This window comes from Sarcophilus harrisii, chromosome 1, assembly GCF_902635505.1.
Source record: "Sarcophilus harrisii chromosome 1, mSarHar1.11, whole genome shotgun sequence".
NCBI lineage: Eukaryota > Metazoa > Chordata > Mammalia > Dasyuromorphia > Dasyuridae > Sarcophilus > Sarcophilus harrisii.
In genome coordinates, this window is record NC_045426.1 from 427,461,051 (window position 1) to 427,605,229 (window position 144,179).

A 144,179-nucleotide genomic window follows, 5' to 3' on the forward strand; every position below is an offset into this window, starting at 1 on the left:
TGGTTTTAAAAGGGGAGAAGCAAAAACAGTCTCTTCCCTCAAGAAGCTTACAAGTTAATAGAAGAGATGATATATACATATATTGCTACATACAAGATATATACATAGTAGATGGAAAATTATCTCAGAGGAAAAGACCTTTGAAGCTGGAAGGATCAGGAAACACTTGTTTGTAGGAATTGGTACTTAAGCTTAGTCTTAAAAGGAAGCCAGAGATCCTTAGAGCCAAAGAGTGAGGGAAAAGGACATTCCAGGCATGTAGGATAATCAATCCAGACAGATAGTGGATGAAGCATTGTGTGCAAAGAATGGGTGATGGTTTTCCTTCATTGCAGATCTGACCACTTCTCAGGTGTGATAGAGTAAAAATAGAAATAGTGGGTTAAACTATTCAGTTCAATTATTTTTCTGTAATACTTGATTTCTCTGAGTTATACATTTTGGATTTTCTTGGCAAAGATACTGGAGTGGTTCGGCATTTCCTTCTCCAGATCATTTTACAGATGAGAAAACTGAGATAAACAGGGTAAAGTGACTTGCCCAGGTTCACACAACTAATAAGTGTCTGAAGCCAGATTTACACTCAGGAGAAAGAGTACTCCTGATTTCAAGTCCAGTGCTCTATATACTATGCCAGCTAGTTGCCTTAGGTTGAAGTATATGGCTACTGATATCCCTTTCAACTTTCAAAATCTGTTACTATGATTCCATGAATCTATTTCTCATCCTATATACCATGACTTGCTTGCAAAGATCATTTGTTCCCAAATCTCTATTTCTATGTGGTTAAATCTCTATTTCTATGTGGATGACCCTTGATCAAACATCAAGCTCTATTCTATCTTTTAAATCCCAGTCCCATATTTCTTGCTGCCAGTTATCCAATCATGATCTCAAACTTAACATATCCCAAATTGAACTTTATCAACCTCTTTATTTCTCTTTGGCAACATCCTCCCATTCACTTAGATTCATAGAGTCACTTTTGACTCTTTTTGTTTCTCCAAATCTGTTTAATTGAGAAATCCTATCAATTTTATCTCTAACTTCATTCATTCAAACTTTCATCATCTCTTGCCTAGATAAAAGCCTAGTAATTGGCCTCTTTACATAGTCTAACATCTTCAATTCATTCTCCCCTTATTTGTCAAAACAATCTTCCTAAATTCTGATTGTGTCAATTAGTTGCTTAAAAAAAGGTATATACCTCTCAATTTTTGGAATTTAGCCTGGAATTTAAGGCCTTCCTTTTTGTCCAATCTACCTTTTGAGACATTATTATTATTATTTCCCTTCACACATTCCATTCAATCTGTATTATTTGTTTTTCCTTTAGTTTTACATTGTCTACGATGCCCCTTGTTCTGCCTTCTGGGGCCAAGGAAACAAGTTTTAGAGGGATCATGATGATCTAGGAAAAGAGGATGAAAGTAGGCTTTTAATGGTGTGAACCAGGAGAGAGCAATGTCATAAAACTCAAAAGAGGAGAAAATTTCCAGAACAAAGGGGATGGTTAGCAAGGTCAAAAATCAGAAAGGAATATGGAGACTTAAAAAATGATCATCATATTCAATCATTAAGAACTATCATTTTGGGGCAGCTAGATGGTGCAGCCCTGAAGTTAGGAGGACCTGAGTTCAAATTTGACCTCAGACACTTAACACTTCCTAGCTGTGTGACCCTGGGAAAGTCACTTAACCCCAATTGCCTCAGCAAAAGGAAAAAAAGAAAGAAAGAAATAGAAAAGAAATATTTTTGAGAGTGCATCTTTCAATAAAAGGTTGCACCAAAGGTGAAAAATAGGAAGGAGCAGAGAAGTAGAAGTATGGCAGTAAAAAGTAGGAAAGATGAAGAATAGTTTGAGGGCTGGGCAGGGTCAAGTAATGTGTGTGGAGCCTGGGGAAAGATTTTTGTTTGTTTTTTACTATTTAAGTAAAGGTAAAGGCCTGAGCTTGTTTGGAGATAGTAAAGAAAGACAGGGTGAAAGATTGACAGGGAGAGAAAGGTCAATGAGGCTAAATCTGAAGTGGAAACAAGAGGTGATGAACAAGGTCACAAATAGAGAGGTTATCTTTGGCAAAGAAAAGTGCTACCTGTTCTCTAAATAATGGAGCCAATGAGGAGAGGATAGTGAAGATGTAAAGGGGTTTTGAAATGTGGATTAAGGAAGCAGAGGGAATTAATAGTAAATAGCCTTATGAGAACAATCTTTGAGGCAGATTCAGAAATGACTGCACTGCAGGAAGAAAGTCATTTGGGAGTAGCTCATTAAAAGGAGCCTGATGGGCAAGAAACAAAACAATGTTGCTCTTCATACTTTAAGAACTTGAAGATAGAAAATGAGTAGATGGGAAAAGGAGAGCTGACTTTTCACTCTCCCCAACTTACAAAAAATGCAACTACAATCAAATTATATTCTCAGGGAGAAGGCACTCAAAACACAACTATAAATAGTAACTCTATCCTTCAAGATAAGCCTCAAAATTAACCTCTTCTGGGAAGTATCTCCAAGCAGCTCTAATTTTGTTCTTTTTCAGAATTTGTGTTTGTTTTTTTAAATACCTGTACCATGTCACAACAAACATTTTTACAAAAGGGACCCTGGAAGACCGACCAGCTATTCTAATGCCCTCATTTTATAGGTCAAGAAAACCTGAGTTCAAATACTCTCTCAGACACTTACACCCTGGGAAACCCTTGGAAAGGGATCTAACTTTTGTTTGCCTTAATTTCCTCAACCATAAAATAGAAATTATAATAGCACCTATCTCCCAGGGTTGTTGTGAGGATCAAATGAAATAATATTTGTGAAATGTTATATAAAGATTATTTTGTTGCTTTACAGATCAAGAACATGAGACCCTGAAAAGACCTAGATACTGCCTTTTTGCTTGTGAGGTTATCAGGGTTAAGTGACTTGAAGAGGATCACACAGCCAGGAAATGTCAAGCATCTGAGGTGAGCATCACTATGAGTGATAAGAGCCTACATTTGAACTTAGAATTTCTTTTTCCAGAGGGATGGAGAGGGGAAAAAAAAGAGGGGAAGGTTTTTTGTTTTTGCTTTTGTTTTTTCTGAGGCAATTGGGGTTAAGTGAGTTGCCCAGGGTCACACAGCTGAGGCCACAATTGAACTCAGGTCCTCCTGACTCCAGGGCTGAGGAGGGTGTTTTTTTGACAAGACGGCCAAGAAAAAGATAACCAGTGCAGATCACATTTGGGCAAGAGTCTCTAGATGTAAGAATCTGGTGCATCAAGAAATGTGACTAATGCCCAATGAAACTCATGTGTTTACAATCCATTTCAACTGGTGAAAAATTATCAGGAAGAAGCATAGGAGGGCAATGGGGTGTGCTACAATGAACACCACTTTGTGAATCAGGATGTTCTAGAACTACTATTAACTTGGGCACATCCCATCCCCTCTGAGTCTCAGTTTCTTCATCTGTTAAATAACTGGGTTGCACTAGATGAAAAAAGCTCATTTTTCTATCATTTTATAAATCATTTTTACAGTAACTTTGTAAAATAGACTATGTGCCATTCCTACTTTATGGATCAAGAAATTGAGACTCAGAAAGATTTATTAATGGCTAGAGGAAGTTAAAAAAGGACTCCAGTTCAAGTCATATCTTGTAGCTACAAATTTAATGTGCTTTACATTATCTCTGATGTCCAATCTTGTCTGCAACCCTATCTGAGGTCTAGGCTGAGATATGCTCCTACCTAGCTGTAAAGCCAGAGACTTATTTCAAGCTAATGCAATCTTAGGCTGTATTTTAAAAGGCTTGATTACGAGAACTAGGGAGGTGTTATCTTCTTGTACTTTGCCCTAGTCGGACTACCTCTGTCCAATTCTAGATGCCACATTTTCAGGGTATTGATAAACAAGTGAGGATCTAGGACATTAACCAGGAAGGTGGATAATTTCCAGATCATGCTGTATGAGGATTGGCTGAAAGAAGTACAGATGAATAGCCTGAAAAAGAAAAGAATCATACATGACACAATAAATGTGTATAAATATTTAAACGAGTATGATGCAAAAAAAGAATTGGACTTGGTAGGTAGCTAGATGGCATAAATGGATAGAGTGCTATGTGTAAGAAAATAGAAAGCATAATCAAAGGAGTTTAGGACAAGAAGGAATCTCAGTAAGAAGGACCCTGATACTCCCAATTCACTTTTGGATGACTTTATTAGGAAGTTTAGATATAGAAACAGGAAGACCTAAGTCCAATTCTAGCCTCAGACATTAGCTGTGTGACTCTGTTGAAATCATCTACCTCAGTTTTCCCATCTGTAAAATGGGGGTGATAAATAATAACACCTACCTCACAGGGTTGCTGTGAAGTTGAAGCAAGATAATATTTGTAAAGCAGCTTGCAAAATTTAAGATATTACAGAAATGTAAATATTATTATTATTAATATTAATTCTGCTTGAGCCCAGGAGATAGAACTATGAACAATGGGTAAAGTAGAAAATTAGATTTGTTTGGTATCAAGAAAATCTTTCTAACAATTAAAGTTATCCAAAAGTGATATAGACTCCCTTGGGAGGCAGCAGGGTCCCTCACATGGAGGTTCCTTTTCTAAGATTCTTTGATTATACTTCCCATTTTCTTACATATGAAATAGGAAAAGGGAAATACTCAGACATCTATGTAATAATAATGCTATAGTTTTGCATATTTTCAGAAATAATATCCTTTCATACATAAATACTTATGTATGAAGGAAGGATCCACTTCTAGAAATTAAAACTAAAAGCTTTTTTTTCAAAATGTTTCATTTTTTATTTTGGGCATATCCTGAAGGTCACCAAGACAAAGGAGAAACAAGCGATCATGATTTTTTTAAAAATAGGGTAGTATCACTCAATACAACATGACCACACATACCAATGAATGTCATCTACTAGAAAAGAAAATGGATGTGCAAACAAGAAGTTGTCTAGGAATAAAAAATACTATTTGTGTATGTTTAAGAATGGTTTTGGAGATTTAGGACCTAGATTCCAATGACAACTCTGCTGCTTCCTATCTGTGTGACCTTGCACACATCACTTGGGTTTTCTGATCTTCCATTTCCTCATCTGTCAATGAGAGAGAATAGTTGAAGTCCCTTTCTAAGGTCCCTTTCAGTTCCACATCTATGATCCTATTATCCATCCATCATTTCATTTATTTCCACACCCAAAAATCTAGTTAGACTGAATTTCAGTATATCTCTTACCGACTTTTCTACCAAAATAACTCTTTTCAGACTTCCTGATCCTATTCTGACATCTTTATCCAAATATCTCTGTCCTTCTAACATATGTGAAAAGCAAAATTTGATAACTGGTTTTCTCCTATGATTTTCAATAAAAGAGTCTCAAATGATTACCTTTTCTAACCACATGGCATATAAAGTGGAAGGAAGCTGGATAATAAACTGAAAAAAGACAGATGAGGCAAAAGGACACCAGGGTATAGCTCACATTTCTGTCTCCAGTTCAGAGAAACTTGGTGCAATTTGAGGGATAGCTAACTCAAAGATTATATATTCTTGACCAAAGATGTGTCCCCAATTCACCTGCCCTAAACACCTGAAATTCCCTATTTCTGGGAGAGGTAACCAATTAGTTAGCTAATTATTAATAGAAGTTAGCTTATCTGGTTAACCCATTATCATGCAAGGAAAATATCACCTTTGCTTTAGTATTGTATGAAATAATTTCTGCACAAATTCCGAGTTCTAGTCCAGCTCTGCCACCAATTAAGTGAATAACGTTAAGCAAATTACTTAACTTTTTATCTATAAAATGAATTTTTGGTAATAGTGCCTTCTTCTATAGTTCTATGATAATACATAAGGGAGATTTTAATTGGAACATGGGGAGATTTGGGGTTAAGATGGGACACTGTGTGAGTCTCTAGACTCACACTCTAGTAAACCAAATAATAATAGGAGGCAAAAAAACAAAAACAAAAACAACTAGATACCTAAAGAGACAGCTACATGGTTCAATGGATAGAGTGCTGTGCTTACAGCCAGAAAAGTCTGAGTTCAAATCTGACCTCAGATGCTTATTAGCTGTGTACTGGGCAAGTCATGTAACCTCTGTTTGCCTTAATCTACTAGAGTAAGAAATCTACTAACTCTCTCATTTTACAGAACACCCCATGCACAATATTAACATGCTATATAGTCCATGGAGTTAGGAAAAATCAGGTACAATGATTGAATAACAATCTAAGGAAAAGTACATATAAAAGTGAGGAAGCCTGGAAGGACATTGAAGAAGGAAGAATAACATTTATATTGCTTTTAAAATTTGCAAAATGACTCAAGACTAAGCCACTATGAAGTGTTCTGCTCCCCTTCCCCCCCACCATTGTGTCTTTCTCCTTATTATCGCTAATTCTGGTTAGTCTGCTAAACTCCTCTGTGGATTTAGGTAGCCAATCAATGGCATACTCATGACATATTCTTTTAATGGATTCTTCCAAACTCCTTTTTTTTTTTTAATAACCTTATCATTCTTACAATTCTTGATGCCTATTTTTATCTTTTCATTTTGTCTGTAACCTCTTCTCCTAAATAAACCTACCTTTTGGAAAAAAGAATAAACAAATAAAATTTGCAAAGTGTTTAGGTACTTTATAAAAGAGCCGGTGCAGTTGATAGCCTCTGCGCAAAACCTAACTGGCACATGACTATCAGCAAATCACTTAATTTCTCAGCATCTCAGGCAAAACACTAAAATTATAAACTGAAAAGTAGTTGCTGGTTTACAGTGGTTGCTGGTTTCCTCACTGGGAAAGGTTCTAATCTCTTTTAAACCTTAAAATGAGCCTGGGATCAGGACCATAAGTATTAGTCTTATTTTTACAGGTGAAAAAACTAGAGCTCAGAATGGTTGATGTAGCTTACATAGAATCACATAATTAGCATGTGTAAAGATGGACAGGAATTGAATCCTGACTCCCAAGTTTAACAGTCTATTTAGGTTACCACACTAGATTGGTTTGATTTCAACCATTCTTCCTTTTTTAGAGATTAATTCTAGCTATGGAATTTAGCAGATTGTCAGACTTAAAACACACAAACTTCTTTCTCCCCCATTTTTTATCATTAAAGGGTAGGGTACCACAGTGAGAGGATATGGATTCAAATCCTACTTGTTAGTATTGGTATCACTTTGGATTTATCCTCTTTATGACTTGATTTCTTCCTCTTTAAAATGAAAGATTTGTATGGTCACCTCCAGCTCTAAATGTATTAATTCTCTACACAGCTGGAAAGGAAAGATCTACATTTTAATCTAGATCATCTATCACTAGATGGAGTATCTTTACTCCATCTTTACATCCATAGTTACTCTGGTGCTGTTTTATTTACAATGAAGTATTTCGCTTCCAAGAATTTTTTAACTACTGTAGAGAAATGTATTTAAAAAATAGTTTACTGCAGCAAGATTATATGAGTAACCATGACAGACATTGCTCTTCTCAGCAATATATTGATTAAAAACAATTCTAATAGACTTGGGATGACAAATGCCATCCACATCCAGAGAGAAAACTATAGATAATGAACACAGATCGAAACATAGTATTTTTACCTTTTTTGTTGTTTTTTCTTCCTCATGGTTTTTCCCTTCTGTTCTAATTTTTCTTTTGCAAAATGACTGATATGGAAATATGTATAAAATGACTGTATGTATATAATCTATATCAGACTGCTTGCTATCTTGGGGAGGAAGGAGGTAAGGAGGGAGGGAGAAAAAAATTTGGAATTCAAAATCTTACAAAAATGAATGCTGAAAACTATCTTTACATATAATTAGAAAAATAAACCACTATTAAATTCGGGGAGAGGGGGGATAGTTTACTGCAGCTTAATAGGTTCCTGGCTCCCAGAATTTGGCCAAATTATTGAAAAGTGTGTGAGGGGAGGAAAACCAACTGAAAAAAAAGATATACCAACAAGATTAATGGAAGTAAAAGGTCCAGATAAGTAAGTATTCACAATGCTTCCCTTCCCTATGAACGCTTCACCAACTACCATCAGTTCTTATCTTCCATTCATGCAGACTACAAGATGCCTCCACTCTTAGTGGGGCCATGTAGTTAGTAAGGCTGACCCAGAAGGGGGCAAAAATGCCATTCTCTTTCTTTCTGCATCTTTACTCTTGAGACAGCAAAGTTGTGCCCTTGGAGTGCTACAGCAATTAATAAAATAGGCAACAGTAAATGCAGTGTAAAGTATAGCATTTGAAGTCAAATAGCCTGAGTTCAAATCACAGTCCCACTATGTCACAACTTCTTTAGGTCTATTTCTTAATCTTTAAAATAAGGGATTAGACTAGATCTCCAAGGCTCTTTTCCAATTTTAATCCTATAAATGTATGATCTTTACTAATGCCAAAAATGTCTCATCCCCTCCGGTTCTACCATAATTCTTTCCCAACATTTGTTCTTAACCTGGAGTTATGAATTTTTAAAAGTTAAAAAATAGAGTTAACAATTTTGATATGATTTCCTTTGTAATCTTACATACTTTATGTCATGCATTTAAGAATATTGTTCTGAGAATGGGTTTGTAAGTTTTACTCAACTCTGCCCTATAGTCCATGACTTAGAGTTAAAACTCCCCTGTATTACAAAGCCCACAGTCCCTTTGCTCAAGCTGTGTTTGCCTAAAAGCTTATCCTCTTCTATTCTCTTTCTTTATCCCAATTCATCCCATTATCTTGAATTAACTTTCTACACAAATATTCCCAAATATGCTCAGAAATAGCTGGGAATAATTTTTTTCTTCCCCACTTTAAGACTAGATATGTGCAAAATAATTAATATTCCTTTTCAAGAAAAGTAGTAACATGTATTAAACTGCATTTAGGAGTATTGAATTATTTGAGACACCTTTTACAGTCATATTTTCAATTGCTAACTCTGTGGGAATTTTTTATTACCACAAAAAAGTCATTATTTACTCCCTTCACCTCACACCAGTCACATTCATAGAGGGGCTGGATTTTAATCTCCTCCTGGTTCTGAGGCAGATCCTTTAGATTCTCTAGATCACACATTCTTCATCTGTATAATGAGGTTGACTCTCTGAATCCCCATCTTCTTCTCAAGTGACTTGTCTTTTTGAAAAAGTCCATATTCCCAAAGGTCCTTTTCTTTAAAACATTTATCTGGAGAACTTAGCATTCTACCATAGTTAGCTCATGCCTGAATGCACCAAAGTGCATGTAAATGTGCCCTCACTAGGACTCCCACCTGAGGCCAGAGCAGAAGACCTTTTGCATCACTTTAAAAAGTATCAGTCAGGGCATGGAATCCTATCAAAATTCAAGGCTCAGGAACATGTTTTGCATCCGGTCTTTACAAAATCCATAAAGAATGCTTTCTTTGGCTTTTCGGGGGCCACTTGAAAGTCAGCTCCATTCTCAAAAACCTTGGCTCAGAAACTACATTTTGTTTTATTTCTACCCAAGCCTATTAAAATTTTTAGCATAACCAATGGATAAAAATTCCAGTCAATTTTTCTTCTTTGGAAAAAATAAAAACAACCAGCCTATTTGAAATCATTTTAAGAATTTTAATCATAACAAATGTTTTAACAGTTGTCATAAAATCAACATTACCACATATACAAAGGACAAGACGTCTGGCATACAAAAATACCATATATTAAAATAGGGATCAGTGGAGAAAAAACACAGGACTTTCTAAGACACCATCTATGACAGAAAGAGCAAGCAAAGAATGCTTTTAAGACATTAAGATTTATAAACAGCAGCTTCATATCCCCTTTACAAAGTCAATATTTGGCAACATTTGGATGATATTTCTACACAGCCCGGCAGCTCATATATCTGTAGGGCTACTTAGCCCTTTAAAGAAAAGCTTCTAAAATAAATTATCCACATTATTGCAAACGAAACATGTCACAGACTTGAGTTAACAGCCTCTGAGCAGTATTAATCTAAGCTATTTGACTGGAATATTATCAATTGAGAAAGCTAGAGAAGACTAGGGAACCTACAAATGGAACAATGAGGCTGAGACTTAGGGTTTCTGTGGCCCTGAACTGGAGCCAACCTCATAGTTGCATATGGCAAATGAGCAAAACATATACAAGAAATAGTAAAATATGTAAAACAAGGAAGAAAAGATGAAAGTAGAAACTCCTGTAAAACAAGGAAGAAAAGATGAAAGTAGAAACTCCAAAAGTTAAGAATTCCCAAATCCAGTTGCAATTATCTCTTAAAGTTGGCTAATGTATCCAAAGGAGCATGTAATAAGCAGTCCAAGGATGCTAGGATTTGTATTTTTCGGTACAATTTGCCTTCATCATGTGTCTGAAATTGCCAGGGTATTAGCAACTTAGAGAAAATCTGTACAAGAGGGGCACAATTTGACTCCTCCTTAGATTGCTAGAATAACTCAAATCCTCTCAGCTTCTCTCTAATTCAAATCCTCTCAAACTCACTATAGTTAGCACATTCTGAACATGCTGTTCATTTTTAAGTCATTTAATATTCTGGTTGAAACAAGAGGGTTGTTAAAAAGAAGCTTGTGTCCAGTCTAGTTCATTACTGGATTTTTTTTCCCCCACAACTGAGTTTTGCTAGTCATCTTGGAATCCCACAAGATTAATTTTAGGCATTGTTACTAGATTTTACTACTTTTAAAGAACTTGCTTTCTTTCTCAAAGGATATTTCCCCACACAATGGCATTTGGTAAGCTATATGGTTAGGTAAATTTCAGAAAAATCCTACAAATGATATTTAAAGCGTATCATAAAGGTAGTAACACTATGCTAATTGTTGCTAATAAAAGACAGCATATATGGCACCAAACTGATATTTAACAGACATCTGACTCTAGGATCTTCTTTTCCTTCCATTTTACTCTTTTTCCTGCTAATACTATCTACTGTTGATACTTGTGGATTATCTCAATATAAACCTCAAACCAGAAAGGGAGAACCATTTGCAGACAACCTTCGACATCATAAGATAACCCACATCCCTGGGAATCATCTACAAATTAATAGATTTTATTTTTTTCATGGACCACTATTTCTATAGCTTATCATGATGTGTTTCGGGGCAATGACCTATTGGAAAAGATTTTGGCAAAGGAGGCTTAATCTTATAACATTCTTAAGAATATAAAGAAAAAAGTCACCTTGTGGCAAACTTTAAGAGTTCTTCAATATTTTGCCTAGTGTGCTACAAAATGATTGCCCATAAGATATAATAACACTAACAATACCTTTGATTTCAAGAATCATCCAGAGAGCACAGGACCTACTTTACCATCATGATGTCTTTTACCTGAAAACATGTAACAGTATAAGCTCAGAAATGCACTTTTATGAAACAATAGCCAGTATATGTGAGGTAAGCTTTAAAAGACCAGTACACTTCAGGAATTCAAGTCATGTGCTGCTATCTTCATTGAGCTCCCAAAATAACGAGCCACTTGGGAAACAATGGATTAAATCTCAGTGATGATTATACTCCTTATTGATCAATGGCTGCCATGCCAAAAATTTATATATGATCAAAATTTCCACAAATATGTAATAGATGTTTTTATCACATCTTCACTCCTTGTAGTTGTAAAGATAACAGTATAACTCATGATAATTGGCTAATAAATTATCTATACATCCAAAATCATTGAAATACATATAACAACCTGGAAAGTGCCACATTTCCATCAGGATTTTACACAATTGGCAGCACATGACTAAAAATTTTTTATGTGTATATAATTTTTAACTTTTACAGTACATGGAACTAAAGTATAAACATATAATCTGATGTCTGATTATGTCCAAAAAATATCTATTTTAAGTTTCAATAATACACTCCTCAAAAATGTTTTTGAGATTTTTTTTAAAGTGTAAGAGCATGACTGCTAGAGTATATTCTTAAAAATAGAGATCTTAGTTACTTCTTAAATTAAATAATAAGCCTCATCTTTCTTTTGTATTTCAAGTGTGAAATCCTGGTTGAATTAAGGGCACTGATGAAGAGGGCAACCAGAAGCTACTAAATGTTACATACAGGTAACTAATCATGTGTTGACCCTTTTTGTTCAGGAATCAAAGATCAATTGGTTCGTTTCATCTATTTACACATTTTATCAGGTTTATCTATTTAAATGTTGCATTTTCCCATTAGACCATAAGCTTTTAACGTTCTTGTGTTTGTATTCTTGGCATGTAGCATAGCATCTAGATACATAATAGATGCCAAACAAAAGCTGTTTTTTAATTTCACTATTCAAATGTAGTGCAAGCTCCAGTCCAAGTGAAATTTATCACTGGAAAGACAAATTTGATAAATATTAGGTAGGGCTGCAGGAGATATGGATAAAGGGAATGAGAAAGGAGTGATTTTTTTTAACATGATAATTAATTTAAAGTGATAATTTTGCTCTTCTATTATTACTAATAAAAAATGAAAACAAACCAAAAACTCTAACAAAAACAAAACAAATATTTACTTAAGAGGAGGGAGATGGCATTTATCTGTCATTCTCAGAAATGTACTTCTAAATATCATTGTTCATTGAAAGCATCAGGTTTGTTCAAATAAGCTGTTCAGGTGAAATGACAAATAAGACATTGAGTTCCTAATACCAACTGTAGCTATATGACTTTAAAATAAGTGATTTGACTTCTCTGAAGCCTCAGTTTCCTCCTTTGTAAATCAACATGGTTGAGTTGGAGTAAACATTCTTTAAGGTCTTAATGCTACAAGATCTTGAAATTATTATTTATATATCACTGCTTATATATTTTTGAGAAATTAATGCCCCACTTAAATATTAACAAAATCAGTACCTATTCCGTACAATTCAAAAGGAAACCGAGAGAGAATAAATTCCTACTAAGATAGCATAAACAAGTCTTATTCTCCTCTTTTGAAAAATGTCATAGGAAAAAAATCAATTCAATTCAAAGAGAAAAAAATTAAATCAAATACTTAACATTTTCATTATACTTTAGGTAACAAAAATATTAACCAATTTTTACATAAATTTTATTGCTCTGAAATAAGACTGAAAAGTGAAATGTGGTAAATAACCTTTTGGATACATGAAACCTAGAATCATCACACTGGATAGCTAGTTTTTAGAGGAGGGGTTGATCTTCAGATAGGGATGAATAAAAATAATACATAAATATTTGTCTTTTGATCTAATTACCATCATCTCTAGACTGTTCAATTTTGTCCTTTTTAGATACACAAGTGCCTTTATAGTAAAGTTTTATTTGGTTTTGTAAATCAGATAACTTCCTTAGAAAAAATTAAGTGAATTATGAGAATGAAGGAAAAGAAAAATTTGTTAGTAAATTACTGGGAAGTTACAAATCCTAAATTCTTTCAAAAAGAAATGAAATATAAGCCTGAAAAAAGTCCCCTACTTAGTCCTCTCTTTGAAATGCAAAATAGTATTTCTGTTTCAGTTTGGCATCTGAAAATTTATGTATACATATACATATACATACAAATATACACAAGCAACCCCAGGGAACAACTTCATCTAGCTGGTAGGTTTTAAAGGATAAACAACACAACTAAAGACCTTTTCTATTAATACACTGCAGGAAATTCTAACTCTTGAATTTCCATACTCACTAAAGTTAATTGCATCTTATTAAAACATCAATGCACCTAGCACGGGGAGAAAGGAAAGAAGTGAGATGAGTAGGTTGCCTTACTCATCCAAAAGACATTAAACTGGGGGCCACAAAATTCTGAAACAATTTCATATTATATACCATGCACAGCTTGTAAGCCAAAACATTTTAGATCTATTGCTTAGTAAGAGCAGTTTTAGCAAAGAGAAATATTTGCACATTTGTCTAATAAGCTTTTTATCACACTGTGGCTCAAAAATCCCACATGTAGAGGCATGATAGACATTCAAAGTTTGTTTTATCATTTGTTGATGCAAACTAATAATCACAGAGGGACATCAGTGGACTTTCATCTTTAAATACTTTAAATACTTGATTTTGAGTCCACTGACAGCCTAAAGAGGAAAATAAGAGGGATTTTCAATTACATATTACCCAGTCTTTAACAAGAACTAAGGCTTCATAGCTTAGTTTTCAAAGTGCATCTGCATAAATAATGCCAAAATGATTAACCAGCACATGATTACAACTCCTGCTGTGACCCATGATTTAAAATGAACCTTAAGTTTAATTGTGTAGTTTGTCCTTTTGTTTACAGAAACCAAAATATCTTATAGCTTTCTCTAGTCATCAGACATAAATGTTTTGACACAGAAAACTTTATCATTATAATTCATGCCTTCTACAATTGGCTGTATCTACCATTTTTTAAAAATTTGCTGTGGGTTTTTTGGTCAAAAATTTTACTTTTGAATGGCGTGTTCTTTTGCTAATACTGTATTCACAATTAGTGAGATTCACTGATAAAGAACAAACTTCATGCTCTTGATTGCTGAATATTTACAAAAACACCTACAATCCTTTATATATCATTTAAACATTATAAAAATGACTAATGTGCAATTTAAAAATCCTACACTGCAGAATCACATCATTTGACAATTTTCTTTCAATTCCCTTATATATCATCAAATAAACCCTCTTCTATCTCCCAGAGAAGCTTAAGCTAAAAATAAACACATAGATCTACCAATCAAAGAGAACAGCTGGTGAGTAAGTTTATATGCATTCCCCCGAAATCAAGATGGTACCAACAGAAATCCAGGAGAGCCCACCTATGGAAAATTAGGCAGGTGAATACAAAAATAAGCATTCTCTGATTCTCTTTTGTTGTGCAATGGAATGAGTAAAAAAGACCAGAGTCAGACTTGAATTCTCTTCCTGGCTCTGTGTGAAATGATTTCACACATCTCTGTGTCTCACTTTGCTCAGTTGTAAAATGAGAGGTTGGGAATAAATGATTTCTATAATCCTTACTAGCCCTAACATTCAATTTGTTTAAATCCATTCAAATTTGTAGTTGAAAAAATGAAAGTTTTATTGGTGTGAAGATCTCTGTGTATGGAAATCTTGTCTAATTTTAGTCAGATGATATGGGGAGTAGAGGGTGCAAGCTGGGTTGGATGTTTTACTGATAAATTATCACAATAAAATTTCACAATAGATGTTAATTCAAATATAGGAGGCTAAAATGAATTTCTGCAAGCCTCTTAGCTTTTTTAAAACACCTGATTATTCACAAATAAAAATGATTGTGGTACACAAGTACACTAAAAACTTCAGGCAGAATCCACTTTAAAAAATTCAAGAGTAATGGAAATTTTTTTAAATATCTTTTTTTCAAAGTTAAAGAAAGTAGCAAGACCAACAATCTATCACAGACTGAATTAGCTTCACACTGTTTAAGTGCAAAGTCAGCACTAGATTGTTAAGTACAACTTTCCTGAATAGTTTTTATTGCAAGGTCTCATACCAAGAAAAACAGAACATCTTATTGTGGGTTAAAATCTAAAATAAAGTATGTTATATATGGGGAGTACTAGATCATGTTATATTACAAAGTAGTCCATTTTTACACACTGTACACAAAGATAATTAGTTTCCAATATTTACCCCAAAAAATGTGGCATAGCTTAAAATAAGAAGAACAGGGATCTCTCAAACATTTCTTTTAAATGCTTTTTCCAATTTGCTTATGTAATAGAAACAAGCAAATGGCTAGGTTGGACATGCATTATAGAATCCTGGGAAACTATGAGAAATTGACACTAACCCAATAGTATATGGTGTTACATAACATAGGATAGTATTCAGTTAATAATGATAGATACCTAAATTATTAATATCAAATATTATTTGTTTTATAATGCCCAATGAGTTATACAATATGGCATTTTAACCTAATTTCTTGTTTGTTTTTCCAAATGAATTTCCTAGATATCTCCAAAAAAAGAGAGAATTGGATAGATTCAGCAAACCTAATGCTTTATTATTAACTAGACACTGATACTAAAATAGTCATACCAATTTCACTTAATAGTATCAGTATTCTTTTTGTGTGACTCCAGTGCCTTATAACAGATGAACTCCATTGCATTGTTATACAGTTAGAATGTACTGAAAGATAATACTTGAATTACTAAATACAAAAAACGAATTTGGTCCATAATTTTATAAACTACAATTCCAAATGTGGTTATTAGGGACCTGTCTGTCAGTTTCTGTTTTTCCTCCTTTTCCTTGGTTCCATGGAATTTGAAAAGAGATATTAACAAGTTAAATTCTACTCATATGCTACTTGATTTACCAAACTCAAATGAATTAAAATTGTCAAGCCCCACAGTTGCTTGTTTTATTAATTAAGGGGGGAAATAGCAATGGATAGAGATCTATTATTTAATATGAGTCCATCCTTCACAGGACCCCATCTAAGATAATATATGGTGAATTTTATGAAGCTAAATCAGCTTGCTACTTTCCTCAACACACAGATGCTTTCCTTTGTATTGGCACATCTAGTTTTGTATCAACAATTAAAAAAAGAAAGATACAATTCCATGTTGCTTTGTCACCCTCATGTCAGACATCATCTTCCAAAGAACCATTCTATAATGTGTATATATCCATACGCCCATATCTGTCATCAACTGAATATATCTATCATCATTTAATATTCAGAGGAAAAAATTAAAGTATCACCTCCAGTTTTTACTATACTTCCAACCCCAAACTCAAGTATGGGAGAAGATCAAGATGATATATGTGCACTTCTTCATAAAAAGAATTCTGTTTTCCCGTGATATAACTTCTTGAAAAACTTCCCTTGCGTCCATAAAGGTCTAGCATCCCAAATACTTCCTGAAAAGATTTTTAAAACCTGAGGTAAATGAAACACATAGGTGCGTGCACATGCACACACATACACACACACATATTTACACTTCTGATTCTTGTTTTGCAAAATGGCTTGAGAGGGGAAAAAAGATATGCAAATTTTCTGCAGTAATAAATCTTTCCTTCCTTGTTATGTTTATTGCTTCCCTGTAGGGCTCTGAACTTTAACTAACATATAATTTTAACTACAGGTAAAGACAATAGGATAGTGCATGACAAATACATCACACATGACACACTTTCCCCTCAAAATTTTTGCTCTGAAAAACTATAGTCCATTTAACTTATTTTAATTTAGGTGCAATTCCAAATATATAAAAATGCCTCATAAACTAAATCAAGACAGTTCTGGTTTTACAACAGTTTTCATTTTGTTAAAAAAAAAAAAAAAAAAAAAAAAGGAAACCAGCATTGCATACCTGTTACATTGATTCTCATGTTTAATTCTACTTCTATACATAGCATTTTGATTTTAATCTATTGCATTTAGAGATCACATCATATATACTTGTACAGTATAACATCTAGGTAGAATATGTTTTAACATGATAAAATCATAAATTACAGTTCATTTAATAAATTATTATGGTGATACATGCAATCTCCTTCCAAGCTGTGACCATCACTCAGTACAGTTTCCCTCGTATCTTGTTGAGAGGTCCTGCATTCTGCCTTTCGGGTCTGTCTTCATATAATTAAGTGGCTTACCTAGTGCCCAGTCCCCTGCACCAATTGGTCAGTGTTGCCGTATACACCTCACTGTGATCCCATCACCAATATGTTCTCAACCCCTAAGTTGGTACACATGGAATTTTACTCTGCAGCCTTTCTCAGCCACAAGAGATCACAGTGAAGCGCTTAGAAATGCAAGACATGTTGTGCAGAACAATGCCGAGCAGGAAAACCAGGACGCAGGCCACCAAGATCACAGTGCAAACCCCCGACCAGGTGGAGCTTTTCACCACACCCCTCCTGTCTTGCTCCTCCTCCATCACTGCATCTTGGGGAATCCCCCCCTGCAGAGGCTGCTGTTCTGTCGGAATGGTCACCACGGTGACAGACTTTTGCTGGCTACCTGGCAACAGGCGGCAGCCAATGTCTCCAGGCAATAATGCTCGCTCCTTGGAGATGGGTAAGGGTAGCATGTAACATCCATTGCTGGGAAGTTTGATGAAGACTGGAGTGTGCTCCGAAGTGTGGGGGATTGCAATCACTGCAAGCACCTCGGGATCATCAGGGAGCTGGGAGACCGAGAACCCTGGGGGAAGCTTGGTAATACCCCGGCACCATGGGCACCTCAGGTCCTTCTGGCTTGTCCTCATTTGCTGGAGGCAAACTGAACAGCAGGTATGTTTGCAGTCTAACAACTTGGGCCTCCGCCTGGGACTGTAATAATTGAAACAAATCTGACATTCCAGCAAAGAATCTTGAGAAAGGGTTTCCATCATCACCTCGGGGCAGGGAGGGGCAGGTTCCGGACCTTGAGGTTTAGTCCACAATCTAAAGAAGGGTGGGGTTTTGCTCAGGATACACTCTTTTTTTTGGAGTCCTTCCAATGCAGGAAAGTGACCAGGAAGTTCAAAGGCATCTATCACACTTGGTCATGCCTAAAGGAAATACAGAACACAAATAAGTTAATTGAAGAAGTCCAACTGAACTCAGGAAAAGAGTGGATGTCTGTGCATATGTTTATTCATGCAATATTTCAAACCACCTGAGAATTCTTTTTTTTAACCTAAAATATAAAATAGATATTTTATCAGCCAGACACCTCCCTCCACCTCCCACACTCAGAAAATCACTAGCAATTATCAACCTTATATTTTTATCTACAAAACTTTCAAGAGCATAAATCTACATTAAGTTTTGACAAGAGTAAGGTTTCTAAAAGTGTTTCTACCCTTAAGACTATATAAATTGTCGAAGACTTATGCAAATCCTAGGTTTCAAATAGGTTCCCAAAAAGAATGGGACTCATTCAAAAGAAAAAAAGAAAGAAAGAAAACAACATTTCAGCGAGCTCTCTTAGATCCTTTACTTTCCCCAGGATATTAATTTTTTTTTTTAACATTTCTACATTTTTAAAGGAATATGAGTTCCCTTTCCTGCTAGGACAAACCCTGGAAACATCAAACAATTGATAATTTTTTCTTCATTACTTCATTGTATATACTCGTCTACATTTTTTCCTTTTTTTTGTTTTCCTTGCCTCTCTTGCCTTTAATAATGAAAATTATTTAGCATTTTGAAGTTTTCAAAGCTCTTTGTATAATGTCTTATCTGAGCTTCACAGCAATTTTGAGGAAGGCACTATTTGCATTACCCCCATTTTACAAATGAGGAGACGGATGTAAAAAAAAAAAAAGATTAAGTGACTTTTTTTTGTGCTCCATGATGAATGTCTGAGCGTCAGAGGCATTAGGTATGCAAAGACTTCTAAGAGACAAATTTTTTTCTTAGTTTTGTGATCATTTTTGTGATCTTTACTAAGATAGCTTTCATCCTACCAATGAAACAAGTATATATTTTTATATACATACATACATACATACATACATACATACATATATTTATGTATATATATTTGATAGAATAAAAGCTTCTTGAAGATATAAAACTTTAGTTTTGTCTCTGTAATGCTGGCATCTAACACATAAGATAATTAATAAATATTTGAAAACAAAGGAGCAAAAAAGGATTTTAGTATAATAGTTCAAGCAAGGGGTAATGATATCCTCAACTACATGGTTAGAATGAAGGGAAATGGATGTTTGATATGCTATAGAGGTAGAGTCAACAGGACTTTGCAACTGACTAAATTGGAAAAGTAATAGAAAATGAGTATAACTTTTAAGACTGCAAAGTGCAATTAGAAAACATTGAAGCTACAAACTTGAATGATTAGGAGTATAAGTGTACTTCTCACCCCACTCCCCAAAAAAAGGAAAATTAGGAAGATTAGTAGAGATAATGACATGTGCTAGGCAGGTTGAGATGTCTGCAGGATGGTGATTCTGTATTGGTATTCTGATCACTTCTAATAACTTTCTAATTTTGCATATAGCACACATATAGAATATTTCTTATACAAGTAGCTTACAAATTCTTTTCTTAATAATTGTGATTCTTGAAGAGGTAACCAGAATAAAGGATTGAGACATGTTTTGTTTTGTTTTTTGAATGTGGTCAACACAGAAATGTGTTCTGCTTGATTATACATGTTCATGACAGATATTTTGTTTAACCTTTTTTCTGAATGGGAGAGGAAAGATGGGAGAGACAGAACGTGGATTTTCACTGATTGAAAAAAATAAAATTTGATTTTAAAATTTCTTAATAATAAACAATCAAAAGAGATTGTCTTTCTTTTAGGCTATTACTCTGCCTGACTTCATACCTTTTGTGAACCAAAGACACATCTAAACCAAATACAGTTTTTAACAATCAAACATTGCTACAGAGAAAGAAAATATAAACAATCTTAAAATGATATTTGACATCATAAACTTAAGCTTTGAACATCTCTTCTTTCCTGTTCTTCTCTTCGTTAAGTACAAAAGAAAACTCTTGTCAAGTATCATTAATTCTCTGATCACCATCAACTTTATAAAATAAAAACCTGGGTATATGTTCATTTACAAAATATTCTTCAAGTTTGACATAATTTCTATGTAAGGGAACTTCATTTTCTGTTTGACATCTATGATAAAATTAAAATTTTATTGTCTTGAAAATCCCTTTGGCTCAAGAATATAGTAATATAATTAAAAGGATATTGGACCTGAATCATGCATTTGAATCTATAATCCAGCACTTTTTAGCTATGGTGACCATGAACACATCACTAAAATTCTCTGAACCTTAGACTTAAAGGGAGTTTCCTAAAACAGGAATACCCCAATTTTTGAAATCACAGGTACAGTTTAATAAGTATTTTCCAGATTGTTGAAGTGCCCTAATTAGGAACTATTGTCATGTCAATATAGTATCTGTTTAATTTCATTGGTTATAAAAAATACAAGGTCAAACAAGAGTCAAAATACATGATTCAGTAGGGGAAGATCCAATTAGAAGAAGCAACAAGGGACAAGATGATAGTTGCATATTTTATGAATTGGGGAAGGACTTTTTTTATTTTTACAGAAGAAATTACTTTTTATCTTCAACTAGCTTGGATACTATAATATTAAGGATTTGGGATGCAAAGGGAAACAACCTATATGTACAAAAAATATTTATAGTAGCTTTTTGTGAGTCTTTTTGTAGAGTCCCCTAGAAACTAAAGGGAGGGGACATCAACTGGGGTATGGGTGAACAAATTATGGCATGTCAATATAATGGAATTTTATTATGCTATGGGATAGCTAGATGACACAGTGGATAGGACACTGAGTTTGGAATCAAAAAGACCTAAATTCAAATCCAGACTTAAACACCAGTCACCCTGGACAAGTCACTTAAGTCTATTTGCCTTGATTTCCACATCTGTAAAATGAGCTGGAGAAAGGAATGGCAAAACATTCTGGTGTCTTTGCCAAGAAAACCCGAAATGGAGTCACAAAGAGTCAGAAACATTTGAGCAGCCTTAGGGTAACAACCAACTATAAAATTTCCTTCCACCCCTACTATTTTTATTCTATAACCTCTTTATGATCCAAATTTAAAATTTAATTTTATTACTTCTACCTCCATCCATTTAACCCAATGCTAACATAATGAACAGTATCCAAGATCCTCCTTTAAGACCAGAGGAAAATTTAGTGCAGTTCATATTTTCAGGGCTTAACTACTTAAAGTATTTTGACAGCAGTATCTATAATTTATAAATCATTTCATTCTGTATTAAACCACGCTGCACTGCATTCCAGTTTATTTTCTAGGGCATAATTAGTGATGATGATGATTAGTTAGGTAAAGAGAAGAGAATTTATGAGGCTATAGAGCAAGTCTAATGATGAATCATTCTTTCCCCCTTTCCTCATAAACTAGAAAATCTTGAGTCAACTTAGTAGAAAGAAAAGTAAAGAAATGGATTAGAAGATAATCACATATAATTTCAACTAAGGAACAGGAAAGACCTTTTGTGAGTTGTGCATTTCTTTGACAAAACTATTTTGTCTTTGTTTTACTAATACGTAAAAGGATATGGTATTCAAATTTTGAATAAATAGGAATGAACATTTTTACAAATACTCATTTGTCATAGTCCTCAACTTCATTCTCACAGAATGAGATTTTATGTTTGGTACATAAATGTGTGTAGGTAGATAGATTCATGCGTGTGTGTGTGTGTGTGTGTGTGTGTGTGTAGACTTTTATATATAAACTTTTGTAGACCTTTGAATGCTATGTAAATAAGAGCTATTATCTTTATCTAGGAAGCTAAATGGGGCTATGGATAATCTTGAACCTGAAGTTCAGAAATACCTATATGCAAATCTGTCTCAAGTACCTGGGCAAGTCACTTAACTATCTGATACCTGAAGCTATCTGCTTCCTTATTTGCTAAATGGGAAACTTAACAGTATCTGTCTCCCATGATGTAAGGATAAAATGAGGATAATAAGAGCATAATATCTGCAAAGTATTTTGTCAACTTTAAAGCATTATATAAATTCTAGCTACCACCCAATGATTATTATAATGTATAAAGACTTGAGACAATGTCAAAATTTTAATGATTAGAACAAATTTATACCTTGATTTTATGATTGAGATCTTGGTATTTTACTTGTAAATTTTTTTTATTCATTTTAAATACAAAATGGGGAGGGGGAGAACATTTCCAAATACACAGCTAATAAGAGAGGATTTGATATAAAACAATAAAAGTCCATTTCTAGAAAAACTATATAATTATATATATATATATATATGTAATATATATATGTATATATATAACATATATATATATATATATATATATATATATATATATTCTTTTCAAAGCTATCCAGCTTTTCTTTTGTTCTCTGCTGTGCAGTTTTGACTTTACTTTTCCCTCCCTCTCTCCACTATCCTAAAGAAGGCTACAATAAAATGCAGATACACATATACATATACATCCATATGTAAGACCATACTATGAATATTTTTACTTGTTATCTCTTTGTCTGGAGGTGGATCTCATCTTCCTTCATAGATCCAATCTTTCCAAGTTTTTCTAAATCACCCAACTCATCATTTCTTATATCACAACAGTATTCTAACACAATCACATTCTATATAGAGATTGTCTATATTGTCCACGAAAGATCCCCTCCCCCCCAATTTTAGCATTCCTTCTATTCTTGGCTATACTGGTTTTATTTATACAAGAAAATTTTTAACTTCAAATAATTGCAATTTTCCATTTTGCGCTTCAACAATGCTTTCACCTTACAAGGTTTGATACTGCTGAATCTCCTTCCTTTGCATATTTTTCCAGTGATTTCTTTGAAGCTCCTGACCTTTTATTCTTCTAAATGAACTTTATTATTTTTTATAACTAAGATAATTTTTAGTAACTTAGTTGTAACATTGAATAAATAGGTTAGTTAGGTAAAGTTGTCATTTACTTATTATATTGGTTTTATCTATACCTGAACAATAAATATTATTTCTATTTAAATCTGAATTACATATATAAAAAGGAGATCTTGTTTCTCTAAAGGTGAAAAAATGACACACATAAAGGACTGGACAGGAATTTAAGGAAATAAAGTTTTGTGGGACTTCTAGGGAATATTTCAATGTTTTTTATTTTATTTTTTTCCCAACACAGAAAATTTCTTCTGATCATTTTTATAAATAACAATTTAAAAATTATTCAGAAAGAAAAATTTGCATTAACACTTTTCATGAAACTTGTCAGTGGTATAGAATAAACGTACTATACTTTAAGTTTATAATTTACAATACTTTATTTGAATTCCAGTCAGGAACATCTAACTAGAAAAGATAAAATGAGGGGTTAACCTAGATCAAAGCATCTTAAATGTGAGTCCCCAAATGAGGTCACATAACTGAATTTGGGGGTCATGAAAAATTTGGCAAAACATTTCTGAATGCAATGACCAAAAACTAATTCGAAATCAAACACATAATGAATCTGAAGTGTTTCAAGCAGTGCTTGAATCATGTGACTTCACTGCAGCCTTGGTTCTAAACATATAACATATGTGCTTTGCACTGTGCAAGCAAGAGCATTGCCCAAAACATCTCGTCTCAGATTCGAGATGGGGTCATATAAAAATTTCTTGGACACAAAGGGGTCACAGCTGGAAAAAGTTTAAGGAGCTCTGGTCTAGATGACCATTTGCAGCTCTAAATTTTATGTATGATTTTATGTTTAGATTCTCAGGAAGTCTCATATATTCTGATTTGCAGTAATGGCAACTTTGTTAATAATAATGAATCATCTTGAATCAATTTTGTGATTTCATATTGATAACATCTTAGTTGTCATGACTATTTTAACTAATGGTTCTGTATGATGCCATTTACATTAATGACTGTGTTGATTCTAGCTCTCCTATCTCTGGAGAAAGCCAGAGAACAAATTATGCTATTTTGTCTTCTCTTGAATTTTATGATTTATCTTTAGAATATTGGCCATATTAAATAATACTACAGGAAAATACTACAAATATTTAAATTCAATAATATAAAGCAATTATGATTATATATATATGATTCTATATATTTTAGTATTTCAGTATTTTGGTAAATAAAAACTACTAAGTTATGGTGCATCTTAAGAAACATACTATACCCCGATTAGAAAAACAATAGACATATCCTGGGTAGTAACCAATATCCTAAAAGCTATTTTATCATATTGTCCATACAAATATCTAAATGCAGGAAAACTATTTTTAAATCAATTTTTGAAGATTTATGTCAACTTATTTTATAGTCACATCTATAGTTACTTTAGATTTGTCTCACTGGAAAATAGTAGTTTTCATGACCAATAAAACTAAAACTCCACTGAGAATTCCTCATGGGTATTTCTTCATAGGATCCCCAAGTGATTTCTGCTCACTCCTTTCTTGGTAACTGAGTGGATATAGGGTAGCAGAGAGTGAGGAGTCAGATGATTCTGAGTTTGTGATAATCTCTCCACATCTCACATCTGTACCCAAACAAAGACACTACTTAAAACTCTCAATATCTCTCTTGGATTGCTTAAATTTGGTCCCTGACTCAAATCTTGCCCTTCTCTAATCCATCCTCCACCCACCTGCCAGACTTGTCTTCCCTCTTTTAGGTACTCAGAAAGAGATTGATGGAGATTGAATGTAGCTCAACACCTGCTATGTTCACTTTTTTTTTCTTCTGTTTTTTTTTTTCACACTACTTTTTGCTCTCTCACAGGCGATTTCACATAAGCAAGCATGTTTTTAATAAAAGTGTCAAGCAAGAATTAACAAATAAAGTAGCCCTAGATGAAAGAGCATGCAATTTAAGAGATAAGAAGATGGGAGTTCAAATCCTGCTTTTACTATCTCACAAATCTTTGAATATAAATTCTGGAAGGGACTTCACAAATGGAATCTATTATAAATCTGAATAAGAATACTTATCTAACAAGTAATATCCTGGCATTTGCTTAAAGAACCCCAAGAGAGAGGGAATCTACTGCTTCCCAAGGCAATCTTTTCCACTTTGAAAATAGCTTTAAATCCCAAGGCAATCCCAATAAACTTTGAATGTAAAATACCATCCATATCCAGAGACAGAACTATGGAGACTGAATATCAATCAACCATGCTATGTTCATTTTTTTCTTCTGTGTTTTTTTTTTTCGTGCTTTTCCCCTTTTGTTCTGCTTTTTTTCTCTGAACATGATTCATATGGAAATATGTTTTTAAAAAATGAATGTACATGGATAAACAAAAAAAATGGGGTAGGAAAAATAGTTTTACTTATTAAGAAGTTTTTTTTTTACATAAACAAATCTTTCTCTTTGGAAATTCCATCCATCTCTTTCCTCTGTGACCTTGAATAATAATAATAAATCAATAAACTAATCTGGATTTCCTTTTCCTCATCTATAAAAGGAGGTAGCTGAAGAGATTTCTAAAGTTCCTTAAGGTTTAGATCTTGTATTTATTTAATTTGTATTTTTATAAAGAAATTGTCTTTGGTATTTTCAATCAAAACCCTTCTTGAATCATTCCCTACCATCAAAATTCATAGATGGTCATAAGCTGAAAGTACTCCAGATCATCTTAAAGAATGAAGGTCTATGAGGCCGAAAAAGCTGTCTGCTTCTGACAGGAGAGCAATGTTGACTTTGACATTAATCAGGGACATTGTTTTATTTTTAGTTTGTTCTGATTACCCAATGACAGTAAAAAAAAAAAAGTGGTGACAGTCAGAAAAGCAGGGAGTAGCTTAGGTATGAAAGAGTGCCAGGGGATCCCAGAGGTTCTCTAGGGAAAAGAGGTAATGAAAGACGCAATCAAGTGGACAGACAAGTACTATTCAAACTCTGATTAATGTCCTAGACTGGCAGAACTTTGAGTAAAGCTGAAGGCATTGGAGAAATTAAAGCTAACAGAGGTAAAGCAATAAGTTTAAAAAAACACAACTTAGCAGACCATGACTATCTGCCAGGGCAAATTAAAGAACCCCCAAAATTACATGGGATGTGAAGAGACAAGAACACAACTCAATGGAAAAACAACATAGAACAAATGCCCTCTTCAATCTGGAAGATTGTAGTTATTATCTTGCAATGTCAGAACCTTAGAGATTATTTAATCAAATCAGCTCATATTTCCATTAAGACAAAATAAAAGAGGTTAAGTGATTTGTTTAAAGTTACATTTCTCGTTTGCAACAAGAAGAGGAGAAATGGAACCCAAATTTTAGCCTTTTTTAGCACACCTCTAAGAAAGACCACAAGAAAAGTGTGAATTAAAATAGGAAGGCCTATCCTAATGAAATATGGATGGTATTCTTCAGACTAAAAGGACATTTATGAATAGTTTCAGGATATATGTGTAAATTTAATAAAGAGAAAATGACTATGAGGAATAGTTAAGACAAGAAATGTTCCTTTTCTAGCTCACAAATAAAAAATCTAGTTAGAAATGCTGTCATCAAAATAAAATGGCCCTCAAGATGGTAAAAAAAAAAAAAAAAAAAAAAGTCATTACTGTTTTTCAAAAATGAAAGTCAAGTAAGCACCATGTTGCTGTGCTTAATCCAAAACCCAGGATGAAAAATATAACTGATGGTCCCATTAAGGATGCAGCTCCTTCATTTTTTTCTATTCACCAAAGCTGTCTAGGGGCTGCTCTTATATATTGCTTCTCACTGGAGAATGCTGTCAGGTTCTTTCTCTTAGTATATCATACCTCTGTGATTCTGTACTATCGCCTATAAGCTACTCTACCATTTACATGTCAGAGACTATGTTAGAGTTTGGGGACCTCTGCTTATGTTATAACATGGTCCTGCTAATGAATGATATATCTGTATTTAGATGGCTGTCCTGGTTAAGTTACAAGGGGCTCATCATCCTAAGACTGACTACCATGTGAAAAATTTCTTCAACTATAGTAACTCATGAACTATAAATATGATTCCCATTGGTAGAATCATATTTTACCAATAGAGTACCCACATTGGTAAAATGTCAGATCCTTCAATTTAAGAGCATAAAACATGCTAGTTCATAGAGCAAAATTGTATAGGGTTTCTTCTTGATTAAGGAAGGTATATTGTATAAAAACTCTCCAAATATATTAAGCATTCTTTGAAAATTCAGAAGCAGCACATAGAATCACTGATGAAGAACATGAATTAATTTGAAGTACCCTAAGGCTAAAAAGGAATTATAAGGAGGGAAAGGTTTTCTTCAATAAGAAACTAATGGCTCTTAAATTTTTTAAATTTAATTTTCAGGTTTGAATTGTCTCCCTCCAATCTCTCCCCATTGAGAAAGCAAGAAAAACAAAACTCATTTCAAGCAAAACAAGAGGAAACATCTTTTAAAATGTTTTCAAATTAAATGTGGAAAAATTGTTATTGCTCTATCTCCACAGCAGCCACCTTCTTCCTGTGTGGGAGTCCTTTCATGCTTCCTTTTGAGTTTCTTAAGTTTCTTAAAAGTAAGGGCTATCTTGCTTCCTTATTTTTGTATATCAAGTATTGATCAATAGTGCCTGACACATAGTATGTATTTTATTTAGCTAGCCATTATCAACTCAATAATAATTGCAACAAAAGGAATTTGGTGGAGTTTTCTGATATCCTTCAAATTATATAAAAATCACTTCTAGTTCCCATTTCCTTTGATCACGACGTATCTGCTCCTTGACTTTCTTAGTCTTACTAGTCTCTTTGGCCTCATATCTCAAAAGCTAGATCTCATCCTTAAGAACATTTCAAAGAGATTCCTAAAGGCATTGGCACTAAAAATGACTATCATTTTAGGTCAGCTGTCAATATAGATATCACTTTACTTTTTTTTACTTTTAACTTTCTACTGTAGTAATTTAACTGGTGTTGGTTTTTCCATTTGGACACAAGCAAGTTATATAGGAAAAAAGTGAAGTCTCCCAAAATTAGATAATCAAGAAATATTAAAAACAGAAAATCATTCAAAATTTATAGACCTTCCTTAACAACATTTTATATGGGAGGTTATTATTCTGAAATTTTCCCTCTGGAATGAAAGAGAAATTAAAAAGATTTTTTCTAGAGCACCAGCCCTGAAGTCAGGAGGATCTGAGTTCAAATTTGACCTCAGACCACTTAACATTTCCTAGCTGTGTGACCCTGGGCAAGTCACTTAGCCCCATTTGCCTCAGGGGGGAAAAAAAAAAAAAAAAAGCTTTTTCCTTTAGTTTGCAAGGTACTTTGCCAGGTTCCTTATTTCATATAAAACCAAACTTAAAAACTCATGTAAATTTCTATAGTCATGAACACTAGGAAGCTCTTCCCAATCATAGCAAAATACTATCATTGCAAAAGGACCACAAATATAGATGATTCCAATATAATAGAAAGAACAAAAGACTTGGAAAAAAAAATCCAATTCTATATATCCTTAGGCAACTAGTATCACTTCCTCAGTTTACCTTAGTTTCTTTGTCTCTAAAATGATAATTAATACCCCACCTGTTTCATAGATCGATTTTGAAAATCAAGTGAAATAAAGTATGTGAAATAGTTTTGTAACCATAAGTTATCATAAAAACAAAATTATCATTATGATTAGTCAAGATCTTACTGACTTTTAGGTTAAACAGATTTACAAACACTATAGTTATTAAGAGTACCTTTCTAATATTTCCTTTTACTTATATCTTACTGCATAGTTTTCCCATGTCACGTGTAAATGTTTGAGGAGTGGAGAGAAGAAAGTATAATAAAATATAAAGAAAAAATGTTTCTCTTTTTTAACTTTTTAAGAAATCTGATAGAGAAGGTATTGTTTTGGAGCTAAGAGTATATAATAAGAATTACTTTTAGTGCATTTTAAGGTTTGAAAAAATGCTTTACAGTTATTTCATTTGATCCTCAAAATAACACTGTGAGATAGGTGCTATTGTTATTCTCATCTGACTGATGCAAAATGGACACTACGAGAAATTAAATGATTTGCCCAGAATCACATAGCTAATTAATATGAATGAGTATCTGGCTAGAAGTGAACCCAAGATCTCCCAATGCCAAATTCACTGACTATTGAGCAACTATAATTGGACACTATAGAATGAAATAAAGTTTCAAAGTCTACTCTACTGGGTACAGGTACATCATATTAAAATTATTTAACTCCTCTTTGTCAAAGCTTTAATGAATCAACACTCAAAAACCCAATAGTAGTAATAATTTTATGAGATGTTTACTGTTATGATGAAATTGGATAAAGAATTGACCTTAGAGATTATTCCCCAACTCTCTTAATGTTATAGGCTATTACTTGAAATGCAATTTTAATTTTAAATTTAGATAAATGTTGGAACACTCCTATGTCACTGCTTTATAATTTGATTTATACCAAGGAGCTTTCAGCAAGGGGATATTAAAGCTCAATGAAACCACAGTTCTTAAGCTTCGGAAGGCCAGATGTTTCTGTTAATAGAGCTTGCAGGGAAAAAAAAAAACCAAACCTCTCGCTAGTTACAATTTTGAAGGTTATTAAAAAGACATACACTATACATACCATGAACAATGCTCAATTGCTCTGATAAGAAGGTAAAGAGGTCAATGAAATAAAATTTAAAGGAAAATACTTGTAAAAGTTCTACAACTATAGTCCCAAGAATGTCAGTTAACTTAATGGTGTTCATTAATATAGGAGAAAAGGTAGTTATAGCTAGTTCTGTATCCAAATATTGAAAATGAGCTACAAGAATGAAACAAGGAAATCCTATATTTTAAATCATCTTTCTCTGCTTCTAATGTTTATAAACTATTCTACTTAATTCCTCTCCCAATCCCACTCCCACATGCACCCTTAAAAACTTATCTTTTGCTTTATTTTAATAGTTATATAATAAAAGGGAATATTCAGCCCATTAAGAAATCTAAAAACTACTGTGTATAAAGCTCTTGTTTTCAAATAATTATAATGAAATCAATTAGACTGCTTAAGAGGAAGAAATACATTAAAGACACACTGTCCCTCCCCCCTTACTTAACCATAATCACTCTTCTACCATCACCAAAAAGGCCATTTTTATATTAAAAAAAAAAAAAAAAACTACAAACAATTTTAGTACCAAATATCTAGGCAGCTGGATGACTCAAAAAGACCTGAGTTCAAATGCTGCCTTAGACACTTAGGTATGTGATCTGAACATATCATTTTACTTCTATTTTCCTCAGATTTCTCATCTGTATAATGGAGGTAATAAAAGCACCTACTTACTGGTGGTGTTTTGAGGATAAAATGAGATAATATTTGTAAGAAATTCTGTAAACCTTAAAGCGGCATATAAATGTTAGCTGTGATTATTGTATTAGAAGCTCAAAAATATCATTATATAGGAATTTTTTGTTCTCGCATAGGTCCATTCTTTTTTTTTTTTATTTAACTGAAATAGTTATCACACAGCACTTTAATGTTTACAAAATACTTTACTAATGCTTCTTACTTGATCTTTGCAAACCCATGAAGTAGGTTCTTTTATTATTCCCATTTTGTAGATGGGGAAAGTAAGGGTTAAAAAGATTTCACAGAGCTAGTGAATGTCAGATCTTCCTAACTCCAATTTCATTGCTCTGATCACAATACTGTATTTGTCTGATGCATCCATATAGCCTTTCTTAGAAAAAAATAATTTCTATTAGAATCCCAGCTTCTTGAGAACCTGAAAGACATTTCACCCACCTGAGTGTCAGTTCCCTCATTTGCAAAAATGTGTGATTGACTCTTGGGGGTTTTGCTAAAGAGTTAAAACATCCTGGAGTTATTTTTTAGAAATATTCTGATAACCGTATTTCAAAATAATCATTTTCTTTTGTGATCCTATGAATTTTACTTTCTTAATTTAAAGACATTCTAAGAAGGAGTCCCTGGGGCTTCACCAGAATTCCAAGAGTTCTTTTCCTTTTAATTTTCTTTCTTCTTTCCCTTCCCTTTCCTCTATCTATATTGGGTATCATATGCTCTGCCCAAAGGAATATAAATTTTTCAAGTTGAATGATCAACTGCTGACAAGAAAAACTGACTATATCACTAACCTAAACAAAATACCCCCAAATAATACTAAATGAAATAAATTCCAGATAAAAGGAAAAAATCATTAAAGACATGGCTGCTGATAAAGTTTAAATAAATTTTCATCAATTTCCATTTCCCACAAGGCTCCCTTCCTGTGCATTTCTCCATTATTCCTCAAGAACCACATCAACCTGGAAGATCACTTCAGTTCTGGAACTAACAGTTTGGAAGCAAATTCTGCTCTGGGGGCCCATCCCACCTGATTGGGAGGTGTCTCTCCTCAGAGCCTCCACTTTAGGACAGCATCCAGTCCAGCTATTTCTTCATTTTCCACCAGACTTCCATCCTCTGGATTTCTCTAATATGCTCCTATGACCAGGTATCTACTTTTCCCTTTTCTCCAGTTCCCTTTTATCTGTTGTCTTCTTCATTAGAATTTAAGTTCTTTGAGGACAGGGAATAACTTTCTTTTTTCTTGAATTTGTATTTCTAGGGCTTAGCACAGCACTTGGCACTTAAATAAGATTTGGTAAATGTCTATGGAATGAATAACTAGAAGTCATTTAAATATCTAAACACACCAAAAACATTAAAATTGTAACCCTAACAGTAACAGCTTATTATATAGATGTAGAATTATTTTCCCTGTGGGAACAGAAAAGTCATTTGGGATCTGAAGAAATGGAAAAATGTTGCTTTTTCTAGTTGTGAACAGAAAAAGGTAATATTTTTAAAAATCACCACATATTGTTTCAATGACCTTTCTCAATACAATGTGACCAAAATAATTCACGCAAATATCTTTAAATGACCCTATTTCCTTGAAATTGGTTCACCTCTCAATGATTTCACACATTTCTGTTTAGTCTTAGAGATAAAACAATCAAACATCATTGTTTCCTGCCCTATCTACAGAAGTAATTTTAAAAAAATAGAAATAAAAACCATTGCCTTAAAATGAAAATGTATACCTTATGTATCAAAAAAATGTAAAGCACATCTTTTAGATGTGAATATTTGTATTAAAGGTTTAAGAAATTAACAAATGTTTATTAATTTTTGCATGTAGAATATTTTGCTAGACACTGGGATATAAGACATAGCTTTTGGCTTCATGGAGTTTATAGTCTCGTACTATAGTCATTAAAAATGAGAACATAATGTGTGATTTTTATTTAAAAATAACTTTTGAACCTTCCTATCTTGATTTAAACAAGGATACTTTAACTTCATTCCATGGAAGATACTGCCAGGAAAAAAAAAAAAAACACAACTGTGGTTTCAATCAGAAAACATTATTTGTGGCATTGAAATGACATTTTGTACACATTAATCTTTGTTTCTAAACACTATTTTTTTTCTTCTTGTCAGTCCTTTCTGCCCTTTGCATACTACCTGTAATAAATCTGTACCTGGTTATTTCAGCAATGCTCACTATTTAATAATTAGACAAGTGAATAAATGAAGTCCATTTATTCCTTCTTGAATCTTAAGGCAGCATGGCAGTGAAATAATGGAATAATTCTCTCAATTACCCAAATTCTAGTCCTCTTACCCAAATTCACAGCTCTCCTAATGGAGAAACAAGTCAACCCCGATATTTTGGCATATTTTGCTATTTTACTTACAAATTTAACTACAACAGTAATTGAAAAGCAACATAACATAATGGGAAAAAGTATTAGACTTGGAGAAAGCCCAAGGCTCAAATCCTATCTCCAACATGATTTTCCTGAGCATGTAATTTAACTCTCGCACTTTCAGGTTCCTGTGTAAAATGGCAATAATAATAATTCCTTACATAGATATTGCAGGGATTAAATAAACTAAGACAAAGTGCTTTTGTAAACCTTAATGTACCTTATAAATATTAATTATTAGTAATCTCCAATTATAAACCTAACTGAAATTAATCACTAATATAGAGATCAGTGGATTAATTTACTCAATTTACATTTTTTATTAAGACAATCTTATACAGTAAAGAATATTGTCAGGTTATTTAATAATCTCACAAAACAAAGTCAAATCCAACTTGTTTAAGAGGGTGGAGGGGAGCAAAAAATAGTAATGTAATATAAAGAAGTTTCAAATACAAACTGATTTTAAGTACATGACTGTTAAAACTACAACTGTTTCCTGATTTAAGTTTAGAATTACAATGTCCTTCCAATGACAGCTTTAATTGTGGCGACCCTGCTCTGTTTTCCAGTGTCATGAAATTTCAATGAGGTCATACAGTACTAAAGATACATACCAAAACATGATTTGAAACATGATTTCCTGAGGAAATGAATAGAAACAACAGTAATGAGTAACTCTTACCTGTTATTTTCTTATCTATGTGTTTTCTTTAATTGATGAGAAAGAGAACAAGAAAGCATAGGGACCAAAGCAACTATATGTTTAAATAAAATGTCATCTCTCCTAGAAACTGGATTATGACAAGAAGATGAAGGGATATTTCATTTCTATCTCTCATTCTAGAGTAGAAATTTTCACCCCAATTTACCTTTAGTGATGTTCACTCTTGTTATCCCATTAGTTATCTCAGTCACATTCTACAGTACACCTGCTGGTTTTGTTTTTCCCTCCCTCTCCCCCCACTTACCCTCAGAAAGCTGGTAACACATCACAGCTCAAACTGAGAATTCAAATAAAGTAAATGTGATGCAAGCATATAACTGCTGTGTCAAGGGTCCTTATAAGGTCTACTATAAAGAAAAGGACATGTTCTATAGCTAATGCTACACAATGGTAAATCTTCCTTATGAAAATGGGGGAGAAATATCGGCATATATTTTCTTATTAAAACAAACAAACAAACAACAACACAGCAGTCACTTGTTTCATATAATCTTTTTACAACTGCTCCATAGCAGGGCAGTTAACCTTTCCACATTTCCATGACTACAGAGCTACTCCTAAATTCAACCACCTCCTCTGCAAATCCATGGTATTTGTTAGAAGGGGGAAAGATCAAGAGTATTTGAATGGATTATCACAAATCTCATGGCTATTGGAAAAACAAAAGCTTCACAGCATTATTTCCATGTATGAAGGACAAAGTACTATTATGTATGAGAACCATTAGATTTCCTCTGGGACAAAAAATATGCCAAAACAAAGAGAGAGGAACTAGAATATAGATGTTAAACTTACAGCCCACAGTCCTGAGATTGTCAAGAAATCCTTAAGGCCAGAAGTAGACTAAAATATAATTGGAAAAATATTTTTAAAAATAAATAAAAACATTTTATTGTGGTTTTTATACATATAGAATAATATGTATATATTATACATATAATGATGATTTATGGTTTTCTAAGTCAATATACCTCTTTTGTTTTTATTTCTTTTTGAGTTTGATATCACTAAACTTGAAAACCTGTGATTTTAATAATAATACCATTCCCAAGTGAAAAAACTCCCTCTGCAAAGCAGATTAGCACTTACTCCCATGAGAGTCACCAAAAGCAAGGTATCATACTATATATAAATTTATTTTGTTAAATATTTCCCAATTGAGTTTGGGGGGGTTATTGGATTTTTTGGTCCATGTTTTCTTTTACAACATAACTAATGTGAAAATGTTTTATGTGACTGCACATGTATAAGCTATATCAAATTGCTTGTCTTCTTGATGAAGGGGGAGGGAAGACAGGTAGATAATTTGGAACTCAAATTTTTTTAAAAGCATGTTAAAATTATTTTTACATGTAAGTGGGCAGAAATGAAAGTATTTTTTAAAAGATTTCCCAATTACATTTGTATCTGATTTAGACTATACTGAGGACTATTGTGGGTCTCATGCAACCCAATGTGTTTGATATCTCTTAAAGCACTTGAAGTTAAAAAATGACTTTCCTGGGGATCATGCAGTCAGCACATTTCAAAGGCAAAATCTGAATCCAGGTTTTCCTGACTTGAAGCAAAGTCATCCTTCCATATCTTATACCCTGCTATCTCTCTCTCATTTCCTTTGATTACAATCTTGGGAAAAACCTCATTTTTTAAGTAGATGCAAATAGATATTCCTTTATAGCACTTTTTAGCCTGTTTTAAAAGAGGCACCTGCTAGAACTCTGCAAGCAGCTATGGCAGGGGCAGTGCTGACAGCATGGAAGGTCCAAGGAAAAGAAGGCAGTTAAATGGGGATCCAGTGTGACAACTGACTGGTTTCTGCAACAGACTGAGAATCTGAAAATCTGAGTTGCTTTGATCACAGATTTCTTTGGCTTTTTGGTACAAATTACAATTAATAAAGAACAAAGCTAATAAAGAAAAATAACTCCACTCCTGCTGATCATCATTTGTCTAAATATTAAGATGGTAGCAATTATAATTCATTCAACAAGCAATTATTAAGCAAATAAAATGTGCAATGGGGATGAAAAGACAGATATGACACAGCCGCTGCTGTCAAGGACTGGGTAAAGGACATGTCACCAAGAATCAGGATATAAGGGAGAATAGAAACAAAAAGAGAGGTCCTGGCAAAGTATAAAAAGTAAGGTGCATGGTGGAGGGTATGTGGGAAAACTAGGAAACTCATACATTGTTGGTAGGGTTATGAACTTATCCAACCATTGTGGAGAGCAATTTGGAACCAAGCCCAAAGTTCTATCAATTGTGAATACCTTTTGATCCAGTAGTGTCTCTACTGGACCTATATCCCAAAAAGGTCTTAAAGGAGGGAAAAGAACCTATATATACAAAAATGTTTGCAGATTCTTTTTTGTAAGAAACTGAAACTGAATGGATACCCATCAGTTGGAGAATGACTAGACAAGCTATGGTATATGAATGTAATGGAATATCATCATTCTATAAGAAATGATCAGCAGAATGATGTCAGAAAGACCTGGATAAACTTATATGAACTGATGCTGAGTAGTACAACCAAGAGAAGATTGTGCAGAGCAACAAGAAGATTATGTGATTATCAACTGTGATAAACTTGGCTCTTTTCAACAATGAGGTGATTCAGGCCAATTCCAATAGACTTGCATGGAGAGAATCATCTGCATCCAAAGAGAAGACTATGGGATTGAATGTGTATCACAACATAATTTTTTCACCTTTGTTGTTGTTGTTGTTTGCTTGCTTGGTTTTTTTTTCTTTCTCATTTTTCCCTTTGCTCTGATTTTTCTCACACAGCATGATAAATGTAGAAATATGTTTAGAAGAATTATACATGTTTAACCTACATTGGAATACTTGCTGTCTACAGGAGGGGGAAGGGGAGAAAGGAGGTAGAAAAATTTGAACCCAAGGTTTTGCAAGGGTGAATCTTAAAAACTATCTTTGCATGTATTTTGAAAAATAAAAAATATTATTATAAAAAAGCTCCCTCACAACGAAAAAGTAATTTGTAAATGTTTATGAAGTAAAGATAAAATGCAACAATAAAACTCTAAATGTTGAAATTAAAAAAAAAATTTAAAGGGTAAAGTTCAGTCATCATCACCTAGTACTCAGAGAGGATATCACAACTGAGTTGGATTTGGAAGGAAGAAGCTTCAACAGAAGCAGAGGGTTATGAGAGTCCATTCTAGGCATGGAGAACATAAGTTTCAAGGAGTAGTTCAGTTTGGCTAGAATGCATAATGTACATTATGTGAACAGAGAAAGTATGAGATAAACTTCGATAGCAATTTTAAGTTTGTAAAAGCATTTTAATAAGTATTATCTCATTTGAGTTTCACAACATCTCTGAACCAGATACTACAAGTATTATTTCCAATTACTAATTAATGTCTTGAAGTTCAGAGATTGAATGGTGTCCAGGAATTCAGAGCTAGTAAGTATCAGAAGTAGAATCTGAAAGCAGATTTTCCAGATTCAAGTCTGTCACAAAGTGATACACTGACTCTGGAAAGGTAAATTTAGATGAGATTGTATAACCACTTTGAAAGTCAGTATTAGGAATTTATGTTATTCAATAAACAATAAGAAACCATTAAAAATTTATTTTCAAGACCATTACAAAAGACTAATTGAAAAATGAGTGCCTGAACAAAAATAATCCATTTCTCTAATTTCCCCTCTGTAAAATAGGGGGAAAAATAACATCTATTTCACAGAATTGTTGCCAGGATCAAACAAGAATATATAATATGCTTGACCCACACAACACCATACACCAAGAGAAAGCTAAAATGGGTTCATGATCTAGGCATAAAGAATGAGATTATAAATAAATTGGAAGCGCATAGGATAGTTTACCTCTCAGACCTGTGGAAAAGGAGGAATTTATGACCAAAGAAGAACTAGAGATCATTATTGATTACAAAATAGAAAATTTTGATTATATCAAATTGAAAAGCTTTTATACAAACAAAGCTAATGCAGACAAGATTAGAAGGGAAGCAATAAACTGGGAAAACATTTTTACAGTTAAAGGCTCTGATAAAGGCCTCATTTCCAAAATATATAGAGAACTGATTCTAATTTATAAGAAATCAAACCATTCTCCAATTGATAAATGGTCAAAGGATATGAACAGACAATTCTCAGATGAAGAAATTGAAACTATTTCTAGCCATATGAAAAGATGCTCCAAGTCATTATTAATCAGAGAAATGCAAATTAAGACAACTCTGAGATAACACTACACACCTATCAGATTGGCTAGAATGGCAGGGAAAGATAATGCGGAATGTTGGAGGGGATGTGGGAAAACAGGGACACTAATACACTGTTAGTGGAACTGTGAATACATCCACCCATTCTGGAGAGCAATTTGGAACTATGCTCAAAAAGTTATTAAACTGTGCATACCCTTTGACCCAGCAGTGCTACTACTGGGCTTATACCCCAAGGAGATACTAAAGAAGGGAAAGGGGCCCGTTTGTGCCAAAATGTTTGTGGCAGCCCTGTTTGTAGTGGCTAGAAACTGGAAAATGGATGGATGCCCATCAACTGGAGAATGGTTGGGTAAATTGTGGTATATGAATGTTATGGAATATTATTGTTCTGTAAGAAATGACCAGCAGGATGAATACAGAGAGGCTTGGAGAGACTTACATGAACTGATGCTAAGTGAAATGAGCAGAACTAGGAGATCATTATATACCTCAACAATGATACTGTATGAGGATGTATTCTGATGGAAGTGGATTTCTTTGACAAAGATCTAACTCAGTTTCAATTGATCAATGATGGACAGAAGCAGCTATACCCAAAGAAAGAACACTGGGAAATAAATGTACTGTTTGCATTTTTGTTTTTCTCCCAAGTTATTTTTACGTTCTGGATCCAATTCTTCCTGTGCAACAAGAGAACTGTTCAGTTCTGCACATATATATTGTATCTAGGATATACTGTGACATTTTCAACATATATAGGACTATTTGCCATCTAGGGGAGGGGGTAGAGGGAGGGAGGGGAAAAGTTGGAACAGAAGTGAGTGCAAGGGATAATGTTGTAAAAAATTACCTAGGCATGGGTTCTGTCAATAAAAAGTTATAATTATGGGAAAATATATATATAATATGCTTAGCACAGTTCCTGGCTCATGGTAAGGATATATAAATGTGAACTATTATTATTGTTGTTGTTGGTATCATTATTATTATTATTATTATTACTACACAGGAGTTACTAAGATTTCAGACTGGAGAAGGGTGTAAGAATTACAGGTCGAATTGACAGATGAGGAGAGAGGAAGGAATTTGGTAATCAAAATCTAGTTTTCCCAAATTCATTTCCCCCCTCCTAAATCACTGCAATAGTGTGATGAGAAAAAAAGGATAGATGTCAGAAATAATGCAAAGGTTTTATCAACAGTTAATATTGGACATCTGGTGTGAAGGAAATGGGAGAATCAAAGAGAATTTCCAAGGAGGAAAAAAGGTCAAGGGCTCAAAGAGGATAATAATGATACTCAAAATCTCATTTTGTATATTACATGTCCACCTCTCAATATGACTATATAAAAAATAAGACCCAAAGCATAAAGTGTATTCCATAGAGTCCAAATTAAGCTAAGTATTAGCATACTTTGAATAAAAGGAGTCTCCTTCTCTAGGGTAAATAGAAGTAACCCCAGTACTTTTCTTGGCAATCTTATCTTAGCTCAAGAATGCCCAATATTCATCTGTTGTATAAACAGAATTTCTATTTACCATTAACATTTCTGGCTGAAAGTAAATGGCCGATTTAGCCCTCAGAATCAGTACTGGGATACTTTTTAACTTAGGAGGAAATGCCAGGAAATAAAGTGCCAGTACTAGAATACCCAAAAAACAAAAACAAAAATCAACTGAGTATGATTTATTAAACATAAACATCTCCCCACTCCAACTGTTTCCATCTGAAGCCTCATATCCCTTCTGCTCCTGCTCATTTACTTATTTTTATTCGTTATCCTTGCTGATACTACTGTCCTATACCTATTACTAATTGTCACCATAACCTCTCGTCTCTTGTTATTCTCCAAAACCGTCAACCCCTGTCCTAATCTCACTTTTCCCTCTTCCCAAACTTGACATTACACTGTCCTCTATTCTCAGATCCTCTGCTTATTTGTCCTATTGCCCCTCATTTCTTTTCAAAGAAATCTGAGTTACTTTTACCAGCTGCCTCTTATGCTCCCACTCCTCTGCTGCAATATCTTGGACAAAATCTTAAAATCTCTATTGACTAGGTCCTCTAATCTTAATCAGGCCTTCATTATTTCAAAGCAATCCTCCCTCCCTGCCCTTTAGTTATTCTTCTACCAAGAAGATGTCCAAAACTTCCCTGCTTAAGCCTTCTTACACCATCCCGTCTTGTGGAGAATCTTATTTCATATTTTGAGAAAATAAGAGGCCAGTCACCACAAGCTTCCTTTTCCTCTTAATCTGGATTTCAATATTCTTTGATATAATTATCCTTTCTCTCCTCTTTTTTACTCCAGTCTCTAGTGAAAAGGTAACTTTTCTCACCAAGGCTAGCCCTTCTACTTGTACCCTTGATCCTATCAATTTCCCATATAGTCTAGTAGATGACTCCCTCACCCTTATCTTCTGTTTTCTCCCCTATCTATCAGGCTGTATTTCTTGCTGTCAGGTTTCCTTTAACCTTTAAAAACACAATACAGTAAAATGAGGGAAAAGAGACTCTCAATTAATGTACCATCCCCTCAAGTTATCATGTTAGATCTTCTTTACTAAACTCATACACAATCAAAATTCTAGAAATAAAATGTATTAGTCAACCTGCCATCTGGGGAAGGGAGGGAGGGCAGAAATTGTAACAAAAGGTTTTGCAATTGTCAATGCTGAAAAATTGCCCATGTATATATCTTGTAAATAAAAAGCCATAATTTTAAAAAAAGAAAATTTTGCGATCTATTTTTTTGATCATTCAATGGAAAATACTCTCTCCAAAGTTACTAATGATCTCAACTGCCAAAATCCCAATGATCTCTCAATCTTCATCTTTCTTTATCTCCATGAAAGACCTGTCACTGTGAACCACCTGCATACTGTCTCTTCTCTGCATTTCTGTCTCCATCTTATCACATCTCGGGTTCCTTTGGTGGTTTTTCAAATATATTATTCTGTAAATTGGGTATATTGCTAGGTCCTCTTTTATTCTTCCACACCACTCTGTCTTGGAAATCTCATCATCTCCCATAGGTTTAATTATTATCTCTAGGCAGATCACTTCTAGTTCTAAATAACCAGGCCTTTGTTTCTCTCCTGAGCTCCAAACCACAAACATCAGTTGTTTATTGGACATTTTAAACCTGATGTCCCCAAGAAATCTCAAATTCAACATGTTCAATATAGAATTTATTATGATCCTTATTTTCATCAACAACTTGAAGACACAAGATGGTTTGCTTCTCTAAAAGATTTCTAGAAGACACTAAACTACAAATCAGTGTTAATATAGTAGATGGTAGAATAAGGATTTTTTAAAAGTCTTAATAGTCAGGAATGATAGGTCAAATAGGATGAATTTAATTGAGAGAAGTATAAATATTTTCCCTTGGATCAAAATGTCAGCTACTCAAAATCAGAATGAACCCGATCTAGTTTTATTTTAGTAGATTCTAAACTCAGTATGAATAAACAATTTAATATACCTCCTCAGAACCTCCATAAAGCAAGTACCCATGCCAACCATATTAACTTCAAACTCAACTCAGCCCTGGCTTCTACAATTTATTTAGTGCCTCTCTCTTTATTCCAGCTCTCTTTTATGTCCTGTCTTCTCCCATTAGAATGTAGGAGACAGTCTTTCCTTTTGTTTGTATTTGTATTCCTAGTACTTAGCATGGTACTTGGCACATAGTAATTGCTTATTAGAAGCTTTATCTCTGGGGCCATCTGAAGAAGATAATATAATTTCCACCTGTTTTAATAGAAACATAATTTTCCAACAATAAAAGTAATAGTTTCAACAATTCCATGCTGGCCAGACAAAATCCAGAATACTGTGCTCCGTTTTACGGTATCATACTTTAAGAACTGCAGAGCCAACCAGAATTCGATTTAATTCAACAAATATTTATGGGTAAATGAGAAATCTTTGATTAACATAAAATTATACAGTATTACCAATAAGACTTACATGCATAAAATGATATACAAGATATCATCCAGGACATATGATATAAAATGAAGGTAAGTTATGCTGACAAAAGGGCGAGATTGAAGCAGAGTTCCAAAGGGCCAAATTCAAGGGTTGTATAAAAGTCATTAATACTAAAAGGCCTAGAAGAAACGCCTCCAAGCTTATAAACTTAAACCCAACTCTTGGCTTTAAATAATTTATGACATATGCTAGTTAATGTCTATTCAATGCAAAATAGCAAAGACGTAATAATAAGTACTAAGTATTAATGGATGCTGGGGATACAAGTACTAAAATATCAACCAAAAAAAAGATAGCTTCTGGATTAAAGAATTTATAAACCTAGGAAACGGTGAAGACATACAGATAAATTATTATAATACAATTTAGAAAATAATTCAGTGAATAGAAACGGGAAATAGAGTACCCTGGGAAATTCAGAGATAGAGTTACCAATTACTTCTTGCTGGAGGAGATTCAGAGAAGGAATGTTAAGAGAAGGCAGCACTTGAGCTGAAGCAAACCAGAGAGAAGAGCCTTAGGGAGCCAAGAGATAACTGGCTAGATTCACACCAAATTCATGAAATGGTTCTTGAATATGATGCAACTGACAGATGTAGTTTGGCTTTCCTAATAACATTTAGCCAGAATTACTATACAGGTGTTGTTTAAACATAAATTATAAAGCCAAATAATTTGAGAAGTTCATTTTAGATGATGCTATAATAACCACAGAAGTAGATACAAGATAATTAGAAACACTTACAAATAGCTATGCACATAGTAAATATTCAATTAAATACAGACTGACTAAATGAACATTTATTTTTTCTGACATTTTTTAAATTGCCACTGGAATGGTTTTCCTTTTAACGCTAAGAAGGAGAAATCAATGGCAATTGTTAAGTGAATTAAAATTTAAAATATATATGCATATATATGTATTTACTGAAATAAAATATCCAGACAGAAACATCTATATAAAAGGAAAAATTATCCGTCATTACTTGCAAGATTCTGCCAAATACCTGTTCCTAATGAATGACTGATTGTCCCCAGTCAGCATCTATCTATTCTTTAGGGTAGCCTCCAAGATATGCATTCTGTGAGTACCTTAATATGTATTTTTTAAATGACAGAAAGATTATTTCTAAATCACACTAGTAACCCCCACTGAATGCCAGATTCCTATGTTTATCTTGCTGAGCTATTTTTCAGTGCGTGTGTTTGCATATTGTCACATGTGCTAAATTGTTTGCAAAATCCAAGCTTTAACTCACAAATGATTTAGAGCTCCAAAAACTCTTTGAAAAAAGTTATAGAACTTAGAATTTATTTTCTCAAGGAAATGATGTTATAAATCATGGTTAGGTACTAAGCTTAGCCCATAAAAGTCTACTAAAGCCATATTTGTTTGTTTGTTTAACTATGTACAAAGAATAAGGGCCATGACTTCTAGAGAATAAGCAGTGCTTTGCATTGTGCTTGAGCCATTCTCCTGGGATACCCTATGAGAAGCTGAATTGAGTGGTAACTAATTTTACTGCAAATCCTATGAAGATATTTAGAAAGTCAGATAATAAGAAGTGAGATGGAATGCTTTGGATTGAATGTATTGGGTTGCCTATAAGTAAGGACAAGAGTGAGAAGGAATTGGTGTACAGGGGAAAAACTAGCTGAATCTGGAAGGGGGAAAGGCAGGAAGTCCAGTCCCACATTAGGATTGATCCTGCATCTCTCCTTGCCTATCTGTCATCCCTATGATGATGGTTGCTTTCATATTTCCTATGGAGTTGTGGTTCATGCTGTTCCACATCCCATATACAACATAAATCACATGAAGATGATGAAAACTGTGTATCAGATTGTATCAGCTAAACTCCTATTTCTTCAACTTTAAAGACTGGCCCTCAAATAGGCAGCAAACTCAAAACTTTCAGTACAAATTTAATGCTCTGGTTAATGGAAAGAGGAAAACATGTCACTCTAGAAGAAGGTGGAGTAAGTTACTTTTCTTGAGTACTTCTAAATAGATGTCATTTTTCTCTGGGATCCTCACACTTCTCTTTATGTATCTTTGTCTTGTTTCAGGGTTATCCTCTCACTTAAGACTCCTCTATATCCTTAAGCTGCACTAGAGACCAAAATCAAACAGCCACGTGATTCAAAATTTATATACCCACCCTCACATTGTAATCAGAACTCAAGTCCCTTCATACAGATGATTTTAGCTGGGGATTAAAGAAGAAACCGCTTTGATTAGACTAATTTGTAAAGAGGTGTGAATGAGACAATTGAATCCTCCCAGCTGTATTTGCAAATTTAAAAGATTCTCTTCAAGTTAAATAAATCTCTATTTAGAAATATTTATAAGCAATGTAATTATACTAATAGTAGTCAATATTTAGATAACACCTTGTAAAGTAATATAATATATAAACATATACATATAGAAAAACAAATCTAATTTGAATCCTTCAAAATCTCTCTGAGGTAGATGCTAGTATTATGTAGTGCAGGGATTTTTAAAACCATTTTTACCCAGTTGGAAATGTGATGAAGCGCAGAGAGGAAGGTGAAAAAAATTAGCTTTCCCCCCAATAGTTGAATATCTCAAAGTTTATCTGTGAGATCTCATGCATTCTTTTCTATATGCTTCTCCCTCTTTTCAGAATAATGTTTCTATGTGGATAAAATACAGGATTACAAAGAAAACATATTGAAACAATTTTGTAAAAATAGTTATTAAAAAATTTTTTAAAACCTCACACCGGCATTTACTGCAAGAACTATGGCATATAAGTGAATAATTTTTTTAAAATCAATTAAAATAAAAGGATATGTTAAGGGTCTGAGTGGACTAATTTTTCTTTTTCTTTCTTTCTTTTTTTTTTTTAACAACAAAACATTATACTGTGAAGTGACCTAGTCATCTTGTTAGTAAGAGGTTTAGCACCAAGACATCTGTTTCAGAAATCGATCCTTGTGAGGCAGCTAGGTAATGCAGTGGATAAACTACTAAGCCTGGAGTCCTGAGTCCCTAAATTTAAACATATTCTCAGATACTTCCTAACCCTGATACTGAGTAAGCTACTTAATCTGTTTGGCTCAGTTTACTCAGTTTGGCTCAGTTTCGCTTCCCTCGTTTCCTTTAAGTCCCAAGTAAAAATCCTGCTTTCTACAGGAAGCCTTTCTAAATCCTTCCTAATTCTAGTCCTTCCCTTTCAATTATTTCCTTTTTATACTGTATATAAGTTTGTTTGTACATCTTTCTTTGCTTGTCATCTTTCCCCTATAGGTTATGAACTCCTTGATGGCAGGGAATACTATTTGTCTTTTTTTGTATCCTCAGCACTTAGCACTTAATAAATGTGTTTTGACTAACAGACATAGAGAAATGGTTGCCAAGAAAGACTGTTACAGTCTGGGAATTCACAAAGATGTCCCATTCGCAATCATTTACCAATTTTGGATTACAATCATCATCCTCTTCTCTTCAGCAAATTTATATTACCTAATTTAGGACATTATCTAATCTATGTTATCTAAAATGGAAGACAAAAGGGCAGTTAATTGATACACACTTTCCAAAAGCAAAGAGATTGTAGAGCTGATTACACTTCTCAGAACAAGATATAGAAAGATGAGGAAGGGCACACAGAGCAGAAAATAGCCAGGTGAAGAAGAGACTGCATGAAAACAGAGTGCTAGACGAGAGGTTTAGTTTTTCCCAGGCTTGGTCTCCAAGGTCTACAACATAATGGAAAACTGCCAGGTGAAGAGGCAACTTTTCTTCTCCTAAGCATTATCCTGGAAACAGACACAGTCAATTTGGTGACTATTATTGTTCCCTGATATCTAGTCTACTGGATCAACCATTAAGCAGAGGGGCTTAACTATTCTAGATATTGATGGGATCTTTTATTATGGCAGTATCTCAATTCCCTACTTTTCTTTACAATGAATAATTTTATCCATTAGCAGGACTTAGCAACAAAAATATACCTCCAGATAAATCCCTTCTAAAAGTTCTTTTCCAAGAATTCAAATACTAACATTTTTGGCCTAGTGAACAGAGACCTCAACTATCCCAAACTGAGGATCCTGGAACTAGGTGATTATGAAATTAAACAGTCTATTTGGAGCAGTCTCCTCCTCTAGATCTGGTAGCAAAAAAGATCCAAGACTTGGACAGGGGTTATAGGCAGGATGTGGAATATAGCTGTTCTAGACAATGCAGTTAAGTATTGGCAAAAGAAGGTGACCTTCCTCAAGTTCCACATTTGGCTGGATTATACAATGCCAGCCAAAAGATCCTCAGTACTACTGAGAACAAGGTTATATTTAGGCTAAGTACCTGGCAAGGTTTCTTCATTCATTCCACAAGGGCTTAGTCTCCTAGGTCATTATTCTCAATGAATGAACCTGGCTCCCAGTTTCTTTCTCCATTCTATTACCTAGCTTCATATTAGGAAGTTTATACATGCATCATGATGTTCCCTCAAATACTTTCTTCCTCAATCCCAATTTCTCCATCTATTCAGTTCCCCAAATCTCCTCCACTCTACTTCTGCTCCACAAAGAGATATCCTTGATCTTGCCCTCATCTATAAATGTTTCACATCCATGTTTATAAATGCTGAGATTCCTTTTTCTGATCGTAATCCTTTATCATTACATACTCTATATGTCTAACATTGTCATTACATATGTCTATGTCTAATACTAGAACCTCAAACATTCTACTCCTCAATTCTTTCTCAAATCATTATCTTTTCACTGACTATATAGTCTCTTCCCCTCAAAATCTTGAACCTTTAATGAACCAAGTCAACCTTATACTATTCTTTACTCTTTAATCCCTTGTCTTCCTTATCAAATCACCTCACACAATTTTTTTAAAAAATGGATATCTACAATGAGCCTTCCCCGGCCCTTCTCTTCAGTTGCTGAATAAGCTAAAAAGTACACTACAAATTTATCTAATTGCAACTGTGCCATCACTACATCAATCCTTCTACTTCTCTCGTAATAGATTTATTATCCCATTCTACACACTGACTGCTCTGGACTTTCTCATATATCCACAAGCTTGTCAAAGAACTCCTTCATCCTATTTGCTCTGCTGAGAATCTCACTGAAAAAAAAAATGAAGCCATTCACCTAAAACTCCCTATTCTCTCCTCCTCCTATCACATCTCTGACATATTCTTTCCCCATTATATTTTACCTCTTACTTCATTCATATTTCATGAAGAAGCAACCGTTTTCCTTATAAAGACAATTTTCTATATACATTCTCACCTCATCCCCTCCTACTTTCCCCAACAGATTACTGTTTCTATCATACCCATTCACTCTAATCATTAGTCTTTCCCTATCTACTTTATCCTTCTCTGCTGACAAAAAGTATGACAATCTCCCCAATCCTAAAAAAACACTTTCACTTAAATGGACCCTTCCAAACCATCCCTTTTATTGTCCTATATCTCTCCATTATTTCTTAAACTCTTTGAGAAGGCTACCTATATCAGAAGTGTCCCCACTTCTTTTTCTCCTAAATCCTTTGCAATGACTTCTGACCTCATCATTCAAGTGAAATTATCCTCTCCAAAGTTGCCAATGATTAGCATTTCAAGCTCTTCACAATCTAGGCCCTTCCAACTCTGCAAGTCTTCTTATGATTCTACTTCCCTCCATGCAATCTACAATTCAATCATAATTACCTACCTGCCATTCCTCCAACTCAACAGATGGACATCTGCCATCATATCTTGAATGTTCTGCCTCTTTGAATCCCTAAATTTTCCTTGAAGAATTAATTCTACTTACTTTTCTGCAAGAGTACTTTTCCATTTCCCCCTCAATGCTAATGTCTTTATATATTATGCTATCTTCCTTTAACTCCATGTGAATCTTGTATATAATATATATATCTGCTATCTCCCCAATTAAAATGTAACCTTACTGAGAACAAAGATCTCTTTAGCCTTTCTATCTAATATTTAGCACATAAATTTTAATGCTTCATGATTGATTTATTCTAATAAGTTTTTCATGATTGATTTCTTCTGGCCAAAGTTGGTGTCTTATCAATTACCTCTCACTAATCATCATTACCACTGTGAATAATTTACTAATGCACAGACTAAGACAACTCTGCTGGGAGACAACCAGATTTTTAGCCAGACTAAAAATGGGACTCAAAAGACCAGTACTGCTACATAATTTCAAAAAAGTCAGTGATTATATCTGCTTTGGCTATTTTCTCACAGATAGGTATAGCAAAGCCCTCTAAAAAAAGTTCCACTAGGACGAGGAGATTTCATTCTAAAAGGGTTGGCAAATTCTAGCATGGTCCATTGCCTTTGCAAGAACTGGCAAATTCCAATGGTGATGTCAATAATCTCAAGCTACGAAAGCAAACTTTACACAAGTAGCTAATCGCTATTTTCAGTGAGGGCAGTTGACTGGTACCTTATCCTGCTGGTTGGGGACACCATAAGTGCTTAGCTTGGCTTAGATGACAGGTTTATAAATGACTGACATTGGGAGGAAAACCCTGAAAAATCCTTTATCCCCTCATCAAAATGTCAGGGACTTGTGATTTTACTTGCTACCTAAATGAATTCACTTACCTTTGACTATCAAATAACCCTGACAAGGCAGCCAATTCTTCAAATTGGTCTAAGTCTCACAGTAGTTTCCAAGTCTCTTTTTTAAGCTTTTTGCTTAGGGTCTTCCACTATGGCAAACATCTCTATTTGTCTGAATGGTTGTCCATTTAATGAGTCAGAAAATATTCTATAAAGCTCAAGGCAGGACTGCCTGGGTGTTGATAGAGTAACCCCAATGTTGGGAAAGAGAAGGCAGGGTCTAAACTAGTATTCAAATCAAGAGTAAACTAACAGACTTGGACAAACTGGAATGAAGGAACAGAAAAGAATAGGAAAATTGATTGCAAGAGTAAATACTAAGACTTAGAGATCACTATTAAAGACAAAAGGCAACCCCCTCACTCCCACTCCCCAATTTGAACAACCCAGTTGGTATAAATCAATCCATCTCTCTTAAATTTTGGTATTTTAGGTATATATTGCTGGTTGAGGAAATGTGGGGAAAAGGTCAACTGCCTTTTGGAATCCAAGTAGTTGGATAACATAGAAAAAGAATTGTCTAGCCAGCTGGATAGCAGAAAGACCACATGGTTAGAGTTAAGATTTCTTGATACATGCAGTGTGGTTTCTCTTTTCTAATTTGAGTTAATAGAACCAGAGATTTACTTGGAAGGGAAGGTGAGGTGGAGAGAAAGGGTAGATAAATACTCAAAAGGTTTTCTGACCAAAAGTTAGGTGACTACTGAACTACATTTATGAGACAAGAGGGTGTGCCAAGAAGAATTCTAAATCAATTATTAAATGCTTACTATGTACTAGGCTAAAAAGAATTCTAATGAACAAGTATAGTTTAAGGAAAGGAAAGGCATAGCTAATACCTCAATATGGCTTTCTGCAATTCCTGATACAGCCAGGCAAATAAACAATTCATTTAGAATCACAATTATATGTGATTTTAGGCAGCAAAACTTTAGAGGGTGTTGCTCTGGTGCAAAAGCACGTACACCATAAGTGATGGGAATCCCGGGATCACATTCTCCAGGAAGACTTTGAGCACTCTATTATGGGGTCTTTTCATAAATGAAGTCTTGAGATTCACCTAAGATCATACCTCTACATGATGGACCGCCCACAGCCAGTTTGGTATAAATGCTCTGAAAGTTGTCTCTTTGACACCTCCATGTGGCACTTGGGGCACCTCTGCCAAGCCCCTTATCACCTCTTCCTCATTCAGAAAAAAATCTTATCAAGCTTCACAAGCTATTGGCTAAATGCTAAAAGAGGAAAGTTGTAGCCTTTACTACAGTGAAAAAAGCTTACTAAGTCTAGCACCTCCAGCAGACTGAGAAAGGACTGAGTTTCAGATGACTTTTTGAAGACAACTTTTCTCTTAGCTGCAGTGCCAAGCAAAGAAGGCAGTGGCTGACAGGAAAGACAAAGTAGATTTTCCTGTGTAGGGAAAAGGCTTATTAATCACTCCACCGCACCCCAATTCCTCACCCAGCTGTTGGCAGAGATGGCTAAAAGAGCAAGAGAAGGCGATGTCTCCTATCCCTAGTTACTACCATCCAAGAGAGGTAAACAGCAAAGCATGGTAAAGAACAGATCCAACAAACAAAAGCCTGATGGCATCAAAAGCTTTGCAGTATCAAAAGCATAAACTTCCTATCCACACATTTTCCTTGGTCATATTCCCTATTGCACAGAGACTCTGGGCTGCATGCAGATGTCTCCAACAAGATTCCAACTATCTTTTTTCTCTACTAATTTTGTGGTTTTATGGAAAAATAAGTTTCATATGGAGATGATGTCATAATATTGCTTCATTTATATTATTATACTTGCAAGCAGCCTGATATAGGGGGAAGAGCAGTAGATTTGAATTCAGAAAAGTCTATGTTTGAATCCTGCCTCAGATAACTTACTCTCTGATTCTGGGCAAGTCATTTAACCCCCTATGCCTCAGTTCATCTGTAAAATGGGGAAATTGTATCAACCTCCAGGAAAAGAACTGATGAACTGCAATTCATCCTGAAGCATATTTTTTTCCATTTGTTTTATTTTTCTTGCCTTTTTCTTTATATCATGGCTAATATGGAAACATGTTTTGCTTTACTTCACATGCATAACTGAGATCATACTGTTTGCCTTCTTAATGGGTGGGGGACAGGTTGAAGAAAAAGAATTTGGAACTCAAAAATTTTAAATTAAATTTTTCAACAAGATATATTACATTTTAGCTATTATCGTTATTTAATTGAAATCAGATTTTTATTATGAATTGTTTGCTGTTTGGTTAAAAAGTAAACTGCCATAATTGAAATAAACTATCATCAAGAAAGGATACCAAATACCTAAAATGCTGAAAGAAGGGGAGGGGAAGAACAAGGAGAATCTATACAATAGGAGCTATAACCTGCGTTTACTGTCACAACCCAGTGCTAATACATTAGAATGATCCATTCATGTCAGAGCTCAACATGGAATAAAGAGATTTTTGCTACCATGTAGGCAGATCATTTTTTTTTTGTTACCACATAGCAATGCAGTTCTAAACTAGACATCTGCCACTGTGATCATCTGTGAGTTCTGCTTTTGATAGCCCCTTCATTTCCTTTTACTTCTAAATCTATGGCTTCTTTAAAAGTTTCAAGTTGTTTCAGAAGTCCTATTTTCTCCATCTATCTTCCTCCTACACATTAGTCCAAGTAGCACAGAGATTTTCATTAGCCCTATAGGGAAAGAGTTGTCAATTGGGGAAGGGATTGCTCCAACGAAGATTCAAAGAAAAAGGTCTCAGGAAAGGATAGGTGGGGGAAAGATACAATAAAAATTCCTTTCTTTGAAGATTCTTAAATTGGATGTTCATAAATTAAGAACTGTGCACATTTTGTCTTCTCCCCATTAGATCATAATCTCCTTAATTGAAAATCACTTATTTTCCTTTATGAATCTTAATGATTATAGACATGATAGACTCTTATTTTTATCAGATTAAGGAGCAGTAATTTGGTGATGGGAGAAAATGATTCTATGACTATGTTTTTGTCTCATATCACTTCAGTTTTTTCCTCAAAGTAGGGGAAGTCAGTAACAAATGTGACATTGACTATTTAGTCATGGTCCTATGTTTACATGGTCCTAGTTGTTCCAAATGATCATATTCTATAGATTTATCATGATGAAAGCTTTTTATTCCTGGTCCAAGTAAATATAACTGCAAAGAAAATATATCCAGTTTGACTTTCTCCACCATTAGAAGGATTAGATCTCTGTCACATTCTTTTAAAATACACAGTCATTCTGAATCCAGGTACCTGATTTGCTGTTTGTTGGAATGGTGTTGATTTTAAATCACATGTGAATGGTAGCATCCATTCTATGTTAAGTCAGATAGTCAAGCAACTGTAATTTATTTCACCACAAGTTAATCAAGCTCACACTAGTACTCTGTTTACCCTGTGATTCCAGAGATTACATTATTGCTACTGATCATTTGCTATGAATGAGCCATTGTTCTATTTTCTTGCTGACACAATGAAAGCCAGAACAATTCCATACTGTAAACATTTCCTGAAAGATATTTTGTCACTCATTTTTCTAATTCTTGATAGTTTTATTAACTATCAACCACACAACACATGAAAATTAGGATGCATTTCTTCTTGTTGTTTCCCTCCCCAAATGGCTAGATTTTTTTTTTCTTTTGGATACAAATTGTTAACTGTTTGATCCAGCCCTAACAATTCCTACCAAGAAGGCTCTACCTTCTTCGACATTTATTATTATGAAAATTAAAGCAGAATTGAGAGTCAGCTAATTTCTTTTTAATCAAAGATGTCAAAGAAATAAATATTTGAATAGTCTTATAAACTCTACTAATCCTCAAAGATGAGAAAAAAATGGATGTGGTTGATCCCTACCTTTCATATACTCTATGTTTGAAATTTAAAATCTACTAAAATGGCTGGTATGTTCAGTGCTGTAGCAATTAGATCTCTTATTTAAAGCTTTCTTTTCACTTTTTAACAATGAATATTTATAATACCTGGATAGCAAGAAAGCATTAAAAAAACTACCATGGACACAAATGAAACTTAGCCACATATGCAATAGCTCAAAATAAAATTCAGTATGTCAATTTCCTTTACAAAACTCAAAACTATAATAAAATTTATTAGTAATATCAATATAGGACACAGAAATAGAGAAAAGATACTGAAAAGGCCATTATTCCCCATAGCAAAATAAACACTTCTTTACAAGAATGAGAAGCTTAAAATACCTATGGCAGTTCTGTTAGAAACATGTTCAGTACTATAGGGACCCAAATGAGTATTTTTGATAAGACAAGGTAAACTTTTCACTATATCAGAAATATGACTGTGCCCGCGACAGATTTTTCACTCTAATTTTTAACATGTTATTACAAATCTGTGTTTCTGAAGAATAAAAATAACATACTTGTATGCCTATACATAAAATTTATGTCCAGAATGAGACTAATAAGATACTTTACCAATAAATTTAACAGATAATAAGCAGAAAACAATTTAACTATAATTTAAGAACCAGGGAAAACTTTAGATTTTTTGCACTGGCCTTACAAAAAAATCATTCACTTACTTGTACAAGGTAATAAAAAATGTATATTGTGGAAATAGAAGAAATATTTCATTTTTTTAATCCCTGTAATCTTCCAGATAATTAGATGAATGGAAAAGAATAGCAAGGTAAAAATGTCGGTTACTTAGGATAAGCCTATTGTGTTTTTCTTCCCTGTGTGCATTGGATTCTCTTAAGAAAGAAAAAAAGGGTTAAAAATAACTTAATACACTTGAGAGAAAAAAATAACCTAAATTCTTTAGGGCACTGAAGAGAAAAAAAGATGTAAAATCTTGCCAAACAATTAGCATAGTTCAAGAGTTAGGAATTCTTTTGACTTCCTAAACATTATTATAAAAGAAGTCATCAATTTAGACCCATGATGGGTGCCAAGTATATGCATTTATATTCTACAGAAATATTTGTCATCTTTATAATTAGTCAAACCTTGAAATTTAGTTATAAATTATTTTTTTCCTTAGAAGCAGAATATAAAGAACTTTGTCTATTTCATTTTTTGTGCAATAGAAATTGTACGTTTTTTTTTTTTTTGGGGGGGGGGTTCAGGATTAATTTATACATAGACAGACAATTTTTTTGCAGTGCATGGACCCCAGAACCAATATTTCTCTACCAACACTTCATCAAATTGAGGCTGTAGATTACTACCCTGTACTGCAGACATCCTCCCCATTCACCAACAGACATACTTCCCAGTGGCAGATTCAATCAAGCTGGAAATTCTTCCAATTAAAATCTTGTTTTCAATCACGGTTTCTGTTTGATAAATTTAATAGCAAATACACTTAGAAAACATTCAATCACCACACAATTTATAATTCTTACGCCAGAAACTGCAATGTGTTGTGCTATAGTCTCCATTCACCTCCCTCTCTTCCTTCCTCTCTATTTTTCTTCTGTCCATCCTTCTTTTCTCATTTCCACCCATTCCACTATCTATCCTTACAAAGAAAAAAACATCCTTCTGAACTGCTCTGGTTATCATAAATTAAAATTTTAATTTTAAACAACTTGTGAGACTGAGGATGACAGCAGTTGAAGTTTGAAAGAACCTTAGAGAACATCTAGTCCATGTCTTTACACACAAACACACACACACACACATCAATTGCATGTTAAATGTATTGAATTTAACATATACTTTAACATATTTAATATATATTGGATTACCTGCCATCTAGGGGAGAGGTTGGGGGGAAGGAGGAGAAAAGTTGGAACAGAAGGTTTTGCAAGGGTCAATGTTAAAAAAATTACCCATGCATATGTTATATAAATAAAAAATATATATATAATTGCATATTAAAACAATTTTAACATTTGGTTTTTAAATATTGAGTTCCAAGTTCTATCCCTATTTCCTTCCCTTCCCCTGTTCCCAAGACAGTAAGAATTCAGATATAGGTTATACATATGCAATCATATAAAACATTTTCCATATTAGTCATTTGGTAAAAGAGAATGCTAATAAAAGGAAGAGTGAAAATAGCATGTTTCAATCTGTATTTAAACAATATCAATTCCTTCTCTGGAAATGGATAGCATGCTTGATCATTAGTCCTTTGGGATTGAATTGGATCATTGTACTGCTCAGGATAGCTAAGCCATTCAGTTTTTCATCAAACAATATTGTTATTAATGTCTATAAAGTTCTCCTGGTTCTGTCCACTTACTTCATTTTGCATCAGTTCATGTAAGTCTTTCCAAGTTTTTCTGAAATCATTTTGCTTGTCATTTCTTATAACACAATAATATCCCATTACAATCATCTACCATAGCTTGTTTAGCCATTTCTCAATTGATGGGATGCTCTTTTATTTCTTGAGTTGGAGAAAATCACCCAAGGTCACATAGTAAGAGATTCAGAATTCAAACTTTGGCTGTCTGATTCAAAATCACATTCTTTCCATTAAAACATAAATTAATTAAGATAGTTGCACTATAATCATAGATTTAAAACTTACTTGTCATACATTCCTATCCCTTCATCTTATATATCAGAAAACTGAGATCCATTAGGACATTTGGGGTGGAGGTTATTGCCCATTTAGGAATGTTTACACTGAAGAATCAGTGTTCTGTTCTTTACCATTTAGTTATTCAACATCTAGAAATACAATGTAACTATTTCTAGAGCCTTATTAGTACAGAAATCCTAAAACTCTAGGCTTTAGAGCTAGAAGAAATCTTAGAAATCATTGCTCCAACTGAGATGAAATGTTATGTTATTTTATTTTATAGTGGTTCTAATCTCTTCAGATTTTTAAGTTCTATCTTTTCCAAATACAATTGTAATTTACTTGAGGACAGAAAAGTATAAATAGACCTCTATTTCTTTTGGTATCCTTCAAAACACAGAGCACAGAACTAGGCATATAGGAGAAGCTCAAATATTTCAAGATTATGTGAGAAAAATGTTATAATTAGAATCACGAGGATCTTTCTTTTGGTTCTTACATTTCTTATAATGCTTTGTTTTGTTTGAAGCAAAAGTCTTCATTTTTTGCCTTTCTCTGAAACTCTGGAATCAGAGTGAATCCCTCTTGAATCACTACCTCATGCAGTCTTGTTTTCCCTATAGTGAGAAGACAATGGAACAGATCAAAAGCATGTGATCTATGAATCTGTGTAATAGGAAAGAGCTTGACTTGTTCCTATCTTTCTATTGTGCTGTTAGGAGAACCTGTGCAGCAAAAGGGCCAAAGAGCTCCCAGTTAAAATGTAAAACTTTTAGTTATAGGCACTCAAAAATTATTTATAGCAGCCCTTTTTTGTGGTGGCAAAGAATTAGAAAATGAAATGATGCCCATCAATTGGGGAATGGCTGACCAAGTTTTGGTATTTTATTGTGATAGAATACTTTTGTGTTATAAAAGGTAATGAGCAGGATGCTTTCACAAAAACCTTAAAAAGATTTACATGAACTGATACTAAGTGAAGTAAATAGAAGCAGGAAAACAGTGTATACAATACTGTAAAACATTGTATAGTATTGAACAGTAATAATGTATGATGATGAACTATGAATGATTTAGCCATTCTCAGCAATACAAAGATAACAAGACAATTCTGAAAAAGGCTCTCCACTTCCAGAGAAAGATCTGAGACTGTCGGAAGGCACATCAAAGTATACAATTTTTTATTTTGTTCTGTATGTGCATGTGTCTGTGTGCCCACATGTTTTGACTTGTGTTTTCTTTTACAGCATGACTAATGTGGAAATGTGTTTTATATGACTGCACATATATAATCTTTATCAAATTGCTATGAGAAGAGGGAGAGAAATTCGAATTCAAATTTTTTAAATAAATGTTAAAATTTTTACCTGTAATTGGAAAAAATTAAAAAAAAAATAGATACTGAAGAAAAAGACATGGATAAGAGAGTAAGGAAAATGACATATGACCTACCAATTCCCTAGAGGGAGGTAAAAATTATAAAACTGATAATTTCCAAGCTTTACTACAGAAAGCAACTGTGACATAGTAAAAATAGACTTAGGAATAGGGATACTAAGGGTACCAGCCCAGACCAAGCTTAAACTACTTTTGTAAAAGCAAACAAGTTTCTTTCCCTCTCGAGGCTTTTATTTTGTTATAAAATGTAATCAATATAAATGTAATAAGCATAAAATGAGGGATTGGAACTTATTAGCAACTAGTCTCTAAAGTCCCTTTTCTGTCCTAAGAATCTGCAAATCTAAACATGCCATCTCAAATCCATGATCAATTTGCACTAAGCCTGGCTTTCTGGGATGGACTCTGAAATGCTCAATGTAGCTTTATGACTGAGAAAAAGCAAATTAATGGTAATTAAACTATAATTAAATTCAGGGATGATAAAACATTGAGTCCATTATTCTGAGCATAGCCAAAATTCCCACAACTGTACTTAAGTGCATTAAGCATGCCAGGAAAGTTTTGAATCAATGGAAGTTCCAGGCATTGAGAATTCTGTATAAAGGTTCACTGTCCATATTATTGATACAAAATTCAAAATATTTTGCATAAATTGCATAAAAATGCAAACACTAACCCTAAATAATAGCACACAATACAAATTTGAAGGAAGAAAATAGCAAAACTTATTTCAGATAAAGCCACAGAAGTCTGCTCTGGGGACGATTTCTCTGGGTTTTATTCCCAACATGTCAACTTAGCTAAAGAAGAAAAAAGATGAAAAAGGACTAGCATGTACTTTAAACAATAAACTATACCAGTATCAAAACTAATTTTACAATTAGTGATATAATCAAAATGATTGTAACTAACAACCATCTATAAGGAAAATCTTATATCAACACTTTGTCTTATTGTGAAGGTAACCATGGTATGCTAGCAGAGATGGTTCAAGAATATGCTCCTTATAAAACTTATAAAAAGTGTTTGTCTTAAGATGACCTAGCTAAGCTTGGGGAATGGTGTCACAAGATCATAGTTTTAAATTTGAAAGAGCCCTTAGAGATCATCTTATCCAAATCCCTTATTTTGCAAATAAAGAAACTAAGGCCCAGATAGATTAAATAATTACCCAGGTCTTACATTTAGAGCTGGAAGGACAGAAGAGTGCAGGACCTCATTTTACAGATGAGAAAATTAGGCTCATTAAGGTTAACTAACTTGAGTGTTGGAGGGGATGTGGGAAAACTAGGACACAAATGCATTGCTGGAAAAACTAAGAACTGATAACAACCATTCTGGAGAGCAGTTTGGAACTATGCCCAAAGGGCAATCAAACTGTGCATACCCTTTGATCCAGCAATACACCACTACACTGTCTTTTTCCTAAAGAAATAATAAAAAAAGGGAAAAGGATCCATAATGTACAAAAATATTTTTATAGTGGCAAAGAATTGGAAATTGGAAATTGAGGGGATGCCCTTCAATTAGCCAAAGTTGTAATATGATTATAATGGTATATTACTGTGCTATAAGAAATGATGAGCAGGCATATTTCAAAAAAAAAAAAAAAAAAACCTGAAAAGACATGTATGAACTGATGCTGAGTGAAGTGAGCAGAACCAGGAGAATATTCTACACAGTAACAATATTTTGCGATTATCAATTTTGACAGCAATGATAAACGGCAATTGTAAAAGACCTCTAATGGAAAATTCTATCTACATCTAGAAAAAAAATTAAGGGGTCTGAATGCAGATAGAAGCATATTTATTTTCACTTTTTTGTTGGTTTTTCTTCTTGTAGTTTTTCCCCTTTATATTGATTCTTTTTTCATAACACGATTATTATGGAAATATGTTTAATAGGATTGTATATATATAGTCTATATCTAATTGCTTTCCATCTTGGAAGGCAAGGGAGGTAAAGAAAGGAGAGAAGGGGAAAAAATGGAACTCAAAATCTTATAATAGTGCATGCTGAAAACAATCTTTATACATAATTACAAAAAATAAAATACTATTTTTGAAAAGGTTAACTGACTTGTTCAGTCATATAACTAGTGAATATCTGATGAAAGATTTGAGCCAAGTTCTTGTGACTCCAAGTTCAATATGCTATCAACTACACAAAATAAATGTCTAAAAGGCAAAATATGAATTCAGTTTCTATAACTCCAAATCCAAATTTGTAACATTTTGTTAAATGGTTGATCACAAGTTAATTTCTTTTTTCAAATTCAGTGAAAGATGAGGGAAACCTCCTAACCATTCACCAAACCCACCTTAAATTCTTTGGGTAATTATAAGACACAAATTTTCTGAACTTTATTAACCACACTACACAGATTTAAACCCTTCCATGTCCATATCAAATAGAAACAACACTTTTTTTACATGCACAATTCAAAGAATTTTTAACAGAAAACATTTCTTACAACCCCCAAAAAAAGTTTATGTAGGAAAAGTGATACAAAAAACAAAACAAGGAAATATTTTCATTGTATTAGATGTGAAATAATTTCAATAATTAGATATGAAATAATTTCAAATTATATAATTCAAACCACAAACTCTGGCTACCAATTATGTCCATACCATCTCATTTAAAGATCAGAAAAGGATAAATAATGCTGCCACAGAACTATTATTGGCTTACCATAGTAATAATAATGTTACTGGCTAGCAAAGCAATTAAAGACCTTTAGTCTCACTCTTTGTGCCATTATGGAGATAAAATTAGAACTGTGGTATAATAAACCAATTATTATGCCCTCTCTTTGAATACAGAATTTCATACTTTACAACTCCTCTACTGTAATAAAAATGATCATTTTTCTCATATTTCTTGAAAATGACAAAAAATAGGAAAATCACCATTATGAACATTTCCTACCACAACTGTTCTTCTCTTTCCAAACCAAATACTTATAAAAATGAATTGCATTATCCCACTAACTTCCATTATAAATTCAAACTTGTGTTCCCACAGGAAAAAAAAAAGCAGGCCAGCTCTGACACAGGGCTGGAATATATCAGCATTATCTTAAGGTCTCTACTGGGACTTATAATTCCCAAACAATTCAACTTTCCTTTGTATCATTTCTTCATTCTAGATGAATTGACTAGGTACCACAAAAGCAGAGAGAAGTTTTCCCCCATGTCTACGGATCTCTATCCATTCTCACATGTTCCAAAATTTAGATGACTGACTCTTCTTTTTATCATACATCAAATATCTAATGGACAAGTTGCACTTCATCAGTAAAAACTGATATATTCCATAATGAAAATTTTTATACTCTGGTTTTACATGACATAAAACAAATTAAAAATACTTGTCTGCTCTTCTTTTCCTAAAATCCCACAGTTCATACAGAATGAAGCCTACTTGTACTAAATTACATAGTTTATTATTTCCTCCATTTTAAACGAACATACTTTTCACTAAAAATTAATTATAAAAAATAATTAAAGCTTGGTTTATGTGGCATAAGACAAATTAAAATTACTTGTCTGTTCTTCCCTTCTTCAAATCCCACAGTTCATACAGAATGAAGCCTATTTGTACTAAATGACATAGTTTATTATTTCCTCCATTTTAAGTGAACATATTTTTCATTAAAGATTAATTATAAAAAATAATAAAAGCTTCCACCAAACCTTAAAGTTCCTTATGGAATTACCACTTTCTATTACAAGGCCAGACCATGAATGGGAATGAAATGATCAGAAAAAGACAATTATAGCTGATTTTATGTAGCCCTTTAAAGTTTGCAAAATATTTACATAGTCTGATTTTGGTTTTATAATAATGTAATTATTAATTAGAGTTATTATTATTCCTTCTTTACAAATGAGTAAACCAAGATTTCAAGTCCTTAAGTTTGTGGTCAATTACTCAACTAGTATATACGAGTGATTAGATTTGAACTCAAGACTTCCTGAATCCAAATAATACCTTCTATCCTATGTAATTAATACTGATCATATTATGCCTTCCATAATTTGTGGCTTGATCTCTTCATCAGCAAAATATATAACAATTCTTACAAATTTTTTTTTTTTATTTTTAAAAAGCTAGGGAAATGAATGGGAATAGTCTAATATGGATGAAAATAATTAACTATATAACATATGTTTTATAGATCTATGAGACTTCTCAGGATAATATCTCATGGAGGATATAAAACAGGCCTATATTATATCTTGTATTAGTTATTTAGTACATACAATTTTATTTGAGAGTAAAAGGGGAAAAACTAAACAAAACAATCAAATCTCCTTGGACTTTCTCTAAAATTATTCTCTATTCTAAATAAACATTAAAATTCACTTTAAAAAATTCAAACAAATGAGTTATAAATTCCATAACTGATTGCTAATCATCACACAACTTAATTAATGTTTCTCAATACAGAGAGAAAACCTGAGTAATTGAAGAACAGATCCTAGATAGCTGATAGCAGCCAAAACATCCTAAGTCTTGGCTAGCAGACAGGAAATTTGTACTGAGGGGATCTTATAAAAAGCGTGCTTCATTTTGATCACTTTCTAGGAAAAAGGCACAAAATCAAATCAGAATACATTCTTCTCCCTGATCATTACCCTAAAATATATATAGAAATAATCTTCTGGGACACACAGAATACTTATGCTAGGAGCTATGGTAAGATTAATACAAATTCAGATATTGCATGAGATTCATGGGTATCTTATCCAATATCAAACAGATAATATGAATCATTTTTACTGATACTAAACTAATGTTATTTAGTTATAAACTTTTTCAACTTGGCAATCTGTTCCTAGTATACCTGTGTTTTTGAGACAGAAAATGATCACCATCTCTTGGGTCCATATGCTACATATGGATATTTGTTGGCAAATATCTCAAGACTAAATGGACTTTGTAGACTAAACTTCTCAGTCACCTATGGCTGATTGTTTCAAACTAACAGCTTGAGAAACCCTTGCACATATTATATATGATCTAGCACAATTTTTAGGAAAGGGAGATAAAGAGAAGAGCATACTATTGACAGATGGGAAATGAGAGAAGTCACTTTATTTCCTGAAGTTTTCTTTCAATTAAATCTAATTTTAATTCTAAAAATGCTAAGAATGGTGGTGGGGTGAGCTGAAGAAATGAACTAAATAATAAACAATAAGCATTTTATGTATGTTACGTGGCAAGACTAGTACTAGCCACTTAGGAATACAACAAAAACTTAAATATTCCTGACTCCAAGAAGCTTATATTCTATTAAAGGAGACAACATGAACACATAACTACATACAAAACAAATGTAAGGTAATTTAGGAGTAATAGGGAATTCCCTCCATTAACATATGGAGGGAATTGAAAAAGAACTTTTCAGTTGAGCTTTGAAGGAAACTAGGCTTTGACATAGAAATGAATTTAATAAGATGAAATTAAATTTAAATAAGCATAAATCTTATATTTAGGTACAAAAAAATCAATTGGCATGAATAGACAGCAGTTGTTCTGAAAAGAATCTAGGGAAGACAAACTTAATGAGTCACAAATTCGATATGGGAGCCAAAAAAGCTGATGCAATATTGGGCTACAATAGGAAGAGCATTTCTTCTAGGAAGAGGGAAATGATAATCCCATCATCCTTGTCAGATCTCATTTGGAGTACTCTGTTTACTTCTGGGTACCTAGGCACTACAGTTAAAATAAAAACAATGAGAAGATTAAGAAGTCCAGAAGAGAGCAAACAGTAGTTTTTTCCAACTTTTTATCCCTTCTCAACCTCTCAAAGCTTCTTCTCTGATAACTCTAATGAGAACCTTGCTTTATATTTCACTGAAAAATTTGAGTCCATTAGCTAAGACCCCCCCTTCTCCCTTTCTCCTAATATCACATCATAACTAGTGCCTTCTGCCACCATCTCCTTCTTCACTCCTTTGACCAGAAGAGGAATCTGTCTCTAACTAAGGCAAATCCTTTTAACTGAACAAGTAATCCCATTATATCTGTCTTTCCCAAAAAAGTATTCCCTCTATCAGCCCCACTTCTCACTATTTTCAATTTCTCCCTCTCTACTGGGGACCTCCCTCCTGCCAGAAAATATCTTGTATGTCCACTATTCCCAAAACCTCTTACTTCATCTCTCCATCCCTGATAGCTATTTTACCAAAATCTTCCCTTTGGCCATTCCCCAATAGATAAATGGCCAAAGAATATGAACAATTTTCAGATGAAGAAATTAAAATAATTTCTAGTTATATGAAAAAATGCTCTAGATCACTATTGATTAGAAAAATGCAAATTAAAACAACTCTGAAGTACTACTCGACATCTCTCAGATTAGCTAAGATGACATGAAAAGATAATTATGAATGTTGAAGGGGATGTGGAAAAACTAGGACACATACTTTGTTGGTGTAGTTGTGAGCTGATCCAACCATGCTGGAGAGCAACTTGGAACTTTGCTCAAAGGGATATCAAACTGTGCATAACCCTTTGATCCAGCAGTGTTTCTACTGGGTCTGTGTCCCAAAGAGATCATAAAAAAAAAGATAAGGACCTAGATGTGCAAAAATGTTTGTAGCAGCCCTTCTGGTAGTGTCAAGGAATTGAAAACAAAGTGGATGCCCATCAGTTGGGGAATGGCCTGAATAAGTTATGGTATATGATGTAATATTTTTGTTCTTTATGTAATAATGAGCAGGCTGATTTCAGAAAAACTTGGAAAGACTTAACATGAAATGATGCAAAGTGAAATGAATAGAACCAAGAGAATATTATACACAGCAACAACAAGATTATATGATGATCAGCCATGATGGGCATGGTTCTTTTCAACAATGAAGTGATTCATAGCAATTCCAATATATTTGTGATGGAAAGTCATCCACATCCAGAGGGAGAACGATGGAGACCAGATATGGATATTGTTGTTGTTGTCGTTTCCCCTTTTGATCTGATTTTTCTCACACAACATGACAAATGTGGAAATATGTTTGGAGAAATTACATGTGTTTAACCTATCTTGAATTGCTTGCTGTCCTTTCCTCTCCTTCTACAATTACTCTGAATTCTGGCTTCCAATCTCATCCTTGAAATGAAACTCCTCTCTACAGGGTCACCAATGATTTCTTGGATTTCTACATCTAATGGCTTTCTCAATCCTTTTTTTTGAACTCTGTGTGTAACAGCTGATACCATTAATTACTCTCTTCTCTCTAAGATTCCTAACGCTAAGCTACTGTGGTTCTCCTATCTATCTGACCACTCCTTTGATGCCTGCTCCTAATAGATATCCCCTAGGCTCCTTTTCTGGGCCTTCTTTTCCCTCTATATTATTTTACTTAGTGATCTCTTCAACTCCCATGAATTCAATTAACATCCCTATGCTGATGAGTTTCAGATCTATTTGTCTGAGAGGAGATCTCTCTCCTAGTGTCTAAAATGACATCTTCAGCTTTCTCTTGACCATTTTGAACTAGATGACCTATAGATATTTTAAACTCAACAAGTCCAAACTGAAATCATTATCTTCTCCCTTGAACCTTATAGCTTAAAAAAAATCTCATTTTTTCTAAATTTCCATAGTCCTGTCAAGAATACCATCATCTTCCCAGTCACCTAAACTCATAATTTAGGCATTAACTTTGACTCCTCACTCTCTCACTTCCTCTTTAAAGTTTACAATTACAAAATAGTTTTCCTATAGCTATTCTATGAGGCAAGCTATGCAAGAAATTATTATCCCCATTTTATAGGTGTGGAAAACGAGCTTCAGAGAACTTAATTGCCTTCATAAAGTCTTGTGTCAGAGACAGGATTGAACTCAGTTCTCAACTCCTATTTCAATGACCCTCCAAATCCATAATTGTGATTTCCTCTGAAACTACTACCACCCTGGTCCAGGCCTTTATCATTTCATACCTGGACCACGGCAGTAACCTTCTGGCTCCTCTCCCTTCCCTCTCTCCCCCACTTTGGTCCAATCTCCATTCAGCTGCCAAATTAATGTCACACACAACCCTCCACAATAAAATCCAATAGTTCCCTATTTATCACCAGGATAAAACCACCTGCTATTTGACATTTAAAGCACTTTGCAATCTAGGCTCCTCCTACCTTGACAGTTTTATATTTTATAAACCGCTGGATTCTCTATAATACAGTGTCAATGGCCTCCTGTGCATTTCTACTGACTGTTCACTATGTCTGGAACTCTCTCCCTTCTCAACCTTTTCTGGCTTCCTTCAAATCCCAGATAAAATCTCACCTGCTAGAAAAAGTCTTTCTTGATTCCTTTTAATACTAACACCTTTCTCCTATTAGTTCCAACTCATCCTGTGTGTAGCTTCACTGTACATAGGTATTTTGCATCATAGTTCTCTTATTAGAATGTGGGCTCATTGAGAACAGAGACTATCCTTTGCCTTTCTTTGTATTCCAAGAGCCTGGGATGTAGATGGCACTTTATAAATGATTATTGACTGACTGACTAAAGGTCCTTGACTTCATAACATGTGAGGAATGGTTAAAGGAAACTGGCCTGTTTAATCTAAAGAAGACAAAACTGAGGAGGAAGGCAGACATAAAAACTATATCCAGGTATTGGAAGGACTATCATAGGGAAGAAGGATTAGATTTGTTTCATTTAGTCCCGGAGATCAGAACCAGTAGTAATGAGTGGAAATTACAAAAAAGCAAATTTTGGCTTCATATCAGGAAAAATTTCCATTTGTTAGAGAGCTGTCCAGAAGTATCAGTGATGTTCCCCAAGAGACATCAATTTCTTCTTCCTTAGAGGCCTTTGATCAAAGCTGCAAACTCACTCAGCTAAGTTACTTTAGGAATTCTTTCATGTATGGGTTGGACTAGACAAGGTCGCTTCCAATTGTCAAAATGTTTGATTCTGTGATTTTTCATTGTAAGAGGCAGAGGTAAAAAGGGAGTTCATCTCAAGAGTAGAAGACAACAGGTACAAAGGCTCCAAAAAGAGAAATGGAAGTCGTTTTAAAAGCAGCAAAATAACCAGTTTGGATCAATTATAAAATACCAAACAAGGAATGAAACACAATTAAGCTAGATAAGTATATTCAAGTTAAATAGGGAATCATTGGATTTTGTTAAACCTGAGACTGACATAGTTAGACTTGTTTTATAAGTATCACTTTGGCAGTTGAGTGGAAAAAGGATTAGAATAAGGAAGAGATTTTTACAGTAAAGCTAAGTAGGACGTAGGAAGATATAACAAGAACTCAGGCCAGAATTAAGGGCCTTACTTCTAGTTGTGGTTACATGTGTAAGCAAAGTGGGCACTTAAGTAGAAAAGAAGGTAAGGATACAAGATTTGTTGAAGGGACAGATTCAATAATACTTGGCAGTCTTGCCAATAAAAACTTTATTTGTTCCAAGATTCCATTGTCTCTCAAAAGATGCAGTAGTAAGATCTGCAGTGAAACAGCTTATTAAGTAAGTTTTATATACATAACTCAGATATCTATCTATCTATCCATCTATATTTATGAGTCATTGGGATAGAGATGATAATTAAAACTCATGGACACTCAAAGAGAATAGGAAGAATAAGGAAAAGTACCTAAACAAAACCTTAGGGTTCAACTACAGATAGAGGGTCAGATATGAATGATATATAATAGGAAGAAACAATCAGACAAATAAGAGAACCAACAGAAAAAATTTTTTTTCTCTATTTCTGTCACACACACACACACACACACACACACACACACACACGACAGAGAGAAGAGACAGTGTCTTGGAGGACAGGGTAGTCTATATTGTAGGGAGATCATATAGGGATGGTCAAAAAAGAGAGAGATGAAAAAAAAGACTGAATTTGGTCACTGGGATTAACTTTAGAGCAAACATTTTCAGTTGAGTGATGAGGTTAAATTGCCAGATTGCTAGGGATTTAGAAGAGAGTGCTAGGATAGAAAGTAAATAGCTTTTGTATGAGTTTTTTGGGATTTTTTGGTTTTTTTAAGAGAAGTGATATAGGATGATAGCTCAAGAGGATTATGAGGATCACTAAGGATAGTGGAGATCTGGGTATATTTATGGGCAGTAGGGAATTAGCCAATAGATATAAATGGAAAATCAGAAATTATATGGGAGTAATCTGGTGGGACTGCAGGGAGGGAATGGGATCAAAGAATCAAATGGAAGGGTTGGACTTGGTTAGAAGGGCTGTCTCTTCATCAAATAAAGGAGGGAAAGAAGGACAGGGAATGAGTTTGGGAGAATAATGTCAAGACATCTTGAAATGAATAGTACAGGAAAAGAGGGAAGCTTGGAACAGCTTGGCTGCTGTTCTCTCAATAAAGAAGCAAAATCTTTTCATGAGGATGAGGGTAAATAGCTTGAGAGTTTTGAGAAGAAAAAGAAAAGTACAGAATAGATGTATGGTGCTAAAGTAAAGAAGCAACCAAAGAAGAGTTAGGAAAAGCAATGCCATGTGGCAGTGAGAGCTCATTTCAAATTAGTTTTAAAATTTGTAGTAGACTGAGTCAGTTATTTTATATAGGTCCAACAACACGTGAATAGAAAAAGAGGAAAATGGTAAAAGCAAGGTTGGAGTTTGATTATGCAACACAAAACAAAACAAAAAAAGAATGGATGGGATTTAAGAATAGATATCAGTGTAACATTTAAGTTGATTAACTATAGAGTCAGATTGGGAATGAATGTAAGTGAAGTTGGAGCAGAAGAGATGACCAGGGAAAACCATGGAATGGAGAGACTGGAGGTCAAGGTGAGGATGAAGAATAGGTTTAAAAGAATGAAGCATTGGGAGTGATGAAATGATAGGATAAAGGAAATTAAATGTTCTTGTTTATGACAGCAATAGATGGTGATAGAAAAATGAAAAGTATGATCATCTCTATATGTAACTGAGGAGGAGTGAAGGAATAAGTTCTGGGAGTGGAAAAAATTGCAAAACTTGGGAGATCACAGTATTTGAGTGTACAGTTATGGGTATGTTGAAATCTTCTAGCATTAGAGCAGAGAAAGAAAACAATTAGTGCCTACTATAGTGCTACATATAAATATAATAATAGCTCACATTTATATAGCATCTTAAAGTTTATAATTACAAAATAGTTTTCCTATGGCTATTCTATGAGGCAAGCTATGCAAGAAATTATTATATAGGTGTTGAAAATAAGCTTCAGAGAAGTTAATTGCCTTTAGTCTTGTGTCAGAGACAGAATTTGAACTCAGTTCTCAACTCCTGTTTCAATGACCCTCCAAAATCCATAATAAAGGATTATTGCTTTTTGCTCACTCCTTCAAGGAGCTTATAAGACATAAGTAAGTTATAAAGATTAAATGTGATAAGGCAAAGAAGGGATCTACACAAAATGTTTCAAGAAAATTTTGAGCATGAATCCAATACTTGTTCCCACAAAACAAAAATCATCAGAGGATAAATTCTTTCAGGTTTTGGAAATCTCATGCAAAACTTGATAACAAGAACAAGAATTACACCGTATGAAAAGGGATATATGAATTGCAATCTGCACTACTACAAAGAGTATTCACTTCAATGAGATGGCAAATACTTTGAAATGAGAAAATAAGTTGTTGTAAATTGTTGATTGCTGATTGAAGTGTACCCTTACACTATTCTTCCTGTACCTTTAGAGATAGTCCTGAGTTCTTACTGCAGATAACCCTGGAACTGGACAAGTGTTATTTATAGAAGTTGAAAATTTCAATAATTTGCCCAATGTCACATGATTAGTAGTATTAAAGGGACCATCAAAAATAAATTTAAGCAGCCTTGGTAAAGGAATGGAATATGGCTTCTAGGCAGGAGGATCCTTTTTGTATTATGAGATCAATACAGAGCAATCCCAGAATCAAATCTATGAAACCTTTGAACTTTTCCCAACTCTACTGCAATGCATTCTTTGTGAAAGATAACCTAAAACAGAGAATGGGGAGGGAGTCCCAAATAAAGAAGGTAACAATGAATGACAGCTTTCCAGAGACTTCTTAAGGTTTGGTAGTACTTGTTTCAAAGCAGTAATTTAAAATTTTTATTTTTCCACCAAAATGAAAGATAGGAATAGAATTACTGTGAGTACAGAGTATTCTTGAATTCTCAAAGTGCTACTCTGTATTGAAGTATTTCATCCTACCTGTTTTTACTTATACATTACTTTTAATAATCCTTTGTACAATAAAAAGTTAAAACTGCTAATTGAAAATGCTTTAATATCATCACCACATACCATTTTATTAGCCAGTAATACCCAAGAATGCTAACTAAATTCATTTTTTCTTTACTAGACATATTTTATAACTCACACTCCAACTTAATAATTACATGTACAAGTGTCTGAAGACATGAGAAAGAGTTAAGACCTAATTTCCAGATAACTCTCAAGAAAAATGTGGCTCTTAGAATTCCTCAAAAAGAACTGATTTATAATCTTATCTTGCGGATGCTTAAATACCTTTGAGATTACCAACACGTTAGAGCACATTTTCCAAATTAATAACCTGAGTGCTCACCAGAAAGCTAAATTACAGGTGCTGATAGCCATGAAAAGCTTCTCAGCTAACTAAATATTATTTAATTAAAATGGCTCTGAATTTTCAGACACAATCTATTGTTCTCATAATTGAGAAAATTTTGTTTACAATTTTACTGAGCTTCCTAAGCTGATATATCTTAACTAAACAACCTTTTTTTGAAAAAGAAAATCTACTCTAAATAAACTAAGATAGAGAAATGTTTTAGAAAGGGTTTCATTCCTTGCTCATGATGTAGCCTGGGATACTATGATAATTCAATTCAATTCCAATCTTCATTTCTTTAACCATAACCAATGGCAAACTCCCAGTTCTATTAGCTGATAATCATAAAGCTAGTTCAAACCAGGCAACTTCCCCGCTCACACATTGTGGCGTCCAATTGTTACACGGCCTATGATCTCACATTTGACAAATGAGTAACAAGCCCCAAATAAATAGGAAAATAAAGCAAGCTCAAATTTAAAAGTGAAGAACTCATACTTGCCAAGAAATTCACAAACACCAATATATTCTCAAAGGAAGATTCAATAAATGATATTCATAGTCCACCTAGGGTCATATATTCTCAATTTCATTTGAGCCATTTTTGTTTACTCACATGATCTCATGGTTAGAGTGAAGAATGTGGATGGTGGTAGCTAAGGATCTTCTGACTTATAGCATGGATAGTTAGAACTATCTCAAGGTCATAAAGGGTGATACCATGGACAAGTTAGGGGAGCATGGAATAGTTTACTTCTCAGACTTATGGATAAGGGAAGGATTCAATAACCAATCAAGAGACAAAAAGCATTATTAGATATAAAGTGGATAATATTAATACATTTTTATTAAAAAAGGTTTTGTATGAAAAAATACAGTCAAATTTAGAAGGAAAGCAGAAAGTGTGTGTGGGGAGGGTTTTTACAGCAAATATCTCTGATGAAGGCTTCATTTAATAAATATATAGAGAACTGAATCAAATTTATAAGAACAATTGATCCCAACTGATAAGTGGTCAAAGCATGTGAAGAGGCAGTTTTCAGATAAGAAGTCAAGCTATCTATAATCATATAAAAAGGTGTTCTACATCATTATTGATAAAAAATGCAAATTTTAAAAAAAATTATGAGGTGCCACCTCTCACACCTATCAAATTGATTAATGTGATAAAAAAAAGAAAATGATAAATGTTGAAGGAGATGTAGGAAAAATGAAAGGTCCATTTTTCCTACTGTTGGTGGAGTTGTGAACCAATTCAACCATTTTAGAGAGCAATTTGGAAAACTGCTATCCCAAAAACTATAAAATTGTGCATATCCTTTGATCCAGCAATATCACTATTAGATCTATATCCCAAAGAGATGAAAAAAAGTGAAAAGGATCTACTCGTACAAAAATATTTAGAGTAGATCTTCTTGTAATGGCAAAGAACTGGACACTGAGGGCATGTCCATTAATTAGGGAATGACTGAAGAAGTTATGGTATACGATTGTAATGGACTATTATAGTACAGTAAGAAATGACAAACAGGTTGCTTCCAGAAAAACCTAGAAAGATTTACATGAACTGATGCAAAATGAAGTAAGGAGACTGCACATAGTAATATTAATATTGTAATTATGATCAATTGTGAATGACTTAGCCTTTTTTTAGCAATTCAATGATCCAAGACAATTCCAAAGATTTCATGATGAAAAATGCTGTCCACCTCCAGAGAAAGAATTGATAAAGTCTGAATACATACTGAAGCATAGTATTTCACTTTTTTTTCTTGATTTATTGTTTGGTATACATTTTCTTTTACAACATAACTAATATGGAAATATGTTTTTTATGATTACACATGTATAACCTATATCAAATTGTTTCTCATCTCAGGGAAGAGGGAAGAGGAAGAAGGGAACTCAAATTTTTAAAAAATGAATGTTAAAAATTACAATTGGGAAAAATATTATTAAGAATTTTCCGAAGGTAGTAGAGATTACATCTAATACAATATGTCCAAACAGCATGAAGAAAAACTTTCAAGTTATAGAATTCCACATTTTTGGTTACTACATGAACAAGTTTAAAGTGAAAAGGCAAAAAAGAAAAAATAATAAATTCATGCTTGAATCACTGATAATCTCATTTCTCAGGCCAACAACAAACTAAACCATATAATTATTTAACTAACAATTTAACTTTTGGGTCTAGACTTAGATAAATGAAAATGAAACAAGAGAATATCAGGATTAATAAAAAATTAAAAATAAAAAACAAAAAACTTGCACCAGCTTCCTTGGTAGGGTGAGGAATTATTGCTTGTTTAGCTTCTATGTAACATATACTAACACAGAAGGCACAAGATCCCTTACTACTGAAGAAGGCTATAATTTTGACAGCAGAGAAGAATAGTGATAACTTTTTATAAGGGCAGTCACAGCAAAGATTAAGATACAAAGGTTTTCTGGTTACTCATCAATTAAACAAGAAATCCAATTAATCAGTACACTTAATTCCTTAGGTATCCTAGTTAATCAAAGTTTCACTGCATTTGAATTGCATCACTCTCTTACTAATAAACTGCCTAATTGAAAAAGAAAGTACTCCTGACCAGGAAACTATCATTTGCATCTTAATATAATCTGAAGACTTCTCTCTGCATCTATGTATTCATAAAACTCAAATATGTCTCGACAATACAAAATTAGAACCAAAAAGACTATAGAGAGACTGGTGTAATTTTAAACTAGAAATTAGAAAGCTTGGTTTCTATTTCTAGTTCACCTTTGTGACATTAGTTAAATTTTAACCATTCTGTACTCTACCTATAAAATCCCCACCTATGAAATGAAGTAATTGAATTTAGGATATCTATTTGCATATTTTATGCATTTTGTATTCACTTTTCTAATTATTTCCTCCTGATTTTGTTATTCTTGGGCAGAGACACTGATTATTTTTATGGATTTATTTTGTACCTTATTACTAGAGATACTGGCCTCAATCAGTCTCTTTGCTGATTCTGTAGGATTTTCAAAGTAAAATCATGTCACTTGAAAACAGAATATGTCTTTTCTTTGCCAATGTTAATGTCTTTCTCTTTCCTTATTCCTACTGTTAGCATTTACAGAAGGTAATAGTGAGGAGAGAGGCATTTTTGTTTTATCCCTGTACTTATTTGTATAATCCATGGCAAATAATACTAGTTTTTCAATTTAAAGAACACTTTTTAATATATTAAAAATTGTCCCTTAATGCCAAAGGATTTGTGGACTATTACTACTGTTGCTTAAAGCATAAATAGATTCATATTTTGTTAAAGGATTTTTCCCCATTGGGGATATCATTATAAGGTTTTGCTTGTTTTTCTTTTTAATATAATCATACCTTTCCTATAGTTGAACTTATCTTGCATCCATAGAATAAATCTAACTTGGTCATAGTAAACATATACACATATACATGAAACACACACATATATGTTACATACACATACACACCTATAGACTTATTGTTAAGATTTCACTTAAAAGTCTTACATCAATATGCAGTTATGATAATTGTTTATAAGTCTGGAGAAGAAAATATGAGCTTCAGTGACCCTACCAAAGTACCATTCATTTTTATATTAGTTAAATAAAACTCTTTACAGTCAAAACCAATTACTCCAACTTTTCTCTGGAGATCCTTCAAAAAGACTGTTATGTTGTAGGGAAGAGAAATTTTATTTGAGATATGCAAACATAGTTATTATATAAAATAAAAATTAGGGGTTCACTTAAGTAGTTTATTTCTATCTAATTTGCATTTCTCCTCAACTACTTGCTTGCTTGGGCCAATGAAACTAAGTTCATAGATAAAGATATTCAGTTTCAAAACTGCCCATTGGTAAATATATATATATACATATATACTTCAGTCTCTTGGCTCTCAGTTCCAGGATGCCTTCAATCCTACCCCATTTTCATCAAAATCCAAAATTCAAAGAGAATACAAAAAATTATTTTTACATCATAAGATTCTTAATTATTCTTTTGGGGTTTATTTATGAAATATGTAGTCTCAGAATATTCTAATTGCTATGATGGCAAAATGAAAGTATGTTATTAAAACAAGTACCAACCAAACCCAAAACTGGTACTTAAAGACCACATTTTGGTGTTCTACAATGCAAGCAACAGGTGGAAAATTTCCTCTTAACATGCTCTAATTAGATAATTTTCCCTGTAACCTACTGCTATGATTTTATTTTACAAAACAAACATTGTTGTTGTGTACTGAACACAAGAGGGCACAAAACTGGCAACTACTTTTTGAATGCTACACTATATTTTCCACAGATTTTTACTAGCAATGAAGAAATGTTTCTCCTTTTTTGATGGGATCACATCTTGAAACTCACCCCTTATGTGAAGGAAGTATATAAATATTTGTACTTAATTGTCCTGCCCAAATGATACGTATATACATGAAAGAAATTGTCCTAACAGAATTAGAAAACACCAAATACTTGAAAATTTTACTATTACAAAGCTTTAAAAATAACAGGAGTGAAATAAATATAATAGTTGCTAACTTTTATAAAACATTGTGAGGTTTGCAAGGTACTTTACAAATATTTCATTTTATCCTTGCAACTACCCTGGGTATAGGTACTATTATTATTATTATCCCCATTTTACAGATAAAAAAAACTAAGACTCAGATGTTAAAAGACTTGTGCTAGATTATACATTTATTAAGTCTCAAATAGGAAGTAAATTCAGGTCTTCCTCATTCCACTCTTAACACTCACTCTCCTATGTCTAGTCTAATCTAATCTAAATTTAATCTAGTCTAGTCCAATCTAAAAAATTGTTAAATTAAATTGGTCCAAAGACAGCATCAGTTCTGAATCTCTGTTACCTTGAAACTTCTAAATGAGCACAGAAGATATATAAGATACACTGCTTCAGTATGACCTGTATTGTTAGTAATAATTAAAATTCTCCTTACTGAGGTCCTACTACAAGTTTTTCTTCATCTTCAGAACTAATCCACTAGCAAGATGATGATACAGATTTACTCTTATCCTCATGAAACAATAAAGAAAGCACTGCCTTCAAAGACACAAGACTTGTCTCTTATTAGATGTGTTCCCTTAGAAAAGTCACCTAACTTATATGGGCTTAAATAGTAGTTAATTTATATAGTAGTTAATACATAACTTATAAGTTTCCTTACCTATAAAGTAAGAGACTTGTACTAAAACACTTCCAAAGTCCCTTTGAGTTCAAAACCCATAGATTCTAAGATCTATAATTCCTCTAGCTATAATTAAAGTTCTTTTCTTTTTTTCTATCCTTAGGGGAAATGAAATCTGTAGGTAATGCTCCTAATAATTTATCTTTCATTTGATTTGAAAACTTTCCGAAGAATCCATGGATAAGTAGTATTTAGGCTACTTTGTAGGTATGATGATAGGACAAAATTTATTATCCTATCTTTAAGAGATGGAAAAACTGAGGTAAAAAGTTAGCAAGAAATTTTCTAAGTCTACACAATAAGACTGGAAATAAATCCATACTTCCTAAATCCCAGTCCGGTGTGACTACTATACAGTACATGTTGTACCAGTATCTTGACCCTATGAACTATACTAGTTAGTAATGATTTCAGTCAATTGTAGAACTTACATTAACTTATCTAAATAATAGCTAATCTGGCACAAAGCTGTGCTTCTCTCCTGTGTGACAAAGGAGGGGCCCTGTTGGTTTATCCTAGGGTGCCAGTCACCTATATAGTGTATTTACTATTAAGAAACCAATACATACTCACTCGACCTTTTGAAATTGTCTCAGAGTACACAGTTGTTTAAATTCCCCCCTCAGTACTTGTAATAAAATCGACTGTTTCAAGTAAATCTGCGACTGCTTTTGAAGTTTCCCATTGGTACCATCTAGGAGTCTTGGTTTCAGGTTTAGTTGTTGACACCACTGAAATAAGCAGCAGAGCATGAAAGAATTGTTTTGGTTAAAATTCAAACTATAAATTGCTTCCGAGGTACTACAGAATTCTACTAACACAATATGTCTGAGAATTGTGTGGGATATGAATTTGAGATATGGAGAAAGGACAGAAGGAGACAGGAGATGAATATTCTTTATTCTACTATGCTGAGTTTTGATTCTAGTCTCAGGACAGGATGTATACAGGAGCTAACTATATAACTAGGTAGAAAGATATAGATAGTGATAGACTAGAGAGGAAGGAGAGGGGAGGGGAAAAGAGACAAAGAGAGACAGAGAAAGACAGAGAGGGACAGAGACAGAGACACAGACAGAGACCGAGAGAAATACAGAGAGACAGAGACAGAGAGAGAGAGAGAGAGAGAGAGAGCGCTGAATTTAGTTAGTTCTCAGATAATTTATCACTATAAAAGAAATCAGGCAACAGAGGAAAGTGCTATGAAGAACAAATATGGAGAACACTGGAGATATGACATTTGGCCTGCATCACAATTATACCTAAGTAATATAACTTTTGGATGTGTCTTACCTATTCTCTGAATATCACTAAGTAGCATCCTACCCACTGGGAGTATACCTACATTTACTCTTTCATTATCTCAATATTTATACGTAGATAGCAACAGGTATTTTCTCAATATAAAAGTAACTTTCCTAAACCATTTTCCTAATTATACACATGTATATATTCAATCTATATGTAGCAGTAGCTATTTTATACAGTAATAATTAAAGATGACACTCATTTATCTGTTTGATAACATTAAATTAAAATTTTCTCTCTCCGATTTCAACATCTACATTTTTAAAAATGAATTAACCAGTCCTAAATTGGGTGTTTTGATTATTGACTAGAATTCTGCTTTAAAAATCGAAAGAAAACTGCTCATAGAACAAAAGTTAATACTGAATTCTAAATAGTGACAAGGTAATTGCTATTTACAATATTAATTTCTGACTTAATGTGGTTAACACAAAAAGCAATAATATTTTCCCTATAAGACTTAATTTGATTCTCATATCTTTTATGAATATCCTAAATTAATAATCCTGAATAATTTCCTCCCCAAATCACTCTACTTCATTGCTGCTATTAACACATTAAATCACCATTACTACAAAGAGGATTACAATGGACCCAAAAAATGTCTATTTTCTCAATAAGAAAATTTAGGCCTAATTCCTAATACTTGTTTCTATGTCAAGTAAACAAGATCACTTTAAAAACTAGTGACAAATATCCCCATCACTCAAAAATTGTTCAAGCATAAAACATTGATCATTTTCTTTTGTTTACCCAGAACTTATGGCAATTTGATATAGTTGTTAATAAATTGACAATTGATTATCTCCTTTCTTATCCACACTTAGAGAGAATTATCTACAGGATCTAAAAGGCAAAAAATAAAGCAATCAAAATATACCACAGTATAGATCTCCTTTTAAAAATTGCTCAAAAAAATAACAAACTGAGAAAAAAGTAGACTAAGTACATAGTAGCTGGTGGATAAAGCCATTTTAGAACTGAAAAAGGTTACGGCCAATCCACAAAGCAAATAATCAAAAACTGAAAGCAAATATCTAAAGAATCACATAGTAAATGTTTGTTGAATTGGATAAGTTGGATTTCAACATGAAAAGTCTGAATCTGCAGAGTTCACATTAAATATGGCCTTATTATATTTAAATAGAGTTAATCACTACTTTTTACTATATTGTATGCCTGCACACCATTTCAAAGTGAAGCACCATAAAGTAGACCGTATTTCCCCAGTGTAACAATGTTATAAGTGGGGGTGCATTCGTGAGCACAGACTTCCTATTGATTAAGTTCATAAATATGAAAAACAATATATAACAAAAAAGCAAAGATATAATTCCTATTACTTTCTATAATTATTTAAAATAAAATTATATTTCAAGTCCATGTTATATACTCATTAGAAGATCCCAAAGTACTATAAATTATATTAACAGCTTATTTTTAAAACTTCAATGTACTATTAATTAATCCTAAGCAAACCTTTAATCATGCATTATTTTATTTTATATTTGCATTATATAATTGCATATTATAATTATGCAATTATTTTATTAACCTTCTTAGAAATTAAATAATCTTTCAGAGTATGATTTGGAACAATCAAATCTCCTCTAAATGTTATTTAGGTAAAAATTGATTTTTACCATTTTTTCTACTAATATATTTTCCTATAATATCCCATTGACTTTAGTGCCATCACCCTATATTACAGGCTCAATTCATATCTGTTGACGCTGATGAGCAGATAGTATGATTTCTACTGAGAAGCATTTTTCAAAGATTGACCAAAAATTTCTGCTTTTCACTCCTTTTGCCTTAGTTTATTCAGTTACAAAAAAGAACAGCTGTAGCTACCCAATATCAAATCATATAAAGTCAATCAGAAATAATAGTACCAATATTATTATAATTCATAATTACATCTTGGGATGCAAGATTCATACAGTTATTTCTTTTAGAAGAAAGTGAATGTCATTTTAAGTCTAGACACTGTTCTTATAACTGATAGATGGAAGTGAATGCAATAAATACGTATTTATTTGGACTCAAAATTTTTCTCACTACTTCAAGTTTCTTCTTCCCACTATCCCTTTCATACTATTTATATACCTCTCATGTAATTTAATATTCATTAAGACCTTGACAACTCAAAAGGAGCTCTCAGGTATTGTCTTCTAATCATCATAGATTCTATATGGGTATATATATGGGATAAGTACAAAATACATTCAATTCATCCTTGGATGAATTGAAAAGGAGGAAGATAGCATTTGGGGGTGGGTGAGATCAAGAGCTTGATCTATGACATAAGGGAAATGAAGAATTCTCAGTGGGGGGAGGGGGGTAAGGGGTAGAAAAAGAGCACATTCCAGGCATGAACAATGGCCAAAGCAAATGCATGGAGATGGAAGATGAAGGTGGAATGCCATATAGGAGGACTACAAACAAGAAGACCAATTTGAGTAGAGAAATGACTGTCAAAAAAAGAAAAACTGTCCAAAGAGACTAAAGAGACTGAAGAGACAGGATGAGGCCTTTAAAGGCCAACAAGAATTTATCCTAGAGAAAAAAAAGGAGTCATTGGAGTTTACTAAATTGGGAAACAATATGGTAAAATCTTGACTTAGGGAAAGTTACTACGGCACCTCTGTGGAGGATGAATTGGAGTAGAGAAGCCAAAGTAGAAAGTGCAATTCCAGCTAAATAACACACTCAAATTTAAACTATCAATTTTAAGAACAATATCTAGATTGAAGCAATAGGTATTATCCTCCTTCTAAGAAAATTTCTGAACCTCTATAAGAGAGAAGAAAAGATTCTAGCAAACATGGCACTTTCTGCTACTGAATGAAAGCCTACTCTTTAGTATTCAACCAAATAAGGACTAATAGGACCCATAGCTCTAATACTAGAAGACACCAAATCTCCCTATGGAAAGAATATTGGTTTTGCTTTGTTTTGTTGTGTTCTTTTGCTGAGGCAATTGAAGCTAAGTGACTTGCCCAGGGTCACACTATGGAAAGAGTTTTAAAAGGAATTGCTATTGTCACATTCCAACTAGATAGTTTGATCTTTCAAAAACAGTTGGAATGAGTCAGAATTATGTCCAAAATGAATTAAAACTCTGTAGGATAGCTATGATATTTTATAGAAAAGTATCTGGCTTCCCAGAAAATAGATATGTTAGACATGCCTGGAACAGGATACAGAAATTCAATGACTATAAATAATAATATGCAAATGCAAAATAAGGGAATAGTAATGATCAGTCTTCTAATAGCTCTAAGTTGTTTATGGTATCTACTCAGACCTCAGTAATCTGTAAGGTTTTGTAACATGGCTACTCTGAAGAGTTAAAAACTTCTTGTTTTAAGGTATGTACCCAAATACATTAGGTTTGTCTAGTGTACTAGGAGCCTGTTTTTTTTAAATATAGAAATGCACATCCTTGAACCTACTTTAGATAATAAATTAGAATGGGGCACTTCAGGGTCACTCAAAACACATGATTAGCCCCCCACACTCCCCATGTTTACTTTACCTTAAATTGAAGGAAAATGCAGTAAAACCTGGTTTAAATAATATTAGTTTAAGAATCAGGAACTTTGTCTGAGGTTTGGTCTCAGGGCCAAGTCATTAAATGTTTTTCTGAATCCACTTTGCCATCTGTAAAATAAGAATAATAGTATGCTGTAAGGATGGAATGAGAGATAATAAAAGTGAAAGGAAAACTGAGGTCCTTTACATTTGAAGATTTTTGAATGTTAATGCTATTCACTTGAGTCTGTAAATCTTCATACCACACATACTTGATTCTGGGCAGATCATTTAAGTAACTGTGTCTCAATTTTTTCAACTGTAAAATGGAGATTATAATATTACATACAATGTGAATATATCACATGTTGCGATATTTATATTACATATGTATATATGTGTTATATGTAATATAATCATACAATACCATGGTTGATATGAGAAACAAAAATGATTAATTTTTGTAAAGAGGTTAGTCTAAAGTCTGGAGCATAATCAGCACTTAACAAATGCTGTTTCCTTTCTTATCGCAAAATAAACACCCACAGATCATTAAGATCTGAACTCCTGCATCCTACAACTTTGGACAGATCCCTATTTTGGTACCACTGTTGTTAGTTCTGTGGGCAGGAGCAGCTGATATTCAAGAACTCTCCCCCCCCCCTTTTTTATTTGTATTATACCATACCTTCTCTTAAAGTACATGAAAATGAAGCAAAAAGCATTAAAGTTTAAGACTTATTTCTATTACCAACTACTTCCAACAAATGTTAATACAACATTTGAAAAGACTAAAATACAATAGTCTAATTTACATTGCTACTAGTATTATAATGCCTTTCAAAAGCAAAACTACCTGCTGTGTTACAAAATTGGAAAATGAAGTACATATAAAACTTGCTATTAAAACCTTTGAGAAAAACTTTTCTGTTCCTTCTCAAAAAAGGAATCTTTTGAAATACTTAAGCTTAAAGCATGGTGGGGAGAGGAAAAGAATAGAACAGATACAACCCAAATATTTAATGTCTAAATGCCAGTAAAAGTTTGCCAACCAAAAAAAATCTAGTAAAATGAAACATTTTAATACATCATGTCTTTTAATGTTTAAGGAAGACATACTATGTGGTATGGTAATCTTGCCTCTGACATAAAACCTAACTATATGATCAAGAGTCACTTAATGTGTTTCATCTTCTGTTTTCTCATCTGTAAAATGGGCATAAAAGAAACATCTACCTCGCGGGCTTGAAATAAGAGACTTTAAACCACCATATAAATGAGAGTGATCTTCATTTTGTTTCTGCATCAGCATTGTGAACCCTTAGCTATGCAAAAGTAAATTTTAAAAAGTCAATTATCTAATATATTCATTGGGTGAGAAAAAACAATTTCTTCATAACTAAAATAATGTCAATTTGTTTTGAAAGAAGAAATTGAATCAATTGGGGGACTAGTATAGCAGCGCCTAACTAATTCATACTAATTAGTGGGAGTTTTGCAGCTGATGGAACTGTGATTTAGCAAGTAAACAAACCTTATCAAAAGAAAATTAAAGCTCTTGCTTTCCCAAATGTATTTCCCTCATTTATCTTAATAAGTGTGATTTAATTTTGTTTATTGATGATCATTCTTCATATTATATTAAGTTTATTTAGTATAATTAATTAAATCTTAGTAATAGGAAAACCAACTGCAGACGTCAACTTTTTTTTTTCTTTAACCTCTTCTGGATCTGAATTGACCCTGATGGCTATAAATCCAAGAGGAGAGTCCTAGCCAAGATTTTGAATACAGACAGGGACTAATCTAATTTGCAATTTGCCCCAAAGTCAACTCTGTTGGTAATGGTACCAAGAACAATCAAATCAAGAAAGCCCAGAAGTCATAGGTCTTAGAACCTCAGCACTTAAGAAATAGTTCATCTGATTATACAAGTATAATCTCCAAAAAAGAAAAAAAAAGAATACTTTTACTCTCCAAAAAAGAGTCCTTAGAAATAAACTTATCAACAAATAAAACATCTGGGTTAATCCTAACAGAATTAGACTATTAGATCTAGAAAGAATCATGTCCCCTATTCCAACTCAATTTTATTAACAAGGAATTCTGAGTTCAATTCCCCCTCTCCAAATAAATTTAATATAAATAAATTGCACTTATTATTTGTTTGACCAGAAGAAATTCACAAGCTATATGACTCTCGGTTTCCTCATCAACAAGTTGGGGTAACTATAAGTGCAGGAGTTCATAAGATTATTATGAGGAGCAAATAAGATAAAGTAGAGTTTTAGAAAAACCCTAGGAATATAGGGAAGAGGAACTGAGCTACACTGGGCATAGAAAATTTCATGGAGATTTTCTGCACTTGAGGGGAAAAAAAATACACTCACAAAAATATATAATAAAGGAGATATTCCTAGGTATCAGAATTCATGTTTTACTTGACCAAAACTTCCATTTAAATAAGTAATATGAGCTGACAGTCAATGGAATTGATGTGATCTGAGATGGTATTAAGAGAAATCTAGAAACAGCTAGGTGGGGCAGTGGTTAGAGCACCAGCCCTGAAATCAAGAGGACCTGAGTTCAAATTCAGCCTCAGACACTTAATACTTCCTAGTATTAACACAGATCCTGGGCAAGTCACTTAACCCCAATTGCTTCAGCTTAAAAAAAAAAAATAGAAGAAGAATAGAAAGCTAGTGTCCTAAACAAGGCAGACAATATTAGGGCCACTGTATTCTGTGCTAATCTTAAAATCTCTCAAGAAATATTGAATATGAAGTATAGCTGATCAGTCAACTGATAAACAGTTTTTTTAAGTGCTGACTCTGTGCCAAGCACTGTGGTGCCTGGAGATACCCAAAATAAAATAAAATAAAAAGACAAAAGACAGTCCCACATTCAAGGAGGTTGTTGTTTATCATTCATTCTGAAAAGGAAATAATAGATATTGGAGGGACTGTGGTTAAAACAACAGCAACAACAATAAAGGCACACTGATGTACTTTTGGTGAACCTGAGAATGTGCCATTCTTGGAAAGCAACTGGGAATTATACATGAAAAGTTACCAACAGTGTGTGCCCTTTGATCTAGCGATACCATTGTTAGGCTTATACCCAAAATATATTATGAGGATGTCCAACAATTGAACAATGGCTGAATGAATGAGGTGTGGTATATAAATATAGAGTATGAATATGCTATAGAAAATGAGGAAATTGATGAAATCAAAACAATATGGAAAGACCTATGAATTGATGAAAAATGAAGTAAACAGAATCATGAAAATAATTTATATAATAATCACAATGCAAAAATAAATAACTTTAAAGTCTGTAATAACTGTAATTGATACAATGACATTGATGATGCCAGAAGACTAATATGAGATCTATGGCAGAGATGTAATAGAATTAGAGCATAGTATTTTAAAATGTGGTTCATAATACTTCTCCTCAAATCAGATTAAAATGTTATTTAAACATTCAACAAATAAATTAGAATGTGATTTTAAAAAATAATATTATATTTTAAAACTAAGTCAATATGTAGCCCCCAATGATCTTTGTGTATGGATTAGCATACTGTACTTCCATTTAAGTTGAATGAGACATTTGTTTTTATATGCATCTGCTAAAGGAATATACTTTTCTTGATTAATCATATTTGTTATAAGAAATGTTTCTCACCCCCCAATTCAGTGGGTGGAGAGAGGGTGATAAAATTGATTCCTGTTCAGAAAATGAAAGTAAAGGTATCACAGATACAAAATGTTGCATATACTTTCATTTGAAGTCATGGCATACTATTTAGCTGTTTTATTTTGTAATAAGGAACCTCTCACAAAGTAAGAATAATGTACATGTTTATAATATAAAAATAAAATACATCAACAAAACTTTTTAAATTAATATAAAAAATACAGAGGAACAAAATTATCCAGGAGAAAGTACAAGGTATAGAGAGACAGCTTTTAGTACAATTTGAGAATACAACTTATTTAATAGAATTTCATCCTTATGAAATAAGGTCATTTGCAAATCACATTACTTCTACTCAGGCCTTTCTCCTCAAACTTGACCCCTTACCCAACAAAATCATTTTGACCTTTTTACTGGATCTATGGGGGAAAGATATCTTTTGACCTTTTCTTATGAGGAACCAGTTGAACAAATTACTTCCTGGCCATTACCATGCATTGTCCCCATCTCTTTTAACCTTCTATCTAGCTCCCTTTTGAATACCATCTTCCATAACTTTGGAAAGAAAGAACAGTTTCAGTGAGTGATGAGAATTGAAAAGATATTGCAAAGGATAGTTTAAGGTATAAAAGAATATAGTTTGAAGAAAGGGGAATTGACAGTGAAAGCTGGGTTTGGTTCTGGGGCTTTGGGGAGTTTTGTTGTTTTTGTTGTTTTTAAAAATACGGGAGGATTTGGGCATGTTTGAAAGTGATAAGGAAAGAACCCAGTAGGTGAGACAAAGGAGAGATACCAATTTTGCAATCTACTGATGATGCCGAAATAGTTTTTTCCTCCATAATCATCATTGGTTAATGGAGGAATAAGCTTTCAGAGGATCAACATTTTAAAAGACACTTTTAATCCACAGTACTCAACTTGACTAAGGACAAAAAAGTTTGTTTCAAACACTGTCATATAATATAGTGATTTAATAATAGTATGGTAAACAGCTGTGACTGCACCATAACAACATCTGTCCCCTTTTCTAAATAAATTATGATATATTTAACATAAATTACCATAAGTACTTTTAAATTCTAAGTCATAAATGATTCACTTTGCATTATGTTCTGATATTACATAATATCCTTCACCAAAGTCCTTCTTTCAATGGCACCTCCTCATGGCATGGAGGTGACCCTGGAATCTCCAAGGTGATGCTAGCCAAGGGAGTACAAGCTCCAGGCAGGTCTTACCAAACTGGAAAAGCTTTGAGAACTGGGACTAGTGACAGATTGCATGGCTATCACTCAAGGACCAGACTTAATGGTTCTCCAGAAAGCAGGTCACAGCTAATTTTTTTTTAAATTTTGACTATGACAGCCAATTTAATTGAGTACTAAAGCATGAAGTGATAGAGATCAGATGAAATGTTAAAGAATTGTATATAGGGAAAGAATTACCAATTCATTTGGCATTTTCATGATTTTCAAAATTATTACCCAAAATTGTTTGTTTGCTATATGCTACCTTTACTGTCAAAAGTTGGAAGAGGAGAAGAAAATGTTAAATGTACCATTATACCTCTTTGTTTGTTTCTTGCTTTTTGGCTCTCATCTGTGATTTCATCAGTATAGGGAATATCCTACAGGTCTGAATTATACAGGTCTGAAACTCCTCTGCAGTTTACAATGTTCAAGTATCATTTGGGCACTAAATAATTAAGTAACTTGCCCTATGCCACACAACTATTGATAATGAGAAAGAAGCAAGACCTAAACCCAGATTTTTCCAAACCCCAAACAAAGAAGGATCTTTAATGACTGCATCATATTGCTTCTCATTATTCAATTCTACAGTATAGTATGTAAATGTCAAGAACTACAGAGATAAGTTTGATGCTACAGGGAGGAAAAAACTAACTATGCTTATCCTTTAAAATTAATACCCCACAGCCTTCCACCTTAGGATCATAGCTTTAAAGCTGGGAGGAAGCTTGTAGAGTTCATTTAATCTAACATGCCCATTTGACTGATGAGTAAACCAAGGCTCAATGAGAAAAAATTATTTTCGGTGGTCACTAAGGCAGGAAGCAGAAAAACCATAATATGAACCCAAATCCTGACTCCAAATCCTCTAAATCATGTCTTCTCTTCTTGCTAATAACCAGAGTACTAAATGTCACCTGTCAAAGACTTTACCAAACTTTTTGTTTTCACTTTCTCTGATACTTGGGTTCCCTATCTATAATTCTCTTCTTCATATTTAATATAAAATGCAGCATGATCTAGCATTGTTATTTTCTCCGTTGGCCTAAATGGAAAGAAAGCTTTACTGTAGGTATTTGTTACTAGTTAACTACCTCATAAGTGAAGCTCAAATGTCTCCTTGATTGATTACAATCTTCTAATAGTCTTAGGAAAATTATGAACACAAAGCTTCTGCTAATAATATAATTCTTCAGGTCAGATGTTACCTTTTAGGAAACAATTACTACAAATATGCTACAGAAATGTGCATTAGCAAGTGGCAAAGTTCCCACTCCTGACTCAAGTAACTTTACTGTAATCACACTGTAAATGTCTTACAAATAATCTCATACATACCTATCTTAAAGTCAACATCAAAACTACTCAGGTAGATAGAGCTATCAGAATTATCTACCTTGAGATAACAAAAAAACCTTGCAAATAAAATGCCTTTTGCTAAGTTGTGCTTCAGTAAATTTGTTCTTTTACTCAAAGGAAGTTGTGAAGTTCCGTTGTATTTTTTTCTCCAAGTAAAAATTTTCCAAAAATATCTTCTATGTAGATTGTGTAAAACACCATTTAGGGATGAAATTTATGTGGCCAGTTTTTTATAAATTATTTCATGTGTTAATATTATTAATAGAAAATGTCTTTTATGTGAAACTTCTAAATCACTATTCAAAAGGTTACCCATGATTTAAATTAGGTAATTGGACATGAAATTGTCTGTCATAAAATGTATCTTTCTCTTAGTTTTCATTCACTCCAATGTCTCCCTTAAAGTACTATTGCCTCCAAAAAAAAAAAAAACAAACAAAAAAAACAAAAAAAAACCCTTTTTGCTTCTCTGCCATTTTATTTTAATTTTTACTATGGTCAGTTTTGGAAAACATAATGTATTGAGTCTTTATGTAGTGCTCAAAGAAGAAAAAAATGTTTCTTAAGACTCTGAACTCCAGATCCTAACATTCAAAGCCTGCCATAATCTGTTTCAATCCATATTTCAAGCCTAAATTTACATTTTCCTTTCATACACTCTCTTTCCAGACACACTGGACAATTCCAGCTATGTCTTTATCCTTCCTTATTCTATCTCTGTGCCTTTGAACACACCCTTCTTGTATCTCTACCCTACCAAAAAAAAAAAAAAAAAAAAAAAAAAAAAAAAGGAACTTTTTACCTCTTTTGTATTTTACCTACCCCTCTTAATGAAAATCTTCCTTTCCTTCAAGGCCCAGCTTACATGACACTCTTCTCCCTGAAGTCTTCTCTGATCCCCTGGCTCTGGCAAAGATGATGCCTCTTTCATATTAATATCATTCTCCTTTATATCAGTTATTTGTGTGTATCTTTCTTTTACACACTTTATCCTTCATTAGAATTTAAACTCCTTGATGGCAGAATCTTTGTAATTCCAGCACTCAGATAGTTGTGCTACCTCTCTTTTTTTTCTCCTCATTTCAGACTATATTATTCACTATAGAGTAGTGATTTTTTTTTAATTTTAGGGATTTTTTTAGGGATATATTCTATATATAATGATGCTTTATAATATCCAAAGTATTCTCCTCACAAGAACCTTGAGAGATATGTGACATGAGTGTCATTATCCTCAGTTTTAGTAAAATAGATATTAGAATTTAAAACTTAGGATGAATTTGATTTAGACAACTTAAAAGCAAACTTTACATTGACATTATACATTAAGTTTCCTCCTTTTTTTCCCTTTCATACTGGATAACTCACCTTACACTAGATGACTATACTTTTAGGGTATATTTCTTATTTTTATGATGCAAAGTACCCTCATCACAACAACACTGAGAGATATATTGCATGATTATCATTATCCTCAGTTTACATGTAAAGATATTTTCCCCCCTAGGGGAAAGAAGGGCAAAGAGTCCATTTTCATCAACTTTAAGTCATACCTATTCACCCATTTTTTTGTTGTCTTTACATATTAGAATATAAGCTTCTTGAAGGCAAGGACTCTTTCTTAGAGCACATAATGCAAGGCACCTAGTAAGTACTTAAAAGGCTTATTTTGTTGACTTGTCTTACTTCTGAACTACTGGAAACTGAGGGCATTAGAGAAGTTAGGAAGAAAATCTTACCCCAGCTCCTTTTGCTATTTTACTAATACTAACAGAGATGATATTTTAGATAAAATTAGAACTAACCTCTGGTCAGTTTTCGATTCCAAGATTCAGCAGAAGAAAAGAAGCTCAAATGATGACTAAAAGTTCTCAAAGGTTTCTCTTGCTTGTGGCTGGCTGGGGTTTTAACCACAATACAATTGGAGCTTTTAAGAGGCAATAATATGCTTATCATCTCAAGGAGGAGAAAGGTGTGGGCTGGAGAGAGAAAATTTGGAACTCAATTTTTTTTTTTTAAGATGAAAGTCAAAAGTTGTCTATATGCATATCTGGGGGGAAAATAACCAAAAAAAAATTTTAAAGATAATAATCAGGGACAGGTAGATGGCACAAGGGATGGAGCACCAGCCCTGAAGTCAGGAGGACCTGAGTTCAAATTTGATCTCAGACACTTAATACTTCCTAGCTGTGTGACCCTGGACAAGTCATTTAACCCCAACTGCCTCAGGGGAAAAAAAAGATAGTAATCAGCTTCTCTACCTAGCACATCATCCCATCCCTGCAACTGGCAGGATACCAGCTCAGTGGAGAACAGAACAAAGAATACCAGAGAACCTAAGCCAGGTCTCATTCACTTTCCCCATTTTACTCTTATTGGTAAACTGAGACCCAGACAGGTTAAGTGATCTGCCAAAGGTAAGCAGAAAAGCAACAAGAATTTGTTTAGGTCTTAATTCTGTGTCAGACACTCACTGTACATAGGACATGTGTAAGATAGGAGTGGCTCCCAAGACATGTGTTTTTTTCCTCTGTGTGTTCCACTCCATGCATGTTCTCTGATCACCAATATCCTGTAGATATTCTGCTTCCCATCCCCACACTTCATGCCATGGCACAGTTAGGAGAACTTCTAGTCATAGGAAATCTTAATCACCTATTTTTCTTTGGTTGATTATACATTAGTGTCCTCTGGGTGCCCTAATAAAAATAAAGATTTAAGGAAATGCATATAGATTGATCAATGATTTTTGGTTCATGTTGACAAGGTGCTTTTAACCACAGGTATTTTCTGGAGGAGCATGCCCACATATGAGAGTGAGCCCTAGATACCACCTCCAAGCAAGGAAATAGAAAAATATAGAGAAATAACTTGACCAAGGTCATCTAAGTACCAAGCCCAGGAAACTCAAACTGGCAAACGCAAGCTAATTTGTAATTTCCAAGATAGGTTTCTTGTCATTATATAAAAGCAGAAGGTTATGTATAATGTTCCATATTTGATGCAGGGAAGATTCCAATCTTTGATTCCCAACCCCTAGCTAATGTAAATTACCCTTTGACTCACAAATCCTGGTCCCTTTGAATTCCAATAGAAGGTCCGGACCTGTCCCAGCCCACCTGGATCTAAGAGCCAACTTTGGGGCTAACCCCAAAGCCCCTTGAGCTAAGTCTCCGACTTAAAAGGACCACACTGGGAACCCCTCTTTGCAGAGATTCCAAACATGGTCGCCATGTGAGGGTCACTCTGTCCACTGGACCCTCTGTCCAGTGCCCTCATATCTCTACCTTCACCTATCTCCTACTTCTAAACTCAGTAATAAACCTCTTTTTATTAATCTAGCTCTCTGGGCCAATAAATGCTTTTATTGGGAATCCATAATCCGCTGCTTCTAGACCTCATATACCACCCGTATCCTTGTGCCAAATCTAAGGGGTTGCAGGGAACTCTGTTTGACTCCCTATACCCCAAACCTGCCACTAGACCTTAACTAAACCCTAATTTCATTTAGGTACCCCAAATGTAGACCTCAACATGTGGTCTACACACCTCAACATTCGGTTCCTGACCTCAACATTTGGTTCCATACCTCAACATTGGTTCCCTGATGAAACGAACACCGGAAGCTAGATAATTTGGCAACCAAACAGAACCCCAACCTTTTTGGGGCACTCAGAACCAATCTGGGTTTAGCTGTTGCAATATTCTTTAGGAAGAATCTGTGTTCTTTCTTTCATCTCTCTCTTTAAAGATGTGGGGGGAGAATATCCGGTTCTGTCCACCCTATTTGACTTTCCAGGTGAAAAAGGCCCTATTCTGACCAGGCAATCCAGACTCTGGATGGTAAAAGACTTTTTCTTTCCCTAATCTTTAGTGGACACCCAACGCCCTCGGGGTCGGCGGGTCGTGGTGGGACTCTAAGCTCTGGCACAATTCTTGAGGAATTCTGGGTTTGAAAAAAAAGGCCTCTTTTTGTGGCTCTCTTTCTCAGAGATAGGAGAGGCTGCGGTTTGGAAAACTAAAAGTTTTTCCTGTCCCCTAGACACTCTCCTGCCTCTAAATCTTTCCTGGGGTTCTTTATTGAAACTCCCTCTGTCCAAATCCTTTGGAGAAACAAAGGCCCTTCCTTTGCATCTCAAAAGCATTTCTAATCTTTTTTTCATCACTAAAAGCCCTGCTCTCAGGCAGGGACCAGTTCAGAGGAAGTGTCTCTTTCCCCCTCCAGACCAAAGGAGACATGGCCATTCTGGGGACCTCACCCTTCTCCTACCGTGCTCTTTGATCTGTTTGGAATAACCGGGCGGGGGAGCGTGTTTAGCCCTTCTCCCCTCCTGTTAAAATGCAATGGGTTTCTAATGGTGGGGCCACGAGGAAAGGTCCCTGACGGGGGGGGTTAGAATGTCTCTGCCCGGCTTCTCCCTGGTGGGGTGGGCAGTCTCTCCTTCAGTCTTGCTCTGCAAGATTTGGGGGCTTAGATGAGCTGCCCCGCCCTCAAGTTCCAGCATGGAATGCCAGAGGGCCCTGCCATTGGGGCCCCCGGGGGATATCTCTTTCCCCCCACCCCTTCGGCCTTTCCCCCCTTCCATGGGTGGGGAGTGTAGAACTCGAGGCCTTTTCAGACCCTCCCATGTGGCGGCAACCTGCCTTTAAATATTATCTTCCCTTCTTGGGGTAACTATACAGTGGGATTAGTTGGGGGACTCAATCTTAATTTCTCAAATCTCTGGAAGGTTTCCCCTTTTAAAACAGAATTTTGCTGGCAATCTGAACTACCTGGCTCTTAAGCCGGCTTCCAGCCCTCAGGGGCGTCTCCAATACATTTTAAATGGAACTCGGCCTGTTTGGTATCCTGTGTTAGGCAATGCCCCTCCCGGCGGCTTTTAACTGTGAAGCCTCAGAATTAAGCTTTTGCTGGGCTGTCTAAGACAATTTTAAACTTGGTTTTCTTGCTTCAGGGCATCAAAACCTTTTCTCAGCTGCTTGTGGAAAATAACCTTAAAGAGTAGGTCTGTTCTCATTTTACTTTCCTACCTAACCCTGTGGGAACTCCCGCTCTAATTTTCTCAGTCCTAAAACCTTTGCTCTTAAACCACTCTTTCACTGAATTGGCTTTTGTCCCTGACAAAATTAAAAGGTTCTTTTTGGAAACCCTGGCCAAAGTTGGCTTAAGAAAGACCTTTGGAATGGCTGGGGAATAAAATTCAGGTCAAAATTAAATTCTTTGAAGATGATCTTTCTTTTCCCCTCATTTCCTTGACTGCAGCAGAAAGAGAATGGGAAAAACAAACCTTAAGTTCGTGCACCTTTAGGAAAGAAGTCTTCTTTCCTGGGCCTTCTAAGCTCCTAGCTTGCCCTGTGTCCCTCCCCCCTTGAGACCTTGGCTCAGGGGCCGGAGGGGCTTAAAGAATATGCATACTGTCTACAGTTAAGTGAGGACTATTGGAATGGAGATCACACCCCTCCTACACACCCCTCTAGCACCTTTCTCTCCTTCCTTAAGATGGTGGCCCTCTGGGGGTTTTCCCGGGAAAGCCCACCACATCACCCTTCTATACGGGGGGGGCTCAAAGTCTCGAGCTAATTTGAGCTTCTGGCAGACTCCGGAGTCTTGGGAAATTATTGCCTCGGGCGTCGTGGGACAAAATCCTGGTTTTCTTTGGAACGCCTTCTAGGAGGCCCTTTGTGACACCCTAGAGCGTCTATGAAGGTTCCGTTATAGAATGGGAAAGTCTTTGGGTTTGCAATGAATTGGCTTCCCTCCCTCATCCTTGGAGATTTTAAGCTGTGTCAATGCACTGAGCTTGAGAAAAATGCCTTAATCTCAACACCTGAATTCTGAATAGATTAGCTGAATTCCAATCTCTCTCCGGACCAGTCCATCCTTTAAAGTGCTTTTTTTTCTTTCTAATCCTGGGACTGATTAACACTTGTGCCCTCAGGCAAAAGCGGCGAGCCAAAACACACCCAGCACACTTGTCTCTTTTAAAGCTGAAAAACTGAACCTAATGAAACCTAGCACCCACCCACCACCTCAACTTTTTCGGGGTCCAAAACTCACGTTTCTTCCACTCTGCTGCTAAAACCTGTTTGTTGATTTCCCTTTACCTCCAACCTGAGACTCTCAGCTCTTTTCTTCTCAGGGCAACTTCTGCCTCATCGGAGCAGAAGCGCCTTTTAATACAAATCTCTCCCATACTTAGGCCTGTAGGTGTCCCGGAAACTGTCCGAGGAGACCCCAGTCTCTGTCCTGAGTTCGAGCAGGAGGAACACTGGAGAAACTGCGTCACACCACAGGGGCTGAATTGGTCTCCGGCATCCTGCTCCCTGGTAAGGAATTGGGGTCTGGCCCTGTTTCCCCTTTTATCCCTGGACAATCCCAACACCTCAGGGGCCGGTAAGCTGGGTTGGCAGTGCTGAGATACTTCTAACACTCCCTCTGACCCCTTCTACCCCTCCCCCATAAGAGTGGGGAAAGTGGGGGGGGAAGGCTCAAGGTTTTTGCTTATTAAGGAACCAACTCTTTTAAAAGGCAGCACAGTTAAAAGATTTCTAAGAGCTTAAATTGTATTCTTATCTTGACTAGAGATATAGGCCTCTTGCCTACCCTGACTTCTTAGTCCACACCCTTTAATACCAACCCCAGGAGAAATTAGCTTTCCTGGAAATTAAGAATGAAAGGGCTAAACTCTAGGCTACTTAACACTTTTACTACAGACAAATAATCTTTTGCTCCCAGCATTTTCTCCTACTTCTCCTTGTTAGATGGGTTCTTACAGGCAGCCTGATGTATTTCCTGCTGCATCTCCACCCTGGATGACACCCGGTTTTAACCTGCTCCGAGATCTGGGCTTCAATCTTTGGACTCACAACTGCCCTTCAGCCTGGAGAACATGGGACAACTGACTGGGAACAACTGACCGGGACAAGCACCCCTTAAATGCCCTGCTGCCATCCCCAAATCCCATACCTCACGCCTCACCTCCTGGCATGAACCCCAAATCTCTACGACCCTTGCCAGTTCGAAGCAGTTAAGAGATCAGCGCCCCTTTTCCCACATGCCTTTGGAGGTGACTGCTTGAGGCGGGGATGAAGAGGGGACCCCTGAACTTGGAAAATCCTGGAAGAAGAAAATCTTCAATTCTGTCTCAATAACTGACTTTGCCCCATGTCTTTTTCCTTAAATGAATTTTAAGTTCCAACTGCTTGAGGGGGGAATGATGCGGGAAAGATTCCAATCTTTGATTCCCAACCCCCCTAGCTAATGTAAATTACCCTTTGACTCACAAATCCTGGTCCCTTTGAATTCCAATAGAAGGTCCGGACCTGTCCCAGCCCCACCTGGATCTGAGCCAACTTTGGGGCTACACCCCAAAGCCCCTTGAGCTAAGTCTCCGACTTAAAAGGACCACACTGGGAACCCCTCTTTGCAGAGATTCCAAACATGGTCGCCATGTGAGGACACACTGTCCACTGGACCCTCTGTCCAGTGCCCTCCTTATCTCTACCTTCACCTATCTCCTACTTCTAAACTCAGTAATAAACCTCTTTTATTAATCTAGCTCTCTGGGCCAATAAATGCTTTTATTGGGAATCCGCAATCCGCGCTGCTTCTAGACCTCATATACCACCGTATCCTTGTGCCAAATCTAAGGGGGTTGCAGGGGAACTCTGTTTGACTCCCTATACCCCAAACCTGCCACTAGACCTTAACTAAACCCTAATTTCATTTAGGTACCCCAAATGTAGACCTCAACATGTGGTCTACACACCTCAACATTCGGTTCCTGACCTCAACATTTGGTTCCATACCTCAACATACTGAGGAGAAATGCTACATATATTATCTTTTCTTCCGAGTATTGTAAAATCCCTAATAATAAAGTTATAAAGTTGCCCTCTGTTTTATTTACAAAGTTACTATTTATTTCAGTCTCTTTTACTACAACTTTGTAAAACAATGGTAAACCTATTTTCTCTACAAACCAATTTCATAAGATAAAATCTTCCCATTGGAGATACATTATTTAATAGTCAAGGGGAAAAAAATTTCCAAGATCTTCTTTTATTTTCTTTACTGTTCTGCTAAAATGTATAAACTTTTCTCATGAGCTCTGATCCTACTGATGAGAAGAGAATAAATCACTCCAATTCAATAATCAAATATCAAGGGCCTGCTGTGTAAAGGCTCTAGTCTGAGTAATGCAGACGCAAAAACAAAAGGAAAAACAGTACTCTGCTTTGTTGAAATATGCTGATTCTATGAGTGCATTCTGTGTACTGAGAAAAGCCAGTCACTTAAGTGGTTCCTACTGGCCTAAAAGCTTCTAAGAAAATAAGTCATTGACCTTTTTTTGCTAGGGGGAACTATTAAACACATAAAACAGTTGGTTGGATCAGAACACTAAAGTAACCACAAGTATGAAATATTAGCTTGTCTGGTGAATGATAACTTTTAAAAGTAAATTCTTTCTATCAGGGATTACAACAGATAAAACTCTGGCGTGTAGAGATCTGGATATAGGGCTACTCCTCTCTACCAGAGCTGCCTCCGCCCCCCCATCCCCACAGAACTGTTACAATTAGCAATATAAATACAACATTGAGTGATTAGCTGCAGACACTAGAAGAACCAACTTTAACATCATGAGATTGTAAACAGTAGCAGGGGGAGATAGGAAATATTTTGAAAAAAACTGAACAGAGCTTTATCATTTGTGTTACTTTCCAAAGATAGTAAGGAACTTCCATTTATCTGTGACTCTTTTCTGTTCCCATTAACCTGATGGCTTTAACATTGGTGAATCAAAGGAGCAGAGCCAATTAGAACTCAGGCCTGGGAATTTCCTTCTAACCTTCCAGCTCCCTGAGACTGAAGTGTCTGTCTGTGTATGTCTCTCTTCCCCTCCTCTCTCGCAATATTTTATGTGTGTGTGTACGCACATATATGTATATATACACGTACTATAACAGACTATTCCATAAATCCTTTTGGTGATCTTCCATGCAGGATTATGTGCAGCAACTCACACTACAATAATATTTCAACATTCCCCCTTACTGCTGCAAATATAAAGTAGGAAAAGACTATTTTAAAAAAAGACAAGGGCAAACATTTTGTAAACATCACATGCTGCTCCACCCAAAACTAAGGAGCCTTGGCTCAGTGAAGGTCACAGGCTTCTAAGTCTGCACAGATGTCTTTTGAGAAAGAAATGAAGAAAACATTACAGCAATATATGTTTCAATTGTGATAGTTCTTTAATGAAAAGAAATGCACACAGGAAATCAATTCCATCATAAAGGTAATGATCAACTACATTTCTTCAGGATTGCAGAGCTTATTCCTGTCAACTGCTGGTATCTTTAGCCACATAAAATGTCGAAGCCTCTCCTTCAGAATAAAGATATCAGTATATAATTCTTTTGATGAAATTCAATTAACTGCAGGGGACACTATCATTCCATAACCATCAAGAACATGAAATGATGCACACTCAACTAACTTTGTTCTGGCAAAAGCTTTGTGATCTTTCTTTAGTAATGTGCCTTAGAAGAAGCACTTGCCTTAGGAAAAAAAAAAAAAAACATTGGATTTAGAGTCATTAGCCCTGGGTTCAAGATCCCAGTTCTGCCACTTATTCATCCTGGGATCTTGAACAAGTGGCTAAACATCTCTAGGTCTCAGTATCCTTGTATGTAAAATGAGGATTAACTAGGTGAACTAAGGCAGGTCCCTTCTACCTCTAAGTCTATCGTATATTTGGGAACTATAACTCATTTATAGAAGGTTCTGATTATAATCTCAACTTTTATATTAGTACAGTCATTCTATCTTGTAAGTGGTTTATGACTTCCAAATGTGACACTTTTATAAGTTATTTAACATTTTAAAATAACACATGACATGGCAGCAACATCTTATTAATTAGGTTTTCATAATTTCAGAATTTTTTTTATTAAAACTTTTTATTTTTCAAAACATATGCGTGGATAATTTTTCAACATTAGCCCTTGTAAAACCTTGTGTTCCAATTTCCTCCCCCCTTCCCCCACGTCCTCCCCTAGACCATTTCAGAATTTTTGCTTATTTCAAGGGAAATAAGTAAAGTTTACTACTTTTGTCTTATCCATGAAAAAAATGATTCCTAAGTAAATTATTAAAGTAAACAAAATCATAGGAAAAATATTTAAACTAGTTAAGAGAACAAACTTAAAGTAGGCAATAGAAATACCCATTTATAGAAGATTTGTGATATTTGTACAAACTTCTTTATTATTTGTGAAAATAGGCCAGTTGAGTTCTTCTATGACAAAATACTTTATTAGTCTAAAAATTCTACAATTCAAATTTTTCCTAATTCAAACTGGCCTTCTCAACTCTATATCAGTGCAAACTATAGCGCTTTAATGCAACTAGGAATGAAAGGAGATTTTCCCGAAGTAAACATGGACAAAAGAAGAAAAATAAATTTAAAGTGAATAATCTTCTAAAAGTTGTTTAGACCTGTAAGACTTTAGTAGACAAAAACAAAAGATCTTTTCGACCTACAGTATTGAATGAAATAAAGTAAGAAAAGTGTGCAAATAATAGATAATACTGACGATTATTTTCTCTCAACAAGTTATTGCTTTTGATTTCCTTGAAGGCTTCTGTAACCACTGGACTTGCAAAAGTACATATTAGCATGTGATAGATGGGAAGAAAAAAGACTACATATGGCCATGGCTACTGGTCACATTCCTTTCACAATCAACAGCAATTCTTGGTTTTTATGCAATATGTTAATACCAACTTACTAAGAACAAACTTGCCCCTAAACCCTTTCTCTTCTCCTTTCCTACCCCAATCTCAACCCAACCAGTAATGTCTTTTCTACCTCTCCGAACAGTAACTATCTCTGGGACTAATTCATTAGAATAATTGGAGAGAAACTTGGATTTAGTAGATGGAGAATTTACATTTAATTTCTTGCTTTCCTATAGACTACTTCTGTCTGCCATTAGGGAGTCACTTGATTTCTTTACTAAAGTGAAGGAGTGAGGGTTGGATTAAATGATCTTGAGGGGTGATCCTTTCAGTTGTAAATTCTGTGGCCCTATTGTTCTCTTTGCAGCCTTAGTGGACTTAGTGGACTTAGTGGACTTCCTATTGGTATCTGCCACAAAGTCTAATTGTCTTCACCATACAAATTTAACTCTTAGTTATATACAACATCACATTGTCCACGTTTTTGATAGTAATGTCTCCCTAATCAGATGACAATTCAGACTGACCTTCAGTCTTTCCAGTCAACTATCTCTACCACACCTAGTAGTTAGTTTAAATTAAAGAATTTTTTGGTAACTGAGAAAAGGAGAGAAGAGAAAGAACAAGGTTTCTTTGTGGTTCCCTAGTACTATTAATTAAAGATGTATTTACTAAGATTTGGGATTGAGAGATTTTAAAAAACAAATAAAAAGGGTCAAACCTTAAAAGGACTTACATATTCTCCTATAAGATATAGAATAAGTAAATAACCTGTAACTTGAGGGGAGGAGAGAGCGTTAGTCCAGGGTCCTCAAACTTTTTAAGTAGGGGGCCAGTTCACTATCCCTCAGACTGTTGGAGGGTACTTTGTTTTGTGGGCCTTTAAATAAGGAAACTTCATAGCCCTGGGTGAGAGGGATAATCGTCCTCAGCTGCCACATCTGGCCCGCTGGCCATAGTTTGAGGACCCCTGTATTAAGAGTCTGTTTCCTTAGTGCAAAAGAAAAGAGTTGGACTAAATGGCATTCTTTTCTAAGTCTCCATCTTTGTTCCTGCTCTAATGACTGGGGTGGCCATGGAAGATGTCTCCCCTGCTCACTTTTGTAAATGGCACTTCATTAATACTCTTGCCCATTAACTGGAATAAAATAAGATAGATATATGGGACACTATGAAGAAGAGTGTCAAATATACTTTATCCCCTCCTTCCCATTCTTCCCTACATTAAAAAACAAGGTACCAGAAAGCAAAGCCCATAGATGAGCCCAGTACTATTTTTATTTCCAAGGTGGTTCAAATCAGCAATATGGCATCTGAAAATAATACCTTTAAAAACATAGTTAAATAGGAAAGCAGGAGGTGAAAACATCAGCATATTGTGATCAGTACCAACTCCAGTGCACAGTTGTCAAGTGTCAATGAAATGAGGGAGGGACATTTAGCATGGCACTTAGTGTAAATTAACAGTGGGCCTCGATCTGCATGGCTGATTTGGTTATTTTTTCACATAAAATTATGAGAGGAGCTCATAAGTTATATGCAACAAAGGAGTAAATTCTCCAAACAGAGTAGGAAGACGTATCTATGTGCCTCCCAATCACATTTAATGTAATATTAACCTTCAAAGTAGCAATTTTCAAACCTACCCCAAAGCACACAACTGCAAAAAAAAAAAAAAAAATAAAACATACCAAATATGTTATTGTTTTTGAAACTATTATCTCAGCTTCATTCACTATCAGTCAAAATGAGAATGTTATTTTAATGTTAATGTATTCCTGGCCATTTTCTCCCAGCAGCTGAGCACATTTTGCTCTTTCATAATAACAGTATCCATAATGATCAGGAGTTCTGAGAGTCACAAAGAGGGTTGTTATAATGTGAATGAGGATACTCAAATCAAGGGAGGTAAGGTAAAGCAGATGTCTGCCACAAAGAGAGCTTTAGCAGCAGGGCTAATTGCAGAGGGAGTATATTGGCCAATTACAGACTATAGTCGCAAAGTCCTGACATACGCAAATGAAAATCGGCATTCCCCAATAGAGATTGTGACCAGCCTGGTGGGGTATAACATTATAGCATTTTTTTTTTCCAATATGTGTCACAGAGAGCAGGTGTTCCTTTTTGAAGTGGCCTTCAAGTAGAATTAAAAAAAAAAAAAAAACAGAAAGTGAAAGGTATTAAGGAAATGCAGAAAATTTCAGTATAAGCAACAACACTCCCTACATATTCTCATTCCAACACCAAGAGCATTTCATAGGAGCATCATTAATATATTATAACTAGGGCTTTCCCCTAGCTAGTGAGCAGCACTGGTATGCATACCAGCAAAGGACTGCTTTAACACATACACATATTCAAAAACCTTTTTCATCTGACATTTACCTTCCTCCAAAAGAGACAGTTGTGAGCAAGGTAGAGTAGGAGGCAAACACCAGGAGATGTAAACCATAAGTATATAAGGGGGGAGGGAGGAGGAATATTAGGCAAACCAGAGTACTAGCCCTGCCTAGGGCCAAGGGTAAGTGTTAAACTAATTGCTGGTGCTGGGAAGAAGTGAGCACTAGAAAACAAATGTTTTAGGAATGAAACTCTCACTATAACTAAACTCCAATGTATCACAAAATGCCAATATAATTTGATTTGGTCAATCACTAGCAACATTAACCAGTTAATTAGAGGCAACAAAATGAAGAAAAAGGCTTTATTAACTCCAAAATATCAGTCTATGTAAAATGATTCCTATGGTACTATATATTCTTTGATAATAATATCTTGTTTTCACAAAGTCAATTAATGACAACTGGGAAATAATGCTTCAGAGAGCCAATTCTATAAACATTATGTTCTCTTGCAAGAAATACTAATTTCTCTCCCTGTGTCCCCAGGTAAAAATATCACAACTTAAAACATTTGGGTCTTTTAGTATTTGTTTTATCATTTATAAAATATTTATAAATGTTTTTTTTAATATGTAACTAGTTAAGAGAACATTCAAAAATGTTAAATGCGTCGACTCAAATATCCAAGGATAATTTTCATTAATATTTGTACTTAATATCATTTTCAATCATGACACAAGTCAAAAAATTTTGTGTTCTTTTTTTAATCACTAATTCAATAGAAAGCCATTATTATTCTGTTCAATTTTAATCAGTACAATTCAACAAGTACTGGAGGGACTTACTATGTACTTGATACAGTGTTACAGGCCAATAAAAAAGGCAGAAATAAAAAACAGTCCCTGCCCTCAAAGTTTAAAAAATTACAAAACTGACAAAAAGTGAGCCATCCAGAAGTTAATTTGCCTATCATATATGCCAGCCACTATAAATATGTTATAAGGAATACAAATGAACATGAGAGGATTGTATTCTGTCTTCAAAGATTGTATTACATTTTACTAGAAAATTATAAGTACACCTAGATTTGAGAATGAAAGGTGTGTTCTTCACAGAAGCAAAGTTAAGTCACAGAAAATAAGTAATGAATGGCATAGATGAATGTCACAATTTGGAAGCAAGAAATTTATGTTGTCTGGGATAATGTAAAAAGATATTTTAAGAGAAGATGGTATGTCAACTGATTCTTGAAAGATAGAGTAGGATTCCAACAAGTGAGAAGAAAAGGAAGGGAATTCCAGATTTAAATTAAAATATATATATATATATATATATATATATATATATGAATATATATAATATATTGAATTATATATTCAATACTCAAATTATATTCAATATAATATATTTACTATACACACACACACACACACACACACACACACACGCAAAGTTTGGAGCTAAAATGTATAAAATAGCCTGAGAGATGGAATGAGTTAGAATGCTTTGGCTGAAATGAAGGGTTCCTTTGAAGACTGAAATGAAGATTGGAAAGATAAGTGGAAGGCCCTTGTGGAGGGCCCTTGAATGCCAGGCTAACTAAATTTGGATTTTTTTTTCCAATCCTTTAAGCAACATATACCTACAGAACATTTTTAAGCTGGAAAATATTGTCTTCAGAAGACAATCTAGCTATGTTTGGCAAGACAGATCAAGCAAGAAGGCCAAACAATTCAGAGGCAAAGTGATGACCTGAGCCAGGATGATGGCAATGGGAACGGAAATGAATAGACAAATGTGAAAAAACTGTCAAAGGATTAAAAGTATTAATAATACAATCTATTTCCACAGAATTTTTCCATCAACTCTCTCATTAATTCTCATAGTACCCCCGTGAGATATGCACCAAATATTTTTATACAGATTTATTGATAGGAATTGAACCAAAAGCATTAAATTACTTCAATCAGTAAGAATGAAGAAGAAAAAATAGAGGAGAAAACTTGGAGTAGCCAGGGAAGAATCATATAGCTTTACTGATGTCAGATCATACTAGGCTGACCCATCACTAGCACATTTCATGCAATAGGACATCTGGAGCACATGTGTAATGAGATTCATATTAATCTCAAGATAAATGTCTTACATATCCAAAAATCTTTGTGTCACTATCTTTGAAAGACATATAATACATTTTATATAATTAAAATATTATTTAAATGCATACAAGTTGTATATATTATATATAATTATATATATTGTATATATAACAATTTATGTAATTTGTATATTTATGTAACTATATATAATAAAAATACTTAAAATAGCATTAATAATATCAGCAAGTACTTATATAGCACTTTCAAATTTGTAAAACACTTAAAAATATCTCTTTTTATCTATTTAACTACATTGTGGGGGAGGAAGTAGAGAAAGAGAAACAGAGACAGGAAGGGGAGGGGAGAGGAAGGGAAAAAAAAGAAAAGAAAAAGGAAAGAAAAGAAAGAAAAGAGGGGAGAGAGAAAGAGAGAGAGAGGGAAGAAGGGAGAGAGGGAGAAGAAAGGAGAGAGGGAGAAGGGGAAAAGAGAGAAAAAAAATCCCCATTTTACATATGAAGAAACTGAGGTAGACAAAAGTTAAGTGACAAACTACACTTGAACTCATCATTCTGACTCAAATAATCAAGTCCAGTCCTCTATCCCACCTACAAATCAAACAAACAATAAGGACATATATGTAACCTCAGGTGGTACAATAGATGGAGCTTGAGCCCCGCAGTCAGAAAAACCTGACTAGCTTCAGACTCTTATTAACTGTGTGACCATGGACAAGTCACTTAATCCTGTTTGCTTCAGAGTTTCTTCATCTGTAAAATAAACTAGAAAAGCAAATAGCAAATTATTCCAGTATCTTTGCCAAGAAAACCCCAAATGGGATCATGAACAGTCAGACATAACTGACAACAGCAAGCTAAGGGACAAAGAACTTCATTTACCTCTCTTTCTCCAATGCAATACCAGCAAGTATTGTAACTGTGTCATATCATCTTATTAAATGTAAACTCTATGAGGAATGGGACCTGTGTTATCCTATACTTTGTACTTCCCCCAGGTCTAGCACAGTATTCCTGCTCTCTAAACACACCAGAGGCTTTCAATAAATGTTTATCAAATTGATTCTAATAGATTTTTAATTCTTATATGAGAAGGGAAAGACATGTTATTTTTCAATTTTGTAACCCCAATTCCTGCATATGGTCTTGCACATATGCCCTCAATAAGTGCTTATTGAATTGATTCCTTTGGGAAATGACAGAAAAGAACAAGGAAAAGACAACAGCAAAAAACTCTTTATTAAAAGGTTCCCAAATCCTAGTTTAAGAATGATTACCTAAAGTGGTTTCTCTAATATACAAGAACCAGAGGGGGTCTGAAAAAAAAAGTCTTTGGGTTGTCATAAGATCAGTCAGGATCCAGAGCTCTGATCTAGGATCAGACCCCCCTCTACTTGTCTTAATTGCCTTCTATTCCATGTAAAACTTCAAATCCATTCTTGAGAGGGACAAAATACCAAAATGTGTTTCCTTTGTCATCTGTTGCATTCATTACTCTTTCAGATGTTCTAATATGACCTGAAACATTCTACAAGAGGATCCTAGATACTAGAGGATGAGAAATGTCTCACCAGACCTGCCTTCAATTAAGCAACTGGTTCACAAGATAATGAAACAGGATGCAGCAACTTTGTTTCTTAACTGAAAGATCTACAGGTAATTCTTGACTCCCCCCACACTCAGAATGAAATGGAAAGAGTTATTTCTTCTAGTGAAGGCAATGAGGCTCTTTTCCCTTGGAATCCTGGGACAATATTCATTCAAAATCCTGGGAGAGTACTGATTGGCATTTTTTCCTTCTTCCCACCTACACCTTGTAAAATCCTGGATTTTTTCAAAGCTCAGTTCAAGTACTACTTCCCAAAGGAAGTCTATCTTGGTCTCCTCAGTTACTAATGCCTTCACCACAGAAATTATTTTGTATACTTTTTCTATTTTTCCTTTCTATGTGTTGTCCTATGGGCAGAGGCTTTTCAATTTATGTATTTAAATTTTCAACATGACAAATATGGAAATATATTTAAAAGAATTGCATATATTTAATCTTTATCAGATTGTTTTCTGTCTTGGGAAGAGAGGAGGTAAGGAGGGAAATCTGGAAACACAAAGTTTTACAAAAATGAAAATTGACAACTATCTGTACATGTATTTGGAAAAATAAAATACTATTGAAAAGTTTTAAAAAAAACTAGAAACAACAAAAAAAATTCTCAATGCCTGGCACATGGAAGATCCTTAATAACTGTTTGTGAAATACATAAAGGAATCTTAAAGAGAAGAGTCCATCTCATTCCATTCATTTTATGGATGATGAAATTAAACCCAAAGAGAAGTGCCTTCACACACAAAAATCAACCAACCAAACAGCATTTTTATTAGGTGCCTACTAAGTGCCAACCATTGTCCTAGGATTTGGATTGTTCTAGGATTCAAGGACAAAAACAAAAGTCAGTATCCTTAAGGAGCTTACATTCTACAGGGTAGACTTGTAGAAAATACAGATAGTAAATAGAATAGACAGAAATCAAACCCAGGTCCAGTATCCTTTCTATTGGACTTACATAGGCCCTTGAACTGAAATTGTTACTCCTATAATCATCTCTCTCTTAGGTTTAGCAGGAATTCTCCTGGAGGTGATCTTAAAAATCTTATTTTCCTCTTCCCATTGGACTCTTAGACCTTGATTTTAAGGTTGCTGCCCTGTTCCCTGAATGGAGACTAGAGAATGTAATAAAGTCCTCATTTAGATTTTTCTACCCATCTTTTTAATGTGATCTCACCTACCAAACAACTGTCACTTTTTGGTGAGTATTATTATGCATGTTAAACTAGGCCCAAAACAGACATTAAAAATGCTAAATTTGAAACTGATGGTTTTTTTGTACATAAAACCATAAAAATTCCAATAAAAACAATCATACATCTCTCTCAAAATGATCAAATACATTTTGGCATGGAGTAAGAAGGAAGAAATAAATATTTATATAGCATATACTGATGTACCAGGAACTGTTAAGTATTTTACAAATATCATATTTGATCCTCACGACAACCCTGTGAAAAGTAGGTACTGTTATTATCTCCATTTTACAACTGAAAAAACTGAGGGAAATAGAGGTTAAGTGACTTATCCAGGTTTGCATAGTTAGTAAATGTCTGAGGCTGTGAATTTGAACTGAGGTCTTCTGGACCTTAGGCCCAAAGTTCTCTTCACTGTGCCATCAAGCTGCATAGTTTTCGTTTCATCCACTAAGACATCAAAGGTTAAGTCACTCCAAATGCCTATATTGAAGCCCCAGATATTATCTGGAAAACTTCTCTCAGATGATTTCATATCCTATGGGGTGCATAATTACATTAACTCTAAGGAGGGAGGAGAATGCCTGTGAAATGTTTTTCTGATGGACTCATACCTCTTTGCAGACTAACTCTAATTGCTTGAAAAACCCTTGGAAAAAGACACTAGCCCTCCTACCCAAAATTAATGTAAATTTCTTTCATTTTATTACCAATGTACTATCATGGGAAATGCCCTACTGAAAAGTTATTCGGTCCATAAGGATTACCTACTTCATATTGGCCAACTCTTACCAAAAAGCCTGAATTTTTCTTCCAGTATTCCCAAAACAATTATTCTCTTTAACACACACTCACACTCTCTCTCTCTCTTTCTCTCTCTCTCTCTTTCTCTCTCTCTCTCTCTCTCTCTCTCTCTCTCTCTCTCTCTCTCTCTCTCTCTCTCTCTCTCTCTCTCTCTCTCTCTCTCTCTCTCTCTCTCTCTCTCTCTCTCCTACACACAGTGATCCCACTAATTAAATACTACTCCATTAAATTTTTTGACATTTCTAATTGTTAGGAAATTCTTCCCTAAACCCAGTCAGAACTTTCAAACCTATCATTTCTATCATTGACCCTAGATCTTCCATTTTATGTAGATTAAGTTTAATCCTTCTTTCACCGCGACAGCCCTTCACATATTTGGAGATAATGATTCAAAATTGCCAGCCCACAAGGTTTCTCTTCTCCAGGCTACATATCCAAAGATCCTTCAACCCACTCTTCATATGACAGTTTCTGTTTCTCCCTTTCCCCCAATCACACTGATTGCCCTTTTTCTGTTGAATTGGAAGATGTCAATTTATCTCTTAAAATATGACACCCAGAGTTTAAAAGAATATGCTATTAGGCAAAGCAGAATGGGACTATCATCTATCCTGTTCTGTAAACTTATTATGGTTCAGTCATTCAATTGTGTTCCAACTCTTCCCAACCCTGTTCTTTTGACATAGGTTCTTTTGACAAAGATATTGGAATGGCTTGCGATTTTCTTTCCCAATTAATTTTACAGATGAGGAAACTGAGGCAAATAGGTTAAGTGATCTGCCCACACTAGCATATCTAGTAAATGTCTGAAAGTCAGATGTGAATTTAAGTCTTCCTGATGCCAGATCCCAAGCTTCAACCCATCTACCTGTCTACTGCTCTATAAATGTCACCTCAGGGACAATGTGGCAAGCACAGCTGCTAGAATTTATGCTAAAGACATCTCTGATGTGAGTTTGAGTCTTACCTCTGACATATACTGGCTAGGTGACCTTCAACATGTCACTTAACTTCTCTATCACTTAGGTAATTCTTGAAAAGAATAAGAACCAATATGCACTGATAGAAGTAATTTCCTCAGTGGGCAGCACCTTCCAATGAAAACACAGGTCTAGACAAGACAGCAGCATTTTTGACAGTTGTCACAACACTGGATCATCCTGTACTTATGTTCCAGAAAAACCCAAGTCTTTTTCACATGAATCTAAATCCATTATTTGTCTATTAATAACAATTGGGTCAGGGCTTAAAATGGCATTTCCTTCTTTACCCAGATTTGTCTTTTTAAAAAAAATATTGTGAACTAACAGAATACGTGACTTTGTACACTTAGAACAAATGTACTTCAAGAACTTCAATCATTTATCAATTGTTCATATATTAAGCATCTGCTGCAGGCCAAGAAATGTATTAGACACCAGGAATTCTTAAGACAATTTCCTGACTAAAGGGGTTTATATTCTACTGAGGAATACAAGATATCCACAGAAACAGATGGAAACTCAATAAATAAATAAATAGTAATTTCTGGGGTAGATGAGGGGCCACTAACAATGGAGAATGGAGAGGTGCTTACTCTCTAAGGGGCCTAGGAGATCTAAGATAAAAAGGTAAAAGGGGAGACTGCTGTAATGGGGGAAGAAACTGTGTAGAGGACAAAAGATAAAGATGTTATGTTGGTCATGGGGATCAGCACACGGGCCAGAATAGCTGGAACATAAGCATGAGGGAGAGTAATGAGTAGTCAAACTGGAAAGATAAGCAATATTCTGACTGTGAAAGACTAAGTGCCAAACAAGAATATCGATTTGTGTGTAAGGAATTATCTGTTCATTATCAATCATTCTTCTCTATGCAGTAAATCAGGTTCTTTATAAGAATATAACACTTTAATATAAGTTTAAATTATGGTATATACTTGAAAATGGTAAAACTCATTTCTCTAAGAATAGTTTCAAATTCAGATTTATTACTACTTCTGATTAGCCTTTTTTCCCCATTTAGTTCAAATTAAGGAAATTTTATTGGATACTATTAAAAAGTGAACATATTGAATATCCAGAAAGGAATTGAAATCACAATGAGCCATCCTAGCATCATCAAAAAACAGGTCACATCAGAGTAGCCTTACTTCCTTTTTTGACAGGGTTACTACACTAGTGGAAGAAGAAATGTGTTGATATAATTCACATGTATTTTAGCAAACATCTGAAAATGGCTGATGCTATTCTTGGGAAAAAGATGATGAGAGTGGGCAAAACAAGTGGGCAAGTATAATTAGATGGATTTAGAACTGGCTAAATGACTGGAACCAAACCATAGTCATTAATGACTCAACTCTTAGTGGTATTCCTCAGGAACCCAGGCTATTTCACACTTTTAATGTACAGATGGGAATAGCATAGCACCTACTATGTGCCAGGTACAATGCTAAGATCTTTTTATAAATATTATCTCATATGATCCTCACAATAACTCTGTGAGGTAGGTGTTATTATTTTCCTTTTACAGTTGAAGAAACAAGCAGAGTTTACATATCATTTTCCCAGGGTCACACAGCTAGTAAATGTCGGAGACCAAATATGAACTCAGGTTTTCCTAACTCAGCCCCAGCTCTCTATTCACTGCATCTCTTAGCTACCTCAGCATAGATGACCAGCACGTTTATCAACTCTGCAAATAATACAAAGCCGTGAGGAATGACTAACATGCTGGGCAGTAGTCTCAGGATCCAAAACACAGTATTGACAGACTACATCATTGGACTAAATTTAATAGTGATAAACATCAACTCTTATATTTGGTTTAAAAGACAGCAACTTCACAAGACCAAAGGGAAAGGCCAAGTGCAGTTTGTCTGAAAAGGGAACTGGGGATTATAGTGAACCATAAGATCAATGTGGAATCAACAGCGCAACATGGCAGCCAAGAAATTTACAATGCTCTAAGGTTACCTTAGAGAATTAGCTTCAAAGAATAAGGAAGTAGATGAACCCACTATTCTGCCATATCCAGATCAGACTACTTTCAGAGTACTGTTTTCAGTTCATAACACCACATTTGAAGGAGGAAATTGATTTATCATAATTATACTTCATATAACATATTTTATATAATAGTAAGAATATAATTATGTATTGTATAAATTGATATAATTAGGTGAGGCAGGCAAGCAGAATGATTAAAAGGCTTCAAATTCATGCCACATTAAGATAGATTAAAAAAGTAAGGATATTGATCCATAAAAAGATAAAGGATGTGGGGTAGAAAGTTGGGGTAGAAAGATAATTTTTTTTCAAGTCTTCAACTGGCTTATTGTGCATAGAAATCAGGTGTCCCTTTCACTTGCTAATCATTTTTACAACATCCCCTAAAAGAAGTATCTCCTCTACTCTTTTCCAGCTCTACATTATATAAAATCATGTTTCTCCATTAGAATGTAAGCCTTTGGAAGGGAGGGACCATCATATCTGTATTTATATTCCCTGGATTTTTATCTAATTGTGCAGAAGTGGGATTAAATCACTCTGCTAGATCCCAAAAGGCAGAATTAGGAAAAGTTATCAAAAGGCAAATTTAAATTTCAGTTAATAAAAGGCTTTCTCAAAAATTAGAGCTATCAAAAATATCATATGCTTTGCTTTAGAAAACAGTAATATTCCTGCTCACTTACATATGTGATCTTTAAGCAAATTCTTGATGTCTGTATATTTCTAATCAAATGGGGACTCATTCAAACATAAATTTGGCCAGATGTTCTTTGAGGTCTCTTACAACTCTGATATGGGGAGGGGATTTAATCCTATAGTTAGAAGTAAATGGTTCATGTTGCAAAAGTTGGCTCACAAGATATTTAGATCTTAGAAGCCTTTTCCCCAATAGAAGCTGTTTAGGTTCAGAAGCTAGTCCAAAAAAGTTTTAACCCATTATAATTTGTGTGGTTGACTTATTTCAGTCATTCTCCGTGATCCAATTTGGGTTTTTTTTTGCCAAAGATACTAGAGTCACTTGCCATTTTGTTCTCCATCGAATTTCACAGATGAGGAACTAAATCAAACAGGGTTAAGTGACTTGGCCAGGATCATAGAGTTAGTGAGTCTGAGGCTACCTTTGAATTCAAGTTCTCCTGACTCCAGGACTGACAATCTATCGTCTTCACTGCCTAAATGCCCCATAATGTATGTTGTGTATATGCAAATCCTACCAGGGGTCCTCAAACTACAGGCCCTCGGGACAGATGCTGCGCTGAGGACGATTATTCCCCTCAACCAGGGCTATGAAGTTTCTTTATTTAAAGGCCCACAAAACAAAGACTTTGTTTTTACTATAGTCGGGCCCTCCAACAGTCTGAGGGACAGTGAACTGGCCCCCCTATTTAAAAAGTTTGAGGACCCCTGTGGCCTAAACAATGTAAATCTACGGAATATGAAAATGTAAGCACAAGGCAAAAAAAAAAGTATTGCAGAGAAAACCAAGGTGCTTTAAATTTCATAGAGAAAAAGATAACCAAGACAAATTAAGCTGTGGCCTAATTCATCTTCACTTGTCCCAAGTAATAGAAAGGTAATAGTCCATCTATTTAGACCACTATCACAAGGAGACTCAAAGTAGAATTTATTACTGATTCTCTAACAGTTACGACTAAAGACACCTAGATCTGAAAAGCTGAAGACACTTGGTATCTCACGATGATACTAGCAAAGGTGATACACCTAAATGTTAGAGAGTGGGTTTTGTGGGAAGAAGATAAATCTTATTAAGTGCTAAGCACTGTGCTAAGAAACTTAGCAGAAAACACCTCCTTGGTGTGGTATGGAATCAAAAGTTTAAGTTCTGTCAGATTCCCCATAACTTTAAGAATGGCAAATGTTCCTACTTACCCTCAACCCCCACACTGTTTACTTTGTTAAATTATACAAAAGTGCCTTTCGTTTCAAAAGTTTCCACTCCTTTAATCAAGCTCAATACTAACAGGAACAGGACAATACTATGAAGAGAAAATGGTGCCAACAGGATAGACTAGTTCCAACAGCCTTGTAAAATGGTTGGGAATAATGTATAATAGAAGAAGGAAATCCTTGGCTTGGAACAACATGAGGAATTCATGTAAACATTGATGGAGTGATTTCTTGTAGTACTTTGTATTCATTCCTTTCACTCCTCTGGAGAATGTTAGGATGGATACCAGATAATCCTTAAAGTTCCTTCCAGCTTTCAATCCCATGACCCAACTCTAATTTGTACCATCATTATTTGTACATGTTTTAGTTTTCCAATTAAGCTGTAAGCTCCAAGCAAAGATTCTATAGAGTTATCTCTATAACCATCACAGCAGCATCCTTACTAGGCACTTAATAAATTGTTTGTTGACTTGAACTTAATTTAGCCCAAGGTCCCAATGAATAATTCAAGGACAAGGAAAAGAACACCCAACAATGGAACAGTTATTTCTAAAAAGAGTAAGCCAGTTCCCTGTTAAATGAAGTATGTTCAAGTAGAGTCTGAATGACCACCTGTCAGTGACATTACAGATGGGGGCTGAAATTGGGACTAAATGCTCCCTGAGATCTCTTCCAACATTAAGTGTCTATGAACCTGTACTGAACTATAAAATCAGTTACACACACAAAAAACAAAATGACAAACATTAAATAATGTTCTTTTAAAAAAGCTCACCCCTGTATACAACTGCAACATATCATCCTATTTTATCACTGCACAAAATTTAAAACTTCAAGTTGTTCTGTGCATATCCATGTACTTGGATATGAACTTAAATGCGTAGACAGCCTTCTCCCCATGTGGATTTTTGTTTGTGCTGAATTTTTTTTAAGTTTTTGAAAACCACACCCTGTGCTTCTATTACATTATGACCCTTCCCATTATTCTGTTCATTTCTTTTTCTTTGAGACAGTACACACCCTGTAATATTGCTGACATTAACATTACTGGTCAAAAAGACTGCTATTCTAGAATTCTTTTTACCAATCACAAAATTTCAAAACCTTGGTTTTTGTTTCAAGAGTGACTAGATAATTTAATTTCCCATTTTAATTTTTAACACCTTGAACAAAAGACAAACAATAATATGATGGATTGCTTCAACAAAAGAAAGAAAATTCAACAAATATACTACAAGTAAGTTGCATAGTCTTTTACATGTGACCTAAAATTTATTCTTCAAAGATTCAAAGAAAATTAGCAACAGATAAGTGTGACAATCACAGCATAATACCACAGATAACATGATTGGAGAATCCTTTTCAATCATTACAGAAAATATTAAATATAATTAAAACATCTGACGTAACCATTCAACCTCCAGTCTACCTGTATAGGTTAGATAACAATGTTCTAAGAAAGAACCAGTGGTCACAATTCTAAGGAGGTTACATTTTCCCCTTTGATATCTATGAAGATAACCCACAATCTAGTTAAATTGCAAAGGAATCACAATTATCCTTGGAAAGAGAAAAGACTGAAGAGAAGAAATCATGAGTCAAATTTCTGAAGAACCAGTGACCTACAGAAAAAATGCAGAATAAAGAGTACACTAGTTCATAGCCGTATAAATGGAAACTTTATTAAAACCTTGGTTTCTTTTGTTCTACAATAAGACAGCTCTCTCCTCCACAACCTCAGCAACTTATTGCATTCACATCTATGACACTGTGAGCAGTCACAATAAGGTGGGAGGTGGTGAGAATTATTTTAGTAAATAATCCTACTATGAGTCCTGGGAGGAAGGATGTGAGGGAGAATAGATTCTTGGAATGACACCTTTTCAAATGTCAGCTTCAGAAGACAAAGCTAAATTTTATTATTGTAGATGGATAACTTAGTATATGTTGAATTTCTATCTTCTGATAAATTGTCTATGGATAGATTATATCAAAATTGCAAAGGGGGTTAAAAGAAAATCATGCAACCCAAAAGTCACCCAGCCTGGAATTAACATTTCAAAAGAGACATTGAAAGTCACTAGCATATCCCTACTATGAGGATGGGTATCTTCTCAACCTCCAACATCCATATCCTACCTTCACATAGGTAGAAATTATTTGATGCAGTTAGAAATACAGCCCAGACAGATCTGTGTAATCGCGTGCCCCCACAAGGATCCAAAGATATCCATGTGGCTACTAAGAGTCTTTGGGGTTACCTGAATCTGTCATTGCATCCCTTTTACATTTGGTATTTTGCTGGCAAGAGGCTGACAAGCAGGAAGCACAATTGTGACAGAGCTTTGTTCTGCCTGCAGTGAATTACATGCAGTAAGGGTTAGAGACACTAGCAGCAGACAGAAAAAGAAATCAAAGAAAGCATCCTTTCAAGCCAGTCGGTCATATTTGGTTCTGGGGGGGGGGGTATACTGGAGAGTAGTTAGGATCTGAAGTGAGGAGGGACAGGGATTTTACATTTTCTAGGTGCCTCTGTTAAAAAAAAAAAATTACTACCACCCCATATCATCTCTGCAGTTTCTCCTGGCTCCCAAATTTTCTCTTTTAAGCAAGTATGGTGCTCCAAACAACAACAAAAGATGGGGGGAGCAAGGGCAGGGTAAGGGACTACTACCCTGAGACTAATAGATACTGAAGACCTAGACCTAGCTAATGCGTTCATATGAATAGACTAAAATCTATGCCACCCACATAGACGCACACAAACTACCGCTGCATTTCCAGGCACCGTTTTTTCTCTTCTTAGTCCCAGAGATGATCCTCCCCATTCCCATCCCTCCTAGCCACTTCTTTTTCGTTTCTTTCTTTGGTTATTGGTTTTAATTTCCCAGGCCACCAGGTCTTTGGAAACACTGTACCACTGCCCCCAGGCAGGAAACAGGCAAAGCATCCTTGGCTAACTGCAATGTTTTCCACAAGCCCTAGCTTGCTCTTTGTCCTGCTACTTGCCCTTTCAGAAGAAACCACCTCACCCTAATCAAACGGGATTGGCCACAAGAAAGCCCTCAAAACATCTGTCCCTTCTGCCTTGGATCTGGAGAAAGGAGATAAGGACAGAGCTAGAGCTAGGTACACCGATGGCTAACTTCTTCCTTGGGGGAGGGGGAAGAGGGTGGGTTTTTTTGGTTTTTTGGGTTTTTTTGCCCTGGGAAAAGGCGGTAAAGAATTGAAGGATTGGTCAAGAGGGAGCGTTGCCTATAAGCCCACCCGCAGTAGCTGCACACACCCCCATGCACCCAGAGGCACACAGTCAGTTCCTCAATTTGACCAGAGCTCCAGGGGGCATCCGAGGACTCCAGGAACAGACATCGACACTAGGCGATTTTCCCCCCTCCCCCTAACACCTCAGTCATCATGCTAAAATTCAATCCAGCCAATACTTATTAAAAACCTCAATTCTCAGCAGACCACCCTATCCATCCCCCTCCTCCGTAAATGCTTCACACAGCCAGAAACTGCCTCCCTTTGCACCTCAGTCCTCTACCAATGAGCCAGGCAGCAGGGTACCCAGTACCCACAATTGAAAAAAAGAAACACTCACTCACTCTCTCTCTTCCCTCTTTTCTTCTCTCTGTCTCGCTCTCTCCCTCTTTTTCTCTTTTCTTTTCCTCCCTCCTCTCTCTCTCTTTCTCCCTCTCCCTCTCCCTCTCTTTCTCTTCAAATAAATAAAGCACATCTGCACCAGCCTGTAAAACGCTGCCAGCTTTTTGGACTTCTCAGATTTTTGGAAAATCAGACACCCCACCCTACATTTCCATGCACTCACCCTCTCTCTACGAGTCCGGGGGGCCTAGGAAGAGAGGAAGGTGGAAGAAAGCGGGAAGACAAAACGAGACTCACTGACCTTTCCTTTTAGCCTTGTCGGGGTCTGCCTTCAACAAGCAACGGCGGCGACCGTAGCAGCAGCAGTAGCATCCCTAGGTTGTCCCAATTTGTCCCGCGCCCGCCGCTCACTCACCGGGTCTGTCTCCCTCTCCTTCACACGCGCGCGCGCACACACACACGGATACAGACACACAGACACACGCTGGAACTCCCCACGAGCGGCTCCTGCCGCTGAGCGGAACAGAGCGGAGGGGCCGGCCGGGCAGCACCGGCGGAGAAGCTGGAGTAGCCGCGGGCTCCGTCAGAGCCGCCCGCCCGCCGCCCGCCCGCCGTGGGTCCGCTCCTGCAGCCCGCACCTACCGGGTCCTCCAGGCAACGTCCTTCGACCCCTACTCCGCGCCTGGCCCCTAACACGCCGCCGCTGCTTTCTGTTTTCGTGCCTGCCCAAATTGGGGCTAGACCTTTTTGTGGCACTCTGGAGCGCGCACACACACCCAGACCCACGGCCGGAGCAGACAGCGGCGGCAGGAGCGCCCCTCCTCCCCGGGCCCGCCCCCCGCCCCGGACTCCGCCTTCTTCTCACTCCTCACCACCCCGCCGCCCCGCAATGTCCGTGGGTCAGTCCGGCTGTCCCCCCTCCAAGCGGCGGGCAGCTCTGACCACGGCGAACGCCCACCCTTCCCCTCTCCCGCCCCTTTCTCCCCAGCGGCCCAACCTCGTCCCCAGCGCCGGGGGTTTTCCTCCACCGCCGTCGGAGGAGCCCCAGCTGGAGCCGGACCCTGGAGGGAGTCAGGTGTGAAGAGCAGAAAGCCAGAGCTGCTCCGCGGAGAGGAGGGCGGAGCCATGCAAGAGGCCGGAGACTCGGGGGGCGGGGGGCGGGGGGGAGAGGAGGAGGAGCTTGGTTTATCACGTTCCCAGAAACTGGCCTCGCGCCACGCCAGGTCTACTCTGTTTTGGCCGCCCCCAAAATTTCTCACAAAAGGATTAGGACCGGGGCCCTTTGTGGAGTGCAACTGAGAGATCCTGAAAGAAAGAGGATCCTTCTGTCTGGGGCACTCAGGGCTTCCAGTTTTCCGTGTCAGTGGGTACATAAACACATCTGATTTCAGGGGATGGCCAAAGTATAGGGATAAAATCTCTCCATTATTTCCCTCCCACCCCATTCCCAGGCTTGTAAATCTTATCTTGCTACCAAAAAAAAAAAAAAAGAATCTACCCTATACAGATGAAATGGCTAGTGTTGTATCTCCCAGGGAAAACTTAAGAGACTACCTACCACCACCTGGTAGTTACCTGCAAAATAAATTGATTTATTCCTTGTCAATGGAGAAGCTATTTAGCTGGTATTTGACTAAAGAGAAAAAAAGGAAGAAACTAGGCAGGTGCTATTTTCCTTGCTTTATAGAAAGATTCCTTTGCATTCACCGAGTAATTAACCCTTCACAACCTGTCTATTTTGGGTTCCTTTCAAACGTCTTCCATAATTTGCAGAATTTGCTAGGGTTTGAGTTGAAAAAGGCTTTGCTATTGTCTTAGTCTACAAAATTAGGAAACCGGAAATCTTCCATGATCTCTCAGGAGAATATCCTAGGATGCAGAGAAGAGGAAAAACAAAAACAAAAACAGGCAGAAGTCCAGTGACCAAACTGAGTAATTATAAAAGTCTTACTATAGTTACATCTAGAGGCCTCAGTTTTCCTTTCTTGCCCTGTCAAATATGCCTGTGTCCAGCAATTATATACGAACTTCATAATGGAAATCTGTATTCATGATATACAGATACAATCTAACTCTCATTAATCATATTTTCCCTATGTCTATGTAGCCTATGTAGTCTATGTAGCCAACAGTGAAATCTTGTTGCCTCTTTCATCTATTGCACCCATGAAATTTAAGTGCACTTTTCCATTTATTAAATCGTCTGTTGTCCTTCCCTGCACCTATAAGGAAAATCCACGTGTTGGAATTTTGCATATGTCCCTAAGAAAAAGAAGAAGGCCAAGTTGCTTAAGAACACTACTTTAAGAATCTGTTTTCAACTTTTAGCAAGAAAGCAATTTTTTTAAGGAAGAAAAGATTTTCCATGAGAAAACTGGAGGCTGTAACAATAGGTCCAAGGATCTTAGAATAGGGTAAATTGGTTGTTAGTTTCAGGGTATGTTTTCAGGAGCTATTCTAATAATTATGAAAAACAGTTTTTAGGAAACTGTTTTTTTTTTTTTAATTATTTTAAGGCAAATAAGTATGAGGAATCACTTCTTATTACTGCTTTCCTACATAATCTCTTAACATTTAATCATTCATTCTAAGAATGAATAGTATTTTTGATGTTAGATACTTAGTTAAATTCTAATGCTCTTCTAATTTACACAGCTTAATAGACTTAGTCAACTGAAAATTTTCTTTCCATGAACTTCAGCAAGTTAGAGATAAATCTCTGAAACAGAAACATTTTTCACTTCTAAATCAAATCATATGGAAAACATATGTCTAGAAGAGCAACCATATTGAACAGAGAACACTATTTTGGAAATGCAGTTGACTGATTCTGCAGCATTGTTACATGTGCCTAAAATATTGTAGCACCCACAGTTACCATGTTGTATGATGAACAATTATGTAACTTGGCTTAAAAAATTATACATAATTAGAATTTCTGGAATTTTTACTTCAGAATTATTAAATATTTAGAAGCCTACCTACAAAGATATACATAGAGAAACTATCTGAAAACTGCATGAATACAACTACAAAACACTCTTCAGAAATGAAGGGATCTAAATAAGTGGGACAGTATCCAATATTCAAAGATATGTTGTACCAATTTAATAAAAATTATCAAAATAATTTATTTATTCAATGCCATACTAATCAAACTATTTTACTTTCACTTCAGTCATATCCAACTCTTGGTGACCACATTTGGGGTTTTCTTGGCAGTGGTACTAGAGTGGTTTACCATTTTCCTTGCCAGTTCATTTTATAGATGAGGAACTGAAGCAAGAGGGGTTGAGAGGCTTGCCCAAGATCACAGAGCTAATAAGTGTCTGAGGCCAGATTTGAATTGAAGAAGAGTCTACCTAATTCCAAGTTTAGTGCTCTATCCACTGGGCCACCTAGCTGCCCTTTTACTTTTAGTTTAGAGAAGAAAAATAATAATAAAATGCATCAGGAGGAACAAATGAAAGATTCTCAAGGGAAATAATAGAAAAAAAGCAAGAAGGTCTAGCAATACCAGATCTCAAACTATACTCACTTTACAAAGCAACTGAATCATCAAAAGTATTTTGTGCTTGATTTTTTAAAAAGAGTAGAATTTTCTTTAAAGTACTATCAGATACATATCATACAGAAGGACACGAATGCAAAAACAATGTTCAATTAACCCAGAAACTCCCATCTACTTACTGGGATAAGGACTTAGTAACCGAACATTTAAAAAAACTGAAAAATTATAAAACAATCTGATAGAAATTTGGTTTAGACTAAGATTTCACACCATATACCACAATAAGCTCCAAACTGATATATGATCTAGTATAAAAGTTCATATGATGAAAATTTATAGGTTTAAAGAAAAAAATACCATTTATTATTATGGGTAGAAGAAGAGTCAATAACCAAAGGCTAGAAAGGCCCATGGAAAAGGAAATAGATCATTTTGGTTATATAAATTGAAAAGGTGTGTAGATATAAAATAAATATAGTTCAAATTAAAGGGAAACAGTTCATTGTAAGGGAAATATCTTTACCAAATTTCTCTGATGAAAGTCTGATAGTCAAAATACATAAGGGATTAATTTAAAAATGACAGCCATTTACCTGATACATAAATGCTTAAAAGTTATGAATAAGTAATTCTTAAAGAAGTTTCAACATCACATCAAATTGGCAAAGATAATCAGAAAAAAAAGAGAGAGAGGAAGGAAGTAAAGAAAGAAGGAAGGAAGAAGGAAGGAAAGAAAGGAAGGAAGGAAGGAAGAAAGGAAGGAAGGAAGAAGAAGGAAGGAAGGAAGGAAGGAAGGAAGGAAGGAAGGAAGGAAGGAAGGAAGGAAGGAAGGAAGGAAGGAAGGAAGGAAGGAAGGAGGGAGAGAGGGAGATAGGAAAGAAGGGAAGGAGGGAGGGAGGCAGGGAGGGAAGAAAATTGTGAGAAAGGCTTCAGAAAGAATAGAACATTAGTCTTAGTGGGCTCTACTTTTCTGGAAAGCAAATTAGAACTATGCTTAAAAAGTCACTAAAACTGTGTATTTGATTTAGAAATATCATTACTAAGCTAATATGACTACTATACTAAGTCTAGAGATCAAAGAGAAGGAAAAAATAACTAGACATCATCATCTATTTATTTTATAAATATTTACGTTAAATATTTATACAAATATAAATAAATAAAAAATATTTATAGCAACACTTTTTGTTGTAGCAAAAACCTGAAAACAGAGGAGATGCCCATGAATTGAGGAATGTCTGAACAAATTATTATATCTGAATGCCATAGAATGTTATTTCATCATAAGAAAAAACAGTTTCAGAGAAACCTTGAAGTTTGACAAAATGATGTAGAAATAACAGTCAGAAAAATAATTTATATAGTAACAATTTTATTTGCTATTGGGAAAGAAGATAAGAAATAAAAGTGGCTCTTGAAGCATTTTTTTTAAGTCCATAAAAGAGAACTGAAAGTGGTTCAGAGGAAAACAAGGACAAACAGAACAACTTTGAAAGCAACATGATGAATGTATTAATCGGATAGATGGGTGGATGGATAGATCTATACATGTTTTAAATCAATATTTACAAAAATCAAGATTTGTAATTTACATAGAATCCTTTTTTTCTCTTCTACTTTGCATATGAAAATGTTCCCCTTTTTGGTGGTTATTATACTCCATTTTTTTAATTGATGAATTTATAGAATTTTTGTAAATCTGGAATGAAACTAAAAAATTATTTAGCCCAATCCCTGCCCCTTCTATTTACAGATAGGGGAACTAAGAGAAGTCAAGTCAACAACCTTCATTAAATAATTTTAAATATTATGTGCCAGACACTGTGCTAAGATACAAAGAAAGATTTAAAAAAAGAAGTACCTATTCTCAAGGATCTTATATTATGAAGAGGAGAAAGCATGAAAACAGTTTGCAGATAGATATACAGGATAAATTAGAGATAATCTTAGAAGAAAGGCACTAAGATTAAGGAGGACTAGAAAAGACAGGTGGGATTTTTCCAAGCTTTGAAGAAAGCCAAGAAGTGAGAGTAAAAACTCCAAGAATGTAGACTAGCCAGTGAAAACGCCTGGAGTGGAGAAATAGCATGCCTTGGACAAGGAATAAGCAGACCATTCAGATTAAACAATTATCCCAGAATCCCACGATTTGTATTCATTACACATTATTCATTAGTTATATAAACTATGTAATTCATGTCATATGACTTCTAGTACAATTCTTTTTAACTATACTATGTTAAAGACCCAAAGCACTTATTATTCCAAAATAGGATTCATTCCCTTTTCTCATAAACCTCTTCTTTTCCAAGCTTCCTGGTGAGGCAATGAAGATCCCCCAGGTATTCAGGCTCAAAATCTCAGCATCATCTTCCACCGGGTTATTTCACTTAACACTTCATATCCAATCAGTTGTTAAATCTGGTTATTTCTACCTACACAGAATTTCTAATATCATCCCCTCTTCGCCACTCAGCCACTCTCTTAGCTTAGGTTCTCAGCTGCTCTCACCTACTGCAATAGCAATACTGGCCTCCATCCTTAATATTTCTCTTTACTGCAATCTATCTGTGACTCAGATATCAAAATGATTTTCTGTAAGTGCATGTCTGATCTTGTCACCTTCCTACTCAATAAACTCCAATGTTTTCTCATTACTTCTATGGTCAAAGACAAAGTCCTCTGTTTGACATTTAAAGCTTTTCTTGAACCAGCCCTTTGCTCTCTTTCTAAGGTTCTTACACTATGCTTAATGAATCCTACAATCCAGCTTCACTTACCTTCTTCTTCATTTAGCAAAAATTTCCTCTCTTACTACTATCCTTTGTGTTGCCTGTCCACCATTCCTTTTATTCTCTCCCTCTTATTTTCCCTGACTGAAATTCAGCTCAAATATCACTTTCTTCAGAAAACATTTCCCCATCCTCTCAGAAGATAGTGCCTCCTCCTCTGAAATTATCTCCATTCTACTTTCTATGTATCTTTTGTACTTATGCTCCTTAAGGACAGGACTTTTTTTTTTTTTTTTTTTTTTTTTTTTTTTTTTTTTTTTTTTTTTTTTTTTTGCCTTTCTTTGTGTCCTTGTTGTTAACTCATCACAGTGCCTGGCATCTAGTGAACTTGTTAAAATGCTTGTTGATTGCCTAATAAGGGTCCTATTTATGCTTGTTTGTTCTGTTCATTTGCTAGTTTAAATGAAGATCTAATTTCATAAAACAACTGATATATGTTGGCAAATGACAAAGTGCTTAAATTCAATAAATTTGTTTGGCTTTCATACATTTGATATTTTTGAAGTAGGGACATTTCCATGTACTGATCATTGTAACTGTAGGGATACAAGGATATCAGCTTGGGTCAGATTTATGAAAGTCTATTAAATTTATAATAATGTAGGAAAACTATAGTATCTTCCTGTAAGATACTTGGCAAGACAGACACCTAACAAAGGCTTGCTTTTAGAACACCTTAATCTCTCTTTTTTTTCATAACATTTTTTATTAGCTTCTATGGTCATAACTTTTATTTTTTATCAATTCAAAGCAAAAAGCATTTAATTTATGAGAAGAGCAAGGTAATAAGAAGGAAGTGAATTAGTAGCAAGCATTCTCAGTGCCCTTACTCCAGTGTTACCAACTCCCATACCTCCAAGAGAAAGGATGAATCAAAACGAAATTTTATTTCCCAACACATTGATAGAAGAATGCAGTCTGCTTAAACATATGGCATAGAGAAATGTTGATAGAGAAATATATAGACAAATAGTCTCACTTGTTCACTTTCATAGGGATAGAGTTCAACTAGCAAACAGTGGAATAATAGAGAATTAGGACAGGACATGTGTGTATAGTATTTAACTAAGCCTAAAGTAAACTACAATCCAGCATCAATCTGAGGGCAGTACTTTTTGCCCAGAAGTCAGCTGGGGCAGAGACTCAGCATTTGAAACCTGAGATGATTTTCAGATCCAACCTTTCCCACTCCCTCCCCAAACTAGTATCATAAGGAAAGGATTCAGAAAATGAATAACATAAAAATATACAGGAGGAAAGAGTTACATTACTAAAATTTTGGGAAGGAATAAAGCTCAGTTAAAGACCTTGAGAATAAGCAGATAAGTAGGAAACACATTAACAACTTAAAGGAATACGGCCTCCAAATGAACTAAGAGAAATAAATACTGTAAGATAAATGAAATGACTCAATACCTAATGACAAGAGAACCATGTGGATTCCCCAAGAAAATGTGGATCCACAGCAAGATGTTCCTGAATGATTTAAGAATTGTGAAACCAGAAAACAAGAGAGATAATTGGCAGTTTAGAAAAATTTAAATCTATAGTGGCAAGTCTCAGCAAAGTAAAAAAGAAAATAATTTATTGGGAATGTTAATGCACAGAAGTGAAACAAAAGGCAATAGTAATAAAAGAAAATATGATGTTCATATAAGCACAGTATATTACTCTTGAAAACAGGACACATAGAGTTAATTTAAGTATATAGACCTCCTAGAACAATAAGGCAAGTTGAAAAACCTGAATATTATAATATATAAAATTATAACTAATTATTATATTATGATAAATAAAACAAGAAAACTATCCAGAATTACAGAATATAAAAAGCAAAGTGCCACTTGAAAGGATCCACAGATTGCCTCCGGGGTAAAAACCTATTCTGCAAAATTCAAGACAAATAGTTCTTAAATATAACAATTCTAATGACAAACAACAAATTCTGAAACCAGCATGGAGAAAGACTTTCATATATAAAAGGAAGGAAAATCAAACAACTCAAGACTTTTGCACCTACCATAAATCACAGGTGAAAATAGAATAATGTGCTCTGAAAAATAAAGGAGTTAAAGATTCCACCAAGGAGAAATACCTTGCAAACAAGACCCTAACCTAAATTGGCAGGTAGTGGAGTGGAAAGGGCATTGGGCCTGGAGTTAGAAAGATTTAGCTTCAAATCTAGCCTCAAATACTTACTAGTGATGTGTGTCTAGGTAAGTCATTTAACCTTAGTTTCTTCAAATGTAAAATGGTAGTTATAATAATATCTATGTTGTTGTAGAGTGTAGAGGGCTGAAACTCCAAAAAGGTATGCTTGAATCAGATAGCAGAACACTTAAGGTTAATTACCTATTCAATGTGAGATAATGGCTCTATATACATATTTAGATGAGATGGGATGTGATGGTTCTCCTCACCATTGCTGCTTGCTGAATATTTAGTGGTGAGGTAATGGTAGGCAAGGATTGGAGGGCTGGGGGAGAGAAGTCAGGGTCATTCAGCTGCAGGATGAGGAGGAGAGAAGCTGGAGACTCCGGACTCCAGAATCTAGGATACATCTTTGGCAAGCCGTGTGGCAGCTTGCCTGCCTCCTTCACTTCTCCCCCTAAAAACCAAGAACTTTGATTAATCCTGACTCTGACTGATCCTGAGGCCCTCTGGGGAGCTAGTCCAGACATTACAGTAGGGATCAAATAACTTAATACTGTAAAGCATGCATACTGTACAGTACCTGGAACATAGTAGGTATTGTATAAATTCTTCTCTTTTCCTTTTCCTTAGCATTAATGAAAAAATAGGAATGTTCAATTAAAAAGAATCATTTAAAACATCCCTAGAAAGAAAACCAGGCCTAAACACATTATTTCCTATTCAAACAGCAGAAATACAAGAAAGAAAAAAATAAATAAATAATGCAATAATCAAGGACAACAACAAAAAAAACTATAATTGAGAGCGTTAAGAGATTTCTTTCTAAAAGTATACAAGGAGGGAAGGAAGGAAAGAAGCATTCCCAGAAACACTGGACCCAACTCATACAGGAGATCCTGAATGTATGTGTTAGGCACTGTGCTAAATCTGTGCAAATATTATTTTATTTGATACAAAAAAACCTTCAAAATAGGTGTTATTTTTATTCTCACTGAGGAAGCAGAAATTGAGACCTGCCCCAAGACCTCTAACCAGTAAGTATCTGAGTTCAGGTTCTAACTCAGATCTCCCTAATTCCAGGTCCAACATTCTGTCCAGTGCTTTGCTTAGATGCCAAGGTTTATATTATTACAAAGATGAAAGCAAAAGTCAAATATAAATGGTTGTGGTGAAACAAATTTGAAATCTTATGGATTAAACCTCACAACACTCCTCTTGCAGGTGAGTGTTTTTATGGGCTTAACTACAGAATGAGAAGGCACATGAGAGGCAAAAGGGGAGAAGAAATATACAGGGGAATAATTAAGTCAAAAGTTAATAATGAACAGAAAGTACCTCCTGTAGTCTCTCAGGAAGAAGAAAATCTAAGGAGAACTGAAGAGGCAAAAGGAGGGGTGGATTGAAAGTGGGGTAAGGGGAACCGAAATCTTGTTTCATTGATAAGAAGAGGTACTACTGATGAGTTTCTACCATAGGAGAAAGGAGGTATTTTATAAAGAGAGATGAAGAGCTCACACTGAGATAAAGGTATTTGGTGCTTACAGACTGCTCATCCTACACTGGAAAAGGGGAATCAGAATTCCGGGGAACAATTGACACCCAGAAAAGTAGGAGGTGGTGGATCCAGAGAAGATATTTCTTAGGAAATAAGGGGCAGATGACCATGGGGAGGACAAAAGTTAATGATGAACTACTTTATTAGGGACTTTGAAAAATTCTCACCACAGGGAAATATGTTCTCTATTATCTTCAGGAATTGACTATTGTAAGAGTAAGACACAACAGAAAAAGGAGTTTAGGGGATAAGATATACAAGACAATAACATAGACACTATTTAGAAAAGGGAACTAAAAGTTGATACTTTAGAAACTTTAATCTTATGAGGAACATAGGTACCAAAGAATAAAATAAGTATAAATAAATCAAAGAATAACAGTGAAGAACAAATAGAAAGGAAAGATGAATAATAAAGAGAGAATTTTTTTAACTTGCAGAAAATTAAATTTTAAAAACTAATAAAATAGGGGCAATTAGGTGGCTAGAGCACCAGTCCTGAAGTCAGGAGGACCTGAGTTCAAATCTGATCTCAGACACTTAACACTTCCTATTTGTGTGACCCTGGGCAAGTCACTTAACTCCAATTGCCTCAGCAAATAAAAACAAAAACTAATAAAACAAATTGAAAGGGAAGGAAAGGCAAATTTTTCTTGATTGCAAAACAAAGAGAAATAAAGAGAGGAATTGAATAACTAGATTAAAAAAAAAAAGAAAATACCTAATAAGTTAAGCAAAACTCAAAAATAAGGAAAGATGTCGCAAAGGGAAGGGGTAGAACTGGAGGTTAAAGGAAGAAAACCAATAGGAATAAGATTTCCTTAAAGTAAATTAAACCCCAAAAAACTGATTTGGAAAAAATATATTAACAACATTAGAGACAAAGGGAGGAAAGTGTAAACCTGACTTTCATAATTTTAAATGTGAATGGATTAAACAAGTCAATAAAATTTCAAAATGTTAGTTGCTTACAAAAAAAAAAAACTACCATCTAAAAACAAAGACATGCACAGATTAAAAATTAAAGAGCTGGGGGAAATTTTTTACTATGCAACAAGTGAATCCAAAAAAAAAGTTATAATCATGCTATCAAACAAAGTAAAAACAAATATTCAAAACATAAAAGGAATAAAACAAAAAACTACATTGTGAAAAAATGATGTACAAATGGTAAACTAATGTCAACATTAAACTTACACACACCAGATCCCTTAACATCTAAATTCAATCAAAATCAAAAGCAGACTTAGAAATTAATAAATAGTTGACAGAGATTTCAATGTCCCTCTCTCAATTTTGGCCAAATCTAACAAAGATAAACAAAGGGGAAAATATAGAATTGAACAAACTACTTAAGAAACAAGAATTAAAAAAAAAAAAACTTAATGACTCCTTATAAATGAAACTAAAAAATATATATTTCTATTTTCTACATTGAGCTTTATAAAAATTGATTTTATATTAGAGCACTGAGATATTACAAAAAAAACTGAGAAATGAGAAATGATAAAAAACAAATTTTACAGATTATAATATAAAAAGGGGATGGGGTAGGGAGGACAGTTCATGGAGCTAAGAAAAAAAAATTGCAAAAGTCCAAAGGGACACATAATAATGAAATACTAAATAATGAGTGAGTCAGAGGACAAATAATAGAAACAATCAATAATTTTAAAAAGAAAATTAAAATAATGAAACAACATAACAAATTTTTAGGATGCAACTAAAGGAGTTTTGAGGGGAAAATCATATCTCTATAAACATACATTAGCAAAACAGAAAACTAGAAATCCATACTAGAGTATGATTTTTTTAAAATTAGAAAGCCAACAGATACATAAACAAAAATAAATATAAATACAAAAGAGATTTTAAACATTGGAGGAAAATAGATACTGGAAGCAAATAAAAATGATAAAACTAAAAGCTGTTTTCTTGAAAAATTGGTAAACCTTTTATCCTATCTGATTAAAAAGAAGAGGACAGAAAATCAAATCAACAAAATAATAAAGGAACAAGATACAATCACAACAAAACCAGAAGAATTAAAATAATTATGTATACAAATTATGCTAACAATTATGTTAACAAAACTGAGAATACAAAGAAATAGAGAAATACTTCCAAATATATAAAATATTCAAACTAACAAAAGACCAAGTAGAGACCTTAAATAATCTAGTCTCAGAAAATGAAATAGAATTTACTATAAAGGAACTACCAAAGGGGGAAAAAAATGGCCCTAATGGTTTCCCAGGAGGATACAATGAAACTTTTAATGAATATTTACTATGTATCAAATGAATCCAAAAAGACAAAATGGCAATCATGGGTGATTATTGTTAATGAATAAAATATTCTCATAAATTGAGAAAGAAAGCACTATACAAAATTCCTTTGACAGGATAAATAAGGTCATATTATCTAAAACCAAAAAGGAAAAAGTATAGAACTATAGACTCAAAGCATTAATAAATATCCACTCAAAAATACTAAATAAAATCCTATCAGATTATATCAATTCATCCAAAAATCATTGATCATAACCAAGTTGAATTTGTACTCAGAAAAATAAAGAAGATTCAACATTAGGAAAACAATTAACACAATTAAAAATTAAAAGGTTTAAAACCACATGATTATCTGGAGTTGTGGGGAATACCTTTGAAAGTTACAATGGTCATTTATATTTTAAAAAGAAAAACACCATAAAGTATAGTTAAAGTGGGACTTTTTTGAAAGTTTAGATGTAAGCCAAAAGCAAGCATCATAAACAGTGGGTACTAGAAGCTTTCCCAGTAAAGAGAGGAATAAATAAAGGAAATCCTTTGTCTATCCTAATATTTTATGTAATTCTGAAAATGCCAGCAATATTAATAGCAAGAGAAAAAATTAAAGATGTAAAGCTTGATTTAAAGGAGATGAAACTATCCTTACTTGCTGACAATATTATGGTTACTTTAAAAATGCTAGGAACTCAATAAAAGTACTAATAAACACAATAGCTTCAGCAAAGTTGCAGTATTCAAAATAACCTCTCAAAAACCAATTACAATTTTATATAATAATAGCAAAATCCAACAAGCAATAATAGAAAGAAAAATCCCATTTTCAATAACCACAAAATGCACAACGTATGAGGGGGGGAGGGAACCAAAGCACACCAAAAAAAAAAAAGCTTATATAGATTTAGTTTAAAATGATCTTAAAGAAATAAAGAACAAGTTAAATAGCTAGAGGAATATTCAATGCTGATAATTGTACCATGCCAATATAATAAAAATCATTATATTACTAAAGTTATAGTTTTACTGTTATGTCGATCAAATTTTTAAAAGATAATTTCTATATTTTGGGGGGGAAATCTAAAAGATTAAGAGAAATGATGAAAAATGGGCAAGTCACATTACCTGGTCTCAACTATACTATAAAACAGCAGTCATCAAAACCATCTTATACTTAGTAAAAGAAAAAGAAACAGAGACAGAAAGAATTGGAGCAAAGGGGGTTTGTCATCTTGTTCTTTCCATTTACATTCTTGCAATTGTATATTTTTTTCCTGCTTCTGCTTACTTCACTCTCCATTAATTCATGTAGATCTTTCCACACTTCTCTATCTTCATCATATACAAAATTTCTCACAGCATAGAAAAATTCCATTACATAATAATATGCTATAATTTGCATAGCAATTTCCTATTTGATTACAAAGGGGGTTCATCATTGGAACAGACTAAACAAGGGAGAATCAAAAACAATGAAACTCAAATTTTTAATATTTATTAATAATAAAATAACCAGAAAATTAATTATTTCCCATATACTAAAAAATATTTATAGTAACACTTTTTGCAATAGCTAAGAAATAGAAACAAAGTAAATAAACCTGGATGACTGTGCAAATTACTTAACCTTCTCTATCATTTCTTCTAGGTTTCTTAACTATAAAATAATGATTTGGGATTAAATTCCCTCTAACATTCATATTCCCTCTCTGTGTATGGTTCAAAACAAAGTCTAAACAATGCAAAAATGAAATGTCTCTAGGAATCTTCTGGTCATTGGTTGTTCCTGTTTTTAAGGGAGAAGGATCCCAGGATAGGAATCCTGTCTTAGGTTGCTTTGTCTTAAGGAGACTTTCTGTACATTGGAACATGGCAAAATATTTCACCTCCCACTTAATCTCTTTGATTCATCATTCTATAAGCCCCTGGCACATAATAAAGGCTTATTACATCTTTGCTGATTATTTAGATAATCATTTAAGTGATCACTATATCCAGAGCAATCAAATAAAAAGTTTAGCTAAAGCATAGTCTCTAGTTTTATACAAGTTCTAGTTACAAAGGAAGGCACAATTATTCAAATCTGTACTACTCAATGCATAAGTGCATTAGGGAAGTAAAAAAAAATACTACTTGAGTTCTTGGGAATAGTCATGAAAGAGAGGGGAGAATTAGAGATAAAAGAAAAGATTTCATGGAAGAAATGGTATTTCTTGAGCTTTAAAGGATCGATGGGGGGGGGGGTTAAAAATGTGAAGAGGAAATCAAAAGGCAAAAAAGGAATAGGACATTAAAAAAAAAAGAATTTTAGTAAGCATAGGAAGAAAGAAGAGGATAGGGTGTGTTTAGAACATAGAACTACTTTGGATGAATAGTCTTAGAGTGCTTGGAAAGAAATAATATAAGAAAAAGTTGGAAGAGTTTGATGGCACCAGATTGTAGAGGGCCTTCATTGCTAAATGCAGGAGCTTAAGTAATAGGAAGGCATTAAAATATTTGATCTGAGTAGTGACATTACATTTTAGCTGTAAATTTTTAAATTTAATTTAATATTTTGTTTTCTCCTCAATTACTTGTTAAAAAACATTTTTTAATATTCATTTAAAACATTTTTTCACTTCCAAATTCTTTTATTATTATCTTCCTTCTCTCCCCTTCCCCCTACATTGAGAAGGCAAGGAATTTTATATAGGTTATACATCTGCAGTTATACAAAACATATTTCCATATTAGTCATATTCTGAAAGAAAATGCTAAGAAAATCCAAGAAAAATAAAGAAAGTAAAGAAAAAGTATTCATTGATCTTCATTCAAACTCTAACAGTTCTTTCTCTGGAGATGGATAACATCTTTCATCATAAATCTTTCAGAATTGTTTTGAATCATTGCTTTGGTCAAAATAGTCACAGCTGATTATCATACAATATTGTTATCACTGTATACAATGTTTTCTGATTCTGCTTATTTTACTTTATGTCATGTAAGTTTGTGTCATGTAAGACTTTTTAGGTTTTTCTGAGAATATCCTTCTTGTCATTTCTTTATAGCACAATAGTCTTCCATTATATACAACTTGTTCAGCCATTGCCAATTTGTGGACATCCCTTTGGTATCAAATTCTTTTCCACCATTAAAAGAGTTGCTGTAAATATTTTTGTATATGTAGATCATTTTCCTTTTTTAAAAAATATCTTTGGGATACATACCTGATAGCAGTATTTCTTGGTCAAAGTTAGATAGCTTTATAGACCTCTAGGTAAATCTCCAAATTGTTCTACCACTTTACCAATAGTACATTAGTATCCCTTCCAACATATATCATTTTTTCTTTTCTGTCATAATAGCTTTTCTGATAAATATGGGGTGGTAGCTTATTGTTTTAATTTGCATTTCTCTAATCAATAGTGATTTAGAGCATATTCTCATATGACTATAGATAGCTTTGATTACTTAATCTGAAAATTACCTGTTCATATCCTTTGATGACTTATCAACTGAGGAATAACTTTTATTTCTACAAATTTAACTCAGTTTTCTATATATTTCAGAAATGAGGTCTTTATTAGAGAAACATGCAATAATTTTTTTCACAATTATGAGTAAAATGTATTACCTTCTATCTTATTCCTTCCTGTTTATCCAACTTCCCTTTCCTTTTACCTGTCTATTCTCAAATGTTTTGCTTCTGATTTTTACCTTGCCTAATTGACCCTCCCTTCTATCAGTACCAACCTTTTCTCTTATCCCCTTTCCCTTCTATTTTCCTGTAGGATAAGATAACTTTTTATAACTAACTGAGTGTTTGTTAGTCCCTCTTTGAGCCAATTCTGATGAGATAAGATTCACACATGCACACACAGAGACACACACATACACACTTTCCTTATTTCTCCTCCACTTTATAGACTTTTTTTGTGCCTCTTTTATGTCATATAATTTATCCCTTCCTTTCCCCTTCTCCAAATGCATTCCTCTATCTCACCCTTTAATTTTAATTCTTAAAGTTATTATGCCATCATATTCAATTCACACCCATGTCTGATATATATATATATATATATATATGGTTTTCAGGTATTTAAATATAAATAAAATATTAAATTAAATTATCTCTGTTGGATCTATTTTCTTTTATTTTTGTTTTATTGTTTCTTGATGTCTCCTAAAGTCATTAGCTTCCACTTGTCCAATTCTAATTTTTAAGGAATTATTTTCTTCAGTGGGCTTTTTTGCCATTTAACCAATTCTACTTTTTAAGACGTTCTTCTCTTCAGTAAATTTTTATATATCCTTTTTCAGTTGGCTAATTATGACTTTTATAACATCCTCTTCATTGAATTTTTGTGCCTCTTTTACGGTTTGGATTATTCTGGGTTTTTTTAAGATGTCATTTTCATATTTTTGGTGAGTCCTTCACCAAGCTCATAACTCTTTTTTCATGGTTTTCTTGCATCACTCTCATTTCTCTTCCTAAATTTTTCTCTATCTTTCTTACTTGATCTTTAAATTATTTTTTGAGCTCTTCAGTGGGCTGAAACTAATTCATCTATTCCTTTTGAGGCTTTTGATATAGCACTTTTGACTTTGTTGTCTTCTTCCAACTTTGGATTTTCATCTTTTCAGTCACCATAGTAACTTTTATAGTCAGGTTCTATTTCTGCTGTTTGCTCATTTTTTCAGCCTATTTCTTGACTTTTCACACTATGCTACAGGGCTTTGCTTTCAGAGTAAAGAGAGCACTGTGCCAAATTTCAGGTTTTTTGTAAAGCTGTTTTCAGAGATAATTCCAGGGACCCATACTTTTTAAAATTCTTCCAAATTGGTATGATCTAGGGAGAGATGTTTACTACTCTCCCAGCCTATGTTCTAGTCTGTGAGTGATCACAAACATTCTTTTCCACCCTGGAGCTATGATCCCAGCTTCCCTGTAGCCTCAAGATCTGGTGTTATAGTGTTCCTACTTGTCCTGGGATTGATACCCATGACTGAAATCCAAATCAAATAGGCAATGCAACATATTCCTTCCCCCAGTACCAGCAAAGGAACTCCTGTAACCCATTGGCTGATCCCCTTACCATTTGTGGGTTGAGATGTCTGGAAATACCACTACAACTGATTCAATTGTCCCCAAGGCCTACAGCTACTTTGCTAGGAGGTAGTCTCCACTTGACTGCACTCCACTCTCAACTCTTTTCTGACTATCTTCTAAGTTGTCCTGGGCTGGGAAATTGTTTCATCCCATTCTTTTGTGGATTCTACCACTGTAGAATTTGTTTGAGGTATTATTTTAAATTGTTTGAAGAAGGTTGAGGTAGAGTTTAGGTAAATCCCTGCCTTTTCTCCCCTATTTTGTTTCTGTCCCTCCTATAAGAGCAATATAAGACTATGAAGAATGGATTAATGGTAAGCCTGCTAAGATGCAATTATGATAGTATAGAGACCTGGGGATAATGCTAAAGTTGAACTGGAAAAGAAGAGTCAAATGGGAGAGATCATTTAATAAGTTCATCAATAAACATGTATTGAATGATTACTCTCATGCTATATACTAGGAATCAAAAGACAAAAATGAAATAATTCATGCCATCAACCAGCTTCCATAATTATATGAATTTATAGAAGCATATATAAGACAAAACTATAAAAGGCAAGGTGGAGAAGGAACTCAGACAAGGAAAGGATTTATGTAGGAAACAGTTTTGGACAGGACTTTTAAGGAATTTAGGAATTTTAAGAGGCTGAGGTAAGGAGGACAGACAGATATTGCAGCAGTAGAATCTACAGGACTTGGTAGCTGAGTGAAAATGAGAAATGAGAGAAAGCGTGAGGTCAAAGATTATACAGGTTCTACAAGTGAGATAGAGGACTACACAGAAATAAGGATGTCAAAGAGAGTAGCTGACTTGGAGGAGAGAGAGAAGACAACTGCTGAAGATTTTTGATGTAGAGCTAGAAAAATTATTTTGGAACTGATAGAAAAAATGAGATTGGAAAAGGGAAAGAATGGAATGGAGGAAGTTTTGTAAGAATATTGTACAAGTCAGATCCTACAATCCTTTTTTACTTGTTTACACTCACTTCTACCTTCCAATCTAAGACTAGAGCTATTTCCTTTATCCTTCATTCCACTCACACACACAAACATTTACCTTTTTTCTTTTTAGTCATCAAAGGTATGTATGCATGAGGAGAAAGTTTCAGTCTCTCAGGGTATTTCTCTTTGGTCTTCCCTAAACTTCATGTTAAAACTATTGTCCTCTCAATGACCTTGACTGTAGTTCACAGAATTTCCATTTTCTACCCCAAGAAATTCCTTGAATTAACCTTTCTTTTTCTCATTAAACCACATTCTGCTTAATCGTCTGAGATGTTCCTACTTTCAACACAATGCTTGGCATACAGTACTCTCAATAAATACTTTTTCACTGATTGATTTACTGATCAGATGCTATTCTATGAATTTAAACAACTCTCCTCCTTTTCCAAAGATCTTCCCCAAATCTCAAGCCCTTGGGAAAAGCAATTCCCTTCCCCATCTTCAGGTCACAGTCTTTTAGGATAAGAAGATCATAGATTTAGAGCTAAAAGATATATTAAAGATCATCTAATCCTTTCTTTACAGAGAAAGCTACTGAGTCCTAGAAAAATGAAATGGCTTGCTCAAAGACATCAAATAGTAAGAGGCAGAGGGGATCTGAATCAAGGTCATCCAATTCTAGGTTCAGCTGTTCTTTCCACTAATGAACATTAACATCTTGATTACTTATTTACAGTTTAATAAATACAGCCCCAGAGACTGAAATTTGGGATGACTCCCAGATCCATATATAATTTTAAAGGAGCCATATTTTCACTTTGTTTTGTTTTTCTATCAATTGACGTGTAAATTCAACCTCTGGCTAGAGATCTAGAGAGTTCCCAGTTTGGATTCCCTAGAGCCACCCCATGAGATGAGGGGCAAGTAAATGACAATAGAAAGTACAGATCCCTTATATTAGATGACACTTCAGTGAAGAAGTTCATGACTTTGCTCATTCAAACTGTTATGCCACAGTTCTCTTTAACTGTCCTGACTCAGTTTCTCTGCACTAGTTTCCCTTGTCTCAGTTTCCTTAACTGTTCTGTCTCAATCCCCTAAACTGTAAACCCCTCTCTGGCCCATTAAGACTGGGGACCATTTGCTCTGGGGTTCTAAATTGTTAATGCAAGCAAGATAAACAAGAGAGTAGACCTCCTGACTCTTTTCTGTCCTCAAGAATTTACACTATCCCTCTAAAATATTCCAAAATGTCTCACTGACATCTTTATCTCTGTGTATTCAGACATCCTGTCTCTGGGTTTTTAGGATTTATGGCCTCCCCTATCCTGACAGAAGTTTTCACGGGCTTCTTACCCCTTCCTTTGTTTTAGAGAAAAGGTATTTAAGGGTTTGAGATTCTCCCATTCATCCCTGGAGGCTGGAGGCTGGCTGCTAGATGCTGGAAGCTGGATTCTTTGAGATGACAGTCTCCTCCAGCCCTGGGACCATGGATTCCTTAGTCCCAGTATATCTTTATTTCTGTCTGACTGGATAATTTGAGACGAGAGTCCTGTCCAGTCAGTTATACTCTCCAATTAATAAAATATTTAAAACTCTCAAATCTCTCTACTGCCTCAGTTTCTCCGGCATTACAAAACTAAGGAAAATAATGGAAATTTTAAAAATGGGAATGATGAAAGGAGAAATGAGCCCTTGTATTTTCCAATTATATTAAATGAACAGCTTTCAGATTTCATATCAATAGCAACATTTATATGACTTTAGAAAACACAAAAATTTGAGGTAGGTCACTTATCTCATTATGAGATTTTCAGGAAGAACTAGCACCTCTGACGTGAGGATTTGCTGAGCCCTTTTTTCAAGACTACACTTCCACCTTTGGTGTCCATCTGATTCATCCAACTCTCACCTGGACAGACACAGAGAAATGAGAGGGAATATTGGGAATGAGCAACAGTGAGAAGGCCAGTTTGGCCACATTATTGTGGGCAGGAGGGAGAGTGATGTCCTCCAGGGCAAGAAAAGTAGGTTGAGGGCAGATTGTGTAGAGCTTTAAAAGCTAAATAATGATTCATTTCCCAGGGTCAGATCTATACTTAAGAAAAATTACTTTGGCAGCAATGTATAGAATGGATTGTAGAAGTGAGAGGCCTGAAGTATTGAGATAAATTAGGAGGTTGTTGCAATAATCTAAGTAGCAAATTTTGAAGGCCCCAACTAACATGGTAGCTCTGTAAGTGGAAAGAAAGAATCAGATGCAGTTTTTGTGAAGGTATAAATGTCAAGATTTGGTAAATAAGTCAGTTTTTACAGAGACATTTACTGTGAAAATATAAAATTACAAAGTATTTTTCTCAACATATAAGTACATTCTATTATAAATTACCTTGGTTTTTTAAGGAGAGGAAAGCAATATCTGAATAGAATTAATCCTACTAATGTACTTCTGGTTCCTTGCAAATCCTGTCATAGACTCCAAATCCCAGATTCCAATGACTTCCTCTTTGACCTTTTCAAACTCACCAGGTGGTAGCCATCTCCAATACTCTTTCACCAAAAAGCAGAAAAGAATGGACCCTCCAGAGATAAAAACTATAGTAGGATCTCACCCACAGACCAAAAGGAGTCACCTTCAGTGGGGGGAGATAAAGACCTTATTCTTCTTTCCTTAACTAAGGGTTTCCTTACCTAAGGTCTAGCCACCTCACTTGAACATAGCCAGGCAGATACAAAACAGGAGGCTAACTTGGCCAATTAGTTTTGGTTCAACACTCAACCAAGAGACCCTCTCTTCAACGACTAGTAGACTGGAAGCAGTTTGTGCAGGCTCCAAATCAAGGATTAGGACATTGTTACAGGTCATCCTGCCTTTCCAGAAGCAGGGTCCCCATTGTTTTATTATTTTTTTTCTGGAAGTAGGTAGATAATATTGCATATGCTCAGATGATGAAGCTCCACCAGATAGGCTCCTGCTCCACACAACTCATGGATAATCTTTTTTCAAAAAGATTTTCCTGATCTTCTCATCATAAAAGCTATTACCCTTATTTATATTTGTTCTACATATTGTTTTTCTTGAGAGAATCTAAGTCCCATGAGTTATTGTTTAGTCATGTCCAATTCTTCATGACACTATTGGGATTTTCTTGGCAAAGATACTAGAGTGATTTACCATTTTCCTCTCTAGCCTATTTTATTGTTGAGGAAACAAAGACAAACAGGGTTACATGATCTACCTAGAATCACACATTTAGTAAATGTCTGAGGCCAGATTTGAATTAATGAAGATGAGTCTTCCTGCCTCCAGGTCCAGTATTCTATCCCCTAAGCCTCATAGCTCCCTTAAGTTCCAAGAGAGAAAGGATTATTTCTTTTCTTTTCTTTTTAGTTTTGTGTTCACGGTGTCTAGTACAATTTCAGGAACATACAGTAGTATTAACTTAATAAATATTTGCTGATTGATTGGCTATCATATTTTACCTCATTTTTTATGTTATAATGAAATACAACTCCTATTTTATGAAATGCATAATAGGGGTTTTATCTTAGACATCCAGTATTGTGATTTAGTGGAAAGAGTACAGAAGAGAATCAGAAGATTCTCTCTTGGATTTGAATCTTGTTTTTGTCATTTACTAGCTATATGAGTCAGGCACACAGTCAATAAACATTTATTAAGCAATTACTATGTGCAAAAAATTGTGCTAAGGAGGAGAAGACAAATACATAGAGAAAGACAGTCCCTTCCCTCAACGAACTTACATTCTAATGAGGGAAAACAACATATAAAAGGAAGTTGAAAAGGTATGTGTGGTGCACATGAAAGTATCTGATATTTAAAGAGGAATGAAAAAAATCTGTCCTGGGTCCTCTTCTTAAATAAAGATTCTGGGAAGGACAGCTCAATCAGAGGGAAAGACCTCCAGAGGGAAGGTACTTCCAGTGTGTGAATTCCAGAGAAGGTGTGAAATTCAGGATGAAGATTGGGGAATAGTAGAGGAACTTCTTTTATCTTCCATCTCTGAATTTCTTTTCTATCTAAATCTCAGACTATTTACCTGTGAAATGAAACTTAAAATATTGGTATTACCAACCTCACAAAATTTTTGTTAGGAAAGTACTTGGTAAACTGAAAGAATTATATTAACATCAACTATAAACTATAATTTTAGGAGGTGAAAATGGAAATTCCATTCAAAATGTCTACAATTTGATGCTTTTGCAATCTAAAATAAAGAAATAGAATCTTGTCCATAAATGGAATATATCTTAACAAGAGCTGATTTTAAGGGGTAAAGTTTTCCAAATCTGATTAGACATGATTTTAAAGTGAAATGAAAGAGTGAAGGAGGAAACTACTTATAAACACCTACCAAACAAGAATGCATAGAAAGTAACAATATATGAACAATATTCATAGAAATGCCTGAAAAGTCATAAAAATGAAATTTAAGGTTTCGGCTCTGTGGATAAACAATAAAAATTTTTAGAGTAAGCAATAAAATCCATGCTTCAAATGTCTATATATAGTTGTGAAAATGTAGGTTTTAAAAAACATGAACTAGAGATCCTAATGCAAGGACTCAATATAATTTCACACATAGCACTGTCTTATTACCTAAATCCTAAGTCTGGACATGTTATTCCTCTACTCAGTAAACTTCAGTGGCTCCCTGTCATCTGCAAGATCAAATGCAAAATATTCTGTTTGGCATTTAAATTTGGCATCATCAAGCTGCCCAAGGAGTAGTGAACCAGCCCAGATCAGAAAAACAGAGCAAGTTAAAACTTTCATGATCATAAGTTTTGGGATCAGAGCCATGAGTAGATATTGTACCTTGAACGTGGTGAGGTAGGGAAATCCAATTTAAAAAAAAAAGTAAACTTTTAAAAAGGAAAATCTATCAGCATTCATTGTTTCCTCTTTCTCTTTTCTTACTAACTTTTCAAATCTTTGCAATTTGGTTTCCAAGTATATCACTCAATTGAAATTCTCCAAAGTTAACAATGATCTCCCAACTGACAAATCTAATGGCATATGATAATTTTATCATTCTTGATTCCTCTGCAGCATTTGACACTACTTACCAACCTTTTCTTCTCAATAATCTCTCCTTTCTGGATTTTTGCAAAAATACTCTTCTGTTTTTTTTCCCTTTTATATGTCTGACTACTTCTTTTTAATCTTCTTTGGTGGATCATAGAATCCCCAGTTATTAATACCCCCCCCCAAAGCTACTTCTTGGGCCCTCTCCTTTTTTCTACATTCCATTCTTACTTAGTGACTTCATCAGATCTCATGACTACCTCTATGAAAATAACTCCTATGCCTATTAGTCTAATTTGTTTCAGGACTGAATAGCCATCCTGCATCATCATTGCCTATTAGTTATTTTAGACTGGGTATCCTATAATCTTCTCAAATTCAACATGTCCAAAAAAAGAAAAATAATTATCTTTTCCCAAAAATCCACCCCTTTCCCAAATTTCCCCAGATCTGTCAGTGGTACAACCATCTTTCCAGTTACCTAAGTAAACAAATTATCCTGGGTTCCTCACTCTCCCTTAACCCACACTTACAATCAATTGTCAAATCCTATCCTATTGCCAAAATAATTCTTGTATATATGTCCATTTCTCCATTTCACAAGACCATCACCCTTATTCTGGCCCATGTCTTTTAAGAACTATTCAACATCTTCCTAATTAGTCTCCCTGCTTCAAGTCAGTCCCCAATCTGTTCCATCTTCCAAAAGCCTTTTTAAATGATTTTCCTAAAGCCGAGGTCTAACCATGTCACTACACTACTCAATAATTTCCAGTAGCTTCCTATTACCTCTAGGATCAAATTTAAACTCTTCTATGTCATATTTAAAGCCCTTCATAACATGACTCCAGCCTACCTTTCAAAACTTATTATATGTTATTCTCTTACTCTAAGTCCCACTAAATTGGCTTTCATATGGCTCTTTATACACATCGCTCTATCTCCCATCTCTGTGCCTTTCTACTGACTATCCCCCATCTCTGGAATATGTTCTCTCCTTAGTTCTACCTCTTGGAATGTTTGGTCTCTTTCAAAAATTTTCAGGTGAAATCTTCTACCTTAAACTTTTCTTTATTGGCTGAGTCTCAATACTGTTCCTTCTCTTCAAAATAAAATTACTTTGTATCTCTTTTGTAAATAATTTTACTATACATGTGTATGTTTTCTATCTTGATGGAATATCATCTTTGCTTTATTTCAGTTTCATCTTTGTATTTCTAATGTTTGTAATGAGTCCTAATCAATTAATCACCTCACTCACCAGGCTAACTCTTCCAAAACTTCTCATATTTTCTCAGATCTCCTATAACTCCCTCTTTCTATTCTCTCAGCTGAGAACCTTAATTTATATTTCACTGGAAATTGAAGCTATTCACCAGAAGTCTTCTCTTCTCCCCTCCTCATCTCACATCAATAATATTCCTTCTGTTATTATGTTTTCCTTCACTCCTATTTCAGAGGAAAAGGGATCTTTCCCTTGCCAAGGCAAATCCCTCAGGCACAAGTAATTCTATTTTATTTCATCTTTTCCAGTAGATTGTGTTCTCTATCATCCATATTCAGTAATCTTTAATCTTGAATATCTCCTGACTATTTCATTCCTACCCAAAAACTCTCTTCTCCATCCTCAAAAAAGAAAGCTTCACCTGATCTGTCTATCCCTCTTATCATCTCATTTTCTTCTTCCTTTTGTAGCTAATTTCCTTGAAAAGGGCATCTATAATAGAAAATTTTATTTCCTCTCTTTTCATTCTCTTTTTAATTTTCTATAGTCTGGCTTCTGATTTCATGAAGATCAGAAACTTCTCTTTCCAAAGTTACCAGTGATCTACATCTAATGTCCATATCTAATATCCTTTTTTCAATTCCTGTCCTTTTTTGCCTCTCTGTAGTTATTTGACACTATTGATCACTAATTTTTTCTTGATATCTCTCTTCTCTAGATTTTCATGACAATGCTCTCTCCTGGTTTTCCTTCAGTGGATTTTTTTTGCTGAATATTCATCTGGGTCACACCAGCTAGTAATGGGAATCCCCCAAAGCCTTGTTCTGGACTGTCTATCCCCCCCACCTCTATATTATTTTACTCAGTGATCTCATTAGCTCCCTTGGATTCAATTATTATTTCTATGCAAATGATTCTCAGACTATTTAACCTTTTTGACCTCCAGTCCTCCATTTCCAACATTCTCTCAGACATCTTAAACTCAGCATATCTAAAAGTGAACTCTTCATCTTTTTCTTCAAACTTTTTCCTCTTCCTAACTTTCCTGTTACTGTAAAAAGGTATCATGGAATGTGTAGTGTTCATCAGGACTAGCACTTCTGGTGTGAGGACTGAGCTCTTTACAGGGTTCCCCATTCACCTTTGGTATCCATTTGATTCATCCACCTCTCACCTATGACTCCAAGAGGTTGTAGTATACAAAGCACTCATACCCCAGTAACCACCTGGGCTAAACCAATTTGAGAGCAGCCAACAGGTCTCACACCGGCTGATGAGTTAGGGGGACATGTACACCAAGCATGTGAAGACGTTCTACAGTGGAATGTGCAGGTGAGAACAATTTCCAACAGCCATGATCGCTTAGAGCTCAGGCAACATCATCCAGATGCCAACATCATCCAGAGCATCCCAGGCTGTCACGAGTCATCTTGATTTGTGTCTTGCCACAAGATTTTGAAAATTTAAGAAGAAAAAGTGGGGTTGATGATTTTGTGCAACTCTGCCTCACTTAAATCCAATTTATACATGAATGAAGACATCATCTGTGAGGTCATTTATCCTCTTTTAAAATGAAAGGCAAACAATGAAGGTGGCCTACCTGTGCCAGACCTAAAATTATATTATAAAGCAGCGGTCATCAAAACCATTTGGTACTAGTTAAGAAATAGAGTAGTCGATCAGTGGAATAGGTTAGGTTCACAGAACAAAATAGTCAATGGCTATAGTAATCTAGTGTTGACAAACCCAAAGACCTCAGCTTTTGGGATAAGAATTCACTATTTGACAAAAACTGCTGGGAAAAATGGAAACTTGTATGGCAGAAACTAGGCATTGATCCACACTTAACACTATATATCAAGATAAGATCAAAATGGGTTCATGATCTAGACATAAAGACTATTATAAACAGATTATAAGAGCAAAGGATAGTTTACCTCTCAGACCTGTGGAGGAGGAAGGAATTTGTGACCAAAGAAGAACTGGAACTCATAATTGAATTATATTAAGTTAAAAAGTTTTTATACAAACAAAACTAATACAGACAAGATCAGAAGGGAAGCAATAAATTGGGAAATCATTTTTACATTTAAGGGTTCTAATAAAGGCCTCATTTCTAAAATATATAGAGAATTGACTCAAATTTATAAGAATACAAGTCATTCTCCTAAATGATCAAAAGGAATGAACAGACAATTTTCAGGTGAAGAAATTAAAACCATTTCTAGTCACATGAAAAGGTGCTCTAAATCACTATTGATCAGAGAAATGCAAATTAAGACAACTCTGAGATACCACTACACACCTGTCAGATTGGCTAAAATGACAGAAAAAGATTCTATCCATAAAAAGGATAAATAGTATGTCATAGTCTAACATTGTAACAATGAAGTCAGTCCAGGAAGGATGAGAAACTATCAAAAAAGAAATTCTGAAGGTACAGTGAGACAGTTCCAGAGGTACAGCAGAAAGCATTGTCTAGAAGAGCAGAGATTGATGCATAAGGAATTCATCAACCAATTTATATTTGAAAAATATATAGAAAGAAGTAAGAAGCAAGGACAAGTAATAGAAAATGAAGACAAAGCTATGGCAGTTGACAGAAAGAACTTGTTTGAGGTATACTAGAATTCAGAATGAGCTAAGTATGCTAACAAAAGCTAAAGAACAAAAGAGAGTTTGTTTGACTTTTTTTTAAAGCTGTATAGTAATGTGGAAAAAGAGGAGGATCAAAGAAGAAGTAGTACTTCCACTAGGTGTGGCTAAGATGCTGATAAAAATAATTGAAAGAAGGGACAGTTGCTGAACTCATTTTACTTTTGTCTTTCCTGCCAAGAACAATGCTCTTTGGACTAGAATAAAGACAGAACAAGAATTGTTTATAGAGTTCATTATTAAGATAAATATGGAGATACTAAAGGAACACTTAGCTCTTCATAGTGAGTTTAAATCATCCTAGAAGGACTAAAAGAAATAGCCATTTTTATTGTTGAACTATTGTCAGTTACATTTTCCCATGGAGAATGGGTGGGGATTGGAAGATAAATTTCCTGATTTTTTTGTTAAAGAAGATAATAGAGCACACTATAGGCAAGAAAGTTTTACTTTAATTCCTTTGAAAATTCTAGAACATGATAGGGATTATTAGAAAAGAAATTGCTGGTCTCAAAGAGCCAATATTTACTTATCAAAAATAGGTAATGTTTGACTAATCTTATTTCCGATCTGAACAGTTGCATTTTTTGCAGAGTAGTTGTAATATGTCTATACATATATGTGTGTACATGCATTCTTATATGTATGCTAAATATAGGTATATAAAATTTGCACATATTTGTGTATGTAAAATAAAATTTTATCTTTGAATTTAAGATTATCTCTGATGTTTTTCTTTTGGAAAAGTTAGAGAGGGAATTTTTGAAAAGAGATGGTAGGATAAGTCGAAGCCATCCTCTGGTTTGCCAGAAAATATGAAACTTGAAGCAACTCAATAGAATGTAGAGCTAAAGTGAAAGTTAATTCAGCAGTCCCACAAAATGTTTCCTACTTTGATGTTTTTATAGTTTCAATCTCTCACAAGAGTTTAAGAGGAGTTTCAGGTTGCCACTTCATATTTTATGTCTTCTTCAATGTATTTATGAGTATTGTTTAAAGCATTTGATTAGAATGGATTAACAATAGCTACCTATCTTCATTGCAAATTGAGTAAGTAGCTTTCTAATCCCTTTTGGGAAGACCCCAGACTGGAAGTAAGCCTAAATTTTAACCGATTTTACCTAGGACTAAAAGAACCAGAGACTATGAGAAAGAGTCTGATACCTCTCTTTATAGCACTGATATTCAATCCTCTGAAGAACTCCTTGATGGAATCCTCTGTCACATCATAGTTCCCTAGAAAAGCAGTGTAGGGTGGTAACTTGGGAAGATGGCTTCAATCAACATTGGGTTCTTGAGCAGCCCATGGAGCAGTGGGCAGGATGGAACAATCAATGGGAGGTGTACATGTCATCATTTTCATCATCCCAGCTATCTGGTTTGGGAACAACGGTGCTTCCTCCACCATTAGTGTCACCATCCTCATCAAAAAAGTTTATCAAGGTGAGGGTCTTCCCCTCCTTATTCTTCTTTTTATCTGAAGTCACCATGTTAGGAGAGGGAGAGAATGCAAAGGGATACCTCTCTTTAGAAGTCAGGATCCACCAGGCTGTCTATCTACAATCCTTAGACTTCTTGTTATATTTACTTATCTTAATCCACCCACACTCCTATACTATAGAATGTAGGGTATTCTGGGAAGATTAGTAGCTTTGATGTGAGGACTGCTAAGCCCTTTTTAGAACTCCATTCTGTGTTTAGCATCCAACTAACTGATTCACCCAGCTCTCATCTGTGACTCCAAGAAACTGCAGTGTATATAGCAGCTGCAGTTAACTATTTTGGTAGTAAAACTGTCAAAAGTAACTGAAGGGTCTCAAACTCTTGGATGAGTTAGTAGGATTCCATCCCAGAATGAGCAAATGAGAATAATGTGTTCAAAGGCCATGAAAGCAGCTGAAGGAAGCACTGTAGAATATTGAGAGCTGGGTCAGACATTGAAGAGGTCAGTCATCCCCTGAAAATCAGGTTATTGCAGTTGTCCTGAGTTTTGTCTTGCCACTGGACTACTACAACTCTGCAAAAGAACATTTCTGCATCACTTACTTCCAATTTATTCTCAAATGAAAAGACATCCTCCTCCTCTCCAAATGTTCATGTTTACTATTATGTCCAACCTGTAGTAGATCTTCTGAGATCTTATTGCTTGGATTAGCTAGAGACAGACACACTATCTTGTCTACATCATAATGATGCCTTTTTGGTCCTCTTCTAGAACAAAGGACAAGACTAACCAACCTAGAAAAATAGCAGAAACGCCTCCAACTTTCTCTGCTTCTTTTGAGGGAAAAGCATCTTTTTAGTCACCCAGGTTCATAATTTTGGAGTAATGCTCCCCCTTATTCACTATATATATATATCTTATCAGATGTCAAAGCTCTTTGAGAATAATAGTGCTTATGGCAAGATTAGCCAATGATCAGTTCTGATGGATGTGGCTCTTCTCAACAAAGAGACAATTCAGGCCAATTCCAATAATGTTGTGATGATGAGAACCATCTACACTCAGAGAAGGGACTGTGGTAACTGAGTGTGGATCACAGCATAGCATTTTCACTTCTTTTGTTTTGTTCGTTTGAATTTTATTTTCTTTTTCATATTTTTTCCTTTTTGATCTGATTCTTCTGAATGTGCAGCAAGATAATTGTATAAATGCATATGCTTATATTGGATTTACATATATTTTTTACCATGTTTAACATATATTGAGTTACTTGCCATCTAGGAGAAGGGGCAGGAGGAAGCGGGGAAATTGGAACACAAGGTTTCTTAAGGGTCAATGGCGAAAAATTTTTCTTGCATATGTTTTGAAAATTAAAAAATTTCAATAAAAAAGAAATTAAAAAAGAGAATAACAGTGCTTGCTAAGATATATATTATACTTTAAGGTTTACAAAACACTTTATCAATATTATCTCATTTGTGCTCTTCTCAACAACCCCATAGCTTCTACAATAGTTTAATTCTTCTTTACCTCTCACTTAAATTATTACAGAAGTCTTCTCACTTTCCATTCTCTTCAATCTACTTTTCATACAACTGCAGAACTGAAATTCATAAAACAGAGATCTGCCTCTCAACTACTCATCAATCTTGAGGAGTTCCAAAGTATTGATGATGAAACAAATCTTTTGTTAAGAGATAATTTCACTACAGATATAAGAATGAGGCATATCATGCCAGATATCATTGATGAAAGCTTCTTGAGAGTAGGGACTGTTTCATGCTTTATATCTACAATACCTAGGTAAGTTTCCAGCAAGAGATTATTAAATGCTTATTTTTATTTCATACAAAATTGGGGAGATTATATTGAGAAATTATTCTTTAGGGAATCTGGGTCTCTGCTAGGGAACCCCCTCTACCAATGTAGGTCTGACTCTTTTTTGCAACTTTCATTCTCAGAGGGCTTAACTGTCTAAAAATTTAAGTGAGTGGCCTGTAGTAACATAACTGGTATGAGTGAGGAATATGATTTGAATTCTGGTTTTCCTGACCCTGAGAAGAGCTCTCTATTCATTATGTTTTGCTCTTTCCCTTTGGGCATTAAAAAATAATAGTGATATTTGGCCAGGGCAGGAGGGTTTAGGATGGGGCTACAAGGATCATCAAAACATTGCTCTTTTTCCTCTATTCTGAGTTTTAGTCAAAATAGCCTGCTAGCGATTATCCATATGCAAGAGTTCATGTTCCACCTCTGATCCTTTATATTCCATGTCATCTGGACGGCATTTCCTCCTTTCCTTCATCTCTTTGAATTTCTAGCTTTTTTCAATCACCAATGAGATGCTTTCTTCTGCACAATACCTTTTGTAATCTTAACCCCATATCCTCAAGTACATAGTGCTCATTCCCTTTAAAATATTTCTTATACCTAATCTTTATATGCCAAGTAGATTGT

General features: G+C 34.7%; 1 protein-coding gene across 6 annotated transcripts; it reads right to left on the minus strand.

Moving 5' to 3' along the window:
• Nucleotides 1-17,278: 17,278 nt before the first annotated feature.
• On the minus strand, nt 17,279-114,128 carry RNF152 (ring finger protein 152). Of its 6 annotated transcripts, none has more exons than XM_023495938.2 (3): nt 114,012-114,128; nt 79,396-79,520; nt 17,279-18,505 (listed from the first exon to the last, which is right to left on the minus strand). In XM_023495938.2, exon 3 carries the CDS (start codon nt 18,344-18,346, stop codon nt 17,729-17,731), a length of 618 nt encoding a protein of 205 aa, XP_023351706.1. In that variant the 5' UTR covers nt 18,347-18,505; nt 79,396-79,520; nt 114,012-114,128; the 3' UTR covers nt 17,279-17,728. The 6 variants fall into 6 exon arrangements, with proteins under 6 accessions (XP_023351706.1, XP_031802019.1, XP_031802020.1 ...); XM_031946159.1 differs by lacking the exon at nt 114,012-114,128 and adding an exon at nt 113,657-113,826; XM_031946160.1 differs by lacking the exon at nt 114,012-114,128 and adding an exon at nt 113,316-113,636.
• Nucleotides 114,129-144,179: the final 30,051 nt, after the last annotated feature.

What these genes read in the sequence shown, in the direction of transcription:
- RNF152 (XM_031946163.1), bottom strand. Translation starts at nt 18,346, where the DNA reads ATGATGGAAACCCTTTCTCAAGATTCTTTGCTGGAATGTCAGATTTGT.